Genomic DNA, 132955 nt, shown 5'->3' on the forward strand with positions numbered 1-132955 from the left:
CAGAAAGAGTTCATCAGTGCTTTGTTGTATTTCTAAATTTTGAGAATATATTCCTGTAGCATTTTTTTAAGGTTTTAATTATTGATTGATTGATTGATTGATTGATTGATTGATTTGGGGGGGAGGGAGCACAAGCAGGGGGAGGGGCAGAGGGAGAAGCAGACTCCCCACTGAACAGGGAGCCCAATGATGCTGATGCAAGGCTTGATCACTGGCCCCTGGGATCATGACCTGAGCTGAAGGCAGATGCCCAATGGACTAAGCCACCCAGGCGCCCCTCCTGTAGCATTTAAAATGGAAGCACAGGAGGCGTTCCGTTAGTGTTTTCAGACGCCAGGGGGATCGCTGCAGCTTGGGCGGGTCTTCAACTTAAACGGTTCCCGGCGGCAGCAACAAAGGATGAACGGAGCTCTGGGAAAGATGCTGTGTCTGAGGACCGATACCATTTTTAAGCAAGCCTTTTTTCTCTTAAGGCTCAGGACTTCAGGAGAAAATCCCATCTGTTCTGCAGGTGGCATTCTGCTGAATACCAGTCGGCACTACAAGTCAAAGCCTACCCATGGCATTGGAAGATACAAGCACCTAGTTAAAGCACAGGAGCCCAAGAAGAAGAAGGGAAAAGTAGAAGTGAGACCCATTAATTTGGGGACAGATTATGAATATGGAGTTTTAAACATTCACCTGACTGCATACGACATGGCCCTAGCAGAGAGTTATGCCCAATATGTTCACCACCTCTGCAACCATCTATCCATTAAAGTTGAGGAAAGTTATGCAATGCCCACCAAAACCATGGAAGTGTTGCGGCTGCAGGACCAAGGTAACAAAATGCTCCTGGACTCAGTTCTTACCACTCATGAACGAGTGGTTCAGATCAGTGGTCTGAGTGCTACATTTGCAGAGATTTTCTTGGAAATAATCCAAAGCAATCTTCCTGAAGGAGTCAGATTGTCAGTGAAGGAGCACACTGAAGAAGACTTCAAGGGAAGATTCAAAGCTCGGCCAGAACTGGAAGAACTGTTGGCCAAGTTGAACTAGCTCATTGCAGACCCTTTCATGTCAGGACTGGTGATGTTGAGTGCCAAGGGGAAGATCTTCCTGGGTGGTCAAAGTTAAGCAGAAGACACTGACCTTTAGATATCATAACTACCCATCCCCATTAGCCAAGAATGCTTCCTTTCTTGTATGGAGGAGTGCTTGCCAATTGTCACCACTTTCCTTTGAGCTAACTGAAGACATCCTTCATCTAATAAAAATCTGTAGCTGATGGGAAAAAAATAAATAAATAAAAATAAATAAATAAATAAATAAATAAATAAATAAATAAATAAAATGGAAGCACATCTTGACTGGATGTTTCTTTCCCTTAGAATTTTATAGACAGGGGTGCCTGAGTGGATCAATCTGTTAAACATTGGCCTTTGGCTCAGGTTGTGATCTCAGGATCCCTGCTCAATGGGGAGCCTGCTTCTCCTTCTCCCTCTGCCCACTGCCCCCCTCCCCCAGCTCATGCTTGCTGTCTCTCTTAAATAAATATATAAAATTTAAAAAAAAAGAATTTTGTAGACGTTGCTTGATTTCTGTATTAGTATGGGTAATCCAGAGAAACTGAACACAACCAAAGGAGATTTACTGTCAGGAATTGCCTCATAGATTATGGAGGCTGAGAACTCCCATAATCTGCCATCTATAAACTAGAGACCCAAGGAAGCCAGTGGTATAGTTTAGCTCAAGTCTGAAGGCTTGAGAACAAAGGGAGCTGAGGGTGTTGACCCCAGTCTGAGGGCCAGAGCAGATGAGAGAGTTGATGAGCTCACACAAGCAAGGCAGGAAAAAGAGGGGTGGATTTCTCCTTCCTCAGCCTTTTGTTCTGTTTGGGCCTCAGATGGATTGGATGATGCCCGCATATACTGGGGTAGGCCATCTGCTTTACTCAATTCACAGATACAGATACTCACCCCATCCAGAACCGCCCTCACAGACACATTCAGAAATCGTGATTAGTCTGGGCACTATGGGTAGTCAAATTGACACAAAAATTAACCATTATCATCTTCTCCTGGCATTGAATGCTGCGTGGAGAAATCTTCCTCAAAAGAAAACCCTATTCCCTCCATTAGCAGTCCCTCCTATTCTCCTTCCTCCCAACCACTGACAACCACTAATTTGCTTTCTGTGTCTGTAATTAGGTGTTTTAGCGTGGACCATGACATACTAATTCTCAAATTTATGGTGAAAAGCAAACAGCCAAGAATAGCAGAGATACTTGTGAATGGAGGAGCAAAAAAGGGGGACTTGCCCAATCAAAGATCAAAATTTATTTAATCTTATTTTTTGTTTTTAAAAGATTTTATTTATTTATTCATGAGAGACACAGAGAGAGGCACAGACACAGGCAGAGGCAGAAGCAGGCTCCCTGTGGGGAGCCCGATGCAGGACTCGATCCCAGGACCCCAGGATCACGACCTGAGCCGAAGGCAGGCACTCAACCACTGAGCCACCCAGGAGTCCCAAGGGAAAAATTCACTAAATGAGACACACAAAATTGCTGACTGTAAAAGAATAAATACATTTGAAAAAATTAAACTTAAGAGGCACCTGGCTGGCTCAGTCAGTAGAGTGTACGACTCTTGATCTCAGTGTTGTGGGTTTGAGTCCCACTTTGGGTATAGAGATCACTTCCAAAAATATTAAAACTAAGAACATTTGTTCATCAAAAGACACTATGGAGAAAGTGAAAAAAAATAAGTTGTGAAACTGGGAAAAGAGGTTTGGAACACATACAACTGACAAAGAATGTATTAAGAACTTCTAAAAACAAATAAGGAAAGAACAAATCATCTGATAGAAAAATAGGCAAAACACATAATAGGAACTTCAGAGACAAGCAACAATGAGGAGATGTTCAACTTTCTTTCTTTTTTTTTTTAAGACTTTATTTATTTGAGAGAGAATATGAGCATGGGGTAGGGGCAGAGGGAGAGGAAGGAGTAGACTCCCCATGGAGTGGGGAATCGGATGTGGGACTCAATTCCCAGACCCTGGATCATGACCCAAGCTGAAGGGAGACTCTCAACCAACTGAGCCACCCAGAAACCCCAACTTTCTTTGTAACTAGGGAATTCAAATCAAAGTTGGACATTATATATACCCCAGGACCCAGCATTCCAAGTCTAGCTATACGCTCAGAGAAACTTTCATCTGGGCACCAGCAGGCATGTATAAAAAACATGTTCGTGGAAACAGTGTTTGGAAAAGAAAAACATGGACACAACTCAAATGTCTACAGGTAGGAGAACGAATATATAAATGTGGCATATTCACAAAATTGAATATTATACAGTTGTTTGAACTACAACAATGTAGTCAAATCTAGCGAATCTTGGCAATATAATATTAAATGAAAAAAATTTCAGAAGATAACATGATCCTATTTTTTGTAAAGCTAATATTTAAAATGAGGCAATAGGGGATCCCTGGGTGGCTCAGTGGTTTGGCACCTGCCTTCAGCCCAGCACTTGATCCTGGAGTCCCAGGATGGAGTCCCGCATCAGGCTCCCTGCATGGAGCCTGCTTCTCCCTCTGCCTGGGTCTCTGCTTCTCTCTCTCTGTATCTCTCATGAATAAATAAATAAAATCTTAAAAAAAAACAAAAAGAATTAATATGAGGCAATATTGTGGCACCACCCATATATGTGATAAAAGTAAAAGACAGTCATTCCAAGTGATGTCAGCAAGTTGGCAGGAGAGGGGTTTTCTATGTCATCTTCCTGCAGAACATTGATTTTGAAAACCAACCAGGGATGAAAGTATCTTTAACGGGAGTCCAGGAGTCTAGAATCCAGTGAAGTTCTAGCACACTGCTGGAAGAAAAAAAAATAAAGATTAAAGGCACTGAAGAGGGGGTGCCTGGCTGGCTCAGTGGTTGAGAGTCTGCCTTTGGCTCAGGTCGTTATCCTGGGGTCCTGGGATCGAGTCCCGCATTGGGCTCCCTGCTCAGCAGGGAGTCTGCTTCTCCCTCAGCCTGTGTCTCTCGTGAATAAATAAATAAAATCTTAAAAAAAAAAAGATGCTCAGCATCACTGATCATGAGGGAAATGCTAACCAAAACTACAATGAGGCATCATTTCACATCTATTAGGATGGCTATTATCAAAAAGTCAAAAGATAATAAGTGATGGCAACAATGTGGAGAAAAGGGAAACTGCATATTTGGTGAGGATGTAAGTTGGTACAACAACGATGGAAAACACTAGAGAGTTTCCTCAAAAGATTAAAAGTCAAACTACCGTATGATCCAGGCTTCCCAATCCTGGGTGTGTACCCAAGAGAAATGAAGTCACTAGCTCAGAAAGATATCTGCACCCCCATATTTATTGCAACATTAGTCACAATAGCCAAGACATGGAAACAACCCAAATGTTCCATTGATGGATGAACAGATAAAGAAAATGTGGTGTACATGTACAATGGGGTGTTCTTCAGCCTTACAAAAGAAGGAAATTCTGCCATTTGCAACAACATGGGTGAACCAGGAGGACACTCCGCTAAGAGAAACAAGCCAGAGACCAAAAGTCAAAAATGTCACTCATGAGGAATCTTTAAAAAGTCAAATTCATTGAAATACAGAATAGAATGGTGGCTGCCAGGGTCTGGGGGATACGGGCAATGGGGGATGTTGGTCAACAGGTGCTAACCTTCAGTTATAAGGTGAACAAGTTCTGGGGTACCCAGGGGCCTCAGTTGGTGAAGCATCTGCCTTCATCTTGGATTGTGGTCTCCGGGGTCCTGGGATCGAGCCCTGCATCAGGCTTCCTGCTCAGCGGGGAATCTGCTTCTCCCTCTGCCTCTGTTGTTCCCCCGGCATGCTCTCTCTCTCTCTCTCTCTCTCTCTCTCTGTCAAATAAAGAAATAAAATCTTTAAATAGTAATGAAATAAAAATATTAAAAAATAGAGTAAGAAACAGAAAAAGAACACAAAATACAGTCATGCATGGAACAATAACATGTCATGAGTAATCCAGTTTTGTGCACCACACCTAATGTCAAAAAATAAATTCTAGAAACATAATTAATTAAGAACTAAATATTAAAATGAGAAAACCAAATGGTCATACCGATAAATTCAGTAAGGAAATCTGATGAATGTCAATATCTATTCATGACTTTTTAGAAAAACTTACAAAACAGTCTTATCAACTAGAATAAAAGTATACTTCCTTAACATGATAGAGAGAATCTACCAGAAATATTCGGAAACATCACCATCCCTGGTGAAGCATTAAGATGACGCATTCAGAATGTAGGGGCACCTGGCCTGGCTCAGTAAGTGGGGCAAGTGACTCTTGGTATCAGGGTCATGAGTTCAAGCCCCACACTGGGTGTAGAGGTTACTTAAAAATAAAATATTTAAAAAGAAAAAAAAGAAAACAGATGGAGAAACATCCTCAAGATCTGGAATGAGGCAAGTATCCTTGACCTCTGCCACTTTTATTCTCTGTCCTGGAAAGGAAGTCTGGTCATATTCCTTCATGACCGTGAGTCGCATCACAGGGGACAGAACGCAAGACTCACAGCAACTCTGAATGCCTCCTGTGCTGGAAAGTTCTATGCAGGAGACCACATTTGGAACTTGAGAAGCAGAGGGGGGTGACCCCGGGGTGGGAGGCGGGGGGCACCCTCCCTGCCAGCCTGGGCCCTGTTGGGCTCCCACTGAAGGCACCAAAAATGTGATCTTGTCTGTTTTGTCTCCAAATTTCCAAAATGGCAAACTCAGACACGGATCCTTATTGGAAGCAGAAAAAGAGTCAAGTCCTGAGGGCCCGCCATGGTTTTAAATGTTCACAGCTGCCCTGTGTGAGTCTGGTTCTGATGCTTGCTCTGTCTCTTTGGACCGAGTTGTGACTTTTAGTATGGCTTGTAAAGTTTTGTCTGGGAGCCAGGCATCATGCGCTGGGTGATGGGGACTGCTATAAATAGGCCTCCCCATGTGGCTGGGGGTGTGGGGGCAGGGGTGCTGTGGCCCCACTGTCTCTAGGAAGCCTGAGTCCCTGGGCCGTAAACTTCTCATTTATTGATTTTTTAAAAAGATTTATTTATTTATTTATTTATTTATTCATTCATTCATGAGAGGGAGAGAGAGAGAGAGAGAGAGAGAGAGAGAGAGGCAGAGACACAGGAAGAGGGAGAAGCAGGCTCCATGCAGAGACCCTGAGGCAGACCTCCACCCCAGGACTCCAGGATAACGCCCTGGGCCAAAGGCAGGCGCTGAACCTCTGAGCCAATCCAGGCGACCCCTGATTTTTTTTTTTAAAGATTTTATCAATTTATTCATGAGAGACACGCAGAGAGAGGCAGAGACACAGGCAGAGGGAGAAGCAGGCTCTCTGTGGGGACTCCGATGAAGGACTGGATCCCAGGACCCCGGGATCACGCCCTGAACTGAAGGCAGATGCTCAACCCCTGAGCCCCCCAGACGCCTCTCATTTATTGATTCTAACCAGAGTTCATTTTGTCTTGAGCTTATGAGTTTTTAAGTAATCTCCGTGCCCAAGGTGGGGCTTGAACTCACAACTCAGAGCTCAAGAGTCACAGGCTAGACCCATCCCATCTACTGGACACAGAGCCTTCCACACTTTAGTTTCAGGTGAAGCTTCTCAATTTTTTTTCTCCCCCTTGGAGGGACGGGCCTGCCTGAGGGGCTGGAGTAGTGTATTTGCCTTCTCCCAGGTGGATCAGGTCCTGATTACACTTCAATTGGTTAGGCTCCCTAGTTTCCCTGGAGGGCGGGCTTTGTCAGGAAGGACAGAAAGCTCTGGATGGAACAGCCTGGGTGGCTCAGCGGTTTAGTGGCTGCCTTCGGCCCAGGGCTTGATCCTGGAGACCTAGGATCCCACGTCTGGCTCCCTACATGGAGCCTGCTTCTCCCTCTGCCTGTCTTTCTGTGTGTCTCTCATAAATAAATAAAATCAAAAAAAAAAAAAAAAAAAAAAAAACAAAGGAATGCTCTGGATGATTTCCAGAATGGCTCCTTTTCAATCCCTCTGCCTGAAGCAGAAGGGGATTTTCTTCCATCTTTACTGGAAGAACTTGGTAGGACTCCTAGAGTTAAAAAAAAAACAAAAAAACAAAAAAACAAAAAAAACCCCACCTCACCAAGAGCAGGGCTGGCATTTAACTGGCTCCATCAGTGGAACACATAAGTCTTGATCTAAGGGTTGTGAGTTCGAGCCTCATATTGGGTGTAGAGATTACTTTAAAATCCTTTTTTTAGGGATCCCTGGGTGGCGCAGCGGTTTGGCGCCTGCCTTTGGCCCAGGGTGCAATCCTGGAGACCCGGGATCGAATCCCACGTCGGGCTCCCGGTGCATGGAGCCTGCTTCTGCCTGTGTCTCTGCCTCTCTCTCTCTCTCTCTGTGACTATCATAAGTAAATAAAAATTTAAAAAAAAAATAGATTTTTTAAAAAAAATCCTTTTTTAAAAATATTTTATTTATTTATTTGTTTATTTATTTATTTGAGAGAGAGAGAATATGACTTCACAAGCAGGGGGAGGGGCAGAGGGAGAAGCAGACTGCACTGAGCAGAGAGCCCGACTCAGGATTCACTCCCAGGACCAAGGGATCACGACCGCAGCAGAAAGCAGTTGCCCAACAGACTGAGCCACCCAGGTACCACTAAAAATAAAATCTTAAAAACAAAAATCTCACCAAGAATGCCCCCCAACACACACACACACACACACACACACACACACACACACACACACCAGTGCTCCCCCCACCCCGCCTGGGCCCAGTGTCTCTAAATCTCAGGCTTCTCTACACTGAGCTTATCTACACTGAGCCTTCAGCAGTTCCTCAAGTACCATTCGGCTTTCTCCGAAGCTGAACACAGCTCTCGTGGAGGTTTCTGTTCATGGGTTTCTGCTCTGCCAAGTTCTATTTCTTTTGTATCTGCCTGTCCATCTGTCCAGTTTGGCGGGGGGAGCAGCTCACACTGTGACCTCAGTTCTCTGATGAATCTAAGAACTGTTAATGTTTACTTTGTTCAGCTTTCTCCTCGGTAGGCTGGAGTGACAACTTCCAAGCTCCTTACGTCCTGGGCCAGAAATCAGAAGTCTCTCACACTCTTTGTTTTTTAATTATTATTTTTAAAGATTTATTTATTTATTTTAGAGAGAGAGAGAAGAGGAGCAGAGGAAGAGAGACTCTTAAGTAGACTCCGTACTGTGTGCGGAGCCTGATGCGGCGCTTGATCTCATAATCCCGAGATCATGACCTGAGCAGAAGCTAAATCGGACATTTAACCGACTGAGCCACCCAGGTGGCCCTCTCTCACTCTTTTTGAATGATGTCTGCTTTACTGAGATGCAATTCATATACCATAAAATTCACCCTTTTAGAGAGTAAAAATTGGTGGTTTTCAGGATATTCACAAAGTTGTGCTACCATCACCACCACTAGCCAATTTCGGAACATTTTCATCACACCAAAAAGAAACTTTGTTGGCCATTGCTCCCTGTTCCCCCTTCTCCCAACCAGAGGCAACCACCACTACCACACCCTGTCTCTATGGACTGGCCTGTTCTAGACGCATCGTATAAATGGAATCAGGATATGAGGCCTTTTGTGTCTGGTTCTCTCACTTAGCACAATGTTCTCAAGGTTTATATCCGTGTTGTAGCACAGTTCAGGGTTTCATTTCCTTTTACGCTCAAACAATCCATTGTATGGCTACAACACATTTGTGTATTTATTCATCAGTTGGTAGACATTTGGGTTGTTTCTACTTTTCGTCCGTTATGAATAATGCTGCTATGAACATTCACGTGCACATTTTTGTGTAACTCTGTTTTCAATTTCCTTGGATATACACCAGGGACTAGAATCACTTGGTCTGTGTTTAACATTTTGAGGAACTGTGCTTATTGGCCATTTTTATGCCTTCTTTTTAAAAAATTATTTATTTATTTATTTATTTATTTATTTATTTATTTATTTATTTATTTATTCCTGAGAGACACAGAGAGGCAGAGACACAGGCAGAGAGAGAAGCAGGTTCCCTGTGGGGAACCCGATGAAGGATTCAATCCCAGGACTCCAGGATTACAACCTGGGCCGAAGGCAGACGCTCCACTGCTGAGCCACCCAGGCATCCCGCCTTCTTCTTCTTCTTCTTCTTCTTCTTCTTCTTCTTCTTCTTCTTCTTTTTTTTAAGATTTTATGTATTTGTAAATAAAAAGAGAAAGAGTGAGAGAGAGCAAGAGAGAGTAAAAATAGGAGGGAGAAGTAGGCTCCCCAACTGAGCAGGGAGCCGGACACGGGGCTCCATCCCAGGGCCCCAGGACCATGACCCAAACTGAAGGCAGACACCTAACTGCCTAAGCCACCCAGGTGCCCCCATTTTTATGCCTTCTTTAGAGAAATATGTATTTAAATATTTTGCCTATTTTAGGGGATCCCTGGGTGGCTCAGCGGTTTAGCGCCACCTTCAGTCCAGGGCCTGATCCTGGAGTCTCAGGATCAAGTCTTGGGATCAAGTCTCAGGATTGACTGCATGGAGCCTGCTTCTCCCTCTGCCTGTGTCTCTGCCTCTCTCTCTCTCTGTCTGTGTGTCTCTCATGAATAAATAAATAAAATCTTTTAAAAAATATTTTGCCCCCCCAAAAAATAAAAAAAATATTTTGCCCATTTAAAAATTGGATTATCTTTTTATTTTTTTTGGTTGTAAGAGTTCTTTGGATATTTGTATAAGGTCCCTTATCATATATGAGTTGCAAATATTTTCTCCCTTTCACGTGTTGTCTTTCTATTTTATTTGTGTGGTGTCCTTTGAAGCAAAAAAAGTGTTTAATTTTGACAAAGTCTAGTTTATCTAGATTTCTCCTTCCTTCCTTCCTTCCTTCCTTCCTTCCTTCCTTCCTTCCTTTCTTCTTCTTCTTCTTCTTCTTCTTCTTCTTCTTCTTCTTCTTCTTCTTCTTCTTCTTCTTCATCTTCTTCTTCTTTCTTTCTTTCTTTCTTTCTTTCTTTCTTTCTTTCTACACCAAACTTGCGGAATGAACTTACAACCCCAAGATCAAGAGTTACATGCTCCTCTGACTGAGCCAGCCAGGTGCCCCTCTTTGATTATTTATGCCTTTGGTATCATATATAAGAAAACACTGCCAGGGTGCCTGGGTAGCTCAGTTGGTTGAGCGTCTGCGTTCAGCTCAGGTCATGATCTCAGAGTTCCGGGATCAAGCCCCATATTGGGTTCCTTGCTCAGTTGGGAGTCTGCTTCTTCCTCTGCCTCTCCCAGCTCTCATGTTCTCTCTCTCTGTATCTCTCTTAAATAAATAAATAAATAAATAAATAAATAAATAAATAAATAAATAAAATCTTAAAAAGAAGGTTACCCCAAGGTCACAAAAACTTAGGTCTCTTTTTTTCTATGACTTTTTAGCTCTTACATCTACATCTGTGATCAATTTTGAGTTAACATTTGTATATGGTATAAGGGTCCAACTTCATTCTTTCTTTTTTTTTAATTTTAAATTTTTTTTTTTAACTTCATTCTTTCATGTGGCCCACTTGTCTTAGGACCATTTGTTAAAAAAAACTATCTTAAAAAAAAAAAAACAAAAAAAAAAAAAACAAAAAAAAACTATCTTTTCCATTTGACTGACTTGGCACCCGTATCCTTGTATCAAAAATTGGTTAGGGGTGCCTGGCTGGCTCAGTCAGTACAGTATTAGGTTCTTTTTTTTTTTTTTCAGTATTAGGTTCTTGATCTCGGGATTGTGAGTTTGAGCCCCATGTTGGGCATAGGGATTACTTTTTTCTTTTTAAGATTTATTTATTTATTCATGAGAGACACAGAGGGAGAGGCAAAGACACAGGCAGGAAGCAGGCTCCTTGCAGGAAGCCCAATGTGGGGCATGATCCGGGATCATGTCCTGAGCCAAAGGCAGATGCTCAACCTCTGAGCCACCCAGGTGCCCCAGGATTACTTAAAAAAAAAAAAAAGGGATCCCTGGGTGGCGCAGCCGTTTGGCGCCTGCCTTTGGCCCAGGGCGCGATCCTAGAGACCCGGGATCGAATCCCACGTCAGGCTCCCGGTGCATGGAGCCTGCTTCTCCCTCTGCCTGTATCTCTGCCTCTCTCTCTCTCTCTCTCTCTGTGACTATCATAAATAAATAAAAATTAAAAAAATTAAAAAAAATATATATATATATATTACTTTCTAAAAAATTGGTTGACCAGCAATTTAAAGGGTTTATACCTTTCTAATTGTAACTAATCCTTCATGTGCCAAATCAGACTTACCTTCCTCAGTAATGCCTTCCCTGATCATTCCCTGACTCTCAGCACCCAATTAGATAGGGCCTTTGTGTTTAGTTTTTTTTTTTTTTTTTTTTTTTTTTTTTTTTTTTTTTTTTTTTTTTTTTTATGATAGTCACACACACAGAGAGAGAGAGAGAGAGAGGCAGAGACATAGGCAGGGGGAGAAGCAGGCTCCATGCACCGGGAGCCCGACGTGGGATTCGATCCCGGGTCTCCAGGATCGCGCCCTGGGCCAAAGGCAGGCGCCAAACCGCTGCGCCACCCAGGGACCCCATGTGTTTGAGTTTTTTAAAAGATTTTATTTATTTATTTGACAGAGGGAGGAGAGTGACAGCATAAGCAGAGGGAGCAGCAGGCAGAGGAAGAAGGAGAAGCAGGCCGCCATCAAGCAGAGCTCAATGTGGGGTTCAATGTGGGGCTGGACCCCAGGACCCTGGGATCATGACCTGAGCCAAAGGCGGATGCTTCACTGACTAAGCCAACCAGGTGCCCCTAGATAGGGCTTTGTAACTGGATCTCCAAACCCCCTCTGCCTACTTGGATACCTATTCAGCAACTTATTTGCTCCCTGTCCCTGCAGCCACTGTAAAATTTGAGTGCCTGTACCTGCTGCTCCCATTACAGGGCTCCCTGGATCCCTTTAGAAAGAGGTTTTCTGTGCAGTGTTGGTTTTATCTGAAGGAGCCCCTTTCAAGGGTGACCAGCTCATTTGTGTTTCCCTGGCATTGAAAGTCCAGGGTCCCATGAAACACCTCGGTCCCAGGCAATCTGTATGGTTGGTCACCCTAGCCTTAGTCTCTGGGAGACTTGGGGCAGGGGCCCTTCTGCCCAGGACTGAGTCTTTGTCATGCTTTCAGCTTTCCCCAAAGTCCTTGAACCAACTCCTTCCTTGTGTCTATGGGAAGCAGAGTCTGCTCCACCAACCACGGGGCCTTCCTGGTGTCCCTGTCACCACCTCACAGGCTTTGTCAGGCTCCAGGCTCTGTCAGAGAAATGAGGTCAGGGAGGCAGGACTCCTTGCTCGGCCTCTGATTACCCTGGCTCTCCTAGGACATGGCCTGGAGGAAGCTGCAGAAGCAGGGAGCTCAGAAAGACCCTTCTTCCATGCGGGCTGCAGGACTCTTCTGTGAGGCTGCAGCCTGCACGGAAGAAGGGTCTTTCTGAGAAATGCCCCATGACTCTTGTTCTCAAAGCCTGGTGAGGAAGTCATTCTCTACCCCACTCTTTTAAGGGGATTTCAAATTAAAAAAAATATATTATTTATTTATTCATGACAGACAGACAGAGAGAGGCAGAAACACAGGCAGAGGGAGAAGCAGGCTCCATGCAGGGAGCCTGACACGGGAGTGGATCCTGGGTCTCCAGGATCACACCCTGGGCCGAAGGTGGCACTAAACCGCTGAGCTATCCGGGGTTTAGGGGGATTTCAGGAGAAATTCATCCATGACCCTCATACCAAGAGCAGGAAAACTTTTCCTGAACAGTTGGTTGGTTGTTAATCTCAGGGACTGTTGGAATGGTTAATGATGGAACCTCTCTTCCTACATTAGCTTCTGGGATGCTGGAAGCAGATTTATGGGGCCCCCCTCACACAAAGCAGGCAGGGCACCCAGGTTGAGTTGTGAGTTCAAGTCCCATGTTGGAGGGTGCCTGGGGGGCTCAGCGGTTGAGTGTCTGCCTTCAGCTCAGGGCGTGATCCCAGGATCCTGGGATCGAGTTCCGCATCGGGCTCCCCACAGGGAACCTGCTTCTCCCTCTGCCTCTCCCCACTCTCATCCTCTCCCCCTCTCTCTTTCAAATAAATAAATAAATAAAATCTTAAGAAAAAACAATCAAAAGAGACAAAACCCATACTTGGACACTGGGAAACTCTGGCTGGGGTCCCCTCGGAGGGCCAGCCTTCTGCACCACTGACTTCTTTACTAATGAAAGATCCTAGGGTCTCCACCACCTGCAAATTCTCCTTCCTGGGAGCATGCATTCCTTTTGCAAGTAAAACAGAAAGGGGAAGATTTTTAATATTTAACAAAAAAACAATCGAATCTACTAAAATAGCACCCTCCCACTGGTGCCATGGGCCCTCTTCAGCCACCACCTCCCCCAGTGCCTGCCTGCCCCTCCCACGTCACCTTGTCCCCCGGGGGGGGGGGGGGCAGCTGCCGCTCCCCTATTACCTCCCCAAGCTGCCCCAGCCTCCCGGTGAAATCTCGCTGGCCCTGCTTCCCCGCCTCCCTGCCTCCTCCGCAGGCTGCCCCCCTTCCAGGCTTCCTTCCTGAGCATCTTGGGGCTCAGCCCTCAGCCCGACTCTGCCTCTCCCCTCCCTCCCTCCTCTTCTCCCACAGCCCTGGTTGAAACTGCGGCTTATACCTTCAGCCTGGCTCCAGGCCCGCCACCAGGTGTCGGTGCGACTTCCCTGCTGGGACCTCCCAAGGCACTCCAACCTGGCAGGGTCAGGGTAGAGCTCTGGTCTCAAATGCCTTCCTCCCCGAGGTCCCTGTCCGGATGCTCGGCACCTACATCCCCCACATGCTCAGCCGCCAAAGCTCTTCTCTGGGACCCTCTCCAAGGGGTGTGGCCGGGCAGCCGCACCTCCATTCCCACCGCCTCCCCCACCGCCCCCCCAGCCAGCTGCAGAGCCCCTAAGAGGCTGTCCCGCAGGATCTTTGGCAGATAGAGTCTCCTCCCTCGCTGGCTTGAGGCTTTTTTAATGGCTTCCCTCTGTCCGCAGGACAAACTTCAAACTGTGGAGGACACAGTCTGGGGACACGCTTTCCCCTCTCATGCTCAGCCAGGCCCTTCCCACCACGAGGCCTCCATCTGCCTTCTAGTGATGCTCCTTTCCCCTCCCCAGTCCCCCCACTATATGTGATTTATGTTAACATTTCTTTCTCTTTTTTTTTTAAGATTTTATTGATTTAGTTGAGAGAGAGAGAAAGAGAGAGCACAAGCAGGGGGAGAAGCAGGCTCCCTGAGGAGCAGGAGCCTGATACAAGACTCAATCCCAGGACCCCAGGACCATGACCTGAGCTAAAGGCAGAGGCTTCACCGACTGAGCAACCCAGGCGCCCCTGTCAACGTATTTCTTATTGTTTTTCAACATTTTAAAATTGTGGTTAAAATACATAGAACATGAAATCTATCACTGTAAACATCCTTTTTTTAAAATCTTAACCATGTTGAAGTGTGCAGGTTCAACAGTGTTAAACATATTTGTGCTGTGGGGCACCCATCACGGCCGTCTGTCTCCAGAATGCTTCATCTTTTTTTTTTTTTTTTAAGATTTTATTTGTTTATTTGACATAGAGAGAGAGAATAGGAGCACAGGCAGGAGCGGCAGAGGGAGGGGGAGAAGCAGGTTCCCCACTAAGCAGGGAGTCTGATGTGGGGGCTCGATGTTGGGACCCTGAGATCATGACCCGAGCCAAAGCCATATACTTCCCCAACTGAGCCCCCCAGGTGCCCCCAGAACTCTTCATCTCGCCAAACTGAAACTATGTCCCCCTTAAACGTCAATTCCCCATCCCCCCCTCCTCCTGGCCCCTGGCACCCCCAGTCAACATTCTGCTCCTGTGACCTTAACCACGTGGGGTACCTCATACATGTGGAGTCATACAATAATTGTCTTTTTTGTGACCGGCTTACATCACTCAGCACAGCGTCCCCAGTGTCCACCCGTGTTGTCACAGGTATCAGGATGTCCTTCCTCTTTAAAGCTGAGTGACATTCCATGTATGTAAGTACAGTGCTTTGCATATAGATTCCCCCATCGATGGACATGGGGTTGCTTCCACTCTGGCTATTAGCAATAATGCTGCTGCGAGTGCTGCTGTGCAAATACCTCTTCAGGATCCTACTGGCAATTCTCTGGGGTTTAGACTGAAAAGTGGAATTGCTGGATCATATGAGAATTCTATTTTTAATTTGTTGGGGAACTGCCGTGCTGTTTCCCCCAGCAGCTGCACCATGTTCCATCCCCACAGGCAGGCACGAGGGTCCCCCCTTCTCCGCATCCTGCCAGCACCTGTTATCTCGTGGGCCTCTTGTGAGTTTCCTAGTGGAGGCGAGGTGATACCTCATTGCATTTTCCTAATGACTAGAAATCATTGCCAAGTTTTCCCCTGCATTTTCTTCCAAGAGTTTTATAGTTGTAGCTGGGAATGCTCATAAAATTCTCTCTCCCTGGCTCACTGCAACTCTGGTTTTGCTGCATGAGGAATGTCCTTCCCAGGAGGCCATACTCCCATTGCCCTGTGACATTTTCTTATGGCCCATATGGAACATCTTCCCCAGGATCCCTGGGTGGCGCAGCGGTTTGGTGCCTGCCTTTGGCCCAGGGCGCGATCCTGGAGACCCGGGATCAAATCCCACGTCGGGCTCCCGGTGCATGGAGCCTGCTTCTTCCTCTGTGCATGGAGCCTGCTTCTTCCTCTGCCTGTGTCTCTGCCCCTCTCTCTCTCTCTCTGTGACTATCATAAATAAATTTTAAAAAAATAAAAAAAATAAAAGGAACATCTTCCCCTACAGGCCCCTTTGTACAAACGTAGAGGGGTGTTTACTTGGTGGGGATTTATCATCTTGAAAACAGGAGACTTGAGACGCCCGGTGGCTCTGCAGTTGAGCATCTGCCTTCGGCTCAGGGTGTGACCCTGGGGTCCTGAGATCGAGTCCCGCATCGGGCTCCCTGTGGGGAGCCTGCTTCTCCCTCTGCCTATCTCTCTGCCTCTCTCTGTGTTTCTCATGAATAAATAAATAAAATCTTAAAGAAAAAAAGACAGAAAACAGGAGCCTCTTGTTCTTGGTGTAGGACAAACACCCAGCACAGCAACCACCACCTGCAGACCTCTACTCATTCTTGTTGAGATGGTTGGATGGATGGATGGATGGGCAAGCCAAGTCAACGGGACAGACAACCATGGAGGGAGGGAAAGTCTGGGTGGTCAGAAAGAAGGGAAATCTGAGTTAAGCATGGAAGGCCAGGAAAGGTTTGGTGAGAAAAGGTTTGGAAGGGCTTCTGGCTGGAAGGAACAGCTTGGCTTCAGAGACAAGAATGAGCAAGGCCATCTGACCTAAGTGGGTGTCTGGCCTGTCTGGGGCAGCTGAAGAGGACCAAAGGACTGGGGGGTGCCCCGCCGGCACTGGGCACAGGAGCCTGACCAGAAGGATGAGGCAAACTCATGAGAATTGGAACCTATGACACAGTAAAATGCCACTTCTGAAAGATTCTTCAGCAGCAGGATGCAGGACGGATGTGAGTAGGGAGGGGCTGGTGAGTCCAAGGCCCGCATGGAAACCTCTGCTCCTCTGAAACCTTTTGTACATGGAAGACCAAGCTCTTTCCTTAAGCGCAGTGACCTTTCAGGCTTCAGCTGAGCAGCTCTCTGAGAACCCCTGGGCACAGAGCTAAGTGGCCACCGCTCTGCTTCCTGGTGTGACCCTGTGAGCCTGTCCTGCAGGTACGTTGGGTAGCATGCACACACTGGCCTGGTCCTTGTCATCGGCCACCCCCGCCCCACACAGTGGGATGCACAGCGGGCCCTGAACCCATAGGTCAGGTGAATGAAAGCTCTGGGATGGGCAATCTCTCAGCAACCTGCGGAATGTGGCCTGCCCTCAGTGCCAGGTTAAGGGCGAAGCCTGATGGATGGTCCCAGAATGGTCAGCTCAGACAGAATATACACCCTGTATCCCACTACGATTTCCTGAATATGAAAATTGCATTGGAAAATTGCTTCGCCTGTCTCCTTGCATGCAGGTGAGGGCTCAGTAAATCACTTGGCAGGAAACAGAAAGAGGGCCTCGATAATTGTTGGTGGCCTAGCCGAAGTGACTCAAGAACATAAGAAGAGGGGCACCTGGGTGGCTCAGTGGTTGAGTGTCTCCCTTCGGCTCAGGTCATGGTCCTGGGATGGAGTCCCACATTGGGCTCCCTGCTTCTCCCTCTGCCTATGTCTCTCATGAATAAATAAATACAATCTTAAAAAAAAAGAAAGAAAGTAAAAAGAACGTAAGGATATAAGCAAGGCTCAGGGGATCCCTGGGTGGCGCAGCGGTTTGGCGCCTGCCTTTGGCCCAGGGCGCGATCCTGGAGACCCGGGATCGAATCCCACATCGGGCTCCCGGTGCATGGAGCCTGCTTCTCCCTCTGCCTGTGTCTCTGCCTCTCTCTCTCTCTGTGACTATCATAAATAAATAAAAATTAAAAAAAAAAAATAAGCAAGGCTCAGAATCTGCCAAAAGCCCAAGAACAAAGCTACCAGCAGTGTGGACATCTGGGGTCCTTTGGCTGCCCAAGACCTAGTCATCATGTCTGGAGAGTTTCCTGCCATATGCATGTTGGTGGGAGGTAGGCCTTCCCACCCTCGGAGGTCTCCAAGCCAGAGATCTGCTTTCCCAGTATCCCTCGCAGCTGACAGGGAGGCCGTGACTCAGGCTGAGCCAGGTGACCCCCTGTCCCCTCAGACTTGAGTTAGAGGGCTGGTGAGGCAAAGTAACAGAGCAAGAGCGTCAAGCATCCTGGGGCCGGCAGCGCCCCCCAGCGGCCAGGGCCTGTGATGCTGGCCTTCCTGGATGTGCGTGTGCGTGTGCGTGTGCGTGTGTGTGTGTGTGTGTGTGTGCGCGCGTGCCCCCGCAGGACCCGCGGCAGGCGTGTCCTCACCAGGGCGAGATCAGCGGTGAGCTTTGGCCCCTGTCCCTGTTGCAGTAGACCCAGCCCTGGTTATCCAGCCTGTCAGGTGATTCCAGAAGCCACCTATGGCCTTCCAATAAGCTCGTTTTCTGCTTATGAATGCCAGGGGTGGCTTTTTATTGTAAAAACTCAGATGGCTGGGATCCCTGGGTGACTCGGTTGTTGAGCATCTGCCTTCGGCCCGGGGTGTGATCCTGGGGACGCGGGATCGGTCCTGCGTCGGGCTCCCTGCGTGGAGCCTGCTTCTCCCTCTGCCTGTGTCTCTGCCTCTCTCTCTCTCTCTCTCTCTCTCTCTCTCTCTCTCTGTGTCTCTCATGAATAAATAAATAAGATCTTAAAAAAAAAAAAGAAAAAAAAAACTCTTATAGTTCGGCCACAGATAAGAACTTGAAGTGGAGGCTTTAAGTCCAGCTGGTCCGAGGGCCACCCTAGGTCCAGGAGACCCCTCCAGCAGGGCCTGAGAAGGACATGGAAACACAGGATTCCCTTCGCTGGAGCAAGGGTCCCATGCCAGCAGTGGTGGCATCACCCCAAATGCAGATTCTCCCTCCCAGACCTACAGAATCAGAATCAGAGGGTATTTTACCAAGGCCTCGAGGTGATTCAGATGCACCCTCAAACTTGCCCGAGGGCTTCAGGGAGGAGCCACAAGCAGAAATCAGAGACCTGGCTCTTGCCCTTGATTCCCCGGCTTTCTACTTATTTGTCTGAGTTCTTGGAGTCTACCGTTTTCATCTATAAAATGGGCATCATACAATCACTAGAGGAGTCTGTTGTAAAGATTCAATGAAAGATGCTGGAGACAGCGCCAAGTGTGCTGCCAGCACATGGCAAAGGCCCAGTAGATACCAGCCATCGCCCTCCCGACTGCTGGGATCCATGGCCTTGGGAGACAGCTGGACAGATTTGGGCAAAGCTCCTTGGCCTCATTTTATTATTTTATTTTGTAACAGGCAGATAATAACTCTCGCCTCCCAGCCTTCTTTGGAAAACTCAAGGAAGGCAAACTAGGAAAGCAGAAAAAAAAAACAAAAGCCAGCCTGTGGGAGGCCTGGCTGGCTCAGTCCACAAAGCCTGAGACTCTTTCTTTCTTTTTTTTTAATTTATAGAATGTTTATTATCTAATACTGACTGAAAGGTTTGTCTAAAGATTTTATTCTACACCAGGAAATATTAGGGAGAAAGAGTCCTGGTTACCATGAAATCTATATGTAACTTCTAGAGGATTCTAACATATCTTTAATACCAAGTACTTCACTTAAAATATTTCAATAAACTCTTCATTGACAGCATCCATCTAAATGTTTTAATTTTCTGAATACCCACAAAGTCTTTTTTTTTAAGATTTTATATATTTATTCATTAGAGACAGAGAGAGAGAGAGAGAGAGAGAGAGAGAGAGGCAGAGACACAGGCAGAGGGAGAAGCAGGCTCCATGCAGGGAGCCCAACATGGGACTCGATCCCGGGTCTCCAGGATCATGCCCTGGGCTGAAGGCAGCGCTAAACCGTTGAGCCACCCAGGCTGCCCCCACAAAGTCTTATTATAGTTAAATATCAATTATTTTACCCAAAGTAAATTGTATTTCCAATTTTTTCTCTATTAGAATGTATTAGTTTTCTTAAGATTTTTTTTAAACAGCTAATATACAAAAAACTCAAGTTTCCTCATCAGAAATAAAAATCTGGACAATTACTATATTTTTAATACATACTTTTACAGCATCTCAAAAGCAAATTTTAATTCAAACCAATACCTCTAAAAGGAAACTAAAAAACTTAGTTTAGTTTCAAGAGTTTGCATATGGCAGAGAAGGCAGATCACATTTTATATTTTTTAAAATATTTTTTTCACATTTTATATTTCAACAATACAAACTATTGTATAATAAATATAAAATTAAAAATAAACAGTGATAGCAATTAACAAGGGTGAAAACATTATATAAACTTAAAGAGGCGGCTTTCTGAACCGTCACTAATGTAATCTAAGGATTTTTTATCAATTTAATTTACAGAAACAATCTCTGTAGTCAAATTTGTCATTCACTTTCATGCTCCCACATGAGAAGTGGTAGGTGAATATCTGTAAGAATACAATTTATTGTCTGCTCCTCCACTCAGAAGTAACCCTGTGTCTGTCCAGTCTACGCGCAGAACTTTGTCTTCGGGCAGCCCCGGTGGATCAGCAGTTTAGTGCCGCTTTCAGCCAGGGCATGATCCTGGAAACCTGGGATCGAGTCCACATAGGGCTCCCTGCATGGAGCCTGCTTCTCCCTCTGCCTGTGTCTCTGCCTCTCTCTCTCTCTCTCTCTCTCTGTATCTCTCATAAATAAGTAAATAAAATCTTTAAAATAAAATAAAAAAAAGAACTTTGTCTTCATGAGCAGCCAGATCATAGAGAGGAGCCTTACAACTTCTTGTATCCCACAGTTTGACAATGTTATCTAAAGAGCCTGAAATCAGCTGCTGCTCATGGGTAGGAGACCACTTTAATGATGTGACCCAGCCCGGATGTGAGGTCAGGGACAGCGACACCAAAGAACCATCTTTAGTTCAGGGATCTCATGGTCTGATATATCTATCTGTGTTTCCAGATGCCAAACGTTTACAAAGTGGAGAATAGGAGATACAATTAAACACTTTATTTGCTGTCAGAGTTGACTTAAGACTGCCAGACTCTATATCCCATACTCTAATTGTGTGGTCCCAAGACCCACTGCAGGTTTCTTCAGCATCTGACCACAGAACCCAGGAAATTGCTTCCTTGTGGCCAAGAGGGTCACTATAGGAGTCCTTGTCAGTCCCAACTCTTCCGTTTTCTGTTTCTTTCTCCGTCGATTTGTGGGTTCCTCTATTTCATCCTCTTCATCTGTAAGAACTGTAGACCAGATCTTTAGCATCTTATCCCAGGATCCACTGCAAAATTTAGTTCCCATGCTATCAACAGCTATAGAACCCACACTTCCAGCATGACCTCTGCAGCAGTGCAGAGCTTTCACTTTGTTTCTCTCCACATTCCACTCCCATAAGAGAATAGTTTGATCCATAAAGGAACTCAGTAGTAGGCAAGACAAATTATCTTTTTTCACCCAGGCCACATCTTTTACAACATCTGTATGTCCCACAATTTTCATTATTGACTTTCCTTCCAAGGACCAGATCTGAGAAGTCTTATCCTAAGAACCAGTCAAGATCCATTCTTCTGCCCCTCTGAACTGATCCATTTATCGTGGAATAAGCATTGCTCTGGCTGAGGTGCAGTGTACTTCTCCACATATTCCAGTTCCACAACCTCTTCTGATGAGATGTTTTCCAGTTCCATGTGTTTGAGTAAGGGCAACCAGAGAAATTGGCCCTTGATAAGGAAATCGAACTCCACATGTTTGTGGAACTAATTTTTGGCCTCCAGCAATTTACTGATGATGTTACTAAGGTCAGCAATTTCAGAGGCTGCAGAAATTGAGAAGGGTACATCATCTACCACATATTTCTTGTTGTCAGTGAAGAAGCGTGTCTGGAGCTGAGCCATGGCGAGGAGTACACACAAGACTTGTTGAAACTTTCTGAGGGCTCCCACTGTTAGCTTCAGGCTCTAGATCCAGGTGGGAGTCAGGAACACAAAGAAAAAGAAAGAAAGCCTGAGACTCTTGATCTCAGGATCGTGAGCTCCAGGCCTACACTGGGCAGGGACCTACAGAAGAAAAAAAGAAGAGAGGGGTGCCTGGGTGGCTCAGTTGGTTAAGCTTCGGGCTCAGGATGTTGGGTCAGGTCATGATCTCAGGATCCAGCCCCATGTCTGGCTCGGTAGACCCCTTATATTTCTACAGCGAGACATTTATACACAGGCATGTGCATAAATATATTTATATACACAAGTACAAAACTCTCTCTCCCCACGGATATATAGACACGCATTTGTCTCTCTCTGTGTTAAAAAATATGCCACCCAGGTGTCTCAAAATACACTGCTTTAAAGTAAGCCATGGGGTGACCCCAACTCTGCACTCCTGCAGAATCCTGCCACCAGAGCACCTGGGTGGCTCAGTGGTTGAGCGTCTGCCTTCGGTTTAGGTCGTGATCCCGGAGTCCTGGGATTGAGTCCCACATCAGGCTCCCTGCAGGGAGTCTGCTTCTCCCTCTGCCTGTGTCTGTGCCTCTCTGTGTGTCTCTCATGAATAAATAAACACAATCTTATTTTTTTTTCTTATTATTTATTTATGATAGTCACAGAGAGAGAGAGAGAGAGAGAGGCAGAGACACAGGCAGAGGGAGAAGCAGGCTCCATGCACCGGGAGCTCGACGTGGGATTCGATCCTGAGTCTCCAGGATCGCGCCCTGGGCCAAAGGCAGGCGCCAAACCGCTGCGCCACCCAGGGATCCCCACAATCTTATTTTTTTAAAATTTTTTTAAATTTTTTATTTATTTATGATAGGCACACAGTGAGAGAGAGAGAGAGAGAGAGAGAGAGAGAGGCAGAGACATAGGCAGAGGGAGAAGCAGGCTCCATGCACTGGGAGCCGGACGTGGGATTTGATCCCGTGTCTCCAGGATCGCGCCCTGGGTCAAAGGCAAGCGCCAAACCGCTGCGCCACCCAGGGATCCCAAATAAACACAATCTTAAAAAAAAAAAAAAAAAAGAAAGAAAAAAAAGAGGAATCCTGCCACCAGCCAGGCCTGATTTCTTTCCAGCCCATTTTCCCATTTGAGACCGGAGAGCTGGGTGGCCCACCCAAGGCCAGAGACCAGGGGAGACCAGACCTAGGTTTCTTATTACTCAACTCACTTTTGGCCAACAGGTTAGCAGCTGTGGCTGTTGGCAGATGTGATGCTTTTTAAAATTTTAAAAAATTTTAAACTAATTTGTGCATTTACATTTGATATCCCAAAAGGGTCTGAGGCAGGTGCCACTGAGGTATCAGGACGTGTGTTTGCTTTTACCATATTCTCTCCTGCTTTGTGGGAGGCTGGCTGGTCTGGCCCATCATAGCCAAGCCAGAGCTGAGTCAAGCTGCAGCTTGGGCTCAAGGCTGAGGCAGGTGCCAAGGCCAGGGGCCAACACATCCAAGTCTGAGCTTGGGGCCAAGGAGCCAGTAGGGGGCCCAGGGCCTACAACACCTGAGAGTCTGGCCCGCTCCTGACACTCAGTTCTCCTCTGGGTTGAGTCTTACTTCAAAGGCACATATGAAATGGATGAAGAGCTGTGATAAAAGTAAAACCATGTGACCCAGGAATCTCTGAAATAGAGAATGTACGGGACACCGGGGTGGCTCAGTGGTTGACCATCTGCCTTCGGCTCAGGGCGTGACCCTGGAGTCCCAGGATTGAGTCCCACATCGGGCTCCCCTCTGGAGCCTGCTTCTCCCTCTGCTGTGTCTCTGCCTCTCTCATGAATAAATAAATAAAATCTTAAAAAAAAGAAAAAAAAAAAAAAAAGACATAGAGAATGGAAAAAAAAAATGAGATGAAGGTCAGGCTGGCGATTGCCCATCTAGCCTTGAAATGCCGACTACCCCCCTTCCTCGTTCACCAAACCCTACCCCGTCCTCAAAGCCAGGTCTTCTTTCCCCTCCTCCAAAAAGTCACATTGCCTGCGGGGAGAGGAGGTCTGAATTCTGATTCTGATTTCAGTTTTTTTTTACTCTGGGGCCTACACCTCCCGACTGTGGCATCAGAGCAAAATCATTTATTCACTGGTGCAAGAAATATTCAGGGGGTGCCCACTGTGTGCAAGGCGCTAGCCAGATTCTGGGAGACAAAGGTAAATAAGTCAAGTTCCTGCATCCATGAAGCTGACAAAGGGAGAGTCGGATGAATGACGTGATGAGATGTGATGATGGTGGGGATGAGCCCGGGTGGCTAGGACGCAGATGGAGGTCCTAACCAGGGAGAACCTATGCAGAGCACCTGGAAGGTCCCTTGAGGAATTCCTTGGGTCCAACCAAGGGAAAGAAGCCATTCATTCATCAAATACACAAAGTGCCTACTGTATGCCCCGCACCAAGCAAACCACTAGAGATACAGTGGTGCACAAGGCCGACTTAGCCTGAGCCCCCGGGGTGACTTAGGTGGTTGGGCATCTGCCTTCAGGTCATGATCTCAGGGTCCTGGGATGAAGTCCTGCATGGGCTCCCTGCTCAGCAGGGCATCTGCTTCTCCCTCTTCCTCTGCCTCTCCCCCTGCTCATGCTCTCTCTCTGTCAAATAAATAAATAAAATCTTAAAAAAGGAAAAAAAAGGGGGGGCAGACTTAGGCTCCACACCTGGGGAACTTCACACTCCAGCGAGGGACACAGGCAATAGATAATCAGTTGTAGTGAACGCAAGGAGGAAGACACTGTGTCCTGAACAGGAAGACAGGGGGAGGAGATACGGATGCAGGGGTGGGGGTTACGGAGCCGGGGTGCTGGCCCAGAATGAGAAGTAACATTAGAGATTTAGTACACAACACTTACGCAGTCTATCTCTGACAAAGGGCTGAGAATCAGCAACCTTCCAGGAGGAGCACAAAGTTCTCCTGTCACCTTGGTTTCTCAATAGCCTTCTCTGTGACAAGAAACAGAGTTCCTTGCAGAAACAGCTGCTGATCCCAGGGCTGGTGTTGAGGAAGTACATAGAGGGCCTGGAACTTCTTATTGAGAGAGAGAGAGAGAGAGGGAGAGAAAGGCAAGAAGTGGGGAAGGAAGAGTTCAGAAACTGAGGAGGACCCAGGAACCAGATGGCAAAATCTCCCACTGAATAAATTCGGAACTATTTATTTATTTATTTATTTATTTATTTATTTATTCATTCATTCATTCATTCATGAGAGACAGAGAGAGAGGCAGAGACACAGGCCCCATGCAGGGAGCCCGATGTAGGACCTGATCCTGGAACCCCAGGATCATGCCCTGGGCAGAAGGGAGGTGCTCAACCGCTGACCCACCCAGGCATCCCAATTTGGAACAATTTAAGTATGAAAATGGATAATGACTTAATGGATTATACTGCATTAAAAAAAGAAAACCAACACATGAGTAACGAGGACATGGTTGTACTAAAAATAAAAAAACAAATACTAAATGAGGCAGAAGGGAAATCACAGTAGAATGTAGTTAAGACCTGTAGAGGGAGAATGAAGATATCTATTTTGAGACCCATGGAGTAATAGCTGATTCAGGCGAGGGTCACTAACGGATACTCAAATGTTCATGTGGCTGTGGGTTGGAGAACATGATTCTGGAGGGCAGCCCCAAGAGTGTTTGCAAAAACCATTTGTTCATTATGAAGATGAAAAAATGGTCACGTTGGGGTAGAGAAGCCTGGCGGACGAGACCTCAACCAAAGGGATCCAAGTAAACATCGCCGGTAATAGGATGAATTGAGGCCTTGTGTCTCCTGTTGTAAGGCATCAAGCACACAATAGCTTTGCTGTGGCTTTCCTGCCAAAAATGTGCAACTGGAATTTAATCAGAAGAAAAACACGGCGGGACACTCTGCAGTGCTGGGTGTTATAAAAAAAAAGAGAGAGAGAGAGAGATTTCATTTTTGTTCCCATTTCTGGCAGGGAGATCCTAAAAACCCCTGGAATCTCCCATTCTGTGAGAACAATGGGCGCATCTGTTGAGGTATTTGGTCTTTTGTCATCGGTTCCTGAAATGGCTCCAGAACCATAAAGATGAATGGAGTGTCCCGTGTCACAATCAGCCCCTGTCACCCACACCCGAGTTTATATTAATGAGGTTAGGTTAATAGAAGCCCTTAGGGATGGACTGGTGGCCCAGAGGAATCAACCTCACCATTAGAGGGTTAGAACTTTCTTTTCTTTTCTTTTCTTTTCTTTCTTTCTTTCTTTCTTTCTTTCTTTCTTTCTTTCTCTTTCTTTTTCTTTCAAGATTTTATTTATTCATGAGAGACACAAAGAGAGACACACACACAGAGACACAGGCAGAGGGAGAAGCAGGCTCCATAAGGGGAGCCAGATGCGGAACTCGATCCCAGACCCTGGGGTCACGCCCTGAGCCGAAGGCAGATGCTCACCTGCTGAGCCACCCAGGGGCACTGTTAGAACTTTTATCCCCACCTCCTAACCTCCAGGGAGGAGAGGGGAGCTAACAATTGAGCTCAGTTCCCCATGAGTGATGACTTGATCAGCCGAACCTGGTAATGCAACCCCATGAAACCCCCAAAGTGCCGGAGTCTCTGGGTTGCTAAAGACACAGAGGTATTGGGAAGGTGGCTTGCCTCCTCCCACACTCCTTGCCCTGAGCACCTCTTCCATCTGGCTGTTCGGAGTTGTAGCTTTTCATCATCAAATCTTAGCAAGTACACTGTTTTCTTGTGTGAGCTGCTCTAGCCGGGTCATCGACCTGGAGAGGAAGGCACGGGAGCCTCTGATGAGATAGCCAGTGGGTCAGAAGTACAGGTGCCAGGGATCCCTGGGTAGCTCAGCGGTTTAGCTCCTGCCTTCGGCCCAGGGGGGTCATCCTGGAGTCCCAGGATCGAGTCCCATATTGGGCTCCCTGCATGGAGTCTGCTTCTCCCTCTGCCTGTGTCTCTGCCTCTCTCTGTGTCTCTCATGAAGAAATAAATAAAATATTTTTAAAAAAAGTACAGGTGCCAGATGCTCGCTGGTGTCCAAAGTGTGTGGGGCTGGGGACAGCTCTACAGGACTGAGCTCTTCCTTACCCTGCGGGATCCCACGCTCCTTCCAGGTAGAACCTGGAATGGGGTGAGGGCGCTCAGCGGCTGTCACAGAACTGGTGGGGGTGTGTGGAGACCCATTTACCAGGTGTTGGAAGTAAAGCAGAGTAGCAATGACAGTAGAGGAGGAGGGGGCACCTGGGGGGCTCAGCGGTTGAGCATCTGCCTTCGGCTTAGGTCATGATCCCAGAGTCCTAGGATCCAGACCCGAGTTGGGCTCCCTGCCCAAGGCGGGTGTCTGCTTCTCCCTGGCTTGTGCTCACTTACTCTCTCTTTGATTGATAGATAGAGAGATAGAAAGAAAGAGAGAAAGAAAGACAGAAAGAAAGAAAATCTTTAAAAAAATTCATGCAGCGTCTTTGTAAACTCTTTTTAAAAAAATTGAACTAAGTACATTTTAAGAGCTCATTGATGTTTTTCTAAAGGTTTTATTTATTTGTTTGAGAGATGATAGAGGCAGAGGGAGAAACAGGCTCCCCGCTGAGAAGGGAGCCCCATTCAGGGCTCCATCCCAGGACTCTGAGATCGTGACCTGAGCTGAAGGCAGATGCTTCACGGATGGAGCCCCCCAGACGCCCCCTCATTGGCTTTATTAAGCCCCTCATGAGTAGGGCAGCAGCACCCCAGGGAGCAAGGAGAGAGACTCTCAGAGGGGTTGTACAAAATGCAAGGCTTTTATAACGGGGGAGGGTGGGGCCAGAAAGTTATTAGCAAAAGAAAAGGAATGTTCTGTCGAAGGCCAGCTTTCTAGGGGAAAAGCCAGGTGTCTTAACCCGTACAGGGCCTCAGTCTCAGGGCACGGGGGCCAGCCCCCGTGGCCCACTCTGGTCAGACCCTAAAACCCCTTGCTGACAGCTGGGTTCCATTCTTGCGGGAGGTTGAACTGCAGTGAGATGGTGTATGGAGCCCCCCAAAATGAGACCATTTGGGGGCCTCTGAGGACTTTTCTTTTTAACACATTCAACAAACTTTTGCTGGCATTGAAAATAGGGCAGCCAGGGACGCCTGCGTGGCTCAGCGGTTGGGTGTCTCTGCCTTTGGCTCTGGGCGTGATCCTGGGGTCCCGGGTTCAAGTCTCACATCGGGCTCCCCGCAGGGAGCCTGCTTCTCCCTCTGCCTGTGTCTCTGCCTCTCTGTGTTTCTCATGAGTAAATAGATAAAATCTTAAAAAAAAAAAAAAAGAAAAAAAAAAGAAAGAGGGATCCCTGGGTGGCGCAGCAGTTTGGCGCCTGCCTTTGGCCCGGGGCGCGATCCTGGAGACCCAGGATCGAATCCCACATCAGGCTCCCGGTGCATGGAGCCTGCTTCTTCCTCCGCCTGCGTCTCTGCCTCTCTCTCTCTCTCTCTGTGACTATCATAAATAAATAAAAGTTTAAAAAAAAAAAAAAGAAAAAGAAAAGAAAATAGGACAGCCAGCAGAGCCTTCCCAGCCCCCTCGCCCAGACCGTGGGAAATTCTCTGCACGTGAATGATATTAATCAAACTGGGCCTTCAAAAACAAAAAAGCCTGATTTTTCTCTCATAACGGTAGAAAATTTGAGAAGGAAAGCATAAAAGGCCAGAGGAAAACAAATCAGACTGGCGTATTTCCCTTCAGTATTTTTCCTACGCTTCCCACTTTTCCCAAGCCACTTCCAGTCAGTGTCCAAATGCAAGTTAATTTTCATTTTGGCCGCAGACCAAGAACAAAAAGGTTAAGCGTACTGAATTAATTTTTCAAGCCAAAGTTAAAGGCTCTGAGGATGATGCCTCCAAGGATCCAATCTCTGTTTTTTTCCATTAGCAGGTGTGAGTCCAGGCTTTTTCTCGCTCGGCTAGGCTTTTCTGCTTTACATTTTTTTCCCCTCTTCCCTCTCTCTTTTTCTTTAAAGATTTTACTTATTTATTTCTGAGAGACACAGAGAGGCAGAGACATAGGCAAAGGGAGAAGCAGACTCCCTGTGGGGAGTCCGATACAGGACTTGATCCTGGGACCCTGGAATCATGACCTGAGCCGAAGGTAGATGCTTCACTGACTGAGCCCCCCAGGCGCCCCCAAAATTTCTTTTTTTCTACGAACCAAAATGCTGCATTTGCTTGAAAGCAGACCCAGCAGAACAGAGACTGTTAGGTTGGAAAGCAATGCTACCTCACCAGTCCCCGTCCTGTCCCACCCCACTCCAACCCTGCGACCCGGAAACAAGCCTTGTTAAGGGTTTCTGTTCCTATTTCTTCTGGAAATTATTTCCAAAATCTTAGCTAAAATGCGCATCCTTCAATTCCCTTCTGTATCATCTTTCGTGAATATAGACTTTCCAACACAAAACACGAGGCACTTGAGTAGCTCCACTTCCTCTTCCACTCTTCCTAACGATATGTGTCTAATTATTTCTGGTTTTATATTACTTATTTCTGTCATACAGGTAAAACCCTATTGTCCTGTCTACTTTTGTGTGTTTGGCCAGAGAAGCCGGCTTGTAACTCCTCTTCCTCACTTCCTCTGGCAATCTTTTCTCAGCCCACATTTACAAATTCAAGATTTTGAGGCTTGACAATCGTTCCTGCAACCATAACCAGGTGTTCTGGATTTTTTACAGGTTGACTCTAAAAGCTGATATCCGAGAAGCAGTGCTTGTACTCTTATGGCTTTGGGAATGTTGGTCAAAGCCAGGCTGAACAATGGGTGGGATTACACTTCCTACTTCCTGCATTCAAGCCCACAATCCAGGAGACTGTTTCAAGCATTAAAGATCATTAAATAAAAGTGTGTCAATGAAATACAATCATGTCATAATATACCTTGCTTTTCATTTAAATGAAGAGTTTCCTGGGGTGTCTGGTTGACCCCATTGGTGGAGCCAGTGACTCTTGATCTCAGAGTTGTGAGTTTGAGCCCCGCAGTGGGTGTAGAGATGACTTCAAAATAAAACTTTGAGGAGAAAAGGGGGGATACAAAAGAGTTTCTCCTTCAGTACTTCCCTAGAAATTCTAATTGTTTTTCTTTCTTTTGGTACTCTTTACCTATATCACACCTTTATTTATTTTTAAAAATTTTTCGAAGTTTATTTACTTATCTCTACACCCAATGTGGGGCTTGAACTCACGACCCTGAGATGAAGAGTGGGCTCCACCAACTGAGCCAGCCAGGCTTCTCTGTTTATTTTTAGTCAGGTTATGATTCATGACATTTAGTCAATTCAAATCCCATCTTGCCTCCTCTACCAGTGAGAACCGCACAGGGGTCATCCTGACCCTCATCTGAGTTAGAGTCACTGTTTCCTGAATATCCTGTTGTTTTTTTCTGGTGTCCTCCCACATTTTGGGGAATGTAGCCCCAGTGTTCTAGGCAAGAGTGTGTAGATGCCAACTCTGCTTGTCAGCACTTGTCTTTCTCTTGTCCTTACACTTGGGGACCATCTGGCTCCACACAGAATGCTAGGAGATTCTTCTCTCTCAGATGGGAGCCAGGAAGCACAGGTGCAGGAGCACCGGGCTCTGGAGTCCCAAACAAAACAGGTTCAGCCACTTGCTGCTGACAAAATCCAAAGGCAGAGAGATGAGGGGTGGGGAAACAAAAAATAATTAATTTCAGGGGGTCCTGGGGGGCTCAGTGATTGAGCATCTGCCTTCAGCCCAGGGCGTGATCCTGGGATCCTGGGATCGAGTCCTGCATGGGTCTCCCCGTAGGGAGCCTGCTTCTCTCTCCCTCTACCTGTGTCTCTGTGTGTCTCTCATGAATAAATAAGTAAAATCTTAACAAAAAATTATTTCAGTGAGGCCCACCCCAGGAAGACAGCCAACACTGTCTCAATCAGTCTCCCAAGTGCTAAAAATACTTATAGCGTTAGGTGGGGAGTATCTGGGGCCAAGGTTGGTGTGTGCGTGCAAGCAGTGCAAGCGGCAGTGAAAAGGTCAAGTCGATCACTATCTTGGGGCTGTTCATGGGTGGGGTCTTGCTGGCTCCCAGCAGTCCTTATTGCTTGAGGGGTAATTTCGGTTCCCTTCAGGGAACGCTTTGGCGGTAGGGTCTTTTACCTGAGTTAAGAAATGAGTTGAAAAGGAGACCGCAATTAGAAAGTTTGAAGTCAGTTTGGAGGTGGTTGAGGCAACTACATTTTTAGCCACTGGGAAACATTTCTTGTTTTCTGATTGTTCCTTTTTCACATAGCATCCTTTTCTTGTGTAATGGATGTTTTGTCTTTTTTTTTTAAATTAACTTTGAAAAGATTTTATTTATTTATTTATGTATTTATTTATTTATTTATTTATTCATTTATTTATTTTTCAGTTATGCATTGGAAGCATACCTCAGAGTTTTCGTGGGTTCAGTTCCAGACTATGGCAATAAAACAATATTGCAATAAAGCAAGTCAAACACATTTTTTGGTTTCTCAGTGCATATATAAGTTATGTTTATATTATGGTCTATTAGATGTGCAATAGCTAGTAACTAACAGCTTAGATTGCTTAAAAAATGCTGGGGCATCCCGCTGGCTCAGTTGCTGGAGCGTGCGACTCTTGGTCTTCAGGTTGTGAGTTTGAGCCTCACATTGGGTATGGAGATTACTTAAGAATAAAATCTCAAAAAATAAATAAATAAATAAAAGAAGAGAAAAGCTAACCATCATCTCAGCTTTCAGCAAGTCACTGATCATAATAAATATAGTGAAAAAGTTCAAGAATTGCCAAAATGTGGGACACCTGGGTGGCTCAGCGGTTGAGCGTCTGCCTTCGGCTCAGGTTGTGATCCCGGGATTTGGGATCGAGTCCCACGTGGGGCTCCTGCGAAGAGCCTGCTTCTCCCTCTGCTTGTCTCTGCCCCCCCACCCCGTATCTCTCATGAATAAATAAATAAATAAATCTTTAAAGAAAAAAAAGAATTGCCAAAATGTGACACAGAGACACAAAGTGAGCCAATGATGTTGGAAGAATGGTGCCAACACTTGCTCCATTCAGGGTTGCCCCAAACCTGGAGTTTGTAAAAAACACAATGTCTGTGAAGTGCAAGAAAGTGAAACACAATAAAGCAGTTATGCATGTGTCTGTTTTCTCTAGTGCCCATTTTTTATTTTGTCTTTCTTTGCATGGTCTTGATTCTCATATGTGTGGTGATCATTGGTAATATTTCATAAAGAATACCAACATATCCTGGGGCACCTGGGGGGGGGCTCAGTCAGGTAAGTATCTGCCTTCAGCTCAGGTCATAATCCCGGGGTCCTGGGATCGAGCCCCCTGTCAGGCTCCCTGATCAGTGGGGAGCCTGCTTCTCCCTCTCCCCACCCCACACTCATGCTCTGTCTCTCAAATAAATAAATAAAATCTTTAAAAAAATACCATGATATCCTGCGTTTCCCCTTCTGGTATGTAAATTATACTATTTTTCCTCTAGATTTCTATGTAAATTACACTGTTTTTCTCTGGTTGGAAATTCTGCCTAGGAATTCTCCATGGATTAGGATACGATGAGGAACATCCACTGAAGAGCTTAGATTGGGGTGGAGAGGGCTGATGGTCAGCTGTCAGATTATGGATCACCCCAAAAACTAAAATAATAAAAAACATTTACTCTGGATTGCCAGCATCCATACAAGAAGGTTTAACTTCCCTCAGGCAATTGGTTCGATCTCTTTGTTGTTGTTGTTTTAAGATTTTATTCATTTATTCATGAGAGATACAGAGAGAGAGAGGCAGAGACACAGGCAGAGAGAAGCAGGGCCCCTGCAGGGAGCTCCATGTGGGACTGGATCCCAGGATCCAGGAATCACACCCTGAGCGGAAGGCAGATGCTCACAGCTGAGCAGTACCATTAAGTTATATCGATCCCAAAAGTGTTCAGAATTCCCTCTGGGCTTTCCACCAAAGTGTCTTGTGCTTCTTCCTTCTCTCTTTTACAAATGTCACCCACTAGAAATCCAAATGAAGTATTTGCCCATTGAGTCAAGAAATATTAAAATTGGGACGCCTGGGTGGCTCAGCGGTTGGGTGTCTGCCTTTGGCCCAGGGCATGATCCTGGAGACCCCAGATGGAGTCCCATGTCAGGCTCCCTGCAGGGAGCCTGCTTCTCTCTCTGCCTCTCTCTCTCTCATGAATAAATAAATAAAATCTAAAAAAAAAAAAAGAAATATTTACTGAGTGTACCCCGTGTGCCAGACATTGCAGGAGGCACGGAGGATAAAGAGAAGACATGTGGTCCTTGTCCCCCTGGAGCTTTTAGCTCAATCAACCAACAGACGTTTATTAAGCATCCATTATGATTATGTCGCTGCGGGGGGACAACTGAAACCACCAGCCCGGGGGCACTTACATCTCTGTTAACATGACTACCCTCGTCTTCACTGGCATTAACTAGTATTCCAGGAGACTTTTTTTTTTTTTTTTTTTTATTTATGATAGTCATAGAGAGAGAGAGAGAGGCAGAGACACAGGCGGAGGGAGAAGCAGGCTCCATACACCGGGAGCCTGATGTGGGATTCGATCCCGGGTCTCCAGAATCGCGCCCTGGGCCAAAGGCAGGCGCCAAACCGCTGCGCCACCCAGGGATCCCCTCCAGGAGACTTTCACCCAGGAAGATGAATGTTGCAAATTAACTTTATTGCTTATTCCAGAAATTTCCTAAAAGACTCATCAACTCTTAAATGGAAAACATCAGCTGACTTTCGGGCACCTGGCTAGCTCTAGCTCCGTCTGTAGAGCAGGCAACTGTTGATCTCAGGGTTGTGAGTTCAAGCCCCATGTTGGGCCTAGAGCTTATTAAAGACAAAAAACAAAACACACAAAGACAAACCCCACAACCAAATCAGAGGTGCCTGGCTGGCTCAGTGGGCAGAGCATGCAACTCTTGATCTGGAGGTCATGAATTTGGGTTTCGTATTGGACGTAGAGATTACTTTAAAAAAATCAGCTGATTTTCCATAGAAATATCTACCAACAGTTTATATCTTAAGACTGTTTGAGCCTCTCACTTGGATATGCAAATTCTTCAGGATTCCACTGTAACCCTAATCAACTCCTGCTCTTACCCCAGCTTGCAAAGACCTTCTTTAAACCAGACTTCAGGGGTGTCTCCGTGGCTCAGTTGGTGAAGCATCTGCCTTTGCCTCAGGCATGGTCCCAGGATCCTGGGATGGAGTCCTGCATCCTGCTCCCTGCTTTGGGGGGAGCTTGCTTCTCCTTCTGCCTGCTGCTCGCCCTGCTTGTGCTTTCTCTCAAATAAATAAAATCTTAAAAAAATAAATAAATAAACCAGACTTCAAAGTCTCCATAAATATCGTAGGTTTGCCTATCTCCCTATGAGGCATTGTCAGGCCTTTGAGGGACCAGCAATATACTCTGCTTTGTCTTATCAACAGGGTGCTCTAGTGATATTTGCCGGGAACCAGTATTTCACGAGGTGCCAGGAATATAAGTGAATACAAACTCTGGTGCAATTTGTCTATTGCCTAGAAACAGACAATAAGCAGAAATCAGGAAATATATGATTTCATACTTTACAACGTAGATGGGGAGAGGAGCCAGAGCTCTCATTACAAACTGCGACAGCTGAGAAAGAGAAGGTACCAGAAGAGACATTAGTAGGCAGTTCGGATCCTCTTGAGAAAAGACGGGTCTGGAAAACTGTCAGAAATGACTAACCCCGGGACAGAGTGGACTGAGTGTGCCAAGTAAGTGGAATAAAGGTGTCAAAGACCCTGCGGCCGGAGGCGGTTCAGCAGATTCCACAACACAATGAATCCAGAACAGAATCCAGAACACAAGACCCAAAGGTGGTGTTGGAGAGAGGAGGGAGCTGAGCATCTCTGTGAACTTCCTTGGTCAGAACCACGGCTTCGCCTGAGAGCTAATTGTTACTCTCGCAACAGAATTGCTTTCTAGCACTTTTCACTGCAGATGCACAGAAAGGCACGTTGCAGGTTAAATGCATCCTCGAGGGATTTCCTGTTTGCAAAAGTGTTTTCAAGGCAAAAGGGGTCCGGCTTTTGCGCAACTCGTGCACCGGGCTCTCGTCGCTCCCCTCGAGCTCACTGAAGCCCCGCGACGAGCTGAAGCGGCCCACGTGCTTCCAGAGAGAGAGGTGTCTGGGGCACGGGCTAACCCGGCGCGGGGGCGGGGGCGGGGGCGGCCCGGAAGCCGGCCCCTCCAGCGCGGGAGCCGGAGTTTTAATCAACTCCCCACTGATCCGCCGACAGAAGTGAGCACATGACCCGAGTGAGTGATGTCCTCAGGCTCCTTCCCAGTCCTGGGCACGGAAGTATTGTCTTTGGTGCAGCCGAGAAACTCCGAACCGGCTTCGGCCCTAAGCCGGCGGCCAGAGCACCTCGGTCCCGAGCCCCACGTCGCCGGTTGGGCCCAAGGCGCCACCGGCCCGATCGGGGGCGCCGGGGGTCCAGCCACCTCTCCGCCCCCCGCCCCCTCGGCACCCGAGCCTGGGTGGGGTCCCCGCTGCCCGGCCGCCCCCCTCCACCGGCACCACAACCGCGCCCGGGTCCCCCCCTCCGCGCACCCGGGCCCCGAGGGCCTCCTCCGGGGGTCGGCGCGGGGCGCGCACTCGGCCGCCCCGCCGCCCCGCAGCGTCCGGCTTCCTGCGCGCTCCCCGCCCGGGCGCCCGTCGCCCCTCCCTCCCGGCCGCCCGCCCCGCCCGCCGGCTCCCCCCGCCCCCCGCGGGTCCCGGGCGGTGGGGGGGGCGGCGAGGCAGGCACAGCCCCCCGCCCCCATGGCCGCCCGTCGGAGCCAGAGGCGGAGGGGGCGCCGGGGGGAGCCGGGCACCGCCCTGCTGGCCCCGCTCGCGCTGGGCCTGGGCCTGGCGCTGGCCTGCCTCGGCCTCCTGCTGGCCGCGGTCAGCCTGGGGAGCCGGGCATCGGCGCCCGCCCAGGTGAGGCCCCGCGGTGCACCCTCCCGGGGGCCGGCCGCGAGCCCGGGTGGCGGAGCGGCGGCCCGGGCCGGGTGGGCCGAGGGCTCGGGGCCAGGAAGTGGGGTGGCGGGTGAGATGTCAGGTGGAGAAGGACGGGGTGACGCTGCCTCCTTCCCGGCAGGAGCCTTCCCAGGGGGAGCTGGTGGCGGACGAGGACCCGGGCCCGCCGGTGAGTGGCCGTGGGGGCCGCCGGGCGCGGGGAGCGGGTGCGAGCCGATGCTGCGGGGCGCCCCCGACGGTGCCAGCCGCGTGTGTGCGGGGGTGTGCACCGCCGTGCCTGGGTATGCGAGAGGGAGGGAGGGAGGGAGGGATGGTGACGGCCGTGTGGAAGGGGCTGGTGTCACCTGAGTCCGGAGTGTTTATTGGCTGTGGGTGCTGTGGGGGCATGAAATGGGGGGAGCCTGCCGCGGAGGAGGGATGCTGGTGATGTGTGCAGGGTGTGTACCCAGTGTGCACGCCGACTGGGTGTGGGCGCGTGTGCAGTGTGCCGATTGCTCCGCAGGGTCTGTGCTTGTTCTGTGTGCTGGGGGGCTGGGGGGCCGTGGGGAGGCCGGCAAGGTGCGGCAGGTCTGGGGAGCAGGGTGAGGGCTGGGGCCTGACCCCAGGACCTTGCCTCCCCTTGGCTCCCTAAGACATCTGTGCTCGCTGCTGGCTGGTGCCTCTCCCGACCGGGCCCCCTGTCGGTCTCAGTTTAAGGCTGTGGTAGTCCCCACAAAACCCTGGTTTAGCCCAGCCCCTGATTCCCCTAGGAACTGAATTCCCAGACAGAGGAGAGCCAGGATCCTGGGCCCTTCCTGAAGCGGCTGGTCCGGACTCGCAGGAACGGTGAGCATCCCTTCATCATACCTTCAGGAATAATAGTGGCGGGTCAGTGATGGGTTCTGCACCCATTATTGCTTTGGTTCATCCCCATGGAGTGGGCAGCGCCAAAACCATTATCCTCATTCAAAGTGGGGTTAGAGAAACTGACGAATAGACAGGGTGGGGGCTAGAGTTCAGAATCATGCATCTAATGAGTTGAGATGCAAGCCTAGAGTTCTGGGCCTCTCCTTGAAGCCCCTTCCATCACATGGACCTGCTTCTCATTTGAGACCCTACGCCACGTATGAAAGAGGGGATGGCCCAGGGTTAGGAGTATCCCTGGGGTCCTGATGGAGACAAGGGGGCTGCCTGGGGTTATGATCCCAGGGTCCTGGATCGAGTTCCGCACCAGGCTCCCCACAGGGAGCCTGGTTCCCTCTCTGCCTGTGTCTTTGCCTCTCCTTGCATGTCTCTCATGAATAAAAAAATAAAATCTTTAAAAAACCCCAAACTGATGGGGAGAAGGTAGGCGAAACAGAGACCGGGGCCCCAGTAAGCAAAGAAACTTGTGAATGGGATGACCATGTGACCATATGTCCAGATTTGCAGGCGACTATCCCAGCTTACAACTGTTATTTCTGTGTGATTATTGATAGCACCCTTTTGCTCTCAGAAACAACCCAGTTTGGGTGATAAATGATGTAGTCATTCTGCTTATGGAGGGAGGTATGGCGTGAGGCTCTGAGGCCTGGAGTCTGGACAAGAGTCAGAATGCTGGGGTTCTGAGGGTACGGGGGTGCTGGGGGGTGGCCTCTCAGATGTAGGGAGCACTATTTGGCCCCTGTCTCTTTCTTTGAATCTCAGCATCCAAAGGCCGGAAAACGCGGGCTCGCAGAGCCATTGCAGCGCACTATGAAGGTGAGCGATGGGTGAGCTATGCCCAGGGAGGACAGGGGGCAGAGGTGCAGGGCAGGTCTCACCAACCCTTTCCTATGCCTTACAGTTCATCCACAACCGGGACAGGATGGAGGACAGGCCGGTGAGACCCCATTCCCACCTCTGAGCTCTCCCCTGACCCCCACAGCACTGGCCCCTGGAAAAGGGGCTCCTCAAAACCTCTCACTTCCCACTGCCCATCCCCCCACCCCCCCCACCTCCACCCGCCTTCAGCCTGGGAACACCAGAAGCCATGTCAAGGACATCCTGGGGGCTCTGTTTTCTCAGCTCCCAAACCTGGTGTTTGCCTGTGATCCAGGTGTGAGAAGCCAGGCAGACTCCCCCCACCCAGCCACCAGCCCTCACTCTTGTGCAAGAAACACATTTGATTCTTCCCTCTTCTCCGCCCACCCCCGTGTATTCTGAGTCTTCACGCTCTGATAGTTTTTTCTCAAAATGTTTCTACTGTCCTCCTTTTCCACCCCACCCCACCTCCCATCTCAGCACCACTGACATCAGAACCTCACATCCAGTCTCTACCCCTTCCCCATCCCAGCTTCTCCTCACCCCTTTACTCCATTACCTGTGTTGCCAAGCTGAGGCCCTCCAAACTCACTGTCATTATTCCATTGCTTCCCTGCCTGGCTGCAGCCTCCCCATGATCTGGTCGCACACTTTTATGCAATCTCCACACTTGGCCTGACACCCCGCCCCATCAATGTCCTTCTTCTGGATTTTGCACACTCTGTTCCCTCACCTGGAATGTCCTTCCATGGGACAGGCCAGGAGGCAAGACATGATGGTGGCTTGGTCTAGGGAGTTTGGCAGTTGAGATGGAGCGAAGTAGATGGATAGGGTGTGTGGCTGGAGGATACAGGTTGCTCTTGAGTTGCATGTGCAGGGTAAGGGAAGAGAAGGAATCGAAAGTGACTTCTAGATTTTTAACGTGGGCATCCTTGGGAATAAGGATCCCGTTTATCAAGATGGGGTTAACTGGGGAATAAATAGGTTGGGAGGTATGTAAATGAGTCATGAAATTTTAGCTCTCTCACTGAACAAGTGGAGAAGTGATAATGAATGAGTGAGTTCCACGGAGAGATGGCTAGACGTAGTCGGCTGAGGCTGGGTCAGTGTGCATCTGGTCAGAAGCCGTGGCCATGCAGATGGTGTTTAGAGCCATAGGGTTGGATGAGACACCCGGGGGAAGAAGGACCCCAAGAGTGAAGCCATGGGGCCCCCAGACATCCCTAAGTGGAGTGGAAGAGGAGAATCCAGCAGAGATGCAGCCAGACAGAAGGGAAGAAACTGGGAAGGAGAGTGTCCTGTGATCTGAGAGAAGATGCCTTCTCACCAAGGAGGGTGGGGCCATCTGTGCTGAATGCAGCAGAGAGGTCACATGATTTGACCACGGGCAGGGAGGGGTGGGGGGGTTGGGGGGGTTTGGTAACCTTAAAAGTCAACTGGTGACCTCAGCCAGGGCAGTTTCAGTGGTGCAGTTAGGATAGAAGCCAGCATGGACTGGGTTAAGAGAAAATGGGAAATAGCCATCAGAGACAGTGCCAGCCCTTTCCAGAAGTTTCTCCGTGATGAGCCAAGCAACGGGCCAGTAGCTGGAGGGAGATATGGATGGAGGACAAATTTAGTCCTGGTGCTAAGCGGTGCTGCAGGACTCCTGGCTAACGTTTACTGAATGTTCCGTTCATCTAGAACTCCCAACAGTCCTAAAACGAAGATCTTTTGATCAGCCCCATTTTACAGATGCAGGTTACTGAACCCATCTGAGGCAGTGATGGTACTCAGTGGGGAGCCAGGATTTTTTTTTTTAAGATTTTATTTGTTTATTCATGAGAGACATGGAGAGAGGCAGAGACAGAGGCAGAGGGAGAAGCAGGCTCTCTGCAGGGAGCCTGATATGGGACTCGACCCCAGGACCCCGGGGTTACACCCTGAGCGGAAGGTAGATGCTCAACCTCTGAGCCCCCCAGGTGCCCCATGGAACCAGGATTTGAAGCTACCTAGAGTGTGGACATACCTCGTGCAGGGGGGAGGGGAACCCGTAGGGCAGCGCCCAGGGAGAGGGGCAGGGAGGTTTCAGGATGAAGGGAGGGACACATCATGCCACCATCACAAGAGGGTTAGTGGAGAATGTGAGCACAGGTCAGTTTTTAGCTCTGGTCGGGGGAGGAGAGGGAGCCCTGGCCTGGTGAGTTCTAGGTCTTCTGGAGAGTGAGGAAGATGGGCAGGAGGTTCGAGGAGAGAGAAGAAACGGTACAAAATCTTGCATCAATGCTCGAGCTCCATGGGGAAGAGCAGTTGCCAGGCATAAAGAATGGCCATTTCAGGTTTGTGGCTGTGACACTGAGGGACACTGCGGTCCCAGCCACACTGTGCCCTTTGGCCACAACCAGCCTTTCCTCGAGCTGGATCCATAGTGGGGGATGCCCTCGCTCCTCCTCTCCGCTGCCCTTCATGCCCCAGGCCAGTGTCCTCCCCCACCCCTCCAGGGGCCATTTAGTTCAGTAGTTACCCAGACATCATTCCTCCACCAACTAGACACACAAGCATTGAGAACCTGCTCTTTGGAAGGGCCCGGCTCGGTGCTCTTGGGGAAGCACCCCCAGGCCTATTCTCAAATTCCCATCTAGAAGAGGATAGGAGCATATTCATTTGTGAACTGTGGTTCGCCTTGACAAGAACCATCACAAAAGTGCCAGAGGAAAACAGGAGCATAGAAGGAAGACAGTGGAGTCAGGAAGTCCTTCCCCAAGAAGGCATGGGCCCTGATGCGTGAACGTCCGATGGACAAGGGAAGACCCCTTCCCTTCCCTTCAGGGCCTTTCCAGGGAGAAGGAAGCACTGGTGCCAATGTCCCGAGTTCTGCAAGAGTATGATGAGGCTCAGCCTGGGACCAGGAGCAGCTCAGCCTGGTGGAAGGGAAGTGCTAGCGGAGCCACAGATGGGGTCTGGGAGTCGTTCTGGGGTCAGAGCAAGTAGAGGCAGGCTCACATCTGTGATTTAGAGACCTCACTCTCTGGTCCTGCAGGGAAGAAGCTGGAGCCTGCAAGGTGGCCAACCCAGGGAGTCGCATGAGGAAGGAAGCTGAGAAGAATCCCAGTGGTGGTGGCAGGGGCCTGGCTTGGGGGCGGAGAGATGGGACAGAGCGATTTAGGTGGCAGCACTGGCAGGAACTGGGAACTGGGGCATCAGATTGGTGCGGAGGAGGGAGGGTTGGGGAAGGCAGCTGCCCAGTGAAGCCCAGGAGAGTGTCCGGTGGATCTAGACCAAGCCGGATCTAGACCCTGCCCAAGTTGTGGGCCCTGTTGGCTGCCTCCTTCTGTCCTCCCACCAGTGTTTGCTGGTGCCCATTCATTGCAGGCCCAGCTCTCAGTGCCATGACTCGGTAGTAAGACCATTGCCAGACCTCTCACTCACACATATGTAAATAAACTGGATGATTTCCCTGCTCATTGATGGCTATGCAGGAACCAGGGTGGCCTGGGGAAGAGACGAGAGGCAGGGCTGGGGTTGGCTGTTTGGAACTGGAGGGGCCAGGGCAAGCCTGTCAGCTGAGTCCTTGCACAGAGGGAACAAGAGGATGGCAGGAGCCCTGGGAGTTGGCCTGTGTCGTGGTAGATTGGAGAGAGAGACCAGGGTGGCCCTGGGGAGGACCCAGGAAGCCACCTGACATCCTGCTGTTGGTTTAAAAAAAAAAAAAAAAAAAAAAAAATATATATATATATATATATATATATATATATATATATATATATATAAAGATTTTATGTATTTGACACAGAGAAAGAACACAAGCAGGGAGAGCAGCAGGCAGAGGTGGAAGGAGAAGCAGGCTCCCTGCTGAGCAGGGAGCCCAACGCAGGACTCGATCCAGGACCCTGGGATCATGCCTGAGCAGATGCTTCACTGACTGAGCCCCCCCAGGCTCCCCTGCTCTGTCATTTTATTATTCATCTTGGCAATGACCTTAGCTCTAGCCTTTTTTAATTTGTTTTGCAGTACAGTTTTATTGAGCTATGCTTCACATACCATACAATTCACCCGCTTCAAGTGTGCCAATTCGGTGGGTTATTTACTCTTAGTCTGTTCACACAGTTATGCAGGCATCACCATGGAAAGAAGCCCTGTACCCTGTAGCCAGCACCCCTATGTCTCCCACCCACCGCCACTCAGAGCTCTAAGCACCCACCAATCTACTTACTGTCTCTATGTATTTACCCGGAAATTTCATAGAAACCTCATAATACGTGGTCCTTTGGGACTGGCTTCTTTCACTTAGCATAATGTTTTCGGTTCATCCACATGGTAGCAGTTCTTTTCGGTGGCTGAATAATACCCCATTGCTTGGCTACACCAGACTTTTCCTTATCCAGCCATTGTTTGATGGACATTTGGGTACCATTTGATTACTTTCATTTTTAATTTTTTTTTCAATGATTTTATTTGACAGAGAGAGCATGAGTGGGTGGGGGGCATCAGGCAGAGGTAGAGGGAGAAGCAGGCTCCCCACCGACCAGGGAGCCCTATGTGGGGCTTGATCCCAGAACCCTGAGATCATTACCTGAGCTGAAGTCAAGATGCCTATCCCACTGAGCCACCCAGGCATCCCCCTTGTGATTAGTTTTATTTATTTATTTATTTATTTATTTATTTATTTATTTATTATTTATAGATTTTATTTATTTATTCATGAGAGACACAGACTGAGAGGGGCAGAGGGAGAAGCAGGCTCCCTGTGGGGAGCCTGATGCGGGACACGATCTCAGGTCTCCAGGATCAGGTCCTGAGCTGAAGGCGGCACTAAACCACTGAGCCACCCGGGCTGCCCTAGTTTAATTAGGTACTGTATGACTCAGGTACAGTATGTGGGCATTCTCAGAGTGAGAGAGGCACACAGTAAAGACACAAAATATCGAAGCCCCCGCGCTTCTCCTTCCACCTGGCTCTTCCCCCCCCAGAGGTGGCTGGGGACAACTTGCTCCTTACTGCTCTGGTCACACAAGTGTGGCATTTCTTTCCATGACTTCCTCTGATGCTGCAGGGGTTGTGGCTCCTCCCTGGGCCGCAGGGCCGTCTCTTCATCTCCTGGGGTAAGAGGGCCCCCCCAGGCCTATGAATTTGCAGAGGCCCCTGGGGATCATGAGAAGGCCCTGCAAAGGGACTGTCCCCAATCTCTGAACCCCTGCATTCATTCAGGTGTGGACGGGACGGTGAGTGGCTGGGAAGAGGCCAAAATCAACAGCTCCAACCCACTGCGCTATGACCGCCAGAGCGGGGAATTTATAGTCACGCGGGCTGGGCTCTACTACCTGTACTGCCAGGTAAGCCCCACCTGGCTCCATGGTAGGGCAGGAAGCGGGGGGGGGGGGGGGGGGGGGGGGGGGGGGGGGGGGGGGGGGGGGCGGGCAGGTTGAGGGAGACGGGGAGGGTTTGGTTCAGGGGGCAGGTTGGGGTGGGGAGCCTAGGGTCGGGGCCCGATGGGATCCTGGGGTCACCGAGGACCCCGGACTCTGCGGCCTCCTGCCGGCCCCCAGGTGCACTTTGATGAGGGGAAGGCTGTCTACCTGAAGCTGGACTTGCTGGTGGATGACGCCCTGGCCCTGCGCTGCCTGGAAGAGTTCTCCGCCACAGCTGCCAGCAGCCTGGGCCCCCAGCTCCGCCTCTGCCAAGTGTCTGGGCTGTTGCCCCTCCGGCCCGGGTCCTCCCTGCGGATCCGCACCCTCCCCTGGGCCCATCTCAAGGCCGCCCCCTTCCTTACCTACTTCGGACTCTTCCAGGTTAACTGAGGCGCCCTGGGGGCGCCCCCACTGCAGCTCCCCCCACCCCCTGCCCTGACCTGCCTGCCCTCTGCAGGCTACTTGGACTTGTTCACCTGTTTCCGTGCCACATACATAATCCTCTTGCCCTCTGACACCCCCATTCTCCACCTCACTGGCCCCTGAACCCCTGGTCTTTTGAAGCCCCCATTTATCTCCTGACTTCCTAACTCTTGGCCAACTCCCCCCCCCCCCCCACCAGCCAAAGGACACTGTGTCTATTCTGGGTGAGAATGGGTCCCTAACCTCCCCCCACTTCAGGCACTAATCAGGGCTAGACGCCAGGGCAATTGGGACACGGAGGCCGGGAGTTCCCATACGCGAGGGCTGAGAACAGGATGAGCTCCTTCCCTGTGGATTTTTAAAACAGATACTATTTTTATTATTATTGTGACAAGATGTCAATAAGTGGATATTAAAGAGAATAAACCACAGTCTCTCTCTTTACTGGGGTGTGGGGAACATCGCTCAGGGGAGCTGGGGGCTCCATGGGAAGGGGGCCTGGGTACCTAGGAGTGGAGTGCAGGATGCCAGGGCAAGGTACAGGCCCAGGAGTGGAGACCCACATGCCTCTGACCCCTGAGGCATGAGCAGAGACTGGAAAGGCAAGCTGCCAGGAAAAAAAATCAATCTGCCCAAGGTCCAGCAGCAGCTACCTCATTTACCTAGGAGGCCGGCTTCCTCCTGCAGGTAATCCCGGGCTGGGAGGAGCAGGAGCCCTTCCTCTTGGCAGCCTCGGGACATTCAGCAGGTGCTGGCATAAGCCTGGCGGCCTGTGGGGTGGGAGCAGGCCCCAAGGGGAGCCCAGGGTCAGTCGGCAGGACGCTGGGGCCCAGGAATGTGGGAACCTGCGCCCCAGGGGCCAGGGCAGGAATCCTACAGTGGTAGGGTGCTTGGGGCTTTCTCTTTCTCTCTCTGACCAGAGCCTTATGTAAGAGCTTTTCTCGGGAAACAGGAAGTCCTGCTTGCCAAGTTCAGCACAGGGAGTAGTACAGGCCTTATTCCAACACACCCGGCCTGGCCTTAACCCCAGAACTCAGCCCGTCTCTTGCTTCCGCGACCCTGGTTCTCCTTCCCATCTGCCCCCCTCCTCTCCTTTTCCACCTTCAGTCATTCCTGGCCGACTTTATCGGAGGATCTCTGGGGTATCTGAGCCAGAGGGTCTCCCGCCCTCACCGGTGACCCCCAAGGCTGCCCAGCTTGTCCCTCCATCCCAGCTCTTGGCACCATGCCCTGTAGCCAGCCAACCTTCCCTCCCCCACTTCTGGGGCCGTCCCAGGATTCCTATGCTCCGGCCGCTCCTCCTGGGTGTCACTGGCAGTCCTGTCCTTCCTAGAGAGACTGACACCGAGTTCTCCTGACGCTGGAGGAGGGGGCGTCTCAACACAACACTGGCCCCACGGCGGGGTGCCAGGAGCACCAACAGTGCCCCTTGCTGGCTCTCCTCCTCCCTTTTTTCATTCTCAAGTTCCTTTTTATTCCTCCCTTGCGTAACGCTCCTCTTCCCTTCTGTACCCCCACCCTTCCCACCACCTCCTCGCCACCCCACTCCTGAGGCCACAGCCTTCGGCAGGGTCCCCAGCTCATGCCAGCCTCATCTCCTTCCTTGCTAGCCCCCAAAGGGCCCCCAGGAGACATGGGGGGCCCAGTCCGAGAGCCGGCACTCTCAGTCGCCCTCTGGTTGAGTTGGGGGGCAGCTCTGGGGGCCGTGGCTTGTGCCATGGCCCTGCTGACCCAACAAACAGAGCTGCAAAATCTAAGGAGAGAGGTGGCTCGGCTGCAGAGGACTGGAGGGCCCTCTGAGAAGGAGGAAGGGTATCCATGGCTGAGCCTCCAGGAGCAGGTGAGTGAGGGGAGCTGAGGATGGGTGGCAGGGCTGGGTCGGGGCCTCTTAGGTCTAGCCTCCTGGTCTGTAAAGTTTTGAGTAGGTGCAAGAGAGGGTCCCAGGTTTGGAGGTCAAGGGAGCAGCCATTCCAGGAAAGGAAATTGTTAAAGATTAATGCTTCTCATGTCTACCAGATCCTGGAGGACAGCCAGCGCCAAGACTCAGGTTGCTGGGGAAAAGTGCAGGAGTGATGTGAGGCGCTCCTGGGGCCGGGGCAGGGGTGGGCGTGGAGGGGCAGCCGGGAGGAAGAGCTGTCGGGGGCCCTTGCTTCTTAGCCTAACCCTGACCCTCTTCCCATGAGCAGAGCCCTGATGCCCTGGAAGCCTGGGAGAATGGGGAGAGATCCAGGAGAAAGAGAGCTGCACTCATCCATAAACAGAAGAGTGAGGCCTCCGGGGTGCAGCAGGGGTGGGAGGTGATCAAGCAGCATGGGGAACCTCGAGATTGTTGCCCTGAGCCAGGGTGAGGGTGGAGGGCTGATCACAGGGGGATGGGGCTGCTTAGATCTCCTCCTTCTCTCCTCAGAGAAGCACTCAGTTCTGCACCTTGTCCCCATCAATATCACCTCCAAGGGTGAGCACTGTTTTAAATAATGGCTTTGGGGGAGGGGCCAGGTCACGGAACTTTGGAGCTAGCACCTGAGCTTGAGAGAATCCTGGTGGTGGAAAGTCTCTGAGAACGTGCACAACTCCTGACTGTCACACTCCTCACCTCCAGAGGACTCTGATGTGACAGAGGTGATGTGGCAACCGGCCCTTAAGCGTGGGAGAGGTCTGGAGGCCCAAGGATATGTTGTTCGAGTCTGGGACTCTGGAATTTATCTGCTGTACAGCCAGGTAATCCCACACATACCCTAAGCCTCGCCTGGGGGCCAGGAGGTCTGTTCTCCCAGGACTTGGATGCCCTGGTCCTGAGGGTTCCCAAACCCTCTGTTCACAGCACTTGGAAGACCCTCCTTCATTCCTTGGCTCCCCTGTCCAGGCTCCCGAGCCTTCCAGTACTGAGCCATACTTTCTTTTCTCACTTCCTTCAGCTTCTCCTCCATTCCCTGCCAGGTCCTGTTTCATGATGTGACTTTCACCATGGGTCAGGTGGTGTCTCGGGAGGGCCAGGGAAGGCAGGAGACTCTCTTCCGATGTATCCGAAGCATGCCCTCCAACCCCGACTGGGCCTACAATAGCTGCTACAGTGCGGGTGAGAGGCCTGTGGGCACAGAGGGCGGCTCTGACACCAGGGGGGTTAATGACCAGGCCACCAGGCCAGGGGGAGTGGGGCCTGGAAGCCCGGGTGCAGAGGTGGATCTGGGGGATGCTGGCCAGGAAGCAGGAGGAAGGCTGAGCTGGAGGAGGGAGGGGAGGCACCAGAGGGTCCACCGCAGGACTGTGCTTCACCTAGTGTGTATCTTCTCCCGTTTCTCAGGTGTCTTCCACCTGCACCAGGGCGATATTCTGAGTGTCACAATCCCCCGGGGAAGGGCGAAACTTAGCCTCTCTCCGCATGGAACCTTCCTGGGGTTTGTGAAACTGTGATTATGATACGGATGGTGGTTTTGAGCTCGGAAGACGAGGGTGGGTAATACTGGACACAGCCAGGAGCTAACAGGAGCAGAGGCCTCTTCTGGGTTTGACCTCAACCCTGGGTTGGACGGCTCATCCATCTCCCTTCCTCCCTTTGCCTCATCGCGCCCTCACCTTCTAGACTTCACTTTCACGGATATTAAAGAGGTGTAACATCTTGCTTTTGTCCCCCATCCAGCCCCACATTCTTGGGGGAGGTAGGGGTGGCGGCGGGCAATGCCAGGCCATGTCTAGACCCACTTTGGGTCCCACTGGAAGGCTTCCAGAACAGCACCACCACCTAGCGGCAGCCTGAGAGAGTCCGCCTGCCTGCTGGCAGACGTCCACGCAGCCTCCCTCCACTCGGAAGGACTCGGGGCCCCCCAGGCCACACCTGTCCCCAGGTACCCGCTGCCTCCTCGCCGCACAAGCAGCCTCACCCCCCACACCCCTCCCCGGCTGTGGGGCGCCCCGGTTTCCATCACGATCTCCGGGGGAGGGGGTGCTTGTTGGGCGCCTGACGACGACGCTCCCCGTGCAGCCACACTCCTCCCTCGGGTGGTGCCAAGTTTTGCCTTTCGTGCTGTCCGCCCCGCCGGCGTCGGGGCCCCTGTGGGCTGGGCTGGACGGCCGGGGAGCGTGGGTCAAGCGTGCGCCCTAGGGTTGGCCTGCCTTCACTCCTCTGGGCTCTTCTTTCCGCTCAAGACCCGCTTAGACTTCAATAAAAGAGAATAAACGGCTCCCAGTGCCCTCGCTGCCCTCCCTCCACCCCGCCCGCGCCCCCGGGGGACCCAGGTCCCGCCGCCCCGGGGTCCGGGCCCGCAAGCCCCTAGGAGCGCTCCCCGGCGGGACACGCAGCAGCGGACAGCACGCACGCGCAGGCGGGATAGCGGTGGGACCGCCGCGCGCGGCCCGGAGCAGCTAGCGTGCGCAGGCGCAGCCGGGCGCAGGGCTCGGGGGGCGGGACCGTCCCGCGGCGTCTGCGCTCCCGGGTAGGCGGGACTAGGTGCGTGCTGGCCGCGCCGGCGCTGTTTGCCGGGTGTGACGTACAAGTCGTGCGCCGCCAGCGCCGGTGGGCCTGGGGCTCGCGGGAGGGGAAGGAGGAGCAGGAGGAGGAGGAGGAGGGGGAGGTGGTGGAGGTGGAGGCTGGAGCAGAGCGAGAGGCGGCCGCGGCGGGGCGGCTCGGCGGCGCGGCGCGCGGCCCAGAAGCGTTGGAATCCTGAATTGAGAGGGCTGCGCCTGAAGACAGCAGGAGTGGCGGGGCCGCCGCCGTCGCCGGAGAGATGAGCCGGGAAGCCTGAGGCCGGAGACGCCCGCCCTCGGGCCCGTCCGCCCGGCTTCCCCGCTCCCGGTGAGGACGCCCCCTACCCTTCCCCCAGCCCTGATGCGGCCTCTCCCAATCCTGGACCTCATTCCTACCTAACGGGGGCCCAGGAGGCCCATGAAGGGGCTTCTTAAGGCCCTCGGGCGCCGAACTGCCCTGAGCCTGTAGGACCAAACCGGTGTGGGACGCATTCTGGCCCCCGGGAACCAGGAGAGGGGGCTGGGCCAGCCTGGCTCACGCGCTCAGTTCTGTCCCAGCGCCGTGATCCCGCTGTCTGAGCACCGGTTGGGTTCTCTTTCAGTTTCCTTTAACATTCTTCCGTTTTCATTGGATTTTACTCCCTGAACCGTAGCCCTGGGATCCCCGTTCCCCCCGAGACCTCCCGAGACGACCTGAGCATGCCCGTACCCTGCCCACCCCAGCCCCCCATTCATTCCAGGGTGGTAGAGAACTCTCTTCCCACTCTGGACCGCGGTTTCCTTGTGGAAGTTGTGTTCTCCTCAGCTGTCTCCGTGTCATGTCAGCATTCTCGTGCTGAGCCACGTCCCTCGTTAGGTTCTCAATTAGGATACTCCTGGCAGTAAAATAGAGAAGCAGAGCCTGAGAATACTGGGTTTAACCTGGGGATTTGAGAAATAAGATCCCGGAGGTCTGCTGCTTAGCCAGTCTCCCTTGCTTCTGTCTGGTCAGAGGAGAGATGATGGCACAGGCTCTAAAGGGCCCCTTGTGAACCGTGTTAACCGGAAATGTCAGCAGTCAGTAGTTTTGCGTTTTGCCCTCTCTCCTTAGATTATTTGCATCTGATTCCAGAGAAGGCATGCTGAGGAAGAGAAGCAAGATCTGGGGTATAGGATGTTTGGATTCTGACACTGACCATTGTTTTACAGGCTACTGGAAGATGAAAGAGACTATACAAGGGTCCGGGTCTTGGGGGCCTGAGCCTCCTGGACCTGGCATAGCCCCAGCTTACTCAAGTCCCAGACGGGAGCGTATTCGTTGGCCCCCACCCCCCAAGCCCCGACTCAAATCAGGTGGAGGGTTTGGGCCAGATCCTGGGTCGGGGACCACAGCGCCAGCCAGACGCCTCCCTGTCCCTCGGCCCTCTTTTGATGCCTCAGCTAGTGAAGAGGAGGAAGAAGAGGACGAAGATGAGGACGAAGATGAGGAAGAGGAAGTGGCAGCTTGGAGGCTGCCCCCAAGATGGGGTCAGCTGGGGGCCTCCCAGCGACCTCGCCCTCCCCGCCCTACTCATCGAAAAACCTGCTCACAGCGCCGCCGCAGAGCCAAGAGAGCTTTCCGGATGCTGTTCTACTCAAAAAGCACCTCGCTGACATTCCACTGGAAGCTTTGGGGGCGCCACCGGGGCCGGCGGCGGAGCCTCACACACCCCAAGAACCATCTTTCACCCCAGGAAGGGGGTGCGACACCACAGGTGCCATCTCCCTGCTGTCGTTTTGACTCCCCTCGGGGGCCACCTCCACCCCGGCTGGGTCTGCTAGGTGCTCTCATGGCTGAGGATGGGGTGAGAGGGTCTCCACCAATGTCCTCTGGGCCCCCAGTGGAGGAAGATGGATTAAGGTGGCCTCCAAAGTCTCCTCTGGATCCTGACTCTGGTAAGGTGGGAATGGGTGGAGGGAGAGGGTAGGGCGGGTTCAGATCCTGGAGGATGAGGAGCTTCTGGCTGTGGTGACAGCTGGGCCGAAGGCTAGTAGGATGGCAGAGTGAGTGAGTCCGGAATATCTGTGAGATATCTTAAGCGCCTCTTTGAGCAGCAACTAAGTCTGGGGAGATGGACAAAGCTGGAATACAGAGTCTCTAAGTTGGTGTCCTGTGTATAGATGAGAAAGGGAGACGTGGTTTACAAAAGTCAGGACAGTTTTAGACACTTAAAATTCCTCATTTGCCCTTTGAGAATAAAGGGGACCCTTGCATGTGTGTCTGCAAAGGGTGCCATTCTCCTTGTGGTGGGATGAGATTTCTCTGACTAGTGGACTACATCGCCTGTCTTGTTCTGTGTGCCATTCTCACTCAGAATGTTTCTTTTAGGGATTCTCAACCAAACAATTTCGGGGTATGTTTTTATTAATTGAGCGTTTGTAGGGTCCTATACTAGATGCCAGGTTAATAATGGTGATAGATATCTCTGAAGTTTATCTCCGTCTTGTCTTGCTTTTGTGTTATGAGTAGTACTTTTTCTTTTCTGTTTCTTTATAACTTCTCAGACATGCTCATTTCATCCTTAGGGTTTATATGGGTAGATACGTTTTAGTTCATCCTCGTGGTTTTATAATTTGTGTGCGTCACTTAATCTTATCCCACTGTTCTTTGATCTGAGCCAATTTCTCATCTCCATCCTGTTTCCCCGTCCTACAGGCCTCCTCTCTTGTACTCTTCCCAATGGCTTTGGGGGACCCCCTGGGCCAGAAGGGGAACGAGGTCTGGCACCCCCTGATGCCAGCATCCTCATCAGCAACGTGTGTAGCATCGGGGACCATGTGGCCCAGGAACTCTTTCAGGGCTCAGATCTGAGTGCTGCAGAAGAGGCGGAGCGGCCTGGGGAAAAGGCTGGCCAGCACAGCCCCCTGCGGGAGGAGCATGTGACCTGCGTACAGAGTAAGGGACCCTAGAGGACCCAGTCTCTTGCTTAGTAGCCACCTCTTAAGTTGGAATCTGGAGGCCTCACGCCTCTCCTCTTTCCTTCCGCTCAGGCATCTTGGATGAATTCCTTCAAACTTATGGCAGCCTCATCCCTCTTAGCACTGATGAGGTGGTAGAGAAATTGGAGGACATTTTTCAGCAGGAGTTCTCTACACCTTCCAGGTGAGGCATGAAAGAGATGTCGTCAGAAGAGGGCTGGGCCCTGAGAGTAGGGAGAGGTTGCTGCTGCCTTTTCTCCCATAGGGATGTACTTGGCAGACGGAGGAAGGTAGAACAGAAGGGGAGGAACCTGTAGGCAGTGTGCCATGCCCCTGTAAACTGACTGGGGTGGAGTCTTTACCTGAGATCCTGCAATATTATGTATACCTGATACTCCTGTGCCTCTCTGGAGACTAGGCCTTCAGCAGGTCCTCAAAAGGATGTGTGGCCCAAAGAAAGGATTAGTTTTTGTTTAAAGTGGGTTCCACACCCAGTGTGAAGCCCAGCACAGGGCTTGAACTCACGACCTTGAGATCAATACCTGAGCTGAGATCAGGAATCGGATGTTTAACCGACTGGGCCACCCAGGTACCCCCACCCAGGTGCCCCCTTATTCTTAAGAATAAGAACTTAGTTTAGGTTCTTATTCTGGACAGTAGAAAAGTACTTCTGTATGCTCTAGCCCCCTTGTCTCTTGTGTGACTCCACCCTTGGCCTACTCAGGAAGGGCCTGGTGCTGCAGCTGATCCAGTCGTACCAGCGGATGCCAGGCAATGCCATGGTGAGGGGTTTCCGAGTGGCCTATAAGCGGCATGTACTGACCATGGATGACCTGGGGACTTTGTATGGACAGAACTGGCTCAATGACCAGGTGAGGAGTAGTGGAGAAATGGGCCCAAAAGGGGATTTAGGGAGCAGGGTGTCTGGGGCCCTCTGTTTGGGGGAGCCCTATACCTATGCTGCACTCTCCATGGCAAGTTGCCTCCCATTTTCTCCCCAGGTGATGAACATGTATGGAGACCTGGTCATGGACACGGTCCCTGAAAAGGTAGGCCCAAACCAGGTACCTCAGTCCCCAGAAGCCCTTCTGCAGTTCGGAGCAGCTTTTTCAGTCCCTTTTATCTCTTCATCCATAAAGAGGATCTTTGTTTTGGGGGAGAGGTGGTAGAAGGCAGTCAGTTAAATCTGTAGTCTTTCTTTTTTAAAGCTTTGTTTATTTGAGAGAGAAAGGAAGGAAGGGAGGGAGGGTGGGGGGGAAGGCAGGAAATCTCCAGCAGATTCCCTGCTGAGTGCAGAGCCCAACGAGGGGCTTGAGCTCTCAATCCCGAGATCACAACACCAGCCAAAACCAAGAGTCAGACACTCAACTGAGTCACCCAGGCGCTCCTCAAATTTGTAATCTTGGTCCTGAACTTACCGATTCTTTTTCCCCAGTGTAGTGTTTTTCCCTGTGGCTAACTCCACAAATTGGAATGGGAAGCAGTAAGATAAGATTAAAAAGGCTTTGGTTTTTTACCCTCAGTGAGTTGGAGTGCAGGTTGTTGAAACTGGCCCTTGGAGCCCTAATGAAAGGAAGCGGCCAGGGTGGAGGGGACCTGGCAAGGGGGCCTGATCTCTTTCAGTTCCATCCAGGTCTTTTGTATCATTGGCACAGGTGCATTTCTTCAACAGTTTCTTCTATGATAAACTCCGCACCAAGGGTTATGATGGGGTGAAAAGGTGGACCAAAAACGTGAGTTATCAATTCATATACGCTGGTGTGACACCTTGCCTGTAGAGGATTAGAGTTCTGTTCTCTAGGAGCCCTTCCTCAAAGTCTGCTCACTCAGTCTTTCAAGTATTAATAAGGCTCTGGTATGTGTGAGGTAGTCATAGGCACAAGGGATTCAGTGTTGAGTAAGGAAAACTTGCCTTTATGGAGTTAAGAGTAAATAAACAGCTTAAATTTCAGCTAGTGCTAAGTGCTGTGAATCACCTGAAAGGGTAATGCAGTAGCTCGGGAGCTAGGCCCTTTAGATTGGGCGGTTTGGGGAGGCCTCTCCTCTCTGAGGTTTGAAGGCCAAGGAGCTGGCCCTGCAGATCTGGGGGAGGAGTGGTCTAGGCAAAGGAGTAGCAAGTACATGGGACCCAGAGGGAGAATGAGCATTTGAGGCACTGAAGGCCCATGTGGGTGTCCTGTATAGTGGGAGCATCTGAGTGAAGGGAGTGCAGTAAGAAATTCAGTCAGAGTTGATCCTGTAAGGCATGGAGGAGAGGCGGAGGAGGGTGGATCTTTCTTGATGTGCATGGAGAAGCCACTGAAAAGTTTTAAGGAGCCTGGGAAGTCCCTCATGTTTTCAACTCCTGCTTCATGTAGACTGGAAGTGGGGGGAAGAGTAGAAGCAGGCAGACTGGCCAGGGAGGGGAGCACAGAAGCCTGGAGCAGGGCGCTGAGTGCAGAAATGGAAGTGGCTTTCTCTAGGATAGGTTTTGTAAGTAGAACCATGGTATTTTCAGATGGGTTGGATGTGGGAATGAAGAAGAGCTAGGAATTGGGGAGGCCTGGGTTAGTGGCAGAAGTTACTGGGGAAAATGAGGGAACGTGTTTGGTGATGGGGTGGGGGTGGGTATCTTTTCTCCCCTCTAGTTGGGGTCCCTGCCCTCCCGCCAAAAGCGAAAAAATTTGTCTAGAGTGAAGCGGGACTGGCTCTGGCATTTTAGTTTCTGTCCCCAGGTTCAGGGGCTTACACCTGCAGTGACCTGGCAGGCCCGCTTCTCCTAGTATGGGTGGGATGACACAGTGGAAAGAACGTGGCCTGTGTCCCCTGTGTCCTTTCTCCTGTGCCCGTCAGCAAGGTGCCCTACTTTCCCAGGCTGCAGTTCCATCGTTAGGCTGACTGAGAACTCCCTCACAGGGTGGTCGTGGTAACGGGCCAACCTCTTACTAGGTCCTGTGCGGTGCTGTTAACGTATCATGGACAGGAACTAATTTAACTCTGGTAACAAACAAGTGAGATAGGCACTGTTATTCGCAGCCTCTAACATCTAAGAGGACGGTGGCACGGAGAGCCATTCCGTAGCTCACCTGTGGTCACAAGCTAGGAAATGGAGGAGCTGGGTTTAAACCCCGGTGGGCTGGCTCCAGAATCCTGAGCCTGGGTTTTTAGCTATTAAGTACTCGTGCCTTTAATGTATGGAAAGAAAGTACCTGGCCATCCTGGGGTCTCAGGTGTGTTGTGACAGTAGGTCTTCTGACCTGCCTTCTTCCCTCACCCCTGGAATCTACACATGCTGAACTTCACCTCACAGTGGAGGGGCTCAGCTGTGTGCTTGCCCACTGGGCTCCTTGTCTCCGCCTCCACTCTTTAGGACCCTCGCGGCAATGGGCAGGTGGCTCCTGCTGTCCAACCTGACCTCTGACACCACCCTCCTTAGGTGGACATCTTCAATAAGGAGCTCCTGCTAATCCCCATCCACCTGGAGGTGCACTGGTCCCTCATCTCTGTTGACGTGAGGCGACGCACCATCACTTACTTTGACTCGCAGCGCACCCTAAACCGCCGCTGCCCTAAGGTTTGAGAGGGAAGGCGGGGGGAGAATCCAGTGGCAAGGCATCATGGGCAGAAGGGCGGGCCTGGTGCCTGGGGCCACTATACCCTAGGTTCACTTGGGAAACCGAGGCATCACTTCCTCCTTTTCCTGTCTCCATAGCATATTGCCAAGTACCTACAGGCAGAGGCAGTGAAGAAAGACCGGCTGGATTTCCACCAGGGCTGGAAAGGTTACTTCAAAATGGTAAGTGTCTGGAGGGAGGGGTATAGGTGGTGATGGTGGTGATAGAGGAGCGGTAGGAGGAAGAAGTGGAAGCCACACCCCAAGGAGCGTCCAGGTGAAGGACTTCATTTTTATTCTCTAGAATGTGGCCAGGCAGAATAATGACAGTGACTGTGGTGCCTTTGTGTTACAGGTAAGCAGAGATCGGTGGGGTTAAAGGTTTGGTAAGGAGGTGGGAGGCTGTTCCACCTCTCTGGTTTGGCTCACAGGCACTTGTGGAGCAGAGAGGAACCTTAGGTGTTAGTGTGCAGAAACTTGGATCCCCTTGGTCTCCCGGCTTCCCCGGGCCCACACTTGGCTTGGGTCTCTTGGTCCTTGGTCTCTGGCCCTGGTACAGTTGCTTCCCAACCCCCAGTGCAAAGCATTTTCTTCAGGTACCGAGAACAATGACTCTAGAGTCAGGCTTTGAGCCCCAGGCTATGGGATGTTGGCTTTATGTGTGAAACGTGGATGTTCTGTGAAAGGTTTGGTTAGGTGGATCTGGCTCCTGTGCAGCACAGCACAGGTCCTGACCTGGGGGGATGCTCAGTAGGTGGTTCTCATGGCCTGCTTTGTTAACACCCAGTACTGCAAGCACCTGGCCCTGTCTCAGCCATTCAGCTTCACCCAGCAGGACATGCCCAAACTTCGTCGGCAGATCTACAAGGAGCTGTGTCACTGCAAACTCACTGTGTGAGCCTCGTATCCCAGGCCTCAAGCCCATTCATTAATGGGCATGGGGACATGGGGCACCCTTCTTCCCCTGAAACTCCAGTTCCTTTCCTCTCTTGCCTCTCCCTACCCGATTCCCTTTGGTTTTTCATATTTAAATGTTTAATTGATTTCTGTTATTTTTTTTCTTTGAGAGAATACTTGTTGATTTCCGATGTTGAGGGGGTGGCCACGGAACAGCCCCCTTTCCCCCCTCTGCTGGGGCGGAGCGTCGCCTTGCGGCCTGGGTGGGGCAGTCATCCCCCTTATGTGTGCAGGGGCGGGGGCAGGAAAATCTTGTGCTGGGGGTGGTGGGCGGGCAAAGGGATTACTGCCTGCCAGATCTTCAAACTTTTTTTTATATATATATATATAAATGCCACGGTCCTGTTCTGGTCAATAAAGGATCCTTTGGAGATACACAGTGCTGGTCTTCCTTCTGTCAGGCTCGGGCTCAGCAGTCACTGTTGGCCACACTGTCATAGGTGTTGAGACCACGGGTCCTCCCCCTCTCCCCCGGGACCAGTCATCCCTGGACCCCACCCTCAGCCCCCACCGCAGGAAAGCTGGGGCTCAGAGGTAAGGGAACTTCGGGTTAGCACCCACAAGTGCCCGGAGGCGCCCCCGCCCCGCCCCTGCCCGTGACAGGGGGCACGCCTTCGGCTTCCACCGGCGCCGCACGCTCGCGACGGCTCGGGGCGGAGTCCGTCTACCTTTGCCGCACAACACGAACGACTAAGGTGCGGGTCCGGTGCGCACCTGGAGCGGAGGCCAAGGGAAGCGGCGGTCCCGGGAGCCCGGAAGTCCCTGGAGGCTGAGACCTCGCCCCTCGCGCGCGATAGGGCCCGCCGGAGCACATGACCCTGGCGCTCTCGCCTCCGCACGTGTAGGGGCGCTGGGCCCCAAGATGGCTGCTGGGCCTCGAGGCCTGACTCCCGTATGTCACTTCCGCACCGGCGAGAAAGGCGGGCCGCATAGCCAATGGGGCTGCAGGGGCGGGTCCTCATCTTGATAGGCGTTCAGCTTGTCCAATGGTGGCGGCGTGCCGGGGTGCCGGCGAACTAACGTCACGCCGAGTCGCTGAGCGCCGGCGGCGGGGCCGAGGCGGCCAAGCCAATGCGATGGCTGGGGCGGGGTCGGGCGCTCTATAAGTTGTCGATAGGCGGGCACTCCGCCCTAGTTTCTAAGGATCATGTCTGCGAGTCAGGATTCTCGGTAAGAAATCCTTATTGCAAGAGATCGAGGCTACTCACCCAGCTGCTCCTTTTCGAGGGCCCCGTGGGGGGTGGGGGGAGCCGAGGCCCACCACCCCGGGCCTCCCCCTCCCGGGGTTGTGCGGGGCGGCCTTACGCCGGGAGGCCCAGTCCTGGGGGGGGAGCGAGGGGGCTGGGCCGGGTCGGGAAGGCGGGCGAGGGAGGTCCGGCCCTCGGGGACCGGCGTGCGAGGCCTGCCCGGAGGCCGCTGTCCCCGGCGCGAGTGCCAGGCGGGGGTCGCGACCCGGCGCGGGGGACGACGGCGGCGGCGGCGGCGGCGGCTAGCAGCGCGCGTGGCCCGGGCCGGCGGGTCCGGACGCCTCTTTGGCGAGGGACCACTCGCGCGCGCTCGGGGTTCTGGGGGATTCTGACGGGACCACTCGCTGGAGCGGGGGGCGCCCGAGTCCTCTGAGCCGGGCGCTCGGTCGCGCGGAGAGCCGGGTCGGGGCGGGAGAAGCCGGCCGTTCAGTGTGCTGGTTTTCTTGACGGCCAGGACCGAGCCTGACCCCGAGGAGCGGCCGCGTGAGGCACCGGGAGCCCACCCGGCGCCGGGCGGGCGGGTCCATTTTGCCGCACAAGCCGGGCAATTGGCAAACTGCGGATGGGCAGGTCCACTTTCCTTCAGGGGTGAGCGGCCTGAGGTATGGGAGGGCGACGCCATTTCGCGACGGGGGCGGGCGGGCTGTGGATTGTTCCGTGGCGGGGGGAGACGCCGCCGGGTGGTCGAGGGAGCGAGCACATGGCGGCCCGAGGGGCTCCCCTCCCCCAGCCCGCTTCGCTGCTGAGTGTTGTGCAATCTCCCCCTTCGCTAGCTCGGCTGGGGCTCATTGTGCGCGAGGCCGCCACCGCCCGCGGCCTCCCACATCCGGGCACCGCGAGGGGGGGAGATGGGCTGGAGGGGTGGGGGAGGGCGCGGGCGGAGTGACGTGGGGGGAAGGGGATGTCCTCCTCGCAGCCGGGAGGCAAGGGGCGGGACTTCCGGCGCGCCGGGGCCGCGGGGGGAGGCGCACGCGCTCCGGCCGGCCCGGGACACGTGGGCGGGGGGCGCGGCGGCGTTCCCTGAGGCCTGCGGGGGCCGGGGCCCGACTTGGTGGAGGAGGAAGGGCTTGTGTCCTCGGGGAGTGGAGGCTGATGGCACGGGCGGGACCGCTTGCCGGGGAGAGCCAGGCGCGCGGATTTCTAACTCATCTCAGTTGGCGTGGATCTGCTTTCCACCAACAGATCCAGAGACAATGGCCCTGATGGGATGGAGCCCGAAGGCGTCATCGAGGTGAGCCCGGAGCCCTGAGCCATTGTTCCCCCTCTCTGGAAAAGACGGTCTGTAGCAGCCTCCCCTGACATCGGGAGGGGTGGTTCCTGTCCCCAATTTTGATTCCTTTTTGATGATTGGTTTAAAGTATTTGTGTCTTGGGTTGTACGAACCAGTTTGCCGAACCAGTTTGCCGGAGGAGTCTGGTCTCTCTTCCTGCTCTGTTTAACCTCTGGTTTCACAAGTGGACTGGACCTCACTGATTGCCCAGGCCGGGTAGAGCCAGCTGGCTTCCCCAGAGGGAGGAGAGGTGCAGGGATCTGCAGCTCTGGGGCTGGTACCAAGGTGCCCTCTGTTCTGCCATAAAACAGACCCCCGTTTGACTACTGTGATTTTTCTCTGTCCTACAGAGTAACTGGAATGAGATTGTTGACAGCTTTGATGACATGAACCTCTCCGAGTCCCTTCTCCGTGGCATCTATGCTTATGGTTTCGAGAAGCCTTCTGCCATCCAGCAGCGAGCCATTCTTCCTTGTATCAAGGGTAAGCCTCCTGTCTCAGGACAGGTTCTGGGCTGTCCCTAAACTGGGTTCAGTGGCATCTGGTTGGTGGTGCCTGTCTCCTATCAGTCGGGGACCCAGCAATTCCTTGTTTATCCAAGCTCGGCTTTTGGTCTGTGCCCATGCCTGGTTCATGCCCTGGCCACATGTGTGGCTGGTTTGATTTCTGCTGGTACCTGTTTCTGAACTTTGTGCAGTACTGAATGAGTTAATGTCCTGTGTGGGCACTCTGTTGTGATGGGGTAAAGTCTGTGGAGCACGTCATGCTTGGCACATGGTTCCATTGGCTTCTTGTAGGTAAAGTCTTGAACATCTCATGACCCTGAAATGTGTGTATTCTTAGGTCTTGTTTTTCTTGATCTATTTAGGTTATGATGTGATCGCTCAAGCCCAATCTGGGACTGGGAAAACAGCCACTTTTGCCATATCGATTCTGCAACAAATTGAATTGGATCTAAAGGCTACACAGGCCTTGGTCCTAGCACCGACTAGGGAGTTGGCTCAGCAGGTGAGCATGTAGGCTTTTTTGCTCCCTCCCCTGAAGGACTGCTTTAGAAATGTGGTCATTAAAAAAAGCATAGATGTGTGCTCCTCAGGACCACTATTTAAGAACTGAATGGTGGTGGTGGGGGAGGACTGTGTAAAGAAATAAGTTGAGGACTTCCGGATGTCTGAGAGCTTGTTAGGATTAATTACGAGGTCTTTCCTACCCAAACACAATGAGCATTATTTTCTCCACCCATTTCCTGAGTCAAATGAAAAGGTTGCAAGGTGGAGCCTGGCTGGCCGGGCAAGTTTGGTGGCTGTTTTACGAACAAACCCCCCTGGCAATGGGCAAAGAGACACCTTGGTGGTGGTGGTGCTCTTATATCAGCCAGGGGCAAAGCAGACGGGCAGTCCTGTGTTCATCCTAGCTTGATGCCTGGATTGGTGGCCAGAGCTGTTTCATGCCTAGGGCACATAAAATTCTAATGAGACCTTTCTTGGGTCTTGGGGGAGAAAGGGTCAGAAATGCTAGTCTCATAAGTAGGATATTAGTTTTATGGAGAGTTTAGGATGATTCTATGCTTATCGGTGAATTGAGGTAAGGTACTGTAAGTGAAGAGTTCTGGAGAATTCAGTAGGGCCTTAATGTATGTGGAGAACATGCTCTTTTAAAAAGAGTGAACAAAAAAAAAAAAAAATAATAAAATAAAAAAAAGGGATCCCTGGGTGGCGCAGCGGTTTGGCGCCTGCCTTTGGCCCAGGGCGCGATCCTGGAGACCCGGGATCGAATCCCACGTCGGGCTCCCGGTGCATGGAGCCTGTTTCTCCCTCTGCCTGTGTCTCTGCCTCTCTCTCTCTCTCTGTATGACTATCATAAATAAATAATAATAAAAAAAAATAAAAAGAGTGAACATGTCACCTAGCACAGGTTCTGTGGCAGGAGTTCAGTAGGACACAGGTAGATGGCCTTCCATTCATAAAACTAGTTGCAGTGAGATCAAATCAATGGGTCGTCATGGCTTTTAGAAAGGGCTGTTAGTGTGAATCCTTGTATTCTTAGGAGCCAGACCAAGCTCAGATCCTGAGCCTGCCACTCACTGGCAGTGTGATCTTAAGCGAAGTATCTGCCTGTTTCTTGCCTGAAAAGTGAGTTTAATGGTGCATGTCTGAGTTGGAGAGAACACCAGAAGCATTTTAAACGGTACCTGCCTTGATCATAGCTCATACTTGGGTACATTTTTTTCCCCTGAGTCCAGATACAGAAGGTAGTCATGGCATTAGGAGATTACATGGGTGCTTCCTGCCATGCCTGCATTGGGGGGACCAACGTACGTGCTGAGGTGCAGAAGCTTCAGATGGAGGCTCCTCATATCATCGTGGGCACCCCGGGTCGTGTGTTTGACATGCTGAACCGGAGATACCTATGTGAGTCTGGCTGTCCTCTTTAACCCTCCCACTCGTGCCTCCGCCCCCCCCCCGCCCCCCGCCCCCTTCGCAGTGTCGCCCTCTGACGGGCTAGCGTGCACCTGGGAAAGAGTTGCTCTGTGATGAGCCCATGCGTGTCATCTGAGCCTGGCTTCCCCGTTCTCAGCCCCGGGGAGTGTTCTACTTCCCTGGCCTGTCAGCTGGCCTCGTGTGGGAGTCTTGGCAAAGGATCAGTCTTCCTATCCTGAGAGCAGACCTCTTGTTCCTTCGTGTTATCAATCAGGAACTTGGAAGTCTGGTTTCTTGGTTCCCTCACTACTGTCCATTGGGGTTTTCTCCTCTTGTAGCTCCCAAATACATCAAGATGTTTGTACTGGACGAAGCTGATGAGATGTTAAGCCGTGGATTCAAGGACCAGATCTATGACATATTCCAAAAGCTCAACAGCAACACCCAGGTGAGAAAGGGGTTCGCGGACTCTGGGCGGTCAAGGTTTCCTTTGTAGGTGGCTGTGTGGTGGGGGTCACAGCAGCAGCACATGCCGCAGGAGCCACAAAGAATCTGGGGGCCTTAAGCCTTTTCACGCCTTAGCTTCTGCGTTAAGCGGCACTTGCTTGTTGGGGTAGGGGATCCTCCAGGCCGGCCCCCCCTCCCCTAAGGCTGCTCTTTCCCATTAGGTGGTTTTGCTGTCTGCCACGATGCCTTCTGACGTGCTTGAGGTGACCAAGAAGTTCATGAGGGACCCCATTCGGATTCTGGTCAAGAAAGAAGAGTTGACCCTCGAGGGCATCCGCCAGTTCTACATCAACGTGGAGCGAGAGGTGGGGCCCGGTGCAGGGGGCGAGCCTGGCTGCACGTCCCTGGGTAGAGCCCCTCACTGATCTCCCTTCCCCCCTCCCAGGAGTGGAAGCTGGACACGCTGTGTGACTTGTACGAGACTCTAACCATCACACAGGCAGTCATTTTCATCAACACCCGAAGGAAGGTGGATTGGCTCACCGAGAAGATGCACGCCCGAGACTTCACCGTGTCTGCCATGGTGCGTTCTCTCCCTTGTTCCCCGTAGTGCATGTGTGCCTGGGCCTCCGAGCCCGTGCGCCTGTGACACGCGCCCTCCTCTCTGGTCCCTGCTCTAGCACGGAGACATGGACCAGAAGGAGCGAGATGTTATCATGAGGGAGTTCCGCTCGGGCTCTAGCAGAGTACTGATTACCACTGACTTGCTGGTGAGTAGGGAATGGAGAACCCTGGGAAGGAGGAAGGGAGGACCCAAGCTGATTCCCTCTCCAGGGGGCTTGCTTGTGCCCCCCTCAGGAAAGTAGCAACTTGGAATAAAATCTGACATGCCTCAGGGTGCTGGGAAGAGGGGCTGCTGTTTCCTTTGCCTTCCCTTTGGCTGCCTACACACACTGCGGTCCCTGCTACGTGCACCGGCCCCCCACCCTTCCTCCTGCTGACCTGTCCTCTCCCGACCCAGGCCAGAGGCATCGACGTGCAGCAGGTGTCTCTAGTCATCAACTATGACCTTCCTACCAACAGGGAAAACTATATCCACAGGTAAGTGCAGATCTAGAACGTTCCCTCCCCCAGCCCTGAGCTCAGGCTCTGTCCTGCCCCCATCCTGAGCCAGACTGAACCTGTCCTGTTTTATTCTCACCAGAATCGGCCGTGGTGGACGATTTGGCCGGAAGGGTGTGGCTATTAACATGGTGACAGAAGAAGACAAGAGGACTCTTCGAGACATCGAGACTTTCTACAACACCTCCATTGAGGAAATGCCCCTCAATGTTGCTGACCTCATCTGAGGGGTGGTCCTGCTACCTAGCCTGACCCTGGCCTCAGTCTGGGGGGGGGGGGGCAGAAGAGCAGGAGGGGGGAGGGAAGGGAGCCAAGGGATGGACATCTTGTCATTTTTTTCCTTTTTTTTTTTCTTTGAATAAATGTCACTTTTTGAGGCAAAAGAAGGAACGTGAACATTTTAGACACCCTTTTCTTTGGGGCAGGCTCTTGCTCCAGGCGCCGTCTCTTCTCCCAAAAACACTAATCCATCTCCGTAACCTAGTCAACCTCCAAACCCCAGAGGCTCTCTCTCCCACCCAGCCACGTGCCTCTTTAGAGGCTGCCAGGGGCCATAGTGTCACTCAACCTCATTTGCTGGACCAAATCTGGAGAATCCCGGAGTTAAATGGCCCAGAGGATTGTCCCCAGGTGTGGGGGGGGGAGCAGGGGAGAAAAAGTGGTAGCCATTTTTACATTGTTTTGTATAGTATTTATTGATTCAGAAAACAAACACAAAATTCTGAATAAAATGACTTGGAAACTGCCTGTTTGGGCTTCTCATTTCTTGCCTCCCCTTCCCTCCCACCTGTGACCCGGGGCCTCCCTGGCTGGGGCCACCACTCCACCCCCAGTTCATAGTCCCCCAAATTTCCTTTGGGTTTCCTTTTTTGTTATCCCCTCCCTGCTGACCCACTAGTGGTAGCATTTGTTGGCCAGTGACCCACTCTAAAGGCCAGGACGCAAGCACCATCATAAGTGCCTCACATGTTCTGTCAAGAGGAAGTGACAAACGGAAAAGAGGGAATAGAAACACTTAACCCCTAGAACTGGAGGACATAAGCAAGGGGTGGGGTGCTGTTCCCCGCTGGTTCTGTAACCCCTCAGGCCCACCAAACAGGCTGAAGTGCCCACCAAACATAGGCTGAAGTAGAGCAACTGTCCCTAAACTCCGCATCTACCTGTGATATTGAGGCTGGTGACAGATCTCCTCACTTGGTGACGGGTTCAATGACTAAGTGATTGGTGGCTGGGGCTGAGGTGCCTGAGTCAGGCTGGGGGTGGACTGGGCTGCCACAGGAAGTCAGACGCTTAATTCCTCTTCCAAAAGAAGGCAGAGGCTACAGGCTGGTGCTGAACACACTGTCCTGCACCGACTGGGGTGAGGCTGATCGGTTATGAGGCCAGCCGTGTTTTTCTTGGGGGCCTTGGTGGGGCTGCTAGCAGGTAAGGGGGAGGCCCGAGGGGAAGGGGCTCAGGGGGACACTGCCCCTTGTTGCTAACCAGCAGCCCTCCCCTCTGCTCCAAGCCCAGGGGACCCGGAGCGACTGTCCCCATAAAAAGTCGGCCACCCTGCTGCCCTCCTTCACGGTGACCCCTACGGCTACAGAAAGCACAGGAAGCCCTGGGACCACCAGCCACAGCACCACCACCGCGGAGACCACCAGCCATGCGCCCAACACCACCACTCACCAGGCCCCGACCACTCCAGGCCACAGAAACACCACTGTTCACCCAACCACGAGCAACAGCACAAGCAACACCACGGGCACCACGGGCACCACGGGCACCGGCAAACCCCGCACCTCCACCAGCTCCCCCCGGCCAGGGCCAGGGCCAAGGCCACCACCTCCCAGTCCCGGCCCTGGCCCCCAGGACGCCATAGGAGACTACACTTGGACTACGGGTTCCCAGGCCTGCGCCCGGCTCCAAGCCCGGATTCAGATCGGGGTTGTGTACCCAACCCAGGCCGGAGGCCAGGTAGAGCCACCCGTGGGGGCAGGGGTAAGGCTGCCCACCGCACTGCAGAAGGAAGAAGAGAGAAGGGGGCACGCAGGGCAGGGATGGAGGAAACAGGGAACCCCGGGCGGCTGCGGCCTTCAAAACCTTTTTAACTGCTACAGGCCTGGGGCATCTCAGTGCTGAACCCCAACAGCACCAAGCCCTGGGGGGGCTGTGACGGGGCCCGCCCCCATCTGCTTCTCTCCTTCCCCTTCGGGCAGCTCGGCTTCGGGTTCACACAGGTACCTCCCCACCCCAGCCCCCTCGTGTCCGCCTATCCCCCCACCCTTTGCTGTGCTGGGGGCTCCGGCCACTCTCAGCCTTTCTGGTCGCTTCCGCAGGAGCCACAGCAGGGTTCAGTCTACCTCGACTACCTGGCTCTGCAGTACAACGTGTCCTTTCCGCAGGCGGCGCGTGAGTCACCCGCCCTCGGGTCGCTTGCCCTGAATGTCCGGGCTCCTGAAAGGGGACCTAAATCGGGGTGGCGGGGACAAGGCTCCAGAGCTGACCCTTCCTCGCTCTTTCAGAGTGGACGTTCTCGGGTCAGAACGCATCCCTCCGAGCTCTCCAAGCCCCCCTGGGCCAGAGCTTCAGCTGCAAAAATGCAAGCATCCTTCTTACGCCAGCTCTGCGCCTTGACCTGCTCCACCTGAAGCTGCAGGCTGCTCAGCTGCCCCGTTCAGGGGCCTTTGGGCCAAGTAAGAACTAGTCCTCCCTCCTAGAAGGCTCCCACTGCTCTGACAACCCCCTGCCTCCTTTATGAGATCTTGAATTTTCCTTTCTCTCTCAGCCTTGTAGCTTTAGGGCAACTGCCCTACTTCCTCGGCAGGACTCTGCCCTCTTTCCCTAGGAGCTTCGAGGGCACTCATCACTCTACTTCCCCATGTCCCCCCCACGCCTTCCTCCCATCCTCCTCCCACCTGTGCCCCACCACCACCACCCTGATGCCTGCCCGCCCTCCCTTTCTGCCAGGTTTCTCTTGTCCCAGCGAACACTTCAACCTGCTGCCCCTCATTGTCGGCGTGATCTCACTCGGCCTCCTCGCCCTGGCGCTGGTTACATTCTGCATTATCAGGAGACGCCCACCTACCTACCAGCCACTCTGAGCATGTCCCCATCCTTGATACCAGTATCAAGCTTGGGGGTGGGGGCGCCATTCTCATCACCCAACTGACTCAGAAACAAAGTTACCTTCCTTCTCAGTCTTCTGGAACAAAAATAGAACTAATGCCATCTGAAGGGATGCAGGAGAAAGGGTCATAAAGGTGACATATTTCTCCTCCCCCATCCCCAGCATAATAAAACCTGCTCGAAACACTGTCTTCGGATTTCCCCATTCTTCTTGCCAGGACTAAAAGCTGTGTCTTGTAACATGCCTTTCTGCACCTTCCATGGTGGAGTCTCAGGGAGCTAGACAATAAGCGGGTGAGGAGAGATGGACACCGTCATGTGCTCTGTGACCCCGTGCCCTAGAGCCTGCCACAGCTGGTGTCGAAATCTGCCGCATCCCCTTTCCTCCTCTTTTTCTGGGGCCTCTGGCTGCTTCATTTCCCCAGGCCCTCCAAACCAGTTTCACAAATACAAGTGCAGCAGATAGCAGTAGCCGAGGAGTGTTCGGGGGAAGGTCACACCTGGGTCACTTCCTTTCCGAAGGCTGTGTGGGAGCTCCTTGGCAACACGAACACCATGCCGAACACCATGCCCGTGTCCAGGGATATTTCTATTTCTGCCGTGGGCCGCAGCAGCAGCAGAGACTCTGACCTCCACCCCCTATCACCCCGGGCGCTCCCAGGAGCCGCCTGCCTCCAGCCTGCTCCCCTCCCCTGCGGTGGGAGTGGGTGGCACCCCCAGGGCAGCCGGCGCCCAGGATCTAGAAAGGGTCTCCCAGACAGCCAAAGGGTCTCCCAGATAGCCGTGGCCCGCACCCGGCGGGCAGCCCGTGAGACCTTGCTGATGGCGTGGGTCACCGGAATGGCTGGGAGCTGGGGTCACAAATCCCCAGCAGCCTTTCCTTGCGGGGGGGGGGGGGGGGGGGCGCTGCTGATGTGCTCGACGGGTGAGAAGGACAGAACCCTTGGGCCTGGGGGCTCGCCTTCCCACCGCCATCGCCTCTGCTTCACCCTCCCAGCTCAGCAGCTGCGGGCGCAGACAGCCAGGAGGGAGGAACATGGGGCTGCGTGGAGTTCGGCGCCTCCGGGGGACTGCCTGGCGCACGCTGTCCTGCTTCCGCCAGCGCCCTTCCCTCTGGAGCCGCCCAGACAACAGGAGATAGGGAGCCATGGCGCCCCCACCCAAAGCCCTTGCGGACACCCATGCTCCTCGTCTCTCAACTTCGAACAGGGTGGAGCCGGCTGGGGAAGACAAGATGGCGCCGCACAGAAGGAGCGGATAGAGGTAGGAGGCGCGGGGTTGCCTCCGAACTGGAAGCATAAACAAAGGCGCGAGAAATGGAACTGCGCAGGCGCGCCGCCTCAGCATGCCATAAGACTCGAGCTGGCAGGGCGCTTCCGAAACGTGGTCGCTGCACGAGACCTATTTTACGGGGTGGGGTCGTGAAGAAAGAGCGAGGAAAAGAGGGCGGGGCGGGGTGGGGGTGGGGGAAAGGCCAGGGCGCGCATGCGCAGCGTCGCTCCATGGCGGCCCGGAGAGACGGGCGGAAGCTAGCTTTGCAACATGGCGGCCGAGGAGGACGGCCTGCTCAAACGGGCGCTTGTACCGCTTCTCTTACCTGAGAAATGCTACGACCAAATTTTCGTCCAGTGGGACTTGCTTCACGGTGAGCTTTATTCGGTATCTTTGTCAAAAGTTCTGCCCGAGCGCCCTCGGGCCATCAAGGGGGCGTGACTGCGGGCCGGACGGTGGCGACCCCTGCCACGCCGTGCCGGGCGGAAATCCCTTCGGCGGGGGGCGGAAATGCCTCGGCGTCCATAGAGGGGGCTCGCCATGTTTGAGCGGGAGGCCGGGAGAGGGCGGCGGCATCATTACTTCTTGGTGATCGTGAAAGGTGGAAAGACTCAGACTGCACAAAACGAAGTTAAAATCTGACCAGGTCGCTACGGTCTTTAGTAGATCAGTAGACCTTGAGCAAACCCGCACTTACTCCAAAGTCTCTGATGAATTTAGGCTTGGGGGCATCTGCAGAGGCGCCCTCCGCCCTCAGCATTTGCTCGTGGTCTAATCCTGGGATGACTTGCTTGCCGGCCTCCGTCTGCGAGGCAGGTCCACACAAAGCCCACCGCAGACGTCAGGCCCAGTCCCTTCCCGGCCCCCCACTCTCCCACTGTGCACCTGTCTGGGTCGAATTCATGACTCTCGCTGGGCTGGAGGTGTGTGCCAGGGCCTCCCAGCAAGCAGGGGCCAGGAGTTCGGGCACGAGGGAGCGGGAGGCCTGTCCTTGGACAGGCAACACACACGAAGTGGAGCGCCTGGGTTGCTCAGAGGGGAAAGGATGGGAGGTCTCCTGGGCATTGCCCAGCTTTCTGCAGAGAAGCAATGGAAAGCCTCGGAAGTCAAGGAGTTTAGACGTAAATCCGCCTATTTTGGAAAAGTCACTTGACAGTGATAGGATTTGGGGCAGGAAGGCCCTCTGGCCTTTTCACCTGCCATCGGACAGCCCTGATCTTCCTTGTTTGGGTTTGCCCAGGTCTTAGGGAGCAGCAGCAACCCCCAGCAGCCTGAAAAGCCTTTAGCCCTGAGCTGGGTTCCAGGGGCTGCTTTTGTGTTTACTCCGCTTTCTCTTTTCAGTCCCCTGCCTCAAGATTCTTCTCAGCAAGAGCCTGGGTCTGGGTATTGTGGCCGGGTCACTTCTGGGTATGTACCCTATCTTCAGGTGGAGGGCTGAGATACCAGAAATGGGGTGGGTCTCTTAACCAGTCGAGGTGACATGCTTCCCAGTCTGCCCCATGGCTGTTGTGTGGGGCTCCCAAGGGATGTGGGCTCCTTACCTCTGCCTTTCTCGTCCTTTCTCTAGTAAAATTGCCCCAGGTGTTTAAAATCCTGAAAGCCAAGAGCGCCGAAGGGCTGAGCCTTCAGTCAGTGATGCTAGAACTAGTGGCACTGACGGGGACCATGGTCTACAGCATCACCAACAACTTCCCCTTCAGGTGAGGGGAGCCTACCCTCAATCCCCAAGGGTGAATGCTCGCAAGTGGGATTTAGGGTGAGGCAGGGGAGAGGGCTTATTTAAGCCTTTCTGGAAATCTGGCCATCACCTGTGGACGTGATGAGAAGAGAGCATCCCAGGGATGCCCGGGATCTAGACAGGTGGGGGCTGAGGAGGACGTCAGAGAACTGTGTCCCCAGATGGACGGGCCATGGAGGCTTTCCTTGCCCCTTTCTAGGCCCGCCTTTCTTCCTCCCAACTCTTGACTCTGCAGCTCTTGGGGTGAAGCTCTGTTCCTGCTGTTCCAGACAGTCATCATCTGCTTCCTGGTCCTGCACTACAGAGGACAGACTATGAAAGGTGCCAGGGTTTACCCGAGAGCAGGGTGTGGCTCTTGGGGGCCCTGATGGGGAACTTTGGCTCCGGGAAGCCAGAGGAGTGGGAGAGGCTGACCAGGGGTCCTTACCTCCTTGGCCCCCAGGTGTCACTTTCTTAGCCTGCTATGCGCTGGTCCTGCTGGTGCTCCTGTCACCACTGACACCTCAGGCCGTAATCACCCTGCTCCAGGCCTCCAATGTGCCTGCTGTTGTAGTGGGGCGGGTGAGTACTGGAAGGAAGGAAGGATGCTGGGCAGAGGGAGTGGGGCGGGGGACTGGATGAGGAGCAGAGTGGGAGCCCCAGGTGTGGGGGTGTTGGACAGAGGGCAATGGGAAGTCTGTGACGAACATGGAAGAGTTCAGATAACAGAACAAAGGTTCTTGATTTCTTCCCCAGCTGATCCAGGCAGCAACGAACTACCAGAATGGGCACACAGGCCAGCTCTCAGCCATCACAGTCTTTCTGCTCTTTGGGGGCTCCTTGGCCAGAATCTTCACCTCCATTCAGGTGAGCTCACCTTCTCCCCTCTAGAGGGCGCTAAAATCCCGTCCCGGCTCAGCCAGGGATTTCAGGCTGCTCGCTCTGAGCACTCTGGGCTGTATGGAAGTGACTCCCCCCCCCCCCCACCGGCTGCCTCTCACCTAGGAGACTGGAGACCCCCTCATGGCCGGAACCTTCGTGGTCTCTTCCCTCTGCAATGGCGTCATCGCCGCCCAGCTGCTGTACTACTGGAACGCAAAGGCTCCCCACGAGAAGAAAAAGCAGTAGGGCAGAGCTGGCTACTATAGCACACTCCCCATTTCGAGTCATCCACCCGCCCTCTGGGTCCTTCCCATCCAAACCAGTCAGCTGGCGGGATTTATCATTCATTCCTCTGCAATTGTGAATTAGTGAGCCAGGGTTTTAGTGGGAACACGATCCTGGGGGGGGGGGGGGGGGGAGGAGATTTTCAGGCTGACACCTAGTGTGCACAGTCCCCTGCGTGTACGATGAACTCGTTTCATCATTTGGCGGAGACTCCTCTTTTGGCAGCAGTTCCCAGCTACTTAGGTATTCTGGGGTGAGAGTTTGCCCTGTGCTACCCGTCTTCCCCAGGGCCTGACCAGTGGAAGGAATGCGGGCGGGTGGTAGGCGTGTGGCCGCCTCCCTCCCCGAACCTGGTTGGGACGTCTCCAGGACCCCAGTGCTGGGGGGGGTGGGGGGGGCAGGAGACAGAGTGACTCAGGTAGGGCCCCAGGGTGGGGTGAGGAGGTTCCTGCTCTGGCAGGTCCAGGCGGAAGGGAGCAGAGACTGCTGGTTCCTGCTGCAGCGAGGGGAGGGTGGAACAGAGATGGGGGAATAAAGACTCTGAGACGTGGTTTAATAGTAAAAACTGTTCGTCCTACAAAAAAGAAGTGTGTTGTGTTTTGGGGGCAGGGCAGACACCAGAGCACAGGCTACCTCAGTACTGGAGGAACATTGAGTTCTAAAGAAAGGTTTGCAGCCTGGGGTGGGGGTGGGAGGTTCTGGGTGAAGGAGGAGGAGAAGGGAGCCCTTCCTGGGAGGTCCATGTCCACAAGGGTTAGAGGTGGGTCAGGGGCATGGGGGCCCCTGACAGGGGGGCGTTGTATGGAGTGGGCGAGCCGGGGGGCAGATAGGGGCTGTAGTGAGGGAGCAGCTCTCCCTGGAGCCTAGGGTTACTCTGAGGGAGGGAGCACGGCGAGGAGGCCTCTGGTTTACAGTGGGAAGAGCTGCAAAGAGAGAGACACTGGAGTTAGAGCCCATCTCGGGGCGGGAGGGGTCAGCAGGGCCCCCATTCACAAGTAGGGGTGGGTGGGCCCCACTCTGGCAAACAGTAGAACTCTTCTGCCAGCCCCTAGCCGAGCCCACTGGGCAACGCAGGTTCAGAACCAGACCCCAGGACTAAGGGCTTAAGAGCAGCGCCGCAGCCAAGCCGTGTTGAGGCACGTTCCCCAGCAGGCTTGCGTGCTGCGCCACAGGCCAGGAAGGGGTAGAGTTAGGCCTGGCCTCTCCTTGCCCCGAGGGTTGGGAGAGGGAACCGGGTCACAGGAGGGCCAGGAGCAGGGAGGAAACGGGAAATTCAGGTAACTAGAGCACAATCACATCCAGGGGGTCTGCTGTCTGACCCTGAGGGGCCGCTGCTGCCAGCCTGGGATGGAGACGCCCTCCGCAGAAATCCTGGGCCCCCAAAAAGCTCCCACCCTAGTGGGGCACTGGGTGGGTGTGGGGGTTCCCCGCCTCCGCCAATAGCCTCAGGTTCCCTGCAGCCCCTCCAGCTGCTTCCTGGGCACTCACCCGTATCCACCAGGCAGGTAGGCTGTCGAGTAGTTGGGCGGCTGGTACCCAAAGCCCCTGCTGCCCTGGGTGGTCGCGAGTCCGGGCCCCCAGAGCGGCCCGCCGCCAGCCACCCCACCGCCTCCCTGGCCGAAGTGGGGTGGCCCGGCTCCTGAGCTCTTGGTCTTGCGTCGAGGCCGATACTTGTAGTCGGGGTAGTCGCGCAGGTGCCGGGCCCGGAGCCGCTTGGCCTCCTCCACGAAGGGCCGCTTCTCGTCCTCGCCCAGCAGCTTCCACTGCGCGCCCAGGCGCTTGGAAATCTCCGAGTTGTGCATCTTTGGGTTCTGCTGCGCCATCTGGCGGCGCTGGGCGGAGCTCCACACCATAAACGCGTTCATGGGCCGCTTCACCTTCTCCAGCGGGAGCACCCCAGGTACCCCTGGGCTCCCAGCACCCTCCCGTTCCTGGCAGCCCGAGGACGAGGTGGTCGGGGCCGGGGGAGCAAGAGGCGCCAGGCTCCAGGCCTGATCGTGGGAAGAGCCAGGAAGCGCCATGGGGAGGGTGGGGGATGGAGGGAAGCCCTGAGAGGCCGTCCTACACGCCCTCCCCTCTAAAGTGGAGCGTGGATGCCCAAACCGGTGTCCTTAAAACGGAAGTGTTTTTCTAGTCTGGAGTCGTTCCAGACAAATCGTGTCCTTAAAAAGTAGGTGTCCCCAAGTTCAGAGGCCTTAGAACGGAGCCTCTGCTCCCAACAAATCAGGCACTTTGGAGAGCCGGTGCCGAATCCGCTGTCTGGTCCGGTGCACCGGGCAGGTTGCACTCGGGTCCTGGATGCCGCGAGGTCCTCCAAACCCAGGTGGCCTTCCACTGAGGCGCGCTTGGTCTCCGGAGCGGTCCCGGGCTCCGGCGCCACGGCCCCTCTCACCTGGCCTTAGCGTCTGTGGCTGGCGGGTGGGCCAGACTCGGGAACAGCTTTTAACCAGACTCCTCCCCACTCCCTCCCAGCAGACCGCGCCTCCTTAAGGGCGCCACCGTCCCCCTCCCTTAGGCAAACCCAGGTATCCTGTTCTCCCCAGCCCCCAACGCTCCCCTTGGGGCACCACACCCCCTCCCCACCCAGGACCCAGACGTCAAGTCTTCCAGCCTGAGGAGCTCTGAATGCCTTCCCCTCCCTTCTTGAGCTTTGGCAATTTAAAGTCAATTCCTTTGCACAATGGGATCAAGCACAGGGGAATCACAAGCCCTCAGGGTCACAATTGAACCAGGAGGAAGTCAGAACACCCCACCCCTACCCCAAATCTTTTTCTGGTGCCTATAGCTCCTCAAACCCCTGACCTGCCCCTGGGCCAAGACAGTCAGAAGACAGGCCATTTTTGCTTCCTGAGTCATCCCAGCAGGTGCTTAGGTGGTGATTCAGCCCCTTTCTCAGGTGAGAAAATTTAGGCCCTCCCAACTCCAGCCCCAAACCTTGGTTTCTCCACAACAGGTGGTATCTGCAACCTGAGTCTGAAGGTAGGGAGCCAGGGGCCCCGGGAAACCCCCATCCCCAATCCCACCACTAGGGGCCGAGTGGTCAGCAGTCTAGGTGGGTCCAGAGCAGAGAACCAGCAGAAAGAGCGGGACACTGAAGTCTGCAAGGCTGCCAGTGAGAGCCTGGCTCCCCATTCTGCCCCAGGCCCGGCCCAAGCCCCAGGCCTCAAGTAATCGGATTAGGCAGCCGGCCTTGGCTCTCAGCTCTTAGCAGGAACAGCTCCAGCCCAGAGCAACCCTACCTAGCCACCGTGACTCAAGGTAGAGTTGTGGCCCAGCTCCCTCGACAGCCCGCCCGCCCCGCACCTGGGGGAGAACAGGCAACAAGACCCAGGCTACCAGCCACTGGGTTCTGGACTAGGAAGGGACCTGGGCCCTGGGGACACAGGAATGCCAGGAATTCCCAAAGCAGCCAGCCCAGAGAAGCAGCCAACAAGGGCCTAGGCAGAGGCAGGTCAATCCTAGAGAAACCAAACAACCCAAGTGGGCACAAGGAAGGTGCAGGAACCATGGAGCCATTTGGATTTTTTTATTCTCTTTTTAAATACTGTACAGTGAAAAATAAATACGCCTTCTCATCCACCAGACAAGTTTGGTCCCCCTCCCCCGGGGGACCTTGTCACCCCCCTTCACACACACCCCTGGTTCTACTCCAAAACCTTCCCCATGCCTCCCACCCACTTAACCCTTACTATCCCCGTCTTCCACAGTGATGAGGCCCCAGAAATGGGGGGTACAGGATGGGAGGAGGGATAGCAGGGGAGCCCCCCTGAACTGTCAAATCTGGGTGGGTCAAGGAGCACCCCGCACCAGCAGGCGGAGAACGGGGGTGTTCAGAGAGATTGGGGCATTAGAGGATAAAGGCACATCCAGTCTGATGGGGAAGGAGAGAGGCTCCCCTCACCCTGGGGGTAGGGCGGACAAGAGGAAGGGGGTATGACCCTGTTACACACCCCTCCACGAGCTCCTGGAGGCTGAGGGGGGACCCAAGCTGCTGTGCCACCCCCCTCCCCCCTAGATAAAGAGCAGCTCCAGCGCAGGTCAGTCGGGCCTGTGAGGGCCATGGTGTTGGGCAGCAAGCGAGATGGAGAAGGGAGGGATGCGGGCTGGAGGGTTTATGAAACCCCATTCACCAAACTACCCAACTCCAGGGGGGCTGAGAGCTCCCCATTCTCTGAGGGGCCCTTAGGAAGCTTGCTGACAGAGTCACCCTGAGGGGAGAGTGGAAAAGAAAAGGAGAGGAAGGAAGGAAGCGGTAAGTGGAAATTCAGGTTAATGCCCTCCCCGCCCCCAGCCTTGGGCTCTAGGCGGCTGGTGCCCCAGCCCTGATGACTTTTAGGGAACCCAGAAAGTCCGAGCCCAACCTTTCCCGCTGCACACGCAGCCCAAACTCCATCTGACATAGCCTTGTCCGTGAATTCCCTGTACCCCCTGTGCCCCCTGCCCTAGGAGGAAAACGCCATGGGGTCCATCCCACCTGGCCTGCCTACCTTCTGTCCTGAAAGAGAGTCCTCTGAGGGTTTAGTGCGTTCCAGGGGGGGCCGCTGGCGGCTCTGAGACTCTGCTCGGGAGATATAGTCGGCCACGGTCACTGGGAAAGGCAGAGGACAGGGTTTCAGGGGGAAGCAGGTGTCCAGACCCTAGACACCCACGCAGCCTCACCACCGCCTGGCACAGGGCACCCTGTCCCCCAGATCTGAGGAATGATGCCAGCACCCAGTGTTGGCTGACCTGGCTGACGGTCTCCACTGATGGAACCATCCGTCCGATTCCCACGGTTACGGCGGCGGCGGCTCCGGTTCCGACGCTGGGGTCTCGATTCATCTTCTGTGGGGCAGAGAAAACTCAAGTGGTGCATCTCACATCCACACCTCGATTCTTGCCCAGCTCGAACCTTTCAGACCCCCGGAGCAGCCCTTACCCAGGCCATTCTCAGTCATACTGGGCCCATCGGACTCCAGGCCCCCATCCATGACGGTCCTGTCCTCATCTGTGCGGCGGCGGCGGGAGCGGCGGCGCCTGGCACTTGCTGGGGGGGGTTCCCCAGGCTCAGAATCAACTGGGGGCTCCGGTTCAGATGTGTCCAGTAGGCTGTAGGGGTTACTGTCTGGATCTTTTAGCACTGGTCAGAGGAGGAAGAGGTTGTTACAGGGGTCTGTCCCCTGTCCGTCTGGCCTGCATCTACAACCCCAGCTGACAGCAGTACCTGAGCTGATAGATGAAGCGTTGTATCTTGTGCTGGGCCGGGGGGCAGGGGGGGGTCCCCTACCCCGGCCCCCAATTGGCCGCCTCCGGCTTTCTTCCCCACGGGTTGGGGGATCCCGGTCACCTGGCCCAGCTCGGCTGGGCTCCTCCCTCTTCTCTGACTCGGTCTCAGAAGCTGTGGATGGGTCTGAGCTGGGGCCTGCAGGGTGCAGAGGGCTTCAGTCAGGGTTACCCACCCGCCCTGGCTTCAGTCCCCCAGTCAGTCCCATCTTCCATATGTCACCCTGTCCTAGAGGTTGCCCCCAGACCTGCACCTCTCCCCACAAGACCCGTGGCGTCTCACCATAGGCAGGACCGCCTGTCCTCCGGCCCCGGCCCCGGCCCCCGTAGCTGCCCCCATAGGTCCGGGTGGTGTGGAGGGAAGAGGAGGAGCTCTCGTCCGTGGTATACCCGGCCTTGTCACTGCCACCGCTGCCCCGCCCGCTCCCAGGAGGGCGAAAGCCCAGCCCAATCTGCCGAAGCTGCTCATCAATCTGCAGCCTCTCCAAGCGAAGCTGCTCCACCTCCTGGTTGGGCAGAAGACGGAGAAAGGTACAGAAGGAGGAATAAATGTAAGATGGATGAACAGGCTCCTTCACTCAGGCTTCTTTGCCCTGACCGCCCCTACATACCGAAACGCTCAGTAACCAAGAGAGACATTGGCTGAACAGGAAAATTACGGGACCCAACCCCACTGCCCCCAATTTGCACTCAGTGGTTTTTGTTCTCCTCAGAGACAAACTGGCACCACAGCTCCTAACTTATCCACCAGCACCTTAGCCTCCCTGCTACACCCACACCCTCTGGGCCCTGGCTCCCGGCTCGGGTACCTGCAGGTACGAGAGATGGTACTCCAGCAGGGCCTGGGCGTTGCTAATACTCTCCCGGGTGCCCACGAATATGAAAGGAACCATCCCCTGGAGAGCAGAGGGGGCGGGGGGGGTTGTTAGCAGGACAGTCAACACACCTCTCCTATGGAAGCTCACTGTGTGGGATCATCTGGGCTCTGCATCTACTATGGGGAAACAGAAGCTCCCATCCACTACCCCTTGGGAACTCCCATCTTCCACCCTAGAAATCCCAGCCCACAGAGAAGGGCTTCAAGAACAATCCCATCTCCTTCTGGAAACCAATTTCTAGATGTAGCTGCCCCATACCTCCTCCCTCGGGTTCTTCTTGTCATTATCACCTTCTACTCGAACCCTCACCACACCAGATTTATCCACAATCTCCTGAATCACTTTCCCGTTCTTTCCAATCACTTTACCTGAATGGATAAAGGAGAAATTAGGACATTTTTTTAAGAAATGAAGGAAAGAAAGAAGAGTAAAAACAAAGAAGATTAAAAAAAAAAAAACCAAAGAAGATAAAATCAACTTTTACATATGGATTCTGTTCAATTTATTCTCCTTCTAAGTTTCAGGGGAGTTTTCATGGGACAAAATACTACAATCCCTAGGAATCTGTTCTTCCATTCTTTTTTTTTTTTTTTTTTTTAAGATTTTATTTATTCATGAGAGAGAGAGGCAGAGGGAGAAGCAGACTCCATGCAGGGAGCCCAATGTGGGACTCAATTCCAGGTCTCCAGGATCACACCCTGGGCTGAAGGCGGCGCTAAACCGCTGAGCCACCAGGGCTACCCTGTTCTTCCATTCTTGTCACTCCTATGACAGACTGAAGTTTCCTTGTGAAAACTGAGGTGCTGAGCCCAGAACAGCTTTTGGGAATCTCCCTCCTCCCACCCTGTACTCTCTCCTACACATAAACACCCTCAACTTACCAACAAGGTTCCTGGGCACTTGCACAGAGTCCTCAGAAAACTCAAGGTAGCTTCGAGCCTGTCGACATGCCTCAGGAGTCTACAGGGAGAGGAGTAGGGAGTTGTTACCCAGACACTCATTTTCCTGCCACTCTCTGCCTTTGGGAAAGTGCACTGCCACCAAAGTCAAGGAGGGAGATCCACAGGATTCAGATTTTTCATCACACACTCTCCTCTCTCGACCCCCAAGGGACCTAAAGAGCAGCTGTCTTTTGCTGACCTCCCCATAGATGCGGAAAGTGCAGGTCTCTTCACCCAACTCAATGGCAGTAACCCCAGGTACTTTTCGGGCCTGCTGGATGTTGGCACCATGAGTCCCAATTGCCAGTCCCATCAGGTCCTCTCGCACCGTGAACTCCTCCTGGAAGGCCGCCGCCAACTGCTTACTTGTCTGAAATGAAAAGGCACAGTGGGATTTGTGGCGGCGGAACCCCAGACACCTGTCCCGGGTCCCTAACACTCTGCAGGACTTAAGCAGACAAAAATATGTGAAAGCAAGCCAGAACCACCTTGGATCCACAGACCCCTGGGACCTGTATGGAGAATTCAGGAACCAGCCATTCCACTCCTACCTGGTGAACACCAATGGCTTGGGGTGGGGGTGAGGGAGGTAAATGAGGGCAGGGTTTGGGCTGGGAGCCACCACAGTTCAGGATTTGGCTCTGACACTATCTGGTTATGTGACGCTAAACACAACACACCCTCGGGGCACCTGGGTGGCTTAGCGGTTGAGCCTTCAGCTCAGGGCGTGATTCTGGGGTCCTAAGATTAAGTCCCACATGGGGCTCCCTGCAGGGAGCCTGCTTCTCCCCCAGCCTGTGTCTCTGGCTCTCTCTCTGCATCTCTCATGAATAAATAAGTAAAATCTTTTAAAAAAAAATAAACACAATACACTCTCAGTGTCTGTTCTGTCATCTGCTGAACTGTTCCACCTGACTCATCCCACTCCCAGACTATCAGGAGGATTAATTAAGGCTGGTGTGAAAGGCTCTTTCACAAGGTAAATGTAAGAGTAAGGAACAATTACTCTGACCAAACTAATATCAACTCCCAAAATAAAACCCAAAAAGCTGAGTAGAAAGCAAGAGGCTGAGAAAGCATATAAAGAGCTATGGAAACCACACTACCACTTCCTCTCTCCATCAGTCCTCAGATACCTGGGCACAAGGGCAGAAAGACATGGGAGGTTCTGGAAGAGGGAGTCCTAGGTAGAAGCACCGAACAGGAAAACTATTTGAAAGGGGTCAGGGGATCCCTGGGTAGTGCAGCGGTTTGGCGCCTGCCTTTGGCCCAGGGCGCGATCCTGGAGCCCCGGGATCAAATCCCATGTCGGGCTCCCGGTGCATGGAGACTGCTTCTCCCTCTGCCTGTGTCTCTGCCTCTCTCTCTCTCTCTGTGTGACTATCATAAATAAAAAAAGAAAGGAGTCATTCCTGATCCCAGTCTACTACAACCTACTTCCAAGATAGGTGGGACTATATTATGGCAAGGACTTACCTCAGGCAAGAAGGGGATGGACAAAAAGGGACCATGCTGGGTATTCAAAATAACTGCATTAGGGAGGAAGGGAGAGGCTCTACGATGATTTACAAATGTCCTCTAGAAGTTTGCCAAGAGTTTTATTCTTAAACTGCCTGACGGGTACAAGTGTACCTAATATACTATGTTTTTCCTTTATGCAGACAATTATTTCAAGATAATTTAATAAACAAAACAGAAAAAAAGAAGAAAAACAAGATATCTCAAAAACAAGACTACACGTATGGCCAACTTAACTATCTTTTTCAAAGACTATTTATTTGACAGAAAGAAAAAGTGAGGACGGAAAGGAAGAGAAAGAATCTTGAGCAGGCTCTGTGCTGAGCACGGAGTCCCAACTCAGGGCTCGATCTCACAACCCTGAGAACGTGACCTGAGCCAAAATCAAGAGTTGGACACTCAACCGACTGAGCCACCCAGGCGCCCCATATCTGGCACTCTTTACCACACTGATCAATACAACCAGGTCCTAAGAGAGTTGAAGTCTACCTTTCGTCACCAGGGAATCTGCTCGTTGGGAACTTGAGCAGACATAATTTGTTTTTTTTTTCTTTAATTTTTATTTATTTATGATAGTCACAGAGAGAGAGAGAGAGAGAGAGAGAGGCAGAGACACAGGCAGAGGGAGAAGCAGGCTCCATGCACCGGGAGCCGGACGTGGGATTCGATCCTGGGTCTCCAGGATCGCGCCCTGGGCCAAAGGCAGGCACCAAACTGCTGCGCCATCCAGGGATCCTGAGCAGACATAATTCGTATCATCTGGGGGTAATGGTGAAGTTCTGCCAGTGCCCTGAGTAGCATCCCTGGAGAAGTGACAGACCACTATGATCCATAATGTGCACAGGCTCGGAGATAAGCCTACCAAAAAGATCAGTTCTATTGATAAACGGAATGGATGTGCACACACACACACTCTATTTGTATAGGATGGTATGGCACCTAAGCAAAGGGAATCTGACCATCCTAAGATATCAAAACTCAAAAAGACCTTGTAGAAATATTCTAGTCTAAGCACCTCATTGTCACACAGATAAAGCTCAGTGAAATCAAATGATTTGCCAAAGGTCAATATTTGACAGTGGTCCTTCCAGAATACAAATGGTTCTCAAATAGACCCTGCAAAGCCGTTTGATTCCCAGAGGTGATCTGGGGGAGGCCAGTGGAGGTCCGGGTCACACCCCCTTCTTCTACTTAGGCAGAGCTGCTCTGATTGATCTGTTTTAGGCATTGTGCTTTCAAGTAAAACTTCACTTGATCAAAGGGTCCCATGGTTAAGAAAAAAATGAAAACAACTGTACTATTATAACATGATGAAGCTCTGCCATCTGGAGGAGTCTGGGAAAAAATAGCAGACCCAGGTTTAATGGCCCAGAAAGACCTTAGTCTTTTTGTTCTGTAAACACAAGAGCATGGGGGGGAGGATGGGATGGGAAGGCAGGATGATAACAATACCATTCAGCAGTATGAAGTGAGGCCTAAACTTACTTCCAGGTGCTTGGTAGCCTCTTCATTGCGGGACATGAGCAGGAGTTTGGTGCGCAGGCTTCGAAAATGCATGTCACCCAGTAGAGACGCCCGCTTCACAGGGGCTTCTGTAGTTGACTGGGAAGAAACCAATGGACAAAATCATTGAAACTGACTTTGAATACACACCGGGGAAGACCCAGGACTGGGAACCAGGATGCCTCATTCTCTGGAAAAGGACAGGAGTTAAGAAATGAAATGAGAGAAGAGAAAAATCACTATCAGTTTCACAAGGGCCTACTATTATCGATTTTAGGCAGAGGGAGAGGTGAGAATCGTATAGTCTATTTTTTCAGAGCCCAAATATGCAAGGGAAGGTCCAGACTGCAAAAGGATGGCCCGGCTTAAAAAAAAAAAAACTGAAGGTCATACGTGAGGGAAGACTCAGGAAACATGGGGCTACCTGGGCCCGCAGGGGTCAGGAGCCATACAAAAAGTCTTCTTTGACAAATAAACAGAAGCACATCTGAGCCCCTTCCTTTCTGCAAAGGAGTTAAAAGGGGAGGGAAAAAAAAAAAATCACTGAGAGGGTTTACGTTTTAAGTCAGGTCAAATAACTCACCAGAATGAAGAGCTCACTATTTGTGATGTTGAGAAAGATGCAGTTTGCTCCCAACGCTTTCTTGAACTCTTTATGGACGTTTTCATTGGAGCACCTGCCGAGGAAGAGAATAGTGCTCAGTGGGCACAGTGGGCAGTTCAGAGAGATGGGGATGACAAAAATGAGATGAGGAAGGATGGGGGAGGACGAGGAAGACTGACAGTACAAGAGGGGCCTGGGAGGGATCCCTGGGTGGCTCAGTGGTTTGGCACCTGCCTTTGGCCCAGGGCGCAGTCCTGGAGCCCCGGGATCGAGTCCCACATCAGGCTCCTGGCATGGAGCCTGCTCTTCCCTCTGCCTGTGTCTCTGCCCCCCTCTCTCTCTCATAAATAAATAAATAAATCTTTAAAAACAAATAAGCAAAAAAAAGAGGGGCCTGGGAGAAAGATGGGCCAACAGGAGGACTGTCAACGGAGCCCCCATCCCGATGTCCCTGACTCACGCCTCTCTCAGATCCTCAGGCACAGCCATGGTAACCTTGAAGAAGCTGCCTTTGGTTGCAAGGGGATTGGGATTAACTGGCCGGAGCCGTTCCAGGGTGACAATCTCATTGTAAGTGGCATCACAGGCAGCGTATTCGATGACGTAGAACTGGCAGAAAGGAAGAAACAAGTGTGGATGACCTGAGCGTCTGTCTCCCCCCTTTCCTGTGACTATGGTCCGTGCTTCCCATCACTCACATCTCCCTTCATCATCCGCACCCGGGCCAGCCACCAGCCGCAAGGTTCCTGCTCGTTGGCTCGAGAATAAACCTGGAGCCGAAAATAAAGAGATACTGAGGCCCAGCTAAAAACATCACGAACGACAAAAAATAAAAAAATAAAAACATCACGAATGGAACATTCAGGCCCTGGGAAGCACATTATACCACAACAAAGGAGACTCGAGGAAGGAGCTAATTAAAAGCCCAGAGGGTGCTGTCACCATAACGGGAAAGTGACTCCCCTGAAACTGGGAAGCTCCCCGAGTTTGATCACAACAGGGAAAGGGAGCTGGTGCACTTCTCTCTTCCATAGCCTACTGGGCTGGGTTTCAGAGGGAGGAGAGTGAACCAACCAGAGGAGAGCCTGGGATACTGGTCTCAGGGCAAGGGAGACCACAGAATCCTGGAAAAAGTGACATTTAGAAGGGGTGGAGCCCTGGCTCTTACCTCCACCTCGTCCCCCTCCGTGATCTCTTTATTATAATCAGCTGGAGGTGGGAGCCGGACATCCCCAAAAGGAATCTGTCTCTCGCTCTGCCAGCTGCAAGGGAAACCGTGACATGAAAGCTATTTGGGCTCATGTTGCTATTTCTTCAAGAAGGGGTTACTGCCTCTGCTGGGCAGTTCCCACCTTCTCTGGTGATTAGAGGCTAAATTCTAAGCCCTGCTCCACTGTATCTTCTGTCTCCTGCTAGAATCCAAATACTAGGTCAACCGTTTCCCCCACACACACACACACATTTCAGCCCGTTCCTCTCCTGGGGTCTATATAAGTTGACCACCCACACCCCTGGCTCTCCCCCACCTATTACATGCCTCATAGGACTCAGCCGCCCCCTCTTCTCCACTTTCCTTCTAGGACCTAGTATGCTGGATTCTCTATTCCCAAGGTCTTACTTGTTTTCAAAGAAGATGGTGACAGAGTCTTCATGGACATCCTTCACAAAGCCCTAGAATGGATTTTAGAACAAAGAAAAAAAAAGAAAAAGAAAGAAAACGACAATTTACTACCATCAAGGGAAAAGAGACGGTTACCTAGAGTTTTAGATAGAGACACAGGAAATCTAAAGATAGGACCAGAAAAACTTACCTGAACTGGGGACTGGGGCAAGAATATGAAGTTGAGGCAGGGACAAAAGAAATGACACTGACATGGAAAGACAACTGGCAAAATCCACAAATAAGAGGAGACAAATGACACAGAAGGGGAAAACATCACCTGCATAAGAACAGCCTGGAGACTGATGGGTCTACTATAATTCCCACAGGGGCCTCCCTATCTATCTGCCTCCTGTTGTGCTGAGCAACTTGCCAGAGTTCAATTAAAATACCAACAATACTCAGCAAGGCTAAGAATATCCCATGAGACAGTGTGAGGGTGTCCTGGAACACCTAGAGGACATCAGGATCTGCCAAGAGAGAGAAGGGTCTAGCTCCCCAACGCAGCAAGAGAACTGAGCAAACTCGGTGCCTTCGTGCCTGGGTCCTAAGTGAATTCTTGGAACACTGTTGAAGTTCAAAAGGATGAACACAATTTATAGAAGGAGAAATCAGGACTTAGGATATGTGAGATTTCTGAATGCTAGACTATGACACGCTGCTACGAATCTGAAAAGGGTAAGACCCCCACACCCCAAATTGAGACCATGACTTGGGAGAGGAACAGGGATGACTGAATAGCTCTGGTCCACTTCCTACTGTCTCAACAAAGACAGGCAAGCTCTATGTTCAATCCTATGGTCCCAATTTTTCTACCTTCTCTAATTTTCACATATTCAAAATTAGGAATTGTTGTTTTTGAAAGTCCAATTTATCAATTTGTTCTTTTCTGAGCTTTTGGTTTCCTGAGAAAATTTTGCTCAATCCAACACCCAAAGCTTTCACCTATTTCTTCTACAAGTTTTGTAGGTTTTTTTTTTCTTTTTTTCTAAAAAAGATTTATTTATTCATGAGAGACACAGAGAGAGAGAGAGGCAGAAACACAGGCAGAGGGAGAAGCAGGCTCCATGCAAAGAACCCAATGTAGGACTTGAACCCGGGAATCTGGGATCGCCCCCGGAGCCAAAGGCAGGCGCTCAACCGCTGAGCCACTCAGGCGTCCTAAGTTTTGTAGTTTTTATTTTACATTTACATCTATGATCTGCTGTGAGTTAAACTTTGTACATGGTGCAAGATATGCAGAGTTCATTTTTTACCCATGGACAGTCAGGTTGAGCACTATTTGTTGAAAAGACTACCCTTTCTCTACTGAATTGCCTTTTTGCTTTTGTCAAAAATCAGGGAAGTGCAAATTAACATATTACCAACAGACAGAAAGCAGATTGGTGGTTGAAAGAACTGGGAGTGATGGAAATATCTTGATTGTGGTAATGGTTTGACACGTATCTATATAGATATGTAGACAGGTATCTAAGTCAAAACCTATCAGTTTATACTTCGAACATATGTACTTCAATATTTATTCAATAAAGCTGTTAACAAAGAACTAGGGGTTGGCGCACCTGGGTGGCTCAATGGGTTGAGTGTCTGTCCCTTGATTTTGGCTCAGGTCATGGTCTTGGGGTGGTAGGCTCGAGCCGGGCTTTAGGCACCACACTTAACGGGGAGTCTGCAGTAAGTCTGTTTGAAATTCTCTCTGCCCCTCCCTGCCTCAAATAAATAAATCTTTTTTAAAAAATTTAGGGATTTCAAAAGTCTAACACACAAGAACCATTCCTGAACTCTGCAGCTATGCGTAACAGCTGAGCTTAGGAGAGAAAACACCGAAAATGCACACCTCTATCATTACCACCTCAATGAACTGGTCGAACGTAAACATTTACTATACTGCTGTTTCCTTATGGTGGGAAAACCAAAACTCAGATTTCACTCTTTGATACCAGCTGGCCATCCTCTTCTTTAGGGATCAGATCTTGTTGCGGCGCCTCACTATGCAGAGCTTTACTACCAAGGCATCTGGTCCTCCTGGTGCCTGCCCTCCTGCTCAGCTGTGCTTTCATTTTCTCTGCCATTCCCCATATTTTCTCCACTCTTCGTACAGCTCCACCTATACCCAAGCCTGCTATTCCACACACGAGTCTTCTGAGGCATTTTTCACTCCTCACTGTTTGCCTGAGTCCTTCTTCCCCCTTGGGTTCTCAGCTCCTTGAGCATCCTCCACCCTCCCCTCCTAACAGCATCACTTTCCTTTTCTTTTCTCCCTCTGTGAGGGTCTGTGGGATTTCTAGAAACATTTCACCCAGCTCCTTCTGTCTTTATCCAATTCTTTTTTTTTTCTTTATCCAATTCTTTATCCAAAATGTCTGTCTCTAAACTTGAAAAATAATTTAAGAGAGGGTTAGCTCTTCTCAAAACATTTTAGGGATGAGATAAAAAGCATGGAGGAGATAGAAGAGAATCACTTGTCTGCGTCCTTTAAGAAGAGATTCCCGCTCCTAGATATACTTCTTCGCAAATGATATTCCCATGGCTCTAATCCCATTCTCCCCCAACATGTTAGGGTTGGCCCTCAGGGAGAGGTAGCACTACCACCCTGTTTTTCCTAGCTACCACTATCTGTCCCCAAGGCAGAAATAGTTCAGAATGGAGTTTCCCCTCACATTACTCAGCAGTTCAACCAAACACCACACAATCTTAGACTTCTAGGGTCTTTTTCCTTCAAATACTCACCAGAACAAGCTTTCTTCCCAAACTCATGTTAACTTCACCCACATCATCCATTTTTTTCCTCCAAAGATACCAGTGGTAGAAAGTGAGAACCTAGTTCTGCTCATTCCATGCTCATTAAGGAGATAAGCAGGTGAGGGCAGGAGCAGGTGAATCAATCTCTAGAAAGCCAACTAGATCCAAAGAATGACTCAATTCAGTGGCTGCAGCATATCCTGGCTTTGGCTTAAAGGGCTTAGGACCAGAAAGAGGAAGAGTACCCAAGTGTTCTAGATACTTGTTTCCTTAAATAAGATAGGAAATTATTCCCCACCTCTACCCTATCTTCTAGTCCTGGACTCTCAAAAGAAGGGAGGGGGTTCTGGGAGAAAAACAGGAGGGGTCTGGATAAAAACCACAGCTTGAAGCTGGGGATGCTGTATTCCTTAAGACAGGAAGAGGAATGTGGACATCCAGGCAAGGTCTGGAACATTGGCTGATTGTGCCCTGAAAGGTGAACAGATATTTCATGAGGACAGTACAACCTAGAAACTAAAACACTTTTAGGTACCGGAGAAAATGAAGAGTTGGTGGGATAGCTACAGGATAACTTATATTCCAGATCTGACATGTGCAGCGCTATCGTGGAAGATGATCAATAACAGGACCCAATTCTGAGACAGGAGAAAGGGGTCTCCCCAAATTTATAGTTCTAGAAGCAATGTAAACATTTCTTGACCCACACCAAAGTTTGCTGAGTCATGAATATTAAATCAGCAGCAAGGTCAGAATGGATAAGTATCTATATGGCACTGAAAGTTGAAGAAAGATTAGTCTGAATTTAGGAATTTATTGTTGTTTTTAACTGACCCATGAGGCAGAAAATGCTAACATGGCCAGAACACAAAATCCACATCACCTGGCTTTCAGCTCAACTCCAAACTCTGATTCAAAGCATCCTGTCCCTAAAAAAAAAAAAAAAAAACAAAACAAAAAACAAAGCATCCTGTCCCTAATTCACCCAAGTCTATCATTGTCATAGTCCACGGGGGAAAGGGAAAGATTAAGAGATTTTCTGTTAGACACTTGTATGTGTAAAGAGAAATGTGTCCCCAGTCTCACACAGTTCATCTGAACTGGATACCAATCTTTCCCAGCAATGCTTGGTGCCTATGCTTCCTAGAAAAAAGCAAGTATCATTATCTCAATTTTAGAGTCATTTTTCTTCAAACCCAGAATTCGGGGTGGGAGAGACCCAAATGAAGGACAAGATACTGGGGAAAATGGGGCTAAAATCTTACAAGGAAGGGTATTTCAATAAAGGTACGCAAATTTGAAGAAAAGGGATACAAGAGACAAGCATACTCTATCAGAATCAGAAAGGAATTAGAGACTTCTGCCAAAGAAAACAGAAACACTATGGAGGCAGGCTAGAAGAAAAAGTCTTGAGTTAGAAAAGTATGCAGAAAAAAACGACAGAAGGGGTCAGTTGGGAACTTCCTTCAGACATGGAATAAGGTGGTTCCTGGGGGATACACAAGTTTTAGGATAAAAAACCAAAGACTAAGGCTGACAGGATAATCTAAAATAAAGAGATAAGTGTTGCCACAGGCTCTGAATAGAATGAAATTTGGTGAGGGAAGCCAGGCAGAAATCGATAAGCATTTAGGGTGGGTAAAAAATCACTACACTCAACTTATCAACTGAAGCCAGGGCAGAAACCTTCCACTCTAAGGGCAAAGACAAGACCCTTACAGTTACAGGACTTCAGTTCCAGTTTCTAGGATAGAGTTGGAGAAAGTCACTTCCAAGGGCACGAAGATGCAGAGGTCTTTTACAGGAGGAAAGGCCTGAAAGAAAAAGAGAGGGGACTCTCCTCTTCCCATGTGATAAGAAGATATCCCTGCTCTTGCTCCTCAGGGTAAAATGAAAGAAGACAGGAATGAGAAAAGTCTCTGGGACAATTCCAGGCATAAAATCTAAAGAGGCTCAAAAATAACAGTTACACAAAGAAAAATTCCTGAGAGGCAAGAAGGGGTCTCCCTCTGGCTTAATCCAAAGGGGAAAACAATATCCTAGAAAATGGTTTCAGAATAAAAATGGTGGTAGCAAAAGGAGTTCTAAGGAACCACATCCTGGGCAAGGCAAAAGTGGATGTAAACAAGGACCTTTTAAAGATAAATCCCCTTCTTAAAAAAAAAAAAAAAAAAGCTATCAGATTCCCAAATTGAGAGAGTTGACCAGAAGTCTTCTCCAAGTGGCAATCCCTCAGAAGATCTCTTCATGTGATTAGGAAGGTGAAGCTCACCCTGCTCCAGAGGAAGAACCTATAGGAATGATCTAAAGATAGCTGAAGTCAAAGTGAGATACAAAAAAGAAATGTACCCTCCTGGAATGGCAGACCAGCCAGCCTTGGGATAAAGGGCTGGGGTGAGAGACTTGGGGGAAAGATGCCACCTTACGGCTAGGAGGCAACTTGACTGGTACAACAACCCAGAGTTGCTGAGGTCAACGATAGCAAATGTCATCAATGGATTTTGACCGTTTCTCCTTGGGTTGGGAGCAGAAATACAGCAGGAAAGTGGGGTGAGTTCTGCAGAGCCAGGAGGCAGAGGCCTCTCGGAGAAAGATAAAAGGATCTAATATGGGACGGCCTTCCCAAGAGGGTAATAGGGAGGAATAAAGAGAATTCTCCATGTGCTTGGACCGTGCGGGGTGGGGGGATGTGATGAAGGTTTAAGGTATGTCTTCTAGTAGGGAAACAAGAAAAGTCAAGGAGAAGCTGGGGAAATGGGGTCTCCTGGTGGTGGTGGGGGTGGGGGGAACGACCGGGTGCCGATCCGAGCACAATAATGCCCCGATATTCGTTCTCTCCGAGACGGAGTGGGGGGTTGGGGAGTGGGGGTGGTTAAGAGCAAGTGTAATTAATAGAGGGAGCGAAAATCGGAGGAAAGGGGGCTCACTTGCAGAGGTCCCCCCAGGAGGGCTGCGGACGGGAGCGTGGGTCTAGGGCTCGCGGGGTCAGGACTTGGCTCCCGAAACGCGATCCCGCCCCACCGGCCCCCGCCCCGGCGGGGGGAGGGGGCCGCACACGGGTGTCCCCGGCCGGCGCGCCGCCTCACCTTGTAGAAGGCCCCGTTGGAGCCGCGCACCTCGACGGGCAGTCCCGGCTCCACGTCCCCCCCGGAGGCCAGGCCGCCCATGGCGCCGCCGCCGCCGCCTCCGACTGCCCCGGCGGCGGCTGCAGCGGCGGTCTGAGTCCGGGCCGGGCCAGGCCCCCGGCGTCTCCCCGGGGGAGGAGCCGGAGGGGGAGCCGCCGGGGGCGGGAGCCGGGCCGGCCCCACGGCGGCCCTGCCACAGCCAACGAGCAGGGGGCCGGGGCCGGGCCGCTCCCCGTCCGCCGCCGCCGCCTTGGTCTCCGCCACCGTGAGGGAAACGGCCGCCGCCGCCGCTGCCTTCGTCACCTCAGCTTCCGCCTGCCGCCGCCCCCGCTGCTGCCTCAGTCCCGGGACCCGCTGCTGCCGCTGCCGCTCCACGGCCTCCACCTCCCCCTGCCGCCGCCGCCTACTGCGCAGGCGCACCGGGCACCCGCCCGCCGCGCGCGGGGCCCCGAGGGCCACGGCGCAGGCGTCAAGGCTGGCGACCCAGCTCGCGCTCGCCAGCACATCAGGGTTTCCACACTCCTCTTCGCTCTTTCGCGCCCCCTGCTGGTCGCTCGCTTGCGCTTGCGCAGAACGAGACGGCTTCCTTTCTTCGCCATCCGCCCCCCCCGCCCACATCTTTTCCTTTCCCCGCCCCACAACACTGAGCGCGAACCAATCGTGCGGAGGGAGGGGCCGAGCCCACTCGGTCGGATTGGGTTTCTGCCGCTCCGGGTCAGGCCACACCCACTCCCCCGCCGGGAGCATCCTTGGGCTGGGGCGAGCTGGGGACGGGCATGCGCCTGGATGACTGCTTGGTCACTTTCCCCACCTTTGTCTTTCTTGGTGCGCACGCTCCAAAGGAAAAAAAAAAAAAAAAGCAGCCTGGTGCTCTTGCGCCGGGCTTAATCGTCCGCACGCACGTATAGATTCTTAGGAGCATCTGCAACTCTAGCTGGAGACTTAGGGACCGCGTTCTTGCCTCGAGAAGATGCCGATCGTGCATACAATGAAACGTTAAAGGATGATTTCAAGGCGGTACCAAAAAAGCAAAGACGATTTAGATTAGCTACTGGATTTGGTACCCAAATACTGAGGATATTCACAATAGGAAAAAAAATGGAGTGGAGTAAGAAGGGGTCGTAGAGGGAAAAGTTTAGATTCCTGAACTAAGATAGGAAATTTAGTTGTAGGGCCACCTGGGTTGCTCAGTGGTTGAGCGTCTGCCTTCGGCTCAGGGCGTGATCCCGTGGTCCCAGGATCGAGTCCGCATGGGGCTCCCTTGCCGGGAACCATGCTTCCCCCTCTGCCTGTGTCTCTGCCTCTCTCTGTGTGTCTCTCATGAATAAATAAAATCTTAAAAAAAAAAAAAAAAAGAAATTTAGTTGTAGAAATGGATATAAAGTAGCACAGAAATTAGAATCATGTGTTGTGCATTTAATCATTCAGCGAAGTATTTGTTTCGCCCTCACGGTGTTCCAGTCGCTGTGCTAAGAACTAGGGGTACAAAGACAAGATATAGTCCCCAAAAGAACGATTTTGTAATATACCAGGAAGGGAAGGATAAACAAGTTTAAACCAATCCGTAAGTGCATAGAGATTGACCGAAGACGTGATAGAGACCAGGACTAGGTTTAGAGGGAATTCCAAGGGTCTTCAGAGTGACCAGAAGAAGACAGAAGAAGTAACCTGAATTGAGATATGAGGCCTGAGTAAGTGTTTGTTTGCTAGAGGGAAAGCGCAGTAAGAGTAGTCTCTAGCTATCAGAATATGGCTGGTGATGCAGAGGAGCACAAAGAGCCTGTCCTTTAGGGAACCACAACTAGTTCAAATAGTTAGGCCTGAAGCAGGGAGCTGCAGGAAGGTGGTCTGTGAGGCACTTGTAAATCAGATTAAAGAGAAAGGCTTTTTGCTTTATGAATACTGAAGAGCCACAGAAAGATTTTAAGCAGTTGTGTAATGTGGCAAGAATTGCATGCTTCAACTGTGGAGAATGGATTAAAGAGTAAGGGTGGTCCCAAGGTCCCAAGGTGTGAGACTGGTGAGTAACTATTGCAGGTAAGTAAGAAAGATGCTGAGGACCTACTTGGATTGGGGCTGTGGACAACAGAGGTACCAGTTGATTGGTGCCTGTTAAATTTACAATAGAATCAATAAAAATTGGTGAAGAGGGTGGTGAGAGGTGGGCTCAGGAGCCAGTAAAGAAATGGGAGGATCCCCAGACAACTCTCAGATTTGTACTTAGCGTCTCCGAGTGAATGATGCTGCCAATCATGGAAGAAAGAATTCAGGAGACAAAATTTTGGATGACACGTTGATGACTTTGAGTTTGGTTTTGCTCTTTAAGGGTCCATCATCCAGGTAGACATCCCTTGTCTTCAACAAACTTCTCCTTCAACTTAAATATAGGTTTTTGTTTTGTTTTGTATTAGATTTTACTTATTTATTCATGAGAGACACAAGAGAAAGGGGCAGAGGGAGAAGCAGGCTCCCTGTGGGGAGCCCAATGCAGGACTCGATCCCAGGACCCCAGGATCATGCCCTGAGCCAAAGGCAGACACTCAACCACTGACCACCCAGATGCCCCTAAATATAATTTCTTTAGCCTTCCACTATGCCTTTACTAGGTCAGGCCTTCCACCTCACACCACCAAAGCATCCTATACTCCTTTGTGGGACTCATCATGGTTGTACTATTAATAATTTGTTTAACGTCTGTCTTCTGCCATCTGTGAGGTCAGAGACTGGGTTCCATGCCTGTTTGTGCCCACCACTGTATACCCAGTATCTAGCACAATTCCCTGAACGGCAAATATCAACTGAAATGAAAGGATCAATGTTCTGCAGGTCCATGGACACACAGGTATGTGGTCCAGGATAGGTCTTGGCTAGAGAGGCAGATGTAGGAATCATCAGTATATTAGTCATAACTAAAGATACAAGACAAAAATAAATGGCTAAAGAAAAGTGTCAACTGAGAAATGAGTTGGTTCATGATGAAACTCTCAACTACAGCAGTATTTAAAGGGCTGGCAAAAGAAGAGGTGCCTTCAGAGGCACTTGGATGGCTCAGTTGGATAAGCCTCCAACTCTTGATTTCTGCAGGCGTCGTGGTCTCAGTAGTCAACTCTGGGATTGAGCCCCACATAGGGCTTTGTGCTCAGCTGGGAGCCTGCTTCTCCTTCTCCCTCTGCCCTTCCCCCTTGTATTCCTCCCCGCCTTTTAAAAAGATTTTATCTATTTATTCATGAGAGACACAGAGAAAGAGAGAGAGAGAGAGAGAGAGAGAGAGCAGAGACACAGGCAGAGGGAGAAAACAGGCCCCATACAGGGAGCCCAATGTGGGATTCCATCCCGGGATTCCAGGATCATCCCCTGGGCCAAAGGCAGGCACTAAACTGCTGAGCCACGCAGGCGTCCCTGCCCTTCCCCCTTCTCATACTCTCTCTCAAATAAATAAAATCTCTTTTAAAATTAAAAAAAGAAAAAATAAATAAAATTTTAAAAAGAGGGCAGTCCTGTTGGCGCAATGGTTTAGCGCCGCCTGCAGCCCAGGGCGTGATCTTGGAGACCCTGGATCGAGTCCCACGTCGGGCTCTCTGCGTGGAGCCTGCTTCTCCCTCTGCATGTGTCTCTGCCTCTCTCTCTCTGTCTCTATAAATAAATAAATATTTTTTAAAAATTTAAAAAAGAGAGAGAGAAGAGGTGCCTTCAAGAGTATCCAAGCATTGGTAAATAGGGTGGCAGAGACAGTAGAGAGACGGTAAAGAACAGCAGCGATTCTGACAAGGAGAGGGAGAGAGAGTTTAAATGGAGCAGATGATCATGACGGTGGCTGTCAGACCGAACAGTTAGGGTTTGGGCTCTTTTTTTTTTTTTTTTTTAAGATTTTATTTATTTATTCATGAGAGACAGAGAGAGAGAAAGAGAGAGAGAGAGAGAGAGGCAGAGACACAACACAGGCAGAGGGAGAAACAGGCTCCATGCAGGGAGCCTGATGTGGGACTCCATCCTGGGTCTCTAGGATCAGGCCCTGAACCAAAGGCGGTGCTAAACCAGAGCCATCTGGGCTGCCCTGGGTTTGGGCTCTTAAGCAATAGCAGTGACTGAATTTTGTTTTAGAAATGGTACCATCGCAAACTTCCAAGCCTCTGACACCAACCATCCTCTCGGGTTTAACTTTTCTTTATCTGCTGTAGTCGTTGTTTATTCAGACAAAAGATCGGAGTAGGAAAAGAGGGAACAGCATTTCAGATGGGGAATGGCATGTGCAAAAGGCCCAAAGGGGAGAGTACAGTGAGGTACTGGAAAGAGTCTAACATGGTTAGAACCAACTGGACAGGAAACACAAGGCTGGAAGCGTTGGGTCAGAGCTTGGAGGAAGTGGAACAAATTTAGAAGTTTGGACTTTCTGCTGAGAGCAGTGGGAGCCATTACAGGATTTTCAGCCAACGTGCCTTTTAGCAAGATTACTCTGGCCAGACTATGAAGGATGTGTCAACAGAAAAGGCCCAGCTTGTCTTTGGACTTCTTTTTTTTTTTTATTTTTTTTTTTTATTTTTTATTTTTTTTTATTTATTTATTTACGATAGTCACAGAGAGAGAGAGAGAGAGAGAGGCAGAGACACAGGCAGAGGGAGAAGCGGGCTCCATGCACCGGGAGCCTGATGTGGGATTCGATCCCGGGTCTACCAGGATCGCGCCCTGGGCCAAAGGCAGGCGCCAAACCGCTGCGCCACCCAGGGATCCCTGTCTTTGGACTTCTAAATACACCGAGATTAAGAGGAACTAGAAAGATGGATAGATTGATAGAAGAATGTTGGATAGATACTGAAAATGGGGACTACATGAAAATTTACATACTGAATGTTGACACCTGCCCCTGACCTCTTCTTCACCCCACTCTAAGAATACATATGGCCAATCTTTTACCCTCCAAGTAGGAGTGGGGAAGAATTTTCTGAGAAATCTGATCAGATGAGAAAAAAAGACCTAAAGATACTGGCATTAGGGATTCCTCAAGGAAATGGCCTAGTGGATTGCCCCTTAGTAAAGTCCACATTTAACAGGCCTAGGGAGGGACCTGCCACATAAACACACACTCACACATTTTTCAATTGTACCTTAGTGTGCCAATCTTAAATATGAGCACACAACTGAGGACTACCTGATGTTTGAGGAAAGCCTCTAAAATGAAAGACAGAGGGATCCCTGGGTGGCGCAGCGGTTTGGCGCCTGCCTTTGGCCCAGGGCGCGATCCTGGAGACCCGGGATCGAATCCCACATCGGGCTCCCGGTGCATGGAGCCTGCTTCTCCCTCTGCCTATATCTCTGCCTCTCTCTCTCTCTCTGTGACTATCATAAATAAATAAATAAAAATTTAAAAAAAAATAAAAATAAAATGAAAGACAGAGCTGCACCCCCTACCTGCAAAAAAACAAAAATAAAAAAATTGAGAACGAAAAAAATAGTTTAGAAGAAATAAAGACTATGCAAGGAGAAAAACATTTTTAAACAAACTATCAGGGGTGGGGGTGCCTGGGTGGCTTAGTTGGTTAAGCATCCAACTCTTGATTTTGGCTGAGGTCCTGAGATTGAGCCCTGTGTCAGGCTGCACACTCAAGAGAGAGTCAGCTTGTGATTCTCTCTCCCTCTGCCCTTCCCCCCACTCCTGTGCCTGAGTGCTCTCTCTCTCTCTCACAAATAAATAAATAAATAATCAAAATCTTTAAAAATATATTTAGGGATGCCTGAGTGGCTCAGTGGTTGAGTCACCCAGTGCACCTCCCTTTATTTTTTTTTAAAGATTTTATTTATTTTTTAAAGTAATCTCTATGCCCACTGTGGGGCTGAAACTCACAACCCCAAGATCAGGAGTTGTATCCTGAGCCACCTGGGTGCCTTCAACTCAGGGTGTGATCCCGTGGTCCCAGGACAGAGTCCGCATCAGGCTCCCCGCAGGGAGCCTGTTTCTCCCTCTGCCTATGTCTCTGCCTCTCTCTCTGTGTGTCTCATGAATAAAGAAATAAAACCTTAAGAAAAAAAGTCGTATGCTCCACCTACTGAGCCAGCCCTTTGCCCCTCTATACTCCCTTTATTTATTTATTTTTTAAATATTTTATTTGAGAGAGAGAGAGAAAAAGAGAGAGCCCAAGCATGCGCAAATGGGGGAGGGGCAGAGGGGGAGAGAGAGAGAATCTCAAGCTGATTCCTTGCTGGGTGTGGAGCCTGATCATGACGCAGACAGGATCTCAGGACCTGAGATCATGACCTTAGCGGAAACCAAGAGTCTTACACTTAAACGAGCCAGGCACCCCTCTATGTTCTGTTTAAAAAGCCCTCCCCCTCAGTGCCCTCCAGTTTGTTCACTGCTGCTGTGGCCAGAACCCAGGCCCTTACACCTCATACCACTGATCAGGCTCCACATCTAACAGAATCAGCTCCTGGGAGGCTAATGAGGTGATGAGTGGGCAGGAGCCCAAGGCGAGCCTGTGGCTGTAGAACAGAGTGATGCTGGATTGCAGACATCCTGTGAAAACCGGCCAAGACTGGGGCCAAGGCAAGAGAATAACGTGAAAATCCTAAACTCTGAAATGCAAAGGCAAAATGAGATGGGGCAAGATAAATTTTGGCAGTATTGTTTCCTAGTTCATGCCCTTTTCTTCTGGATTAAGTATTAAAGTTTATGCCTTTTTTTTTTTTTTTTTGAAGTGATACATGAGAATGGCACAAAATTCAGGAAATTCAAAGTGGCAAGTGGAAAAAGCTGTCCCCTGGCCACTCAGGTCCTCTCCTCAGAGGCGACTGCATTCTCTGTGCTTGTTTGTGCATCTTTCCAGAAATAATGCATTCTAATGATATTTAAGGTTTAAAAAAAGCCCCATCACTAGATAAGTTGGTCATCCTTGAAAGATATAAATCCTGGGGTGCCTGGGTGGCTCAACTGGTAAAACCTCCGACTCTTGATTTTGGCTCAGGTCACGATCTCAGGGTCCTGGGATTGAGCCTGGAGTCAGGGTCCCTGCTCAGCAGAGTCTGCTTGAGGATTCTCTTCCTCCCTCTCCCTCTGTCCCTCCCCCAGCTCATGTGCACTTGTGCTCTCTGTCTCAAATAAATAAGTAAATCCTTAAATATATATATATATTTTATATTAGATTTAATTATATATAATTTATATGCATTGTATTTATTTGTATATTAATTATTTATACATTAATTATATGTGTGTGTGTGTGTGTATATATATATAAATCCCTGTCAGATTGAGATAAGCCAAGGATAAGAGTACTGGATTTTTCTGGCTCCCATTTATAGGAGGGGTTGACCACCTTCATTATCTCTTAAGATTGTCCTAAAGGCCCATTTGCTCTAAATTGGTTTTAAGGGCCCCAAATTGGCACCATTCAGGAAGAATCAAGGCCCTGATGTGTTCTGTTTGGCTGCATCCTTTTTTTAAATTTGAATTTTATGATTAATCTTCAGTTCTCAAAAAAAAAAAAAAACTTCAGTTCTCTACATTTCCATGGAAGTCTAGAGATCCTGTTTCTTACAATTACCCATTTATGTTACCTACCTGCCCCCTTTCACTGTCTAAATTATGACCACTTAACCAATGGTTCATTAACAAAAGGAATATAATATGCCACCATCAAAAGTGATGACAGATGTGGGCATCTGGTTGGCTTTGTGGTTGAGAGTCTGCCTTTGGCTCAGGTCAGGATCCCAGGGTCCTGGTTGAGTCCCACATCAGGCTCCCCACAGGGAGCCTGCTTCTCCCTCTGCCTGTGTCTCTGCCTCTCTCTCTGGTCTCTCATGAATAAATAAATAAAAATCTTTAAAAAAAATGATGACAGGTGTATGTTTAATAGATGGAAAATAGATGTTTCTGATATATTAGGAAGTATATGATTCCTGGGTGCCTGGCCCGCTCAGTCAGTAGAGCATGTGACTTCTGATCTCAGGGTCGTGAATTTGAACCCCACGTTTTGTGTAGAGCTCACTAAAAAAAAAAAAAAAAAAAAAAAAAAGTATATGATCCCATCTCTATTCACTTAACTCATTATGTGAAGGGTTAATAATAGTTATGCAAGTAAGGCTATGGGTTCTATTTTTATTTCATACGGTCATTCCAATTTTCGTGCAGCCAATCTACATTACCAGTGTAATAAAATGCTGTGAAAGTAGGACATGAGCTTGTTTCCTTCCTTGTCTCCATGGGTACTAAAGGTTTGTTTTGGTTTTGCTGAACTGGAAAATAAGGACTTTGTGACTTTTGAAAAAGAAAAAGCATTAGCAAGCTGATTTTTTTTCCCCAAAGTTGAGTTAAATGGCCCTTCCCAGCACCCCCGAAACGCCACCAGCAGGTGGCAGCCCGCTCCATCTGTTGAGCCAGCAGCCAGCCTCAACTTCATGGCCTACACCTGAAGTCCACACACCCCAGACACCCTTTGTCTGGGTCCCAAAAGGGACCAATGGGCCTGATGTGCCTAGCTAGCCGCTTGTTATTCTTTTCTCTATATTCCACAGGCCAGAGCCAAAAGTATGGGCCGCTGAGAGTGAAAGTCACCTCGGGCTCACCTTTACCCCCAGCAGTGGCATCCAGCCATCAGGAGACCAGACCAAGGTGCTTGGGAAGGATCCCAGAGTGGCTGAAGCTTATGGAATCACCCAGGGCTCTGCCAGCACCATGCTTATAGTAATTCTCATTTATTTTTCACCCTCAACAAGGAGGTGGAAAGGCCTTCCCCCGATTCTGCACACCCAACCTCCCGTTCCTCAGGGAGATCTCTGCCAGGGGACACAAGTCTCTGAGTGCTTGAGCTGGTGGGAAGGAGGAGATCAACGAAGAGAGACTCCCCCCAAGGCATGGTGTCACTTTCCTGCCAGCTCCCTCATCACCTCTCCTTCGAAGCGAAAGGAGTGCCAGCCCTCAGTTTCCGTCAGATCCTGGGCTCCTAGGGCCTTGTACAAATCCATGGCTGATTTGTTCCAGTCCAGCACGGCGAGGCGGAACTGGGAGCAGCCCTTGTTCAGGGCCACCTGTGGGAGAAGACATCACTTACTTTTCCTTTCAAAAAGGAAAAGGTGGGACACCTAGGTGGCTCAGAGGTTGCACGTCTGTCTTTGGCTCAGGTCCTGGGATCCAGTCCCACATTGGGCATCCTGCATGGAGCCTGCTTCTCCCTCTGCTTACATGTCTGCCTCTCTCTCTCTCTGTATCTCTCATGAATAAATAAATCAAAATCTTTACTAAAGAAAGGAAAAGGCTTTCTTTCTTTTTCTTTTCTTTTTTTCTTTTTTTTTTTTTTTTTCTTTAGGAAAAGGCTTTCTGACCCTCCACCTGACCCCTGTGCCTCCCACACCCGCCTGCTTTTCAAGGGCCTCACCTGAGCCACCTTTTTTATTATTTGGGAGCCAATCCCTTGACCTGTTGTGGGAGAAAAAGTGGGAAAAAAGGGAAGGGGGGTTGTTTCAGTTGAAGGGAATCAGAAGAGGCCTGCGATCAGGGAGCAGGGACGGGGTTGGCCCCAGCCTCCGCCTCCTACCCCGATATTCGGGCATCACGTAGATGTCTTCCAGATAAACGTTGCGCCCCTTCCACGTGCTATAGATGAAGTAGTACAGCCCATAGCCCACCACACAGGGCCCTGAGAGGAACAGAGAAGAGGGCTCAGGGACTGGGCACCTGGCAGGACAGGTCAGGGGACCTCGGAGGTCCGGCTCTTCTTACCCTGCGGCTCCCCGAGGGCGGGGAGAAGCTCCGCCACCAAACAGTGATAGAAAGGTTTCTCTCCGAAGCCATCTGCTCTCAGGGCTGCAGGGGAGGGAGGGGCGGCAAAGAGACCGAGAGAGAACCTGGCCTGGAGAACCCATCCCTCCCCCCATCCGTCCTCTCTCCCCAGCCCGGGCCTGGACGCGGGTGTCGGGGTCCCTACCTTCCTCGCTGATCTTCACCTGGTCCGAGAGTTTCTCGTACTCGGCCAGTTCCTGCGGCGGTGACAAGACGACGCCGGATCAGGGCTGGGGGGCCCCCTCCCGCGGCTACCCCGCCTCCCCACCACGCACCCCTGCCCCGGGGTCGTTCCCTCCACCCCCTCCCCGGGCCGCAGCCGTCACCCGAATCAGTCTCAGGATGTGTCCGCAGTCTCCCTCCTTGGCCTCTCGGATCCGCACGGAAGCCATCTGGACCCCCGCCATCGTCTGGGGCTGAAGTCCGCGACTCTCCCTACAGTCCTGCAGGCAGGGGGAGGACGGGACCCCGGACCGCCCGGGAGTGGGGGTGGGGGGGCGCCGCCAGCTGGGGCCGGGGAGCGATGGGCGCGAGGGGCGGGGGTCCTCTCCACGCCGCACCCCGCACCCGCCGGAGGCCTGCCGAGTGCTCCGCCCAGCGGTGGGGTGGGGGGAGGGGCCCTCTCCGCGCCGCACCCCTACCTCGGCGGGACGCGCCCCATCAGCCAATCAGCTGGCACAGCAGGCCCGCCCCGGGCCCTGGCCCTGCCCCCCACCGCCCGCCCCCGTGACTGGGCCCCAGGGCAGGGGTCAAGGCTGCACTGGCAGCTAGCTTGCTGTTGTGGCCTGGGTGTCCCAGCCTCCGGTGGGTGAAACCCCGCAGTTCAAAAGTCACCTCCCCTGGACTTCCCTAAGTGAAATGTGCAGTGATTCCCGGCTGTACCCTTCACTCTCGCTCCCTCACTGGAGGCCAAGTCCCCCAGCTCCGAGACGTGTTTTGTAGAGGAGATCTTGAGTGACTCCAGGTGTTTTCTCCCGGTGCACTGGGATTTCAAAACGGGTCAGTGAGAGGGTGATGAATTTCTATTGGTAGATGCTGAAACTTCCAAGTAAATGGGGAAGAGGAGATAATTAGGAGTGGGGGCCAGGCCTCCTCTTAGTAGTCACTAAATCATTCTCAGGGCCAGAGCCTTCCTCTAAGGCTAGCCTCACAGCCCTGGGAAAATCCTGAGGAAGGAGCTCAGAGCAGACAACAAGCACTGCATTATCTCAATGAATCCTGGTTACAGTAATCCCATAAAGTAGGTCCTATTTTCACATTTGATGTATAAGGACACTAAAGCACCATTGGAGAGTGATGTCCCCAGACTCACCCAGCTAGATTTTGGGTATTCCACGTGTCAGCTGTAGTTGGCACAGAGCATGCTTCTTGGGGTGCAGAGCAGGACTCTTTCTAGACCTCAGGCCGGTAGAGGCATCTCCTCAGCTGGGCAGAAGGTTCCAGGTCCCAGGCCAGGCTCTAAGGAGGAGTGGGGAAGTATCCTATCCTAGCTCATAAACCTTCCCGGCAGGGGGAGTGTAGTGGAGGAATACTGTCCCTCCCCCAAGTTGTCCTGAGAGGGGTCAGAGGGGCCAGAGGGTCAGTGCCCGGTCTCTTGCCCCCCTTCTTCCCCCCAGGGCAACCTTTAACCCAACACCAACTACAGAAAGGCTTCCTGCCCCCACACATTATCCCCAGAGTTCTCTGAGCCACAGAAAGGACTGCAGCTGACCATGGACTGCAGAGGCCCGCTGGCCACATTGCCTGGGTGGCTGTTGCTACTGCTGCTGCTGCTTCCATCTCCCGGCCACCAGGGACTGGCCCTGAGACAGGGTCTCTCCACTCAGGTGCAGGACTGTTGGGATGGGTGCTTAGCCCATGTGTGTGTTTAAATGAGCTACACTCTGGCTCTGCTCCTGCCTTCCCTTCCTCGCCTCCCCTCCCCCATGCTGTGGCAGTGACCTCGTGTCCTCCTGTCCTCGGTCTACCTTGTTTGTTTTCTTTCTCTGATAGAGGATACAGGACCTCCCTTCTGTGCACCTCAGCAACGGCTCAGGAGGAGAGCCTGTCACTGTCATGACCTTCAACTTTACCAAGATCAAGAAGTATGAGGTTGACCTAGCCCCCTTGACTGAGTCCCCTGACCCTACCTTCTCTCCTGTGGATCTTCTCTTTTTCCTGTCTCCATCCCTGACCTTTAGTCTCCCCCATCCCATTTTCACCCCCAGAGGACATGCCTCATACACAGTCTGTCCTTCTCTATCCTCCCAGAAGCTCTTCCTCCTTTGAGCTTCGAACCTGGGATCCAGAGGGAGTGATTTTTTATGGCGATACCAACTCAAAGGATGACTGGTTTGTGCTAGGACTTCGAGATGGCAGGCCTGAGATCCAACTGCACAATCACTTGGCCCAGCTTACAGTGAGTGCTGGGCCTCGGCTAGATGATGGCACGTGGCATCAGGTAAGCTAGATCTGGTCCTGAGGGGCGGGGTGTCCTGAGCTGGTCCGTGGAAAGGGAACAGAAATGGGTTTTTGGGCATCCCTGTCCTACTGTCATCTTATTCAATCCACACAAAACCCCCACTATGGGGGGAGTTGCTATGCTCATCTCCAGCTTCCTGGAGGGGAGCTCTGAGGCTCAAAGACTGAGTGAGCCAAGGATGCTTGCTGACTCCACAAGTCCATGTTCTTTCTGCTATACATGACTGCTTCTGAATAGAGTGGTGGAGGCAGACCCAGGGGCCCCTGATTAGGCTCCACTCCTCCCTGCAGGTGGAAGTGAAGATCCTTGAGGATTCACTGCTATTGACTGTGGATGGGGAGGAGGTGCTGCGCCTGAGACAGGTCTCTGGGCCTCCAGCCACCAACAAACCCCAGTCCATCATCAGAATTGCACTGGGGGGACTGCTGTTTCCCATCTCCAACCTCCATTTGCCGGTAACTAGGACAACAGGGCTAGAGATCACAGACCAGAACTGTTAAAGTGTGGCTGGCTAGGTGACCGTGGGGCTCTAAGGCCACACTTAAAAAAAAAATTTATTTATTTATTCATGAGAGACACACACACACACAGAGAAGCAGAGACACAGGCAGAGGGAGAAGTAGGCTCCGTGCAGGGAGCCCGACATGGTACTCGATCCCAGGTCTCCAGGATCATGCTGAAGGCAGAAGCTAAACCGCTGAGCCACCTGGGCTATCCTACTCCCTTTTTTATTTTTTTATTTTTATTTTTATTTATTTATTTTTAAAGATTGTATTTATTTATTCATGAGAGACAAACAGAGAGAGAGAGGGGGGCAGAGAGACACAGGCAGAGGGAGAAGCAGGCTCCATGCAGGGAGCCTGACGTGGGACTCAATTCCGGGTCTCCAGGATCATGCCCTGGGCTGAAGGTGGCACTAAACCGCTGAGCCACCAGGGCTGCCCCCACCCCCTTTTTAATTTTTTTTAATTTTTATTTTTTCCCCACCCCCTTTTTTAAAGAAAGATAAGGCCACACTTTGAGAGAGAGCCAAGGGCATGAGAGTTGGGTGGGAGAGGCCAAATGCTGTGTCTGGAGGAGAATAAACTGAGGGTGGACAGGCACTCCCATGTCTTGATCACGACACCCCCGCATCCTCCCTTCTGTCCACCTGCTCCAGCTGGTCCCTGCCCTAGATGGCTGCGTGCGCCAGGGTAATTGGCTGGACCCACAGGCTCAGACCTCAGAGTCTACCCCTGCTAGTAGCCTCAGAAGCTGTGCTGTCCAGTCCCAACCTGGAACGTTCTTCCCTCCAGGAACTCGTGCAGAATTCAGTCTCCAAGGTAAAAGGCTGTTTTTTCCTCTATGGTCAGTTCTGTGTCTGCCTTCCCCTGTCTCCCTCCACCACTAGCCACCTCCCTCCATGAGTCCCCAGCCTTGAGTCCTCAGGTGGATCACTTCTTCCCCCGCCCCCAGACATTCCCCAGCCTCACGCAGAGCCCTGGGCCTTCTCTCTGGACTTGGGATTCCAGCTGGCAGCAGGTTCCGGCCACCTCCTTGCCCTGGGGACCCCAGAAAACCCTTCCTGGCTCAGCCTCTATCTCCAAGACCAAGTAAGAGAGGGTGCTGCCTGTATTCAGCGGAGCCTGGGGGCAGATAGGGCTGGGGTGGGGTGAAGGGGGACTCCAAACTGTTAATGTGAGGAAAGCTAAAGACACATCTTGAAGCTGCTCACAGTAAGCACATGGCATTTTATTTATTTATTCATTAGATTTTATGTTTAAGGAATCTCTATATCCAACATGAGGCTCGAACTCACAATCCTGAAGTCAACAGTCACACGCTGTAGGAAGTCAGCCAGCCAGGCGCCCCTACAAATGGCTTTTATTTAGATTGCATTTACCGGGCGGCGGGGGGGAGAGGGGGTAGTGTGGTTTTATAGAGTATCAAGCAAGGAAAATTGAGGCAGCATTTAGGTGGTAGGAATGGTCAGTAGATGAAAGGTATGGCCCAGAGGCCCCATTGCAATGGCAAGGGGTGGGGTTACGAGGAGTTGATGCAGTTCCTTCTCTCTCCCCCTCACCCCCCCACTCACCCCTGTCCCACACACTGCAGAAGATGGTGCTGTCCTCTGGGTCGGGGCTGGAGCTGGATCTGCCCTTGGTCTTAGGACTCCCTCTTCAGCTGAAGCTGGCTGTGTCCAGGGTGGTCTTGACCCAGGGTTATAAGAAGGAGATCCTTGCTCTGCCTGCCTTGCACCTTGGCTTCCTCCTCAACCTGTGGGCCCAGCCCCAGGGGCTCCTATTCCTGGGAGCTCTGCCAGGTAAGATGGTGCTGTTCATGTTCCTCAGCACACAGCTGGAAGTAGCCAGAGGGAGAGGAGAAGACAGGCAAGTGTGTGTTTTTAGGGGGAAGGAAACGTCTGGAAAGGAAGAAGAAAGGCCACAAGAAGAGAGGGGATATAGAGGCAGTGGGAGGAAGCACTTTAAAAAACTTAAGTCAGAGAGCTGCGAAAATGGGGGGCTGTTTGGGGGTCTAAGCTGCCCTAATTACCCCTCCATGCGCCCTCCCTCTAGGAGAGGCTTCTTCTGCCTCCTTTTGCTTGGATGGCCTTTGGGCACAAGGCCAGAAGCTGGACATGGACCGGGCCCTTAGACGAAGTCAGGACATCTGGACTCACAGCTGTCCCCAGATCCCAAGCAATGGCACTGACACCACCCATTAAATCCCCACCTACGAATCCCCTTGAACGTTGCTCATTCATTTATTCAACAAATGTTAGCTGTGCGTCTTCAACTTTGTCGCTGTGCTGAGCAGTGGGTCCTACTGATGAGTAAAACCAACCGTGGTGCTCCCAGTCCCCTGGGGGAGGCAGTCATTCAGCAAAGACCAAGGCATAAGCGGATGATTGGAAAGTGATGAGCACCATAAAGGGAATTATCATGAAAGCTTGGGACCCTAACCTAGTCTGGGGGTTCAGGGCTAGGGAGGAAGCTGTGACTTCTCAGGCTGAGATTCCAGCAGCACCCACTCACCGCCCCCCCCCCCCACACACACACACTTCAGTGCAGGTCACTTTCTGGGAACCAGGAGCCCCCCCACTTCCGGGGCATTTCCTCCCTGTATAACTTCAGCCTTCTCCCAGCCCAGGGGTTCCTGAGGGGTCTGGAGGGAAGGAAATCAGTGGAATTCTGTTGTCCCTTCGATGGGCCACTGCTGTGCAAGGAAGGGACAGCAGGGGGTGTGAGAGAGCCACTGAGAGAGAGGGCAGGGGTTCTGGGAAAGAGGGTGGGAGCAGCTGGGAGAAAAGAAAAAAGGAGTCCTAGCAGAGGAAGAAGCAGTCTGCATCTCTTCCAGTCTTGGTCTACTTGCAGCATTCCTAGATGAATTCATCTCTACTCCATTAAACAAAGAGCTGGTTTAGGCTGGTCCCAGCTGGGAGAAACAGAGTCAGGAATATCTCTGCCCTCAAAGAATATGGTAACTCAGCCCTCAGCCCCCCAGACCTCTGCAGAATCCCAGTGCCCCAGCCCCTACTTGGGGCACCCTCCTGTCTCAGCCCCTAGCTTCCTGGGAAAACTTCAAACCCTCTCTAGGGCTGTTAACCCATCCCCCATCTCCAGAACCCATAGGGATCCCTGCCTCCTGGCTTCTTAAAATGATTTTTCTCCCAGTCACCCCAGCAACAGGTTGAGTCACTCATTGGCCCTGCTGTCCCCTTCTGCAGGGATCAGCCAGGACCTAAATGACCCCTGGATGAGGAGGCTCCAGGAGAGGCTCTGGGGTGGAAGAAACAAAGCCTAGGCTTCTCCTTGGACCCTCCCAATCTTGAGGTTGCTGGTCTACCGATGCTTCCAGCAGGTGGAGTGTTGTGGAGAGTCCTCAGCATGGTCAGGAAGCCCAGATTCAACTCCCTGAGCAATGTTTGGGGTCTGCCTAGGCCATTGGATATGTCCATTCAGCGGGTATTTACTGAGCACCTACTGTGTACCAGGCACTATTTTAGACACTGACAACGCATTGATGAAAAAGACACAATCTGTTCTTCTTTTTTTTTTTTTTTTAATTAATTTATTTATTTGAGAGAGAGAGAGAGAAGGAGAGAGAGCACCAGGCAGGGAGGGCAGAGGGAGAGGGAGAAACTCCAGCAGATTCCATGCTCAGCACAGAGCCCCAGAAGGGGCTCTCAATCCCACAACCCTGAGATCACAGATCCAAGCCAAAACCAAGAATTGGAGGCTTAAACCAACTGTGCCACCCTGGTGCCCCCACCATCCCCCGTCCTATGGAGCTCCCAGCATGGGGGCAGGGCAGACAAGCCATAAACAAAAAAAGTAAGTAAGCAAGATCATTTCAGGTAGTGCTTGGTGCTCTAAAGGGAATAAGATCCTGTAACGTCACAGAGGACAGTAGTAGATGGGGAGCCTTGGCCAGGTGGTCAGGGATGCTCTCTCTATGGTGGCGTCACTTGAGCAAAGACCTGAATAATGAAAAGAAACCAGTCTCGTGGGCACCTCAGGTGTGAGCTAGCGGGGAGGGTTAAAGGACCCTAAACACACCTGGGTCCCCATCGAGGGGTGGTTCTGAGCAGCAATGTCCTGAACTTTTGTCCTTGAGGATTCTCCCAGGGGCTGGCCCTTCCCTCCTCCCCACACCCCACCCTGTCCAGGGCACCACACTCCCAACCTCTTTCCCAGTCTGCCCTAGATTTCAGGATTCCTGATTACCATCCAGAGCTGTCTACACTCTTTCATTAAGACTGACTTTGCTCTGACGCAGAGGCTGCCAGGCCCCCACCAAGGGCACCTCCAGTGCCTGCCCAGTGTCCCCTGGCTCTCCCACACCCCTACAAACCTTTCCGGAGCTTGGCAGCATAACCTGCAGCTTCCAGGCCTGGTCTACCTACTCACTCCACCCTGCGTGCTCTCTCTTCCCTCCCTCCTTCCCCTTCTCCCTCCTTCTCCTTTCCCTGCTTTTAACCAGAGAGTATTGGCTGTTGACAGTATGCCAGGCATACTGTAGTATATACTGTATTGGGTAGTCCAGAGAGATTCCAAAGATGAATAAGGTGCACCCTTGGTCCTGGAGAGCCAGAGTCTTGGGAGGGAGGTAGAAAGACGTGTAAAATGCTTTCATGGGAATGCCTGGGTGGCTCAGCAGTTGAGTGATTGCCTTCGGCTCAGGTAGTGATCCTGGAGACTCGGGATCTAGTCCCACATCAGTCTCCCTGCATGGAGCCTGCTTCTCCCTCTGCCTGTGTATCTGCCTCTCTCTCTCTGTGTCTCTCATGAATAAACAAATAAAAATTTTTAAAAAGTAAAAAATAAAATGCTTTCATAAAGATCCCCATGAAGTGGCTGCAAAATTCTGCCAAGGATCATCAAAGAGGTCAACTATTGAATGTATGAACCTGAAGAAATGCCTAGGTCTCTTGACCCTTCACTTTCCCCATCTACAAAATGGGGAAATGACTCTACTTGTAGGCCTGCTGTGAGCTGCTGATGAGTCATGTGGGCCCAAGGCCTTGCCAGCACTGAGTTCGGCCTTGTAGGAAGTGTTCAGTATATGAGAGATGTTGCTTCTGTTGCCACTATGAAACTCATGCACAGTTCTTTTTTTTTTTTTAAGATTTAAATTATTTTATTTTATTTTTATTTATTTATGATAGTCACAGAGAGAGAGAGAGAGAGAGAGAGAGAGGCAGAGACATAGGCAGAGGGAGAAGCAGGCTCCATGCACCAGGAGCCTGACGTGGGATTCGATCCCGGGTCTCCAGGATCGCGCCCTGGGCCAAAGGCAGGCGCTAAACCGCTGTGCCACCCAGGGATCCCTCATGCACAGTTCTTGAAATAGAAGTTGGAGCCTGCCTTGTGTAAAAGACAAAGAAGGTGGTGTGATGCGGCTGACCAGGGGCAAGCTGCGACCAGATGAAGGCAGACATCCTCATCTGAGCCATCCCAAGGAGGCTTCCTTGGGCCTGGTGGTGAGAGGCCCTGTATGTCCTCCTGAGGAGTTGGGGGGTTTGGTCAGGTCAGTGGCAGGACATCTATGTTCCTCCCCCCGCCTTTTTTTTCCAATTGTGGCAAAATACACATAACATACATCCTTTTTTTAGAAAAAAAAAAAGATTTATTTATTTGAGAGAGAGAGAGAGAAAGAGAGCACACTCAAGAGCTCTACAGGGGGAAAGGGCAGAGGGAGAGAGAAACACAAGCAGACTCTGAGCTGAGCGTGGAGCCCGAGTTGGGGCTTAATCTCCCAACCCTGAGATCATGACCTGAGATGAAGCCAAGAGTCGGATGCTCAACCAAACTTCATCCCTCCCAGGCACCCCCAATTTACCATCTTTGTAAACAAATTTTTTTTTAAAATATGACCCTGATGGACTAAAACGTACCATCTTAACTATTTGTATGGCTCAGTGGCATTACGTTTCTCAGTTTTGGGCAACTCTCCCCACCATCCATCTCTGGAACTCTTCATCTTGCAAAAGCGAAACTCTGTGCCCATTAAATGATAGCCCTCCTGCCAACATGCCCATATCTGTGTGTTGGAGTTATCTTCTTTCCTGTTCTTGTCTCTGCAAAGATTCATCTTGTTGGGGACCCAGATAGCTGAGTCCCTGGGATTTGGGGTGGTGGAGAGGAGGATCAAGGAACACAGACTTCATGATAGCCTCTGGATGTGGGAAAGAGGGTGTGGGAGTTCTTGTTCCCTTCCTTCTTCCTGGAGATGCTGGTGGGAAGACTGGGTTCCAGGAAGAGGTTGGAGGTTTGTGATGGCTCTTTGAGCCCCATTCCTTCCTTAGCTTATTTCCCTCTGAATACCAGTGCTGCACTTAGTAGCGAATTCCCTCGTACCTGTAGGAGAAGAAGACGTGCATGGGAGCAACAGGTAGCTCGGCCTCACCCAAAAATACATTATTTTTCAAGGGACCGGTGTACAGGACAGAGACTGAGCCAGCAGTCTGGAGGCTATCCCCACCCCTGTATTTGCCAGGGCATGTGGTTTGAGGGTATGATCCAGGCCTTATCTCTCCAGATGGAGCCTGGCTCATTTCTATGCTCTTTGCCTGATAGCCTCCCTGCGGTTTCTAGCAGAAGGGGCCATTCCATGTTGAAGTGCAATTCGGTAATCAGACTTTATCTTCCAGAGCTCTGTGGGTTGCTTGGGCATAGGATAACATATATGAAGGCTAAGGCCAAGGCCTGTTCTAGAAATGCTTGCAGTCTGATTGAAAAGATAAAATACACCACAGAGGTTTTCAGTCCAGTTACTTAAGATGAAAACTGAGACATTAGGCTTGATTTCTCTCTTTCTGTCACCCCCATTATTCATGTGATGGTACTTCCAACGTAAATCCTGAACCTATCCTCTTGTCTCCACCCTCAAACCTGCTACACTGGTCCAGAGCACCCATGTCTCCTGCACTGGCTCCTGCAAAGCCCTCTCAACTGGTCTCCTTGCTTCCCGTGGTCCACTTTCCACTCGGCAGCCATGGTGATTTTCATGAAATTTAATCGTATCACTCCCCTGCTTAACACCCTAGAATTGCTTCTACAATAATTGGATTAAAATCCAAACTACTCCCTTTGACCTGTATGATTTGGCTTCTGCCTACCTCTCAAATCTCTTGTTGAACCAATCTTACCTTCCTTCATCGAGCCCAGATTTTGCATTACACTTTCCTCCTTCTGGAAGGAAGAGTCTTCTTCTACAGGTCCCCATGGGTCCTTTGAGTTACTCGGGTCTCACGCTGACCCTTAACTCTTTGGTAAGGCCCTCCCGGACCATCCAGGGGTTCTCTGGCACCTCACTGTGTTTTATTTCTTCTGCATAATATTAAAATGCACTGCTTTATTTGTTTGCTTGTTTTTGTTATTTATTGGAATGGGAATCCCGGGACCAGAACAGTGCCTGGCTCTAAGTAAATGGTCATTAGCTACGCATTGAATGAATGAATGGGAGTTGGGGCTGGACTCTGAAGGGTGGGCAGTCTTCCAGGATGAGGGAATGAAATGGACAAAGGTGTGAAGTCAGGAGTAAGCACAGCCTGTCCTGGGAGTGGCCGGCTCAGCTCCAGCAGAGGACTAGTCGGGTCCTACTGGGAAAGGAGGTTGGGGACACGGGCTGGGTCTAGATTGTGGAGTGCTCCGAAGAACAGACAAAAGAATCAGGACTCCGTCCTGCAGGGTAACAGGAAGCCATTGAAGATCTTTGAGCTGAGGAGTGGCCTAATTAAAACTGTATCTTGAGAAAATTAATCCAGAGCCTGCCACAGAAGAGACCGAAACAGAGCCAGCTGTATAATTTGCAGGACCCAGTGCAAGAATGAAGATGTGGAATCTCTTGTTTAAAACGCAGGGGGGAAAGTGCCATTCAAGGCATTGAAAGAGAAAAGGCTTTCCTTTTCTTCTGGTGTTCTTGTCTCAAATTCTTACGAGGTTTTATTATTTAATGTTGTTCGAAATAAAGAAAAATTAACATTTATCTACCTTCAGGTTTCTGATGAGCACAGAAGGACTGAAAGGAAAAGGAATCGTGGGCAGCTCAGAGTTCTCCTTCCTCCCATGTCACCGTGGTCAGCAGAAGTGGTCTGCTGAGTCAGGAAGTAGCTTGCGCACCTGAAAAAGAATAGAATAAGATGCTTCAACCACCCATGTCTTCTAGAAGGCCACTCATTCCCTTCTTTCCGTGTTCCAAGCAACACCTGCTTCCAACATAAAGCGTGGCCTCTCAGCTATTAGCACTCCGCTTATTCAGGTGTATGCCTAAAACGCTCAGCTTTCTTCCCTTTGAATCTGGCCCAGCCCCCACGTGTGGTGGGTCTGCTGGAGTTCTGTGCCCAGGGAGCATCACAAATGGCAGGGTACAAGTATCTCCTCTGCGCACACATACTCCACTGTCCCGTTGGATTTCACTTACAAATGACAAGTTCAAAGATAAAATGAAGAGTTACAAGATGGTGATAGCAGAGCACTAAACCGAGCACAAGGCCATTCTGAGCACCAGCCTCATTGAGCAGATCCCAAGTCCCTGAAACTGGGCTGGGGGGAGAGAATTTAAAGGAGAGGGTGATAGAACAGGCATCGTTAGGGACTAGAGCCAAGGATAGGAGGTGAAAGTTGAAAGAAGAAACATCTCTCCAAGGAAAAGTGACAAGATTTGAGATAAAAAGTGACAGATAATGATTCTTAAGCCGTGGTCTCTAGAGGCTCCGGTAGCCCTCCTACTAGACTGTGGGCTTCTTGAGCTCCAGGAGAATCATGACTTTGCATCCCCAGGGCTAGAGTTGTGCAAGGTCTCTTGTAGATACTCAATAAATGCTCCTGGACCCAAGTGGGTAAATGGGGAAGGGGGAGTTCAGACATGGGGGATTGGGGGGACACAAAACACCTGAGCAGACTGTGTCCAGGGCTGGGGTCTCAGGGCCATGCTAGGGGCCAGGAATGTGATGTTGGGAAGGGCTTTGCCCAGAGGGTGGGTGGGGACATGAGGAAGCCCCTGAATTCCGAGAGGACCAGGGGCTGGGGAAGTGGAGAAGGAGGTGTTGTGGGGGCTGGTAGCTGCTCCCCCAAGGAGAATTTCCCTCCGGTAGTGACGTCTGTCCTTCTCTGTGTGGTCTGGTCCAGCATCCTGGCAGGTGTCTTCTGTTTGTCTTGGTCTCTGGCTCTTTCTCCATTCCTCTCGCATTTGGCCCTGTCCATCTCCAGATCTTAGTTTCCAATGGCCGGCCTGGGGCCCCTTCTCGGCAGAGATCGGCTTCCCTCTCCGGCTCCCTATCTCTCCGGGGTTATCTTTCCCTCCGCTCCGCCCCGACACGCCCTCCATCCGCTCGGTCCATCTGATCCCGTCCAGTACCTGGGACGGGCGGAGGGGAGAGACCTCCTTGTCCTAAAGAGGCGGCAGGGGGGCGGACCCAATCCCTCTCTCCATATTTGCATATGCATGAGGTCGCCCGGGCCAGCGGCGAGGAGGCGGGGCTTCTGGGGGTGGGAAGGGGGCGGACACCCCCACAGCCGCCGAGTATAAAGACTGCGCGCCGCGACTGCCGGCCCCGCACTGCTGAGGAGCGGAGCCTCCGCCTGGAGGGCCCCCATCCCTGGCCGTCCCCCAATTGCGCGTCCCTACCCCACCCCCGCGGCCCAGCCACCGCTGGTGTGGCGGTCTCCGCTTGGCGGAAGGGCCTTGAGCGGTCCCCCGGTTCCTTTCCACAGCCTCTTTGCATCTCGGATTTAGGGGCAGCCCCCTCCCCCACCCCTCCCTGGCCTCCTTGCACCCCTATTTTTTCTGCGTTTCGCTCGCGTTTTGCAGCCGTCTATTTTTGCATCCGTTTTCATTTTGTTTCTAGAAGGTTTGGGGGGGGGGGGTGAGGCTGCAACGCACCCCTTCCCTTTTCAAACTCCCCTGCTCTGACGGTCCCCCTTTTCATCGCAGCTGGGGGGCCTAGGAGCCGTGCATCCTACGCCGAGCTGCCAGCAGCCTGCAGCGCGTGGCGGTGCACCCCGGAATTTGGAGCAGCTGCCTATCTGAGGAGGGTCTCCCTCGCCCCCGCTGCCTTTGCTCCCGCGCGTTCCTGAGCGTGGGGGGGCCTCTGCGCGCCGCACTCCAGCTTCTCCGCAGCCCCCCGCCCCGCGCAGGACTCGCCCCCCGCCGCCAAGATGGTCATCCAGAAGGAGAAGAAGAGCTGCGGGCAGGTGGTTGAGGAGTGGAAGGAGTTCGTGTGGAACCCAAGGACGCACCAGTTCATGGGCCGCACCGGGACCAGTTGGGGTACGCAGGGCCCGCTGCGCGAGGAGCGGGGCGGGGGTCCGCCGGGCGACGCCAGGGGGGCACTGGGTCCCGCGGGCTCGGCCCCGGCTCCCTCCCTGGGTCCCCGGCGTCCGGCCCCCCTGCCGGGCTCTGGCCTGGGAGGGGGCCCAATCGCCGGTCTAATCTCCCTGGCCGGCCGCTGCGGAGGCGGAGAAAGTAGGTCACAGCCGCCTGCCCGCCCCCCGCCGAGCCCCCTCGCCCGGGGGGTCGCGGGCTGTGCGCGCGTGTCCGCACCGCGGCGCTCGCGCTCCCTCTCGGGGCAGGTCAGCTCCGCACGGGCGCCCCCTCCCACGTCCCCAGAAAAGCGCCCCTTCCCTCCCTCTGGCTCTCACTAGCTAGCCAAGCCCGTCTATTTTTAGCTCGTGCCCATCCCCTGGACCCTGGGAACATTCATGAGGGGGCGGGTCTTGGAGAGGTTGGGGGTGTGTGTGTGGGGGGGCTCTTCACAGCGGAAGTTGTCAGTATTCCACTGCTGAGCGTTCTCAGCTTTCTGTGGCTGCTTTGTGGGTGGGGGGCTGGCGGGGAGGGGTGGTCCGGGGAGGTTGTGGAGGTTGCATGCTTCGGGCTCAGGCTCGGATGTCGCAAGGCGCAGGGAGGAGTAGATACCAGTGGTGGTGAGAAGCGTGCATCCTCTGGCAGAGCGTGTCTGTGGGCTTGCCGTGGCTCCGGGCGCCTTCCCAGCCCATAGAGGGACTCAGGCGGTGTGGAGGGAGTGGTTGGTCTCTAGTCGAGGATCTGGTGCTGGGCTTGAGTGCGGGAGAAGGGTGCCATTTTTCCAAAAATAATTGTTAAACTGGGGATTCGAAGCAATTGAATTTGCATTTCATCCACACTGCATGCTGTTCCCATCAGCACCCCCTAATTGGGGGCCCTTGAGGCGGGTCCAGTGCCGTCCTTGCCTTAGGGGACCTGGAAGTCCAGCTCCTGGGATTGGTGGGGTCCCTGACTGCTGGGGGGCAATCTGGGGAAGCTTCATGGGGAACGCGTCTTCTAAGATGGAAAGACTGGAGGTCCGGGGTGGTGGAAACAGCAGGTGCTTACATGTCAGGCCCAGCAAGGACCTGCTCTCCACGGGAAGGCTCTGGGACATTCTACCTTTGCTCTCCACCTCTGCTTTGTGGGAGCTGTGCGTGAACTGGGGGTGGGGTGACCGTTGAAGGTTCTGGGCAGCTCTGAGAGATGTGGTAGGTGGGCAGGAGCTGCGTCCAAGCTTTGACTTCCATGGGTGCCAGGGGAGAGGAGAGTTTGCTATTTGAGTGTGAGGGTCCACTCTCCTGGGGTGTGTGTGAGAGTTTAGTCGTGAGTGGTGGCCAGTGTCAGCTTAAAGTCATCGCGCTGGACAGCTGTAAGGACCAGTACTGATGTAGCAGTAGCAGATGTTGGGCCTTCTCAGGGCCATGAATGGTTCGAGAAGTTGGGAACATAATTTGATGCAAAATGACTGTGGCCTATACTTGGGGTTGTCCCAGCAACGAGAATTTAGGCCTCTTGTGGCCTCCACAAGGTTGGGCTTCACTATGCCCTAGGACCGGAGGGGGCTGGGAGCCGTGGCTGGAAGCCAGACACAACTGCCTATTTCCAGCTTGTCTCATTTTGCTCCCAGGGGGAAGGCTCTAAGATGTCCCCAAGACTCTGTGACCCATCCGGGTGTTGAATCTCTGAGGGGGAGAAGGGTGTGTGGGGACAGATGTAGTCATCACAGGGGACCTGGAACCCCCTGACTCCATTTCCTCCTCCCTAGCCTTCATCCTCCTCTTCTACCTCGTCTTCTATGGCTTCCTCACGGCTATGTTCACCCTCACCATGTGGGTCATGCTGCAGACCGTGTCTGACCATACCCCCAAGTATCAGGACCGGCTGGCCACACCGGGTGAGTGATGTGGCTCCCCACCAGCCTTTAACTGCTCCTGTGCTGCCAAGCCTCCCCCCCAAAATAACTCATGGTTCACAGAGACTTGGTTCTGATGACCCAATGACCACATGCAGGGAAGTGTTTGGAGTCTGCCTTTCTTCTCATTTCCTGTACCTGAGACCTTTGTGATCTGGGAAGGTGCTAGATCTTCCTCCTGTGAAGACAATCTCACATCTTTACCCCATGCACCCATCATCCTGCAGCAGCTCCTTATTTCTGTCGTCTTTCCTCAGTGTGTGGTCCATACATATATATCCATTTGTGTGTGTGTGTGTGTGTGTGTGTGTATGTGTATATATATATATATTCTCCGCCCCTGCCCATGTTGGCTACAGGCTTGATGATTCGCCCCAAGACCGAGAATCTCGATGTCATTGTCAATGTCAGTGACACTGAAAGCTGGGACCAGCACGTTCAGAAGCTGAACAAGTTCTTGGAGCGTGAGTGTGGCCGCGTAGGAGCTTGGGATGGGGACTGGGGGACCCTGGGAGCAGGACAGCTGGTCTGTGACTCTCCCCCCCCCCCCCCCATCTCCTTAGCTTACAACGATTCCATCCAAGCCCAAAAGAATGATGTCTGCCGCCCTGGACGCTATTATGAACAGCCGGATAATGGAGTTCTCAACTACCCAAAGCGTGCCTGCCAGTTCAACCGGACCCAGCTGGGGGACTGCTCTGGCATTGGGGACCCTACCCACTATGGGTATAGCACGGGGCAGCCCTGTGTCTTCATCAAGATGAACCGGGTATGTGTGATCTTGGTCACCAGGGAGAACGCAGGAAGTGACCTGGGGCCACCCTCTGCTGGCAGTTGCTTTCTTTCCCCAATGGGCATTGGAGAGATTTTGGGATGTTTGAGTGACTGGGACAACAAGAGAGATGGGGCCTTTGGAGGCTGAGATCCGTGGAGGGAAGGCTGAACGCATGTGTCCTTTCCATCTTCTTTCTTTGGCTCCTCACCCTCTCTCTCCTCCCTCCAGGTCATCAACTTCTATGCAGGAGCAAATCAGAGCATGAATGTTACCTGTGTGGGGAAGGTGAGTTCGTCGAGCCTCGTCCACCTGCCCACCTGTTGCCCTTCATGGTTTCCACCTGATTCACTTATCTCTCCGTGTCTTCTCTTCTCTCAGAGGCCCCGTCACTATAGGGACAAGGGGGTAAGAGTGGGTGCCAATGTGGCTCAAATGCCAAGGGGCTCCCACCCCCTTGCTTCTCTCTAGGATGCAGGAAGCTGCTTTTGTGTAGATGGATAGACACCCACCTCTCTGACTCAACCCAAGCCTGGGCCCCCGGCTTCTAGCCCCAGCCCTTCCATCTTCTCATCTAGTTCCTGATGACTGTGGCTTTCACTCACCCTCCCGGTTCTTTCTAGGTGTCTGGTAGTTAGCATCATCTGCTACCACTCACTGTCCTTGGACCCCGCCTCTCTCCGCTCTAGAAAGTCTCTCTCCTTCTTCACTCACTCTGCCTCCACCCTCCCCTTCCTACTGAGCCTTGATTCATTTCTCTGTTCTCTCTTGGCTCTGCTCCAGAAACCGATTCCTGAGACCGGGGTAAGAACGTGGTGTGGGGACTGCAGTGGGCCGCTTCAGCGTCATTAGCACCCTTCAGGACTTCCCAGTCTGATGGAGACAGGATGCCCCCTCCTGCGTTTAGGCAAACACACACACACACACACACACACACACACACACACACAGAGGCTCACAACCCAAGGGAATCAGATCCAAGACAGAAATTATTTGGGGGCAAAGGAAAAATGGAAGGGAAGTCTAGAGAGCTCTTGGGTTCCTGGCATCCCTAACGTGCTCTCCCCCTCCCCTCCTTGTGCCCCCGCAGCGAGATGAAGATGCTGAGAATCTTGGCAACTTTGTCATGTTCCCTGCTAATGGCAACATCGACCTCATGTACTTCCCCTACTATGGCAAAAGGTTCCACGTAAGTCCCATGGGAGGCCCCGACTGATGCCTCCCCGGGGGAGGAGGGGTGGAACGGGGTCCTTGGGGAGGACACTGAGTTGCCATGGGCCCGGACCTCTGCCTTCCTCCTCTGGCCCAGGTGAACTACACGCAGCCCCTGGTGGCTGTGAAGTTCCTGAACGTGACCCCCAATGTGGAGGTGAATGTGGAGTGCCGAATCAACGCTGCCAACATCGCCACAGATGATGAGCGAGACAAGTTCGCTGGCCGTGTGGCCTTCAAACTCCGCATCAACAAAACCTGAGGCCCCTTTCTCCCGCCCCCCCCACCTCTTTCCTATGGATGCTTCTGGAATGTCCCTGACCCTGCCTAATCCCTCCCTCACCCACCCCAAAGGTATTTTTTATAATAGAGCTATGACTTGTTTGAGCCTCACGCCCTTTTGTTCTGTACCTGTGAACCCAGCCTGATGGCCCTTGCTAGTCCCTGCCTTCAGCCCCCGACCTCTCCCGGTTCTGGCTGGGTCGGGGCAGGAGACCGGTCCCAGGGCAGCCCCAGTCAGGAACTGTTCTGGTTCTGCTCTAGCTGTGCGTGGGCTGTCTCCTCCCCTCCCATCCCCAGAAATGCCTGCCCGCTCCCCTTCACACCCGCCCCCTTTCACACCCACCCCTTCACCCTTCACACCTGCCCACCTTCACACCTTCCCACCTTCACACCTTCCCACCTGCCTACCATCTTACCTTCACACCTGCCCCCTTCAACCTTTACACCTTCCCACCTTCAACCTTCACACCTTCACACCTGCCCACTTTCACACCTGCCTACTTTCACACCTTCTCACCACACCCACCCCCTTCACACCTGCCTTCACACTCATCCACCCCCCACAACACACACATTCTGTTCATGCCAGCTTGCAGACACTCCATTCACCTTTCTCTGTCCCTCCCACACTTTCTGCCTCATCCACACAGTCACTTGTTTCCGTGGCTTTTGACTTATCCGGCTCCTCTGGCAGCGGTGATGGTGGTGGTGGCAGTGGCACGTCTGTCCCCACCTCTCCTCCATCCCCATTCCCTCCTCTGGAAAGACAGCTGTTTGTCATCAAGGACCAGGTGGCTCCGTGGCCTTTTCCCTGTTTTCTGGGACATCTGTCTTCTCACCCTCTGGTGACAGCGTGCGCTGGGAAGGAGGGTTGGGAAGAGGAGTCCCTGTTGGCTCTTCTGGAATATTCTCCTGTCACCCAAATAGGCAGTCCTCGGAGGGATGGGATTGACCTAGGCTGAATATGCCTTTGTGTTTGCCGATGGCTCACTTCTCCCTGTTTGTTTTCCCAGAATATCCTTCAAATTCCACTTCCCCGGAGCCCTGGGGGAGGGGCAGCCTTTTTGGCTGGGTCCCCAGTGGCCACCTTGGAAACGTCAGCTGGCTGTAGGACTATTTCACCTCCTTTCCCCCACCGCCTCCAGGCCCAGAGCTACCCCCACCATCCTCTCTCTGGCTTCTCTGAGCACATTATCAACTAATCACTAACTCCTTCCTCCTCCTCCTCCTCCTCCTCCTCCTCCTCCTCCTCCTCTGCATGACAGCCTGAACATTGCAAATAGCCCCTCTGTCTAAGGCTCTGAATTTCTTGCCCCCCCCCCATCTCCTTCAGACCCCTCGGCGTTTTTAAACGACCCCATAGTGCCCATAGAACATTCCATGAGGGGCCTCTGGTGTTCTTGAGCGATAGTGCCCTTCATTCTGCCCTCTCTAACTGTCCATTTCTTTTCTGACACTGCACCCTCCACACCCCACCCTCAGATGGACCCTTCCCTTCTTCCCTCTCGCTGGATCTGAGTCTCTTCCCTTTGGGTCCCCATGTTCTCCTGCATTCCCCTCACCCCAGTGGTCTCTCTCTGCAGTTATTTAATGCCTGTGTCAGATCTACTGTAAAAAGAGGATAAAGTACAATAAAATGAGAGCAATTATATATATAAATATATATCATACACGGAGCCCTGCGTGCGGGTTATTCCTTTTCAAGCATTTGGAAGGGCTTTGGGAAAGGGGGTCTGGGGTGGTGGGTTTGAGTGATCCAGGGCTTGCCCAGGCCTGTTTCTCAGCTTTGACCTCTCCATCCAATATCCAAGCATCCAGATCATTCCTTCATCTGTACCATCTCTGAGATCATTTGGTGCAAGAGGCAGGAAGCCTACACCACTTTGTATAGTGATACTTATGATGTGCCTACTGTGTGCATTCTAGGCACCGTGAGGACAGACTTATGAAAGAGGCAGAGTTCCTGCTCCCAAGGAACCTCCCAGTTTAACGGGAGAGGTGAGGAGTACACGAAAACTCATACCAGGTAGACCTCCACAAACGTGCTTCCAGGGAGGGGAGCAAGCCGGCAAGGACAAAATTCTGGACTTTCTGTTGGGGGCTTCGGGTGGCAGGTTCCTTAGAGGCTTAAAAGCATAGGGTGTTTGGGGAGAGAGAATGTTAGCAAAATGCCCAGGGATATGAGAAAAGTTGACCAGAAGAAACAGATATCAGAACAATATAACTGTTGGGATCTCAATGTTGTGTAAAAAGCAAACACACAAGCATAGGAAAAAAGGATGCATGGGTCCATATAAAATATTTGTTGTGATGTATGGGGATGAGTCTAGAGCTAATTTTTAGCTTTCTTGGGGTTTATTTTTGTTGGTTGGTTTACAAATAGTCTTAGGATTTACCATGAGAGTAGCTTTATGACATAGGCACATACATGCACAATTTTATCATGAGTGCATAGTACACACAAGCACATGTGCACGTGCACACAGATCACTGGGTTTGGCCATTGTGCCAGGACTGGATCCTAGTATATACCCTTAGGTGCATTCCGGTTTTTTCACTCAATACATTTTACGTGCCACTATTTCACCTGGTTGAGCTCTAATATATGCTTTATTATTATTTTTTTTTAGATGGCTGTGTAAAATTTTTCCTAGTGGGTTGTTCTTTCCTTCTTAAATTGTTCAAGCTCTCTGATAGCTAGAGATATAAACTGTTTTCTGCGTTGAGAACTTCCCCCCAAGTGATTGTTTGCCTCTTTGTTGAAAAGTGTTAAGGTGTTAAGATAGTCCAACATGCTTAGCTTTTTTTTTTTTTTTTTTTTCCAGTTTCTGGGTTTCTAGTCACTAGAGTATACTCACGTTTTCTAGATTGGAGGTGGGGAGCAGGATATTAATTTCATTTAAACTTCAATGTTCACTTTAATTCCTCTGATATTTGCTTTTTTGTGTGTGTGTGTGGTGTAAACCAGGAGTCCAATTTTATTGGGGTTTCCAGTTTTGTCTATTTTGCTTTTATTTCAAAAATCTAGGGCAACCTGGCTGGCTCAGTGGGTAGAGCACTCGCTCTTGGTCTTGGGATGGTGAGCTTGAGCTCCAGGTTGAGCCTAGTTTACATAATAAAAAATATATTTTTAAAAAATCTGGGATCCCTGGGTGGCGCAGCGGTTTGGCGCCTGCCTTTGGCCCAGGGCGCGATCCTGGAGACCCGGGATCGAATCCCACATCGGGCTCCCGGCGCATGGAGCCTGCTTCTCCCTCTGCCTGTGTCTCTGCCTCTCTCTCTCTGTGTGACTATCATAAATAAATAAAAAAATAAAAATTAAAAAAAAATAAAAATAAAAATAAAAAATCTATGATTCACTCCCATTGAGTTGAACTGCCAACTTTGGCCATATAATCAAATTTCCTGTAAGCTGAGATTTACTTTCAGATTCAGTACCTGCTGCCCCTGGCTTGTCTACCACTCCGCACACCAAGCCATGTTGATTTAATTCCAGTGGTTTTACAGTGTGTTTTCTGATGTCTAGCAAAGTGAGTAGGTTTTCCTGCATTGATTTTTTTGGGGGGGAGGGGTGGTTTTATTTTTTTAGTAATCCCTACACCCACCCAACGTGGGGATCAAACCCTTGACCCTGAGATTAAGAGTCTCATTCTCTTCCAACAGAGACAGCAAGGCGTCCCTCTCAGTACTTTTTTGAGAAGATAAAAAATATTTCCCCATCTACTGTGTGTCTACTTTTAGTTCCAACAATTCTTTTTTTTTTTTTAGATTTTATTTATTTATTCATGAGAGACAGAGAGAGAGAGAGAGAGAGAGAGGCAGACACAGGCAGAGGGAGAAGCAGGCTCCATGCAGGGAGCCCGACGTGGGACCCGATCGAGGGTGTCCAGGATCAGGCCCTGGGCTGAAGGCGGCACTAAACTGCTGAGCCAACAATTCTTTATCATAGTCTCTTGAGTTCTTAGGTACAGTCATATGATCAAAAAGGCAAAGGAATATTTCACCCATGTTGGCTTCTTCTTTTTGAACTTCTTGAATGCATGATAACATTGTCAGTAGGCATCCCGTATGGTTCTTTATTTCAATCTTGGTGTTTAACTATTAGGATAACACCTCTTGGTATTCCATTACTATTTTAAATTAAGATGTTTTTTAAAGGCATGGATGCTGAAATTTAATCAAATCCTTTCAGCATCTGTTGATATGATCATATTTTTCTTCTTTAACTTGTTAATGTAATGAATTACATTGATAGATTCTCTACTAAACAAACCTTGTGCTCCTGAAATAAACCTTTACGTACAGTGTTCATCTTTTGATTCATCAATGTATTCTGGTATGATTTTTAGAGTTTTGCATCAATGTAAGTTAATTTAGCTTCTGAGTTTTTATGGTCTTTTTAATTTTTAATTATTTAAAAAATATTTTATATATTTATTCATGGGAGACCCAAAGATAAAGGTAGAGACATAGGCCGAGGGAGAAGCAGGCTCCCTGTGAGGAGCCGGATGTGGAACTTGATTCTAGGACCCCAGGATCACGCGCTGAGCCAAAGGCAGATGCTCAACCACTGAGACACCCAGGCATTACTTATGGTCTTTTTATTTTATTTTTAAAAAGATTTTATTTATTTATTCATGAGAGACACAGAGAGAGAGAGGCAGAGACACAGGCTCCATGCAGGGAGCCTGATGTGGGACTCGATCCTGGGACTCCAGGACCACGCCCCTAGGCCGAAGGCAGGTGCTAAACTGCTGAGCCACTCAGGGATCCTCCTTATGGTCTTTTTCAAAAAGATTTTTGTTAGAGAGAGAGTACATACAAGGGGGGAGAGGTAGAGGCAGAGGGAGACGCTGAATCCCTGCTGAGCAGGGAGCGGGACCTGGGCCTGGATCCCAGGGCCCTGAGATCATGACCCCAGCCAAAGGCAGCTGCTTAACAAAGCCACCCAGGTGCCCATTTTTAGTCTTTATCAGATTTTTCTATTAATGAAACCACAAAAACTTTACATAAATTAGACATTTCATTCTTTTCTTGTGATATGGAATAGTTAAGTAGCATTGGACCAGTCAGTGGTCTTTGCTGTTTTCTTCATCAAGCTCTTTATTTTTTTTTCTTTTTAAATTTTTATTATTTTATTTTGTATTGTACTTTGTAAGTAATCTCTACACCCAATGTGGGGCTTGAACTCATGACCCTGAGATCAAGAGCTCCACTGACTAAGCCAGCCAGCCACTCTTCTCTCCTTTTTAAAATTTATCTTTTTTCCCCCCTAAACTTTTAACTAGATTTACCTTTTCCACCAAGTTTGCTTGGTCTCTCAACAATTTGTATCTTTTTTTTTAGTCTGCATGCTAGGTTCCTTTTGTTGCTGTTTTGGAATGAAAGCATTTGCGGCTATACACGTTCCTCAGAGTACCGCTTTGGCTGGGTCTCAGCTTTGGGAACCCGTTTTTTTTTTTTTTTTTTTTTTTTTCCATTTTTCAATAAAATGAAAAAGATTTTATTCATTTATTCATGAATGACACAGAGAGAGAGGCAGAAACACAGGCAGAGGGAGAAGCAGGCTTCCTGCAGGGAGCCTGATGCTGGAGCCCCTCCCAGGACCCTGGGATCATGATCTGAGCCGAAGGCAGACACTCAACCATGGAGTCACCCTGGTGTCCCGGCAACCCTATGTTCTTGGAATCAGGGAGGTAAGTTTTTGTTTTCCAAATTCCAGTGATATAGGGCTTAGGTTTGGAACTTGTGGGTGGGGGCCATGTCTGTCACAGGCCCCCACATTCTAGAACAGAGATAGGCAGAATAAAACACCAGCAAATGCCCACTGATGACTGAATGAACATGAGGTAAGAAAATAGCCAGGTGGGACCAAAGTTAGGGACCCGTTATAGGTCACACAACTCATCGCAGAACTGGCCTGCAAACCCAGCCTCATGCCTGGCCAGTGATCTATCAGCTCACAGAGGTTTCAGCAGAGCCAGAAGGGATCTGTTTTCAGAAGGAGCAGAGCAGAAATGAAAACAGCCAGGGACACACAGTCTAGGGAAATGTGAGTCAGGGGTGCTGGACACTGGTCATAAGGGAGCTTCAAGGTGACCCATCTAGGAGTGAGAGGGGTTTTAAGAGCTCTGGTTTGCCAAGGCTGCAGTGGGTGGAGAGAGATGGAGAACTGTCTCTGGAGATGGTTCCAGGTCTCCTGGGGAGTGTTTGGCATTGCCCAGGCAAAAAAGAGGAAGAAGGTCGTTTTGAGGCCAGGCAGGCTGGTGGCTGCACAGCCATCTGGGACCTTTGGGGCAAGCCAAGGTACTCCCACAGGAACTTTAAGTCTGCTTGATAAGGCAGAGAGGACACTGGCCCCAGAGGCCTCTCTGGACCTTAGTACCCCACCCTCTGCCTCCAGGGAGGGGGTGGGCCAAGCCATGTCCCCACTGTCTCACCATCCCTTCAAGCACTGGCTTCACCAGCAGTGGGTGATGGGGAGAGCTCGCTCCCAGCCCCCCTCCCTGGGAGCCAGCAGCACTGAGGAGTAGAACAGGCGGGGTGCCGAGCTCCCCAACCTCAGCTCTCCTCCCTACCCCAAGAAGCCCTTTGAAAGGTTTTCCTGGCAGAGTTTAAAGCTTCAATTCATTGAATTGCCTGGCATGAGGCCCAGGATGAGGGGATGCCGGGAAGGCCCCGGCCCCACACTCCAGCCCTCACCTTAGCCGCCCCCACTTTCCTGGGACCCTGGCTGGCAGGCCTCCCCTGTTCCCCTCTCTTCACCCAACAGCACCCACCACCTTTCCCTCGGGGACCCAGGTATCCTGCCCCTTTCTTGTGGAGCAGATGGCCACCCCAGAGGCTCAGGCTTGCTAAATCAGACATTTAAATCCCATAATCCTTGGTGAGAGGCCGAAGGAGGGGGGTAGCAGCCCAATCCTAGAAGCAGGGGCAGGAGAGAATTTTATGCCAGCCCTGGCAGAAGGGGAGGAGGGAAGGACAGTTGGTTCTCGGGTTATGAATGGAGTACCCCCCTCCCTTGTTGTCATGCAGCCTGCAGACTGACCCAGTCTCCAGCTTTTGTTCTCCAGAGCCCCGGCCTTGGGCACCCCCCCCCCCCAGCCCACACTCCCTGGAGACTCAGGTGGCTGCCTCCCAACGTCACCTCCTTCCTCATCCCTGCGGCACAGCGGGCCCCATGCAGCCCGCGGACACACACATGGTAGTAAAGTTTTATTGTAAAATAAGAGATTGATATAAAAACGGGATATAAAAAGGGAAGAGGAGGAGGGGTGGGGGTGCTGAATGCAGATGTGCCTCACAGAGTGCAAAAGAAATTGATCCTGAGCAATTGGGGGCGGGGGGGAGCAGTAAAAGCCCTTGGTAGACAAAGATCCTACACCAGGGATGGGATTCTGCAGGGTGTGAGATGGGAGTGAGATTTCATCTTAGGTGCAGGGGTCTCCCAAAAAGGCTGGACAGGATTTGGCCAGGGCAGGAAATGAGCACCCACACAGGCACCAAGTCACAGACATGGGATAAAAGGTGGTTTTGGGGTCAGACAGACATTATTTCATTCATCCTCACAAGCTCAGTGAGGTAGGTATGGTTAATTAGCAATTCATAAAAATGGCCTGTGAAATTAGGAAAAATTCAGCCACTGGCTACAATGATAGAGACCTGGGCTCATGACTCAGTGTCTTAGGGGCTATAAAATGCTCCCAACATTCAGGAACATTTTCCTACCTCTCCCATGGTTCTACACAGTAAAAAACTTAAAAACCAGGCTGGAACGTCCTTTATCTCCCGACCTACCAACTGTGCAGGCCAACTTCTTTAGTAGAGACTTACGGGAAAGGCAAATGGAAGAATCTAGGGTGTTTCTGAGGCACATCTGTACCATGCAAAGTAACACACCGAGTAGGTGTGCTCAAGCTCCCAATTCCAAAAATGCCAGGGAAGGAGGACGAGAGTGAGGGTGTGCATGTGGGGGGAGGACAGGAAGCAGGGGAAGTCAGTCTGAGTCGGGCCCTTCTCTCTTGAACATCAGTTTTTTATGGCGAGAGGTAGATTGCCCCTTCTTTGCCTTCAGGTGGCTGTTGGGGACACAAGGTGGAGGGGAAGAGACGATATTAGCAAGTGGGAGACTCGGGGCTCCTTGTCCTAGATCTAGGCTTGGAAGGGTCCAAGGCTGGAGTGAGGGAAATTTTTTTTTTTTTTTTTGGAATGAGGGAATTTAAGTTAAAATGCTGCAGACACATTTACTGAGCACCCAGGGAACTTCTGTGTGTTTGCTTCCTCTCCCCTCACCCCCTCTGATGAACAAGGAAACCGAGCCACACGGATCTGCTCATCCTTGGCAGGGCTCGGGGTCTGGCCCAATCCTGCTGTGTCCAGTATTTTCCCACACGGTTATCAGGTCCCTATTGGAGACCCCACTTGGCACTAGGGGTTGCTGGAAATGACAAACACCCATGCTCGTCCCTCAAGGGGTTTGGGGACCTCCTGAGGCAGGAAAGGGGGTGCAGGATCCAACTGGGGGGATGGTGGAAGCAGGTTTGCCCAGGGTGGGACCAACCATGAGGGGATCAGTTCCCTTCCACCTTGAAGGTAGGAGTAGAATGGAATCCTGTGGCTTTCCAACATATGAAGGCAGGGGGGTGGGGCTGCAAGCTGGCCCAGGTCACTCACCTGGAGTGAGCCCTGCTTCCCCCCGGCTCCTTTCCACTCTGGGCATCCTTCAGCTCCAAGGCTTCATTCAGATTCCTGAACATCTCATAGCGTTCACGCCCCCGGATCTTTGGCAGGGGGGGGGGGGGGAAGGAGAAAGAATAAGAGGGGGAAGCCACAGTACCATTTAACTCAGACTAAGGTGTAAGTGCCAATCTGCAGTGAGGCACAGCCTGCAGCCACTGTCAAGGCATCACTGCCCCTTGATGGCAAGTGTGCTAATTGCAGGCGGAGCAGTCAAAAGAAAACTGTGCTCTTGGCCCTCAGCTTGAAACAAATCTTCAATCCAGGAATATCAACTTCAAGAATCAGGGACAGGACCAGAGAAAAGGATGGAGAGAGGAACAGGCCTAGCCTCACATGTGCTCCATTCACATTTTTTTCTTCCCTCATCTAATCCCGCTAAGCGGGGGGCAAGAGCCTGCCTTATCTGTTCCTCCCAGCCTCAGTACCTGAAGGGTGAAATATTCTCCATCCAGTGGCTTCTTCTTTTGCGGGGGAGAGGAGCTGGTGCTGGGAGGCAGTGCTGGGAAAGAAAGGAGGAAAAGACAAGAGTATGTTTTGAGCAGAATTGCACCCTCTGTATCTGCCCCACATCCTCCTTTTTTTTTTTTTTTTTTTAAGATTGTATTTATTTATTCATGAGACACACAAACACAGAGAGGCAGAGAAATAGGCAGAGGGAGAGGCAGGCTCCCTGCAGGGACCCTGACACGGGACTGGATCCCAGGACCCTGGGATCATGCCTGATGCTCAACCCCTGAGCCACCCAGGTGTCCCTCTGTCCCTCCCTCACCTCCTCTTGTCTTGCTTGCTTACCTCGCTTGGTACTCCCGGGAGGTGGCTCAGGACAAGGCTCCCCCTTCTTGTGGAAATTCTCCTCCTCAGTCCGGCGGTCTCTCCCGGGACAGGCACAAACGCGTACCTCAAAGCTATTCCGTCCCAGCACGTTTCCACTACCCAGGTGAGAAGAGAGAAGCAGGGGGCCGTGAGGGTGGTGGGCCCCACCGACTCCCAGCCACCCTCATCCAACGTACAGCCAAAGCCTACAGACTATTGAGAAGCCACAGGTCAGGGAGGTCCCAAAGCCAGAGGAAAGAAAACCAGGGGAGGCGGATGGCAGAGGAGATTCCACATGTGGGGACAGGAATGGATGGGAAGGATGGAGGGGGGTACAGTAAGGAAGTGGCCAGGGGAAGGGTGGCATGCAGGTCCCTACCTGGAGTCTTCCAGGGTGATGATGGTGAGGATGGGCCGCCGGTTCATGCCTCCCATGCAGGAACTGTTACACATGTAGTTGTAGTGGATGGTGGTATAGTCAGAGCCAACCTGAGGTAGAAGGTAGGCCCAGGGTCGGGCCACTCAGCCCTGGGCAGGCCTGTAGTCTGTTAGCCTCAGTTTTTCCCAACCGCAGAATGGGATGACCCACCTGCCTCTGCACTCCTCACAGGGCTGTGGGGAGGCTGAACGAGGAGAAAGCCCCCTCAACTCCTACCTCACAAATCCCTCCAGCCCCCTCCTCCCAGAGACCCCTCAGATGCCAAACCAGACCTCGGGTGGCTCATAAGGCACCACCACGCTGTGTCGAAAAGTGTTTCTGTCGTCCAGGTACTTGGCCCGCAAATTTCCTTCCACTCGGATGAGATGCTGAGGAGGGGCAAGACCTAAGAGCCATTGGGGAGGAATCAGGGCTTTGGGCCCTCTGGGGAGCAGCCCTGTCCCATCTGTAGCCCCCGACGGCTCACCGTCACTACTGTCAGAGCAGCGTTCATGGTGGGGGCAGCGCCGCACAACCTCGGTCACGAACTCCGACTTCTTATAGATGGCCATAGCGCGGACACAGGTGTTGGGTGGGGGTGGGGAGCTGACCCACAGTTGCACGGGGCAGGTCTTCGCCAGCTGGCAAAACAGCTTGTTGAGGAGAGGGGAGTACTGTAAGAAAAGGACAGATGGACAGGTCAGGGCACGCGTGCCCGGGGTGGGTGGTGAGAAGTAGAGAGGTCGGTGTCTATTCCAGAAGCTTACTTTATTTTAGACACACAGAGAGAGGCAGAGACACAGGCAGAGGGAGAAGTGGTGTGGGACTCGATCCCAGGACCTGGGGCTCACACCCTGAACCAAAGGCAGACGCTCAACCACTGAGCCGCCCAGGCATCTCCCAGAAGCTTACTTTAAAAAGCCAAGGAATGAACAAGTGAAGGAAAATGAAGAAGAGTCCCTTTGCCCCATGATAGGAAACGTGAAAGCCCAAGGTCAAGGGGGGGGAAATGTCAACTTTGACACAGAGCTGAGGCCAAAGGTCACAGAATACATAGGTAATGCAGGACGACTGACAGTGCGGACCGAGCGGAGTCTCAAAATCCAAACAGAGAAACCCAGGGGCCACAGCCAGGCCCCGGCCAGCCCCATGGAAACCCGCCTCGCAGGGCCACTGACCGTCCAAGTAACAGACTTGGCTGTCCCAGAATGCAGAAACCCCAAACGGAACCCATAGGTGCCAGGGTAGGTCTTCGGGGAAGGGACAAAGGATGATAGGGGCCAGGAGGGGGCCGGTCCAGGGGCTGTGGGGGCAGAAGTGGCTGGCATCCTGGGAGCATCATCTGAGTCTTCGTCTAGCCAGTTCACGACGCTTTCTGGGAGCAGCAGCTCATCCACTGCTGGGCACAGCTCAGAAGACTGTAGGGGGCGAGACCAGAGTCAAGGGTCAGGTCCCCAGGTCCCACCCCCCCACCCCCGCCCCCGCCCTGGACCTCCCCACACCCAGTCCTTACCAGAACATTGTTTTCAGGAAGCCTGGAAGATGAGAGCAGAAAGTCAGAGCTGGTTTTGCTTCCTATGGGCTTCTACTGGGGTGTGTGTGTGTGTGTGTGTGTGTGTGCTGGGGGTTGGGATTGGGGTGGGTGGGCAGGGGTCCCAGAGGGCTGGTGGGGAGCCTGGCCTGCCCTCCACTTACAGGTTCCACAATTCTGAAAAAGTCTCCTGGCTCAGAGGGGGGTCGATATTGAGCTCTGACTGTGGCTCTTGCATCGCAGCTCCTGGGAAGGGAGTGTGGGTGCTGTGGAGGGCAAGGCGAGGGGTCAGCGGGAGACAAGCCCAGGCCTGGGTCCCTCAGCCCCGAGGTGGGAGGAACCCTTCCAGCAACATCATACCAGGGCCTGGGATGCCTTGGCTCCCCAACCTGGGCCTCCCCAGGAGCAGGGCGGCTCCTGCCCAGCCCACCCCTGGGCGGCCTACCCCACACATCCTCAAGGTACAAAGATAACCAGAGAGGGGATTCCAGCCCTCCCATCACAGAGTCCACAAGCCTTCCTGGTTATAAGGATGAAGAAGGTCAGCCCACACCCTCCACCTGGACGAAGATACCTGCATGGACCCCCTCATTCCCCACCTGATCCCCTTCATCACGAAGCTTCCTAAGGATCTGCTATCTCCATTCCCACCCCTGGCTTGCAGAGTCCTCAGGACCTCCCGGCCGGCATCCCCAACCTCGTCTTCCAGTACTCTCCAGCCAGTGGCTGCCCTTCTCTGCTGCCACACACACACCCCAGTTCACTGGCTCGGGGTTCCCTCTACTGGGAACCCTGGTCCAGCCTCTGCTTGCAGGGGAGGCACCTTCTAGCAGCTCATCCCGAATGTCACAGCTCCTCAGGGATGTCTGCCCAGACCACCCAGGCAAAGACTGCCAGCCAAACGCTGTCACCAGTTTTTTAAAAAAAGATTTGATTAATTAATTTATTTGAGAGAGAGAGAACACGAGTGAGAGAGTGGCAGAGGGAGAAGGAGAGGGAGAAGCAGGTGAGCTACCTGTCCGGCTCACTGCAGCACTAGCAAAATGCCTCTCACCTGGTTGGGCTCACTGTGGTCAGCAAGTGAATGATGCCGAAGCCAGGAGCACCTTGTGAGGTGTCCCCAGGAGCCAGCAGGTCAGAGGGAAGGTCCCAGTCTGGGCCCTGGCACTGTACTAGGCCGCGCTGCCACCATCTCATGACATCTTCCCCAACTCACGAGTTTGTCAAGAGTTTTGCAAAAAAAAAAAACACACCCACTGCAAACCAAAGTCCCTATTCATTACCTTTTTGTCTTGTAAAGCACTGACAAGCCTACGGCCCCACCCTCACCCCCAGCAGTTCTTCCCATTAGCATCTCCATGAACATTCACCTCGACCTGGATTGAAGGCCTGCTTTCTTATGTCCTCAGAGTTTGTGAAATCCTTTCTTGTGGGTTATCTCATTTGTCTCAGAACCACCCTGGCTGCCCAACAGGTGAGGAAGCTGGTCTCAGAGAGGTGGAGGGACTCGCCCACCGCACACAGGCAAATGGATGAGCTTTTATTCGAAATGACCACTCATGGGGTGCTTGGGTTGCTCAGTGGTGGAGCACCTGCCTTTGGCTCAGGTTGTGAGCCAAAGGGTCCTGGGATCGAGTCCCGCACTGGGGTCCCTGTAGGGAGCCTGCTTTTCCCTCTGCCCGTGTCTCTGCGGCTCTGTGTCTCTCATGAATAAATAAAATTAAAAAAAAAAAAGCTTTTGAGATTTTATGGAAGGGAGCTCAGAAGTCAAAGCCCTAGGTCTGACATCGTATCATTACTTATATTTGCTGTGCAACTCTACCCATCCCAAGGGCTAGCCTTTTGGCTTCCTTACATGCAGGAATTGAGTTTTGCTCATCTTTTTTTAGTGAAAAATACCTAGGATGGGGAGACATGAGCAGCTGTAGCAGGGCATGGGCTATGAGGCAGACAGGCTAGGCCTGCATCCCATGCCCACCACCTAATAGCTGTATCATCTGGGGAGGTTACTTAACCTCTCTGTGCCTGGCACAGTAAGAGCTCAACAGATGTGTTTGTTTATAGGATTTTCCATTCTATTAGTTCGATTATTATTTTAGACCCAGAACTTTGTAATTGAGTGGGTGGGGCTTCTGTAGTCCTGCCTCATTAATGCTAGTGCCCCTCTTTCAGGGAACTCTGTTCAGTAAATATGCCAAGAGGGGCTGTCCTGGGATGCTAGGCCCGAGGTCCCAATCCCACTGGGAGGGAGACAGCCTCATAGACAAAGGAGGTCTCTCCCTCTCTTGGTTCTTGGCAGCAAGTAAATTCTGTTTTTCTCAAAAAAGCAGGCACTATCACCAGGAAACCTTTTTGGAGCATGTACTTCCCATGGATGAGGATCAAGGGCCATTAAACTAAATTGTCAGAAGCTCAACCAGACCTTCCAAATGGCTGGGGAGGCAGGACTCATAGATATCCCTGGTTAGAAGGCCAAACTCAGCTGGGACCTCATCCAGTTGCCCAGCCCACCACCATCCTAACAATGGCTATTGTTTGTAATCCGCACAGGGGCTCACTGCTCCGGTGGTTTATCTCATTAATCCTCTCAAGAAACCATAGCAGTGGGTATCTTCAAGCTGAAGGAACTGAGGTTGAAGGAATTAACTCACTTATTCAGATTCAGAAACCTCCCGAGCCAGGGATTTGAATCTGGGCTGTCCAAAAGCCACTGTCCAAGCTCTAAATAATTATGCTCCTCTGGCTTCATCCAGAGTCTGCAAAATAATAATAATAATAATATTTTTTTGGTGCAAAAAGGTTTTTTTGGCTGAAAGCTATTTGACTGGAAAAACACGATGATTCTTAAAAGCAGCAAGGCAGTATCTGGTAAGACTCAAAAACTTAGTACTTTGCAGAATCACTTCTAGGTAAGACTCCCTTAGAAGAGTTTTGTATGGAGGGAGCAGGAGTTCTGCACAAATACGTTCATATCAGTGATGTTCTCCATGACAGGTGACAGGAAACATCACTATCCATCAGTAGGGATTGGCTACATGAAATACAAGAGTTTACTGCAGCAGTTTAAGGAAATGAATGTATCTGTGTGTACGTAACTAGATAGATATAGCTCAAACAGATTGATTAAAAAAATAAAATTCGCAGGGGAAAAAAAAGAAAAACATGGTAACCTAAGTAGTTTATGTGAATTAAAAATATAAAATGAGTACAGTTGACCCTTGAATAATGTGGGGGTCGGGGGCATCGAACCCTGTGCTATAGAAAATTCATGAGTTGGGGCACCTGAGTGGCTCAGTGGCTGAGCATCTGTCTTGGGCTCAGGTCGTGATCCCGGGGTCCTGGAATCGAGTCCTGCATCAGGATCCCCACAGGGAGACTGCTTCTCCCTCTGCCTATGTCTCTGCCTCTCATGAATAAATACATTTAAAAAGTCTTAAAAAAAAAAAAAAATCCAGGGACACCTGGGTGGCTCAGTGGTTGAGTGTCTGCCTTTGGCCCATGGCATGATCCTGGGGTGCCCAGATGGAGTCCCGCATGGAGCCTGCTTCTTTCTGCCTGTGTCTCTGCCTCTCTCTCTGTGTCTCTCATGAATAAATAAATAAAATCTAAAAAAAAAAAAAAAATCCATGTGTTATCTCTTGACTGACCCAAAATTTAACAGCTTACTATTGAGAAGCCTTGCCAATAACATAAGTAACTAAAAAACATATTATATATATATATTATATACTACATTCTTTTTTTAAAAAAAGATTTTATTTATTTGAGAGGGAGAGAAGCAGACTACCCGCTGAGCAGAGAGCTTGATGCAGGGCTGGATCCCAGGACCCTAAGATAGTGACCTGAGCTAAAGGCAGAAGCTTAACCGACTGGGCCACCTAGGTGCCCCCCATATACTATATTCTTAAAGTAAGCTAGAGATAATGCTATTAAGATAATCACACAAGGAAAAAAGAAACATTCACAATACTGTTACTGTATTTATCCAAAAAACCCATGTATAAGTGGTCCTACACAGTTCAATCCTGTGTTTTTTAAGGGTCAACTGAATTTCTTATCAACATATATATGTGAAAGTATGAAAGACAGGTAAAAAGAATTAAAACTTATACTCATGAGACTGGGGGTACCATCAAAGCAACCTTACTTGATTAATGAAGAAAAATTTAAAAAGATGGTATTCATACATTATTTGTTTATTATAATATGAACACGACAAAATGTCAAGTGTTATAATTATTTTGTGGGAACGTGAGTGTTGTATTATTCTCATCTGTGTTTTTCTAAAATGAAAAAAATAAAAGAAAATTGTGTAAGACTATGGACAATTTCAAACACATAAAAAGATAAAAAAGAATGATGAACCCTCATGTATCCATCTTCTAGCTTCAAGAATAATCAACATTCTGCCTTTATTGTCTCCCCTATACTTCTAGTGGCTCCGCAGAAGCCCACAGATATTTTTGAGGTACAATCTATGTAAGTTGAAATGCACAATCTTAATTTTGCCATTTAGATAAAGTTTGACACATTTTGATACAACCTTGTCACCCAGCCCTACCAAGCATAAGACACTGCTGCCATGTTTCCTTCTGAAAGTTAATATATTTTATGCTTAGATCTACTATCCATCTCAAATTGTGTATAGTATGAGGTAGGGGTCAGAATCCACTCAGCTCCACTTGTTTCAGCACTCTCTTCAGACTTTCCTTCCCCCATGGATTCATTTTGGAGCTTTTGTAGAAAACCATTTGATTACACTTATGTGTCTTTTCCTGGGCTCTATTCTGTTCATGGTTGTTGTCTTATGGTAGCTTTACAGAATTCTTGAAGTCAGCTAGTTTAAGACCTCCAGCTTTGTACTACACTTTCATTTTGGAATTGCTTGTCAGTTTCTACAAACAAAACCAGCTAGGATTTTGATTGGGCTCAAATAAAATCATCTTGGAGTACTGACATCTCAACACTATTGAGTGTTCCTTCTATGAATATGGTACTGTTACTTAAATCTTCCGGGCAGCCCGGGTGGCTCAGCGGTTTGGCACTGCCTTCAGCCTGGGGTGTGGTCCTGGGGACCAGGGATCGAGTCGCACGTGGGCTCCCTGCGTGGGGCCTGCTTCTCCCTCTGCCTGTGTCTCTGCCTCTCACTTTGTGTCTCTCATTAATAAACAAATAAATAAAATAAAATAAAAATCTTCCTTAAATTCTCTCAGCAATATTTTGCAGTTTTTAACATAGAACTCTTGTCCGTCTTTCTTCAATTTATCCCTGGGTATGCCATGTTTTTGGATGCTTTGTAAATGCCACTGCTTTTATAATTCATTTTCCGACTTCAGATTCAATGGTTGTTATTACATAAAAATACAATTTATGTATATTGCCTTTGTAACCTGGGACCTTGCTATAATCCTTTATCAGTCATGATAGTTCTTTTTAAGAGGTTTCATTTTTTAAGTAATCTCTGCATCCAAGGTGGGCCTCAAATTTACAACTCTGAGATCAAGAGTCATGTATTCTACTGACTGAGCCAACCAGGTGCCCCTTGTGAGTTTTTCAATGCTTCTTCTATTAGCCTGGTTAACACCTTCAGTATAATGTTGAAGGGGTGAGAATCAAATCCTTTCCTAGTTCCTCATCTTAGAAAACAAGCATTCAGTCTGTCACTGTTACGTATTGATGGTAACTTGATTGGGGGTGCTCTTTATCAGACTAAGTTTTCCCTTTCCTAGTTTGCTGGGAGGTTGGCTTTTCTTTTCTTTCTTTTTTAAAATCATGAATAGGTGTTGCATGATGTCAACTGCTTTTTATTTATCTGTTGAAATGATCATAGGATTTTTATCCTTCAATCTGTTTATGTGGCAAATTACACTGATTTTTTTTTTAAAGATTTATTTTTATTTATTTATGATAGTCACAGAGAGAGAGAGAGAGAGGCAGAGACACAGGCAGAGGGAGAAGCAGGCTCCATGCACCGGGAGCCGGACGTGGGACTCGATCCCAGGTCTCCAGGGTCGTGCCCTGGGCCAAAGGCAGGCGCCAAACCGCTGCGCCACCCAGGGATCCCTACACTGATTTTTTGAATGTTAACACATTGCCGTCTAGAGATAAACTCCACTTGATTAGGATGTATTTATCCGTTTTATAGATAATCAGATTTACTTTGCTAAGATTTGTGAGATTTTTGCATATATACATATGTGTGTATATATACACATATGTATATATGCTAGCAGGAATATTGGTCTAAATGTTCTTTTCTTGTAACATTCTTGTCTGGTTTTGATATGAGGATTCTCAGGATATCATGAAATTAGTTGGGAAGATGTTACCTCTTCTACATTCTGAAAGTTTTTATAAGATTGTTATTGTTTCTTCCTCAAGTGTCTGAAGAGAAGAAGAAATAGAATAGAAAATAGCATTAACACAGTAGACTTAAACCCAAACCTTACAATAATTGCATTAAATTAAATAGACCAAGCACTCCAATTAAAAGTGATCCAGTGAGGGGGGAGGGAGGGCTGTTTCAACAAGTGGCACTAGAAGAACTGGATATCCATCTAGGAAAACCCAAAAAGAAAACAGAACCCCTACCTCACATCACGATAAAAATTACTCTTAAATTAATTAGTTAATTAATTATGGCTCATAGACCTAAATATAAAACCTAAAACCCTAAAGATTCTGGAAGAAAATATCCTAGAATATCTTCATGATCTTGGGGTCAGCAAGGATTTTCTAAACACACAGAACACATTTGAAAGACAGAAGATAAATCTGCTGCTGCTCTGCCTTAGACGCTGACAGAGAGGCAAGCAACAGGTCAGGAGAAAATAGATACTGACAAAAGACTCCTATCCGGAATATATAAAGAACTGCATGCAGCTGAACGCAAGTTAAAATGGCCAATAAGCACATGGAAACTGATCACAGCTAAGAGAATTGCAAATGAAAACCACAATGATGCACCACATTCGAAAGTCTGACAAAACCAGATGTGAGGAAAGACAGCTGTTGCTGGTGGGCACATAAAACAGAACAACCACTTTGAAATATACTAATTTTAAAAATCAAGTTTAGATCTCTCTCACCTAGCAAATTCCACTCCCAGACGGTTATAAAAACCAAAACCAAAACCAAACCAAAACAAAACAAAAAAAACACACACACAAAACACCCA

At 51.3% G+C, this 132955-nt stretch overlaps 13 protein-coding genes, 2 long non-coding RNA genes, 4 other non-coding genes and 1 pseudogene across 26 annotated transcripts in view; 13 read left to right on the top strand and 7 right to left on the bottom strand.

The window, feature by feature from the left end:
- The first annotated feature begins 301 nt into the window (after positions 1-301).
- On the top strand, positions 302-1328 carry LOC140594923 (large ribosomal subunit protein mL48). Its single transcript, XM_072732052.1, has one exon. The coding sequence runs from the start codon at positions 400-402 to the stop codon at positions 1036-1038; it is 639 nt and encodes a 212-aa protein (XP_072588153.1). The 5' UTR covers positions 302-399; the 3' UTR covers positions 1039-1328.
- Positions 1329-4596: 3268 nt separating this feature from the next.
- On the bottom strand, positions 4597-13830 carry LOC112924737 (uncharacterized). Its single transcript, XR_003235954.2, has 3 exons — positions 13692-13830; positions 13179-13307; positions 4597-4896 (listed from the first exon to the last, which is right to left on the bottom strand). It is a non-coding gene; the product is annotated as an uncharacterized lncRNA (long non-coding RNA).
- A 6221-nt stretch (positions 13831-20051) lies between these two features.
- LOC112924738 (ribosome biogenesis protein WDR12-like) lies at positions 20052-21559 on the bottom strand (annotated as a pseudogene).
- Positions 21560-34915: 13356 nt separating this feature from the next.
- On the top strand, positions 34916-43580 carry TNFSF12 (TNF superfamily member 12). 2 transcript variants are annotated; one of them, XM_072730175.1, is made up of 7 exons: positions 34916-35539; positions 35700-35747; positions 36328-36403; positions 37244-37297; positions 37383-37418; positions 42527-42651; positions 42865-43580. In XM_072730175.1, exons 1-7 carry the CDS (start codon positions 35381-35383, stop codon positions 43114-43116), a joined length of 750 nt encoding a protein of 249 aa, XP_072586276.1. In that variant the 5' UTR covers positions 34916-35380; the 3' UTR covers positions 43117-43580. The 2 variants fall into 2 exon arrangements, with proteins under 2 accessions (XP_072586276.1, XP_072586275.1); XM_072730174.1 differs by lacking the exons at positions 37244-37297; positions 37383-37418 and having other exon boundaries at positions 35292-35539.
- A 200-nt stretch (positions 43581-43780) lies between these two features.
- On the top strand, positions 43781-46768 carry TNFSF13 (TNF superfamily member 13). The gene is made up of 7 exons (XM_072730173.1): positions 43781-43836; positions 44760-44989; positions 45336-45414; positions 45557-45604; positions 45749-45867; positions 46087-46225; positions 46451-46768. Exons 2-7 carry the CDS (start codon positions 44783-44785, stop codon positions 46558-46560), a joined length of 702 nt encoding a protein of 233 aa, XP_072586274.1. The 5' UTR covers positions 43781-43836; positions 44760-44782; the 3' UTR covers positions 46561-46768.
- An 881-nt stretch (positions 46769-47649) lies between these two features.
- SENP3 (SUMO specific peptidase 3) lies at positions 47650-55473 on the top strand. Of its 2 annotated transcripts, XM_026005398.2 has the most exons (11): positions 47650-47938; positions 48799-49524; positions 50285-50524; positions 50620-50731; positions 51272-51419; positions 51549-51596; positions 52203-52280; positions 53963-54100; positions 54239-54322; positions 54444-54494; positions 54927-55473. In XM_026005398.2, exons 2-11 carry the CDS (start codon positions 48810-48812, stop codon positions 55035-55037), a joined length of 1725 nt encoding a protein of 574 aa, XP_025861183.1. In that variant the 5' UTR covers positions 47650-47938; positions 48799-48809; the 3' UTR covers positions 55038-55473. The 2 variants fall into 2 exon arrangements, with proteins under 2 accessions (XP_025861183.1, XP_025861182.1); XM_026005397.2 differs by lacking the exon at positions 47650-47938 and having other exon boundaries at positions 47943-49524.
- Positions 55474-56099: 626 nt separating this feature from the next.
- EIF4A1 (eukaryotic translation initiation factor 4A1) lies at positions 56100-62349 on the top strand. 4 transcript variants are annotated; one of them, XM_072730171.1, is made up of 12 exons: positions 56225-56266; positions 56798-56945; positions 57526-57574; positions 57964-58096; positions 58482-58621; positions 59856-60024; positions 60372-60481; positions 60702-60845; positions 60926-61063; positions 61161-61250; positions 61502-61581; positions 61685-62349. In XM_072730171.1, the coding sequence occupies exons 3-12, from the start codon at positions 57551-57553 to the stop codon at positions 61827-61829; spliced, it is 1173 nt and encodes a 390-aa protein (XP_072586272.1). In that variant the 5' UTR covers positions 56225-56266; positions 56798-56945; positions 57526-57550; the 3' UTR covers positions 61830-62349. The 4 variants fall into 4 exon arrangements, with proteins under 4 accessions (XP_072586271.1, XP_072586272.1, XP_072586273.1 ...); XM_072730170.1 differs by lacking the exon at positions 56798-56945 and having other exon boundaries at positions 56100-56266; XM_072730172.1 differs by lacking the exon at positions 56798-56945 and having other exon boundaries at positions 57498-57574.
- Positions 58129-58263, top strand: LOC112925031 (small nucleolar RNA SNORA48). The gene has a single exon (XR_003236007.1). It is a non-coding gene; the product is annotated as a small nucleolar RNA SNORA48 (small nucleolar RNA).
- LOC112925032 (small nucleolar RNA SNORA48) lies at positions 58933-59077 on the top strand. Its single transcript, XR_003236008.1, has one exon. It is a non-coding gene; the product is annotated as a small nucleolar RNA SNORA48 (small nucleolar RNA).
- On the top strand, positions 60139-60276 carry LOC112930741 (small nucleolar RNA SNORD10). Its single transcript, XR_003237202.1, has one exon. It is a non-coding gene; the product is annotated as a small nucleolar RNA SNORD10 (small nucleolar RNA).
- Positions 61292-61432, top strand: LOC112930738 (small nucleolar RNA SNORA67). The gene has a single exon (XR_003237198.1). It is a non-coding gene; the product is annotated as a small nucleolar RNA SNORA67 (small nucleolar RNA).
- Positions 62350-62873: 524 nt separating the features above from the next.
- Positions 62874-64902, top strand: CD68 (CD68 molecule). Its single transcript, XM_026005399.2, has 6 exons — positions 62874-63027; positions 63110-63561; positions 63705-63824; positions 63924-63996; positions 64110-64280; positions 64555-64902. The coding sequence occupies exons 1-6, from the start codon at positions 62979-62981 to the stop codon at positions 64686-64688; spliced, it is 999 nt and encodes a 332-aa protein (XP_025861184.1). The 5' UTR covers positions 62874-62978; the 3' UTR covers positions 64689-64902.
- Positions 64903-66039: 1137 nt separating this feature from the next.
- MPDU1 (mannose-P-dolichol utilization defect 1) lies at positions 66040-69453 on the top strand. The gene is made up of 7 exons (XM_026005400.2): positions 66040-66358; positions 67327-67392; positions 67553-67685; positions 67959-68044; positions 68166-68284; positions 68459-68569; positions 68708-69453. The coding sequence occupies exons 1-7, from the start codon at positions 66256-66258 to the stop codon at positions 68828-68830; spliced, it is 741 nt and encodes a 246-aa protein (XP_025861185.1). The 5' UTR covers positions 66040-66255; the 3' UTR covers positions 68831-69453.
- Positions 66338-70980, bottom strand: SOX15 (SRY-box transcription factor 15). The gene is made up of 2 exons (XM_026005401.2): positions 70358-70980; positions 66338-69792 (listed from the first exon to the last, which is right to left on the bottom strand). The coding sequence occupies exons 1-2, from the start codon at positions 70888-70890 to the stop codon at positions 69624-69626; spliced, it is 702 nt and encodes a 233-aa protein (XP_025861186.1). The 5' UTR covers positions 70891-70980; the 3' UTR covers positions 66338-69623.
- A 1400-nt stretch (positions 70981-72380) lies between these two features.
- On the bottom strand, positions 72381-87514 carry FXR2 (FMR1 autosomal homolog 2). The gene is made up of 17 exons (XM_026005402.2): positions 87064-87514; positions 81194-81246; positions 80744-80837; positions 80274-80345; positions 80036-80184; positions 79555-79648; positions 78954-79070; positions 76150-76320; positions 75891-75969; positions 75268-75377; positions 74941-75027; positions 74415-74637; positions 74073-74270; positions 73788-73988; positions 73598-73693; positions 73357-73457; positions 72381-73077 (listed from the first exon to the last, which is right to left on the bottom strand). Exons 1-17 carry the CDS (start codon positions 87142-87144, stop codon positions 72982-72984), a joined length of 2022 nt encoding a protein of 673 aa, XP_025861187.1. The 5' UTR covers positions 87145-87514; the 3' UTR covers positions 72381-72981.
- Positions 87515-95771: 8257 nt separating this feature from the next.
- Positions 95772-98366, bottom strand: SAT2 (spermidine/spermine N1-acetyltransferase family member 2). Of its 2 annotated transcripts, none has more exons than XM_026005405.2 (8): positions 98184-98366; positions 97754-97912; positions 97198-97314; positions 97017-97068; positions 96812-96895; positions 96627-96728; positions 96468-96508; positions 95772-96120 (listed from the first exon to the last, which is right to left on the bottom strand). In XM_026005405.2, the coding sequence occupies exons 3-8, from the start codon at positions 97276-97278 to the stop codon at positions 95953-95955; spliced, it is 528 nt and encodes a 175-aa protein (XP_025861190.1). In that variant the 5' UTR covers positions 97279-97314; positions 97754-97912; positions 98184-98366; the 3' UTR covers positions 95772-95952. The 2 variants fall into 2 exon arrangements, with proteins under 2 accessions (XP_025861190.1, XP_072586277.1); XM_072730176.1 differs by having other exon boundaries at positions 97754-97853; positions 98184-98322.
- Positions 98367-98529: 163 nt separating this feature from the next.
- Positions 98530-102061, top strand: SHBG (sex hormone binding globulin). The gene is made up of 8 exons (XM_026005403.2): positions 98530-98697; positions 98864-98955; positions 99122-99311; positions 99623-99787; positions 100492-100654; positions 100788-100924; positions 101427-101634; positions 101888-102061. Exons 1-8 carry the CDS (start codon positions 98584-98586, stop codon positions 102034-102036), a joined length of 1218 nt encoding a protein of 405 aa, XP_025861188.2. The 5' UTR covers positions 98530-98583; the 3' UTR covers positions 102037-102061.
- Positions 102062-105417: 3356 nt separating this feature from the next.
- On the bottom strand, positions 105418-109207 carry LOC140594722 (uncharacterized). Its single transcript, XR_011995902.1, has 2 exons — positions 107807-109207; positions 105418-106171 (listed from the first exon to the last, which is right to left on the bottom strand). It is a non-coding gene; the product is annotated as an uncharacterized lncRNA (long non-coding RNA).
- A 44-nt stretch (positions 109208-109251) lies between these two features.
- Positions 109252-115953, top strand: ATP1B2 (ATPase Na+/K+ transporting subunit beta 2). The gene is made up of 7 exons (XM_026005406.2): positions 109252-110084; positions 111865-111993; positions 112371-112475; positions 112575-112780; positions 113015-113071; positions 113874-113972; positions 114093-115953. The coding sequence occupies exons 1-7, from the start codon at positions 109973-109975 to the stop codon at positions 114255-114257; spliced, it is 873 nt and encodes a 290-aa protein (XP_025861191.1). The 5' UTR covers positions 109252-109972; the 3' UTR covers positions 114258-115953.
- A 5526-nt stretch (positions 115954-121479) lies between these two features.
- TP53 (tumor protein p53) overlaps positions 121480-132955 on the bottom strand; it is a 13548-nt gene continuing 2072 nt past the window's right edge. Inside the window, exons 2-11 of one of the 2 annotated variants that reach the window (XM_026005407.2) lie at positions 125943-126044; positions 125761-125782; positions 125426-125665; positions 124735-124921; positions 124541-124653; positions 124209-124318; positions 123809-123945; positions 123442-123515; positions 122951-123057; positions 121480-122355 (exon numbers count right to left, since the gene is read on the bottom strand). In XM_026005407.2, the coding sequence (XP_025861192.1) occupies positions 122274-122355; positions 122951-123057; positions 123442-123515; positions 123809-123945; positions 124209-124318; positions 124541-124653; positions 124735-124921; positions 125426-125665; positions 125761-125782; positions 125943-126016 (1146 nt within the window). In that variant the 5' untranslated portion in view covers positions 126017-126044 and the 3' untranslated portion in view covers positions 121480-122273. The remainder of the gene's footprint in view (positions 122356-122950; positions 123058-123441; positions 123516-123808; positions 123946-124208; positions 124319-124540; positions 124654-124734; positions 124922-125425; positions 125666-125760; positions 125783-125942; positions 126045-132955) is intronic. The other variant, XM_072730177.1, reaches the window with a different exon arrangement.

Source organism: Vulpes vulpes, chromosome 12 (genome assembly GCF_048418805.1).
Source record: "Vulpes vulpes isolate BD-2025 chromosome 12, VulVul3, whole genome shotgun sequence".
Lineage (NCBI taxonomy): Eukaryota > Metazoa > Chordata > Mammalia > Carnivora > Canidae > Vulpes > Vulpes vulpes.

Bases quoted from the DNA above. Each gene is read 5' to 3' on its own strand.
- SHBG (XM_026005403.2), top strand. From the start codon at position 98,584: ATGGACTGCAGAGGCCCGCTGGCCACATTGCCTGGGTGGCTGTTGCTA. The intron at 100,655-100,787 runs GTAAAAGGCTGT...CCCCGCCCCCAG, and splicing joins TGCAGAATTCAGTCTCCAAG to ACATTCCCCAGCCTCACGCA. The intron at 101,635-101,887 runs GTAAGATGGTGC...CCCTCCCTCTAG, and splicing joins ATTCCTGGGAGCTCTGCCAG to GAGAGGCTTCTTCTGCCTCC.
- SOX15 (XM_026005401.2), bottom strand. From the start codon at position 70,890: ATGGCGCTTCCTGGCTCTTCCCACGATCAGGCCTGGAGCCTGGCGCCT. The intron at 69,793-70,357 runs GTGAGTGCCCAG...CTCTCTTTGCAG, and splicing joins TACCTGCCTGGTGGATACGG to CTCTTCCCACTGTAAACCAG.
- EIF4A1 (XM_072730169.1), top strand. From the start codon at position 56,906: ATGGGCAGGTCCACTTTCCTTCAGGG. The intron at 58,622-59,855 runs GTGAGCATGTAG...CCCTGAGTCCAG, and splicing joins CTAGGGAGTTGGCTCAGCAG to ATACAGAAGGTAGTCATGGC. The intron at 61,251-61,501 runs GTGAGTAGGGAA...CTCCCGACCCAG, and splicing joins TGATTACCACTGACTTGCTG to GCCAGAGGCATCGACGTGCA.
- SENP3 (XM_026005397.2), top strand. From the start codon at position 48,729: ATGCTGAGGAAGAGAAGCAAGATCTGGGGTATAGGATGTTTGGATTCT. The intron at 49,525-50,284 runs GTAAGGTGGGAA...CCCGTCCTACAG, and splicing joins TCCTCTGGATCCTGACTCTG to GCCTCCTCTCTTGTACTCTT. The intron at 54,495-54,926 runs GTAAGCAGAGAT...GTTAACACCCAG, and splicing joins GTGGTGCCTTTGTGTTACAG to TACTGCAAGCACCTGGCCCT.
- CD68 (XM_026005399.2), top strand. From the start codon at position 62,979: ATGAGGCCAGCCGTGTTTTTCTTGGGGGCCTTGGTGGGGCTGCTAGCA. The intron at 63,028-63,109 runs GTAAGGGGGAGG...CTCTGCTCCAAG, and splicing joins CTTGGTGGGGCTGCTAGCAG to CCCAGGGGACCCGGAGCGAC. The intron at 63,825-63,923 runs GTACCTCCCCAC...TCGCTTCCGCAG, and splicing joins TCGGCTTCGGGTTCACACAG to GAGCCACAGCAGGGTTCAGT.
- LOC140594923 (XM_072732052.1), top strand. From the start codon at position 400: ATGAACGGAGCTCTGGGAAAGATGCTGTGTCTGAGGACCGATACCATT.
- TNFSF12 (XM_072730175.1), top strand. From the start codon at position 35,381: ATGGCCGCCCGTCGGAGCCAGAGGCGGAGGGGGCGCCGGGGGGAGCCG. The intron at 37,419-42,526 runs GTGAGACCCCAT...GCATTCATTCAG, and splicing joins ACAGGATGGAGGACAGGCCG to GTGTGGACGGGACGGTGAGT. The intron at 42,652-42,864 runs GTAAGCCCCACC...GCCGGCCCCCAG, and splicing joins TCTACTACCTGTACTGCCAG to GTGCACTTTGATGAGGGGAA.
- MPDU1 (XM_026005400.2), top strand. From the start codon at position 66,256: ATGGCGGCCGAGGAGGACGGCCTGCTCAAACGGGCGCTTGTACCGCTT. The intron at 68,285-68,458 runs GTGAGTACTGGA...TTTCTTCCCCAG, and splicing joins CTGCTGTTGTAGTGGGGCGG to CTGATCCAGGCAGCAACGAA. The intron at 68,570-68,707 runs GTGAGCTCACCT...CCTCTCACCTAG, and splicing joins GAATCTTCACCTCCATTCAG to GAGACTGGAGACCCCCTCAT.
- TNFSF13 (XM_072730173.1), top strand. From the start codon at position 44,783: ATGGGGGGCCCAGTCCGAGAGCCGGCACTCTCAGTCGCCCTCTGGTTG. The intron at 45,415-45,556 runs GTGAGGCCTCCG...TTCTCTCCTCAG, and splicing joins ACTCATCCATAAACAGAAGA to AGAAGCACTCAGTTCTGCAC. The intron at 45,605-45,748 runs GTGAGCACTGTT...CCTCACCTCCAG, and splicing joins CATCAATATCACCTCCAAGG to AGGACTCTGATGTGACAGAG.
- FXR2 (XM_026005402.2), bottom strand. From the start codon at position 87,144: ATGGGCGGCCTGGCCTCCGGGGGGGACGTGGAGCCGGGACTGCCCGTC. The intron at 80,185-80,273 runs GTGAGTGATGGG...CCTTTCTGCCAG, and splicing joins TGCGGATGATGAAGGGAGAT to TTCTACGTCATCGAATACGC. The intron at 75,378-75,890 runs GTAAGTTGAGGG...TTATCCATTCAG, and splicing joins AGTGCCCAGGAACCTTGTTG to GTAAAGTGATTGGAAAGAAC.
- SAT2 (XM_026005405.2), bottom strand. From the start codon at position 97,278: ATGGCGGGGGTCCAGATGGCTTCCGTGCGGATCCGAGAGGCCAAGGAG. The intron at 96,896-97,016 runs GTAGGGACCCCG...CCTCCCCTGCAG, and splicing joins GGTGAAGATCAGCGAGGAAG to CCCTGAGAGCAGATGGCTTC. The intron at 96,509-96,626 runs GTAGGAGGCGGA...CTCCCACAACAG, and splicing joins CGTGATGCCCGAATATCGGG to GTCAAGGGATTGGCTCCCAA.
- ATP1B2 (XM_026005406.2), top strand. From the start codon at position 109,973: ATGGTCATCCAGAAGGAGAAGAAGAGCTGCGGGCAGGTGGTTGAGGAG. The intron at 112,476-112,574 runs GTGAGTGTGGCC...CCATCTCCTTAG, and splicing joins GCTGAACAAGTTCTTGGAGC to CTTACAACGATTCCATCCAA. The intron at 113,072-113,873 runs GTGAGTTCGTCG...GTGCCCCCGCAG, and splicing joins ATGTTACCTGTGTGGGGAAG to CGAGATGAAGATGCTGAGAA.